The following is a 114,928-nucleotide window of genomic DNA, read 5'->3' on the forward strand; positions in this document are numbered from 1 at the left end:
AATTAGGGTTAGGAATACTGCATTCTGGTTAGCTAGTTTTTGCGTGTAGATTGTAACCCTTGAATAATCAGACCAGTGATGAAAAAGGGGAGGGTCCATTCACATTAGGGACTAGGGTTTAAAAAGGGGCCTTAGAGCCCCCATTCTTGGCACCCACCAGCTGCACACTGGGTTGCCCATTCTCACGAGAATGAAAATAAATAAGCCTTTGACACATCACCACTGCTGAGTTCCAGAGAATTATTAAGCAGGAGTCGTTTTCCTCACAAGATGAAAGCAAGTTCTTTTGGGAGCCACAACACTCAGCTCCCACTTGGTTATTGAGGGATGTGTAGGATTTATAAGATTTAGAGGATTTGGGCACCCAAACCAGACTGTGGAAGTGGATTGTACATTCAGAGGACTGTGAGAGACCAGTGTGACTCCATTAGGAAGCTTGTTTCAGGGACCAGAGAGGATACCACACCAAGTATTTCCTTCTCTCCTCTTTTTCCGTTTTCTGGCAGACTACCCCAGCTGCCTGTATGTGGTCATGCCCTTCTCTAAACTCCCATAGAATAGAATGAAATGGAATAAGACTTGAGCTGGGAGGGACCTCACAGAAATTCTAGCTCATCTGCAGTTTCCAGAGAACGAAGCTGAAATTTAAGGTTAAGTGATATGCCCCATAAGAGCAACTAGGTGGCAAAGTGGATAGAGTGCTGAACCTGGAGTCAGGAAGACTCATCTTCTTGAATTCAAATCAGGACCCAGTCACTTGCTGGCTGTGTGACCCTGGGCAAGTCACTTTACCCTGTTTACCTCAGTTTCCTCATCTATCAAATGAGCTGGAAAAGGAAAAGGAAAATCACTCTGGTACTTTGCCAAGAGATATTTTGGGTCACAAAGAGTCAGACATGACAAAAAAATGACTGAACGCCACCTGATACCCCCATGCTCATACAACTAATCAAGCAACCAGCTTTTTTCAAATACCTTCTGTCACCAGGCATTGTGATAAGAACTGGGAATTTGAAAAAATTAAACAGTTCACCTCCAAAGAAAGAACTGATATGATAGCACGCTGTTTGTCACTTTCTTTCATTTCTTTTCTTTTTAGTTTTCTTATAAAAATGACCAATATGGTAATGAGTTTTTTATGGTAATGTTTTACATAATTGTACATTTATAACCTATATCTGATTGCTTATGCCCTCAGGGTGTGGTAAAACTACATTTGGCTGACTCATTTGAGAGGGGCCACACCTGGCCCGCCTTGAAGTTACCTATGCTACTGAGGTCAGAAGGAGAAGCCTCTCTCCATAGGCAGTTTTTGAAAGACCTCCCCTTTGGGGAGAGGAAAATTAGCCACTCGCTGAGGGGAGTCTGAGTCTCTTCTGGAGCTCTCTTCTTTCCTCTTCCTCCCTGGCGGTGGCATGAGCAGGAGCAGCAGCAGCCAAGTCATTCAAGCCTGGTTGTAAGTTGTGCTTTCCATTGAAGCTACAAGCTCCAGGTGGTAAGGTACTCTGCTCTTTTGAATAGACTTAGGTTAGAGCAAGGAGGATTATCTGTATTTCTTTTTCCCTATTTCCTTGTCTTTGATTTTATTAATTTCACCTTTGCTGTTTACTTCATTCTCCCTAATAAAACATCTGTAGAAGAAACTGTAAGGCTCCTTTCTTATTGGCCTGGGAGAAATATCTAAAAAGGCAGTTTCTGAGGGGAGGGAGCTTTAAACCTAGAGGTCCCTCATTATCTCCAGGACCCCAATATTTAGGCGAGCCACCCAATTAACTCTCCATATATTAAATTTGACCCCCACAAGGGAGGGGGGAAGGGAGGGAGGGAGGAAGGGAAGGATAGAATTTGCAACTCAAAAATTTTAATTAAAATGCTTATTAAAAAAAATTAAAGTCTCTGCCCTCAAGGAGTTTACTTTCTAACGGGAAATGCAGCAGGTACATGCATACAGGAATATACAAAATAAGTACCAGATAACAAAGTGGGGAGAGATCAAGAAAGGTCATGTATCCAAGACAATGCTGAAAGACTCATGATGGAAAATGCTCTCCACATTCAGAAAAAGAACTATGGAGTCTGAATGAAGATTGAAGCAGAATATTTTCACTTTTGTTGTTGCATTGTTGTTGTTGTTGTTTATTCTTTCTTGCATTTTTTTCCCCTTTTGTTCTGATTCTTCTCTTACAACATGACCAATGTGGAAATATGTTTAGTGTGGTTGTAATGTATAACCTATATCAGATTTCTGGCTGGCTTTGGGAGGGGGAGGGGGGAGAAAAATGTGGAACTCAAAAAATAACTTTACATGTCATTGGATAAAAAAATTTTAAATGAATGAATGAATGGATAGATAAGTAAATAAAAAGAAAGGTCATGTAGAAGGCCAAGTCAACAAGCATTTATTAAGTACCTATTGTGTGCCAGGCACTATACCAAGCATCAAGGGATAACAAGAGCAAGCAATCACATGGCTTCTCTTGGAGCTCACATTTTAATGGGAGAGAAAATGTGCAAATAATTATGTCTATATCCATGTGAATAGTGGGTTAGGGGAGGGAAGACACCAGCAGTGAGAGGGAACCAGGACAATCTGCTTGCTTTGAAGGAAAGTAAATGTTCTAAGAGGTGGAAGGAAGAAGGGAGTATGTTCTAGACATGGGGGCGAAGAAGCTGAACTAGGAGATAAAGTGATAAACTTGAAACAATGTTAGTTTGGCCAGACCATTAGGGTAAATGAAGGGGAGCAAGGTTTAATGAGACTGCAGAGATAAGCTGGAGCAAGTTTGTAAAAGGCTTTAAATGCCAAACCAAGGAGTTTCTGGTTTATCATGGAAGTAACAGGGAGCCACTGGGGTTTATTGAGTAGGGGAGCGACCATGGTCAGACCCATACTTTAGGAAGATACTTTGGGTGGCTGATTGGAGAAAGGACTTGTAACATTTAAAATTTAAGGCGTGGTCACCATATTCCTGTCCCAAGTGTAGGGAAAGCTAGCTAGGGTTTACTTATAAAAATCAGAAGCTTTAGCACCAGCTTTGGGCATTAAGCATTTATTAGAGAAACGGCCTATGTAACCCAGAGTTCTCAAGTTCTCCACCACCAGCCTGTTTGAGAGATGAACTGCCCCAGGATCCTCCTTCCTTGTCCTGAGGTGAGGTGGTCCTTCCACCCTGCTTCAAGCTAATTGGCTAGCATCCCCCAAATCCATTGGTTCACTAGACTTGAGGGTGGTCCCATGTTGAGGTCAGAGTCCACACCTTCTGGGAACAATACCCTCTTGAGGGCCAGGCAAGTGTAGTTGCAACTGAATTAACTTTAAGTAAGTTAATCAGCGAAGTCAGTCACTCTCAGTCAATCCAATCAATCCAATCAATCTGGGGCCTTTGGGCATTGGCAAAGCCCATTATTTTCTTAGGCTATAAGGAGCAGGGAGGCCATTTAGAAGGCTTGTGTAGGGCAGCTAGGGGGCACAGTGGATAGAGCACCAGCCCTGGATTCAGGAGGACCTGAGTTCAAATCCAGACTCAGACACTTGACACTTACCATTGCCCTGCCAAAAAAAAAAAAAAAAAAGAAGGCTTGTGTAACAGTCTAGGTGAGAGGTGACCTAGGATAGTGCTGAGCCCAAATGAAAACTCAGGGCTTCAGACTATACTGGGCTCTTCCCACTTAGCAACACTGTCTTCCTACTTATACTTTATTCAATTCAGTGAGCTTTTAAGCCCATGCTAAGAACAAAGCACAAAATACCAAGGATACTAAGACGCAAAGGGAGCCTAGCTAGAATCAAAGAAATTACCTTGTCTGCCAGTTTACACAGATAAGTAAATACAGAATAATTAGAAGACAGAAAGAATATTTGGGGGTGGGGGGAGGCCCTAAAGGAAGGCTACAAACAAGAAGCTGAGCCTTAAATAACAACCCCAGAAGAAGACCCAGGGGAGAGCCTGCCACCTGAGGGGATGACCCGAGTGACTGCCCTGAGGTAGAGAATGGAATAGAGTTTGGGACACAGTTAATAATACACTTTAAGGGGCAGCTAGGTGGATTCAGGAGGACCTGAGTTCAAATCTGACCTCAGACACTTGACACTTAGTAGCTGTGTGACCCTGGGCAAATCACTTAACCCCAATTGCCTCACCAAAAGCAACAACAATAACAACAACAAAATAATAATAATAATACACTTTAGTTCGAATGTGAATGTGGAAGGTGAGAAACTAAGGAAAGCTAGGAGAACATTTAAAAAAAAAAACAAGGCAAGGAGCTTGTATGTTTAATTCAAGGAGAAACATTTGTTCAACCCATACCATAGGCAAGACACCATCGGAGGTTCTGGGAGATCCCAAGACAGAAATTCAAGGGGCCTCTGCCCTAGGAAGCCACTGAAGCCTCTTCTGAGCCAGAAAGTGAGACGGTCAAACCCATTGCTTAGGAAGGTGACCATTTGATGACGCTGTTGTCTTTGTTAGCTTCTCATTCGCCAGGGTGCTTTCAGAATTCAGAACCCCATAGTGGACAGTGACCTCAGCAACCAGCCCCACAGACGTGAAGAGAATCCCCACAAGCATCCCCCAGAACAGATGCCATGGAGAGTTTTGACACAACCGGGTGGACGGAAGAAAAACCTGGATTTAAAATCTTGCTTCTGATGCCCACAGGTTTTATAGCCATGACCCAGGCTGTTTCCTCATCTTTAAAGGAGGGGAGACTTGATGACTTCTAAAGGTCCTTGTGGCTCTAAATTGATGGTTCTATGATCTCACTAAGATGGAATGTAAACCCTCTGCTTAAAGAAATTGTTTCGTTCCAGCCTTTGTTTCTCCAATGCCTGGCATAGATCCTGGCTCCAAGTAGGAGTTTGATAAATGTTTATCAGGGGATTGACCTAGATTCAAATCCTACCTGTAATGTCTCCTACATGGTGACCTTGGACAAAGAGGTTGAAGTGGTTCTTTATCCTTTTTTGGGGAGAGGGGGGGTGAGGCGATGGGGGTTAAGTGACTTGCCCAGGGTCATACAATCAGTAAGTGTCAAGTGTCTGAGGCCACATTTGAACTCAGGTCCTCCTGACTCCAGGGCCAGTGCTCTATCCACTGCACCACCCAGCTGCCCCTTTATCCTTCATTTCTGAAGAGGATCAATGACTTCACAGGGTGATGTCTTGACTTGCATGTGAATTGGATTTAAGTTCCTGAAGTTCCTTCCAGCTCTCTATTTATGAGCCCAGGATCTCTTGGCCTTAGGTGGTGGTTTTGTATTGCCTAAGATAATTCTGGTGAGACCAGTTCTGTGATTATATTAGCCTGGGGAAGTTTCCAGGAAGAAACTCCTTCTGCCAATGCATATCTGAGCCTGTTCTGCTACATTTTGTCATCTGCAATTTTCTGGGGGCACTGAGGGTGTAAGTGACCTGGCCAGAGTCACACAGCTAGTACATCTCAGACACAAAATAGGAACCCATTTCTTCCTGACTTGGAGGCCAGTTCTCCATCTGCTTCAGCCCACTGCCTCTCCTACAAAATATACACAGGGTAAAGACAAAGTGATTTCCACTGCATAGACTCTATAATCAATATACACAAGCCGCTTTTACAAAATACTCCCATTCCAAGCTTCTTGGGCTTACAAGTGGCATATTGTGGTCCCATCCTGTGAACTGGGTAATATGAGCCTTATTATACCCATTTCAAAGATAAGGAAATGGATGGAGAATAGGTGACTTGCCCAGGGTCTCACAGCTAGTCAAAGGCAGAGGTGCCTCAACCTTGGTTTAGACAATCTCAGGTCCTTGAACTTACAAGGCAACAAGCTGTCCTTCCAAAGCTTCTGCTCTTGTCCTTATACTTCCTACAGATTCCTTCCCCTTTTCCCCCATCTGTGAGTGAGAAAACAAAGAGTAGAGAAGAACTAGGGAAGGGGATCCTTAGCTCCTTAGGGTGTACATCACTGAGCAAGGGAGCTCAGCTAGGAGAGGATCAAGGAGTGGCCTAGGAGCCAGATGTGTGGTAGCCCTCACAGGAAACAGTGCAGCAAGGAGGTCTGGGTAGAGCCTGGGGTCAGTTCCTTAGGGAGGCCTCAGTGACTACTCACCCAACCCAGCCTCTTTCTGTGCTGGCCACGCACACAAGTAACAGCCCCAGGTGAGTCAAGGACACCACCGACCATCTCTCCTCCCTACCTGGCACAGCCTCTCCCCAACCGTCTCTCTCCCTCTCCTTGTCTCTCCTCCCCACCCTTCCTCTTGTCCTCCTCTCCTGCCTCCCTCTCTCTTCTCTGACTCATCCATCAGTTGCCGTCACAATAGTCCTGCCTCCCATAGATCCCTTTAGATGCTCCCCATGGTGGGAAGGGGAAGAACGGCACAGTGACCTGGAGGGGTTCAAAGGTTGGATGACCCCTTGTTGGAGATGGTATGGAGGTCTTTTTTGGGGGGCAGGGCAATGAGGGTTAAGTGACTTGCCCAGGGTCACACAGCTAGTAAGTGTCAAGTGTCTGAGACCGGATTTGAACTCAGGTCCTCCTGAATCCAAGGCCAGTGCTCTATCCACTGCACCACGTAGCTGCCCCCTGGAGGTCTTTGTTGGATTAGTTGATGGCCTCTGTGGCCCTTTTCTAATCCGAGATTCTGTGAAGGTCCTCTGCCCCTCAAGAGTGTCCTTTACTGAGCCATGGAAATCCACTATTAGATGTCCACTGGGGAGCATGGGGATGGGGTCCAACCATAACATCCTTTCTCCTTTTTAAAATGGCAGAGACCCCTCAAATCATGTCATTCATTCAAGGCCTGGGAACTCGCTCAGTGTGAATGAGGTTTTCAGATAACTTCTACCCTTATAATTGGGAGCAGAGACACCAGCGGATAAAAATAAGGGGCTGAAGGAAAGAAGAGAAGGAAACCCAAAGTCAGGAACAGAGCCAACATGATATGGTGGACAGACCACTTGATTTAGATCCAAAAGACTTGGGTTCAAATCCTGACTCTAATATTTATTGCCTATATGACCTTGGGCAAGTCACTTTAATGTAAAAGCAATGTAGTATAGAAGAAAGTGGACAGGATTTGGAGTGAGACATTTAAGTGCCATCTCTACCAGCTATATACCTTGGACTAGTCCCACAACCTCCCTGGGCCTCAGTTTCCTCATCTGTAAAGTGAGGGGTTTGTACTACATGACCTCTGAGTTCCCTTCCAGCTCTAGCTCTGTGCAAGGAAGTCAGTGATCCCAGGATTAGTTTTCTCAGGGTCAACCTTAGCCATAGACTCTGCCATGTTTCTGCCCTGTCATGACAGTCCCTGGGTTTACCCATTGTCCTCTGCCTTCTTGGACTAGATGCCTTCCAAATTCCCCATTTCCATCCAGGGCTCCACCACTGAGGCCAGAAACCTTAGAGTCATCCTCAGCTCTTCTCTCTCTCTCACTTCCCATATCCAATCAGTTGCCAAGGCTCACCCATCCTAACATCTCAAACTCTCTCCCTTATGTTCCCTTTCTTTCCATTCTGTCCCTTATAGTCTACACCTCTTTTCCCTTAGCCTATTCCAATGGCTTCCCAGTTGGTCTCCCCACCTCTATTCTCTTCCCCACCCAGGTAAGGAATTGGGGGAGAATGATAACTCCAAGTCCCTGCCCCCTGGGTGCTAATAGTAGATGCCCAGAAACAGAGAGAGAGCCCACTCAGCCACAATTCCAACTACTGCCAGGTCATGAGCACTGACCTACAAGCTCTCCTGCCTTAGTTTATACTAGTCCTCTGTGTTTTCCTCAGGAACAGAATGAGAGGAGGCAACACAGCCATAGTCTTGGTGTTGTAACAAAGGAGGTTTATGCAGTAGTGTTGGAGAGGTGGGAAGGGGGTAGAAGACCAGCTTTCTCTAAGTCAGAAGCATCTCATGTTCCCACAATCAGTGTCAGGGATCCATCATACCCAAGGACAGGTCATGGTGTCAAAAGTGGATTAGGACTATGTGTCTTCAATAGGGTGGAAAGCAGAGAATGTAATCTTATAGGAATAAAGTAGAATTTCCTATGTACCATTCTCCCTACTAAGTTCTACTGGATTGGAAACTGTGGGTACCCAAGCAGTAGGGGATTTCTGGGTTCAAGATTAGATTTGAGGAACTGCCTCCTGGATGTCACCCCTTCTCCATGATCAACTCTACACATGACAACAAGTCACCACTTAAAAGCCTTCAAAAGGACATCCCTTGATGTCTAAATCAGTGACCTATGCCTAGCAGATATAATCCTTTCAAAGGTATATGTTTGAGATCTGTATCAAATCCAGCTTGAGTTTATTTAAGAAAGTTAAAAAATCTTAGGTAAATCATTCCCCCTCTCTGAGCTTTATATAAGTATGGAGATGGGCTACACAAGACAAATATTTGTGTTTGAGGTCATGAGAAGGAGAGGAGAAATATGAGGCCCCAGGCCAGTGAACAGGAAGGTAGGGTATAAGTGGGAGGGGTGAAGGAAGGAAACAATCACAGGTGTAGATATTGAGCCCGAATAGAGAAGGGAGAGCCCTAGGAAAGGAATTTGAAGCTCTACTAAGCCAGACTGGAACTTGGAAAGAGACACAGCTGGACCTGGCTGAAGAGGATAGAGGTGGGTGCAACGGCTGAGCGAGGATGCCAGTGCCCATCCACCCACCCAACCAACCCTCCAGCTCACAACTGTTCCTTCTCACCAATCTGGTGGAGGCCAACGGGCAGAACTTAGGATGGTCAACACTGAAGTCGTGTCCCAGCAAGGAGATAAAGTCAGGGACTCCCTCCAGCTCCTGGTCATACCTTCATCCTCTGAAGTGCCACCTTCTCCCATGTCTAGTGAAAATGAACCAGAGTGGAGGAACACATCCAGCCTCACACATCTTGGGCCCCAGATAGGATCTCCACCACCAAGGTTTGGAGCAAAGGGGGTTCAGGTTATGCTGGAATTTGGGAGAGGGGGATCCCCTCAGCTCTTAACTCAGTCAGAGCTCTCTCTATGTGTTCTCCTCACTCAGCTTTCTGATTCCCTGGCTCTTCTCCACACTCTCTCCCTCCCCAAATCTACCTTACTCTTGAATCTGCTTCTGTCTCTGTCTTTTCCTCTGACTCTCTCTTCTACTTGTCCCCACAGACTTAGTCACCGCCTTGAACACATGATCCCTCTAAGTCAGATCCTGTCTGTTCCAGGGTCTGGCCAATGGATCCACGATGGCCAACCCCAAGATTTCACAGCCAGTATCTGGAAGCTCTTCCCTCTTCCCATCCCTCTCGTCAAACACTCAAAGAGCCCTAGGGACTTCACTGATCTAAGGATCTTTCCCATGGGGAGACCAGGTCAGCCTCAACCTCATGGGTGAGAGGCTGAAAGGAAGAAAAAGGGGGTAGGGGAGGGGGTGGATGGGGGTCCACCGTGAGTGAAGATGGAACAGGCCTGTGACCCTTCAGATCAGTCTCTGTCTACGTTCTCTCCTTTGATTCTGAGCAGACACCATAGTCAGAGTTTCAGATTTTATTGAATAAAGCTACTTCCAGCCCCTCCACCAGCATTAGCTGAGCTCTCTCACCTCCGCCATCCCCACTGCCACAGGGAGAAGTGGGTGGTTAGACCAGGCTGGGCTCTGGACCCTGATGCAGGGGCCCTGTCCCCAGAGGGGCCACTCCCCTCTCTGTGCATCTGGCTTTGAATCTGTCGGCTGACCAGCTCCTGCATATCATCCTGGGGAAGAAGGGGAGGCAACAGGTTGAGTGGAGGATCTGCCCCCAGGTGGGAGTGGAAAGTCCCGGCCTGTGGTCACTCTGCAGGGAAGGTGGCAGCCCTCTCCTGGCATCCACACCCTGACACACACACACAACGCCCTCAGCCTCCCCCTCTCCTACCTTCCAGGCCTCCACTTCCTCCATCAGCATCAGTTTCTCCTTCACAGCCTCCAACAGTTGCTCCTCCAAGGCCTGGAGTTTGGCTCTGCAGATGTGCAGCTCAGCTTCTACCGCCAGCTTCCTGGAGGGGGGTGGGGGGGTGGGAGAAGGCCAGGCCTCAGCCCCATCCTAGTCTGGGGCTGGGGACAGCAGGGGACAGTTGCACCTAGGATCACTATTCAGATGGGAGAACAGAGGCCCTGGGCCTCAGGTCACCTGATCCAACCCCTTTGTTTTACAGATAGGGGAAATAAAGCCCAGAGAAGGGAATGACTTTCCTCAAAATGTTTAGCTTTCCTAAGTGAGTTTGACCCAGAACTCCCCAATACAAATCTCAAAAATGCAACCCCAGGCATTTGAATTTTTTCATTTCCATTGGAATGGGAAGCAAGTAGACGGAATCTTCGTCATTTATAGTCAAAATTGATCTGGAACAAGGAACTTTGAAAACAAGAGAGAAGATGTCTCCTAAGGTCTCCCTGGAAGCCAGATGAGAACACTTTGGTCTTCGGATGTTGGGAGGGAATAGGAGGAGGGGCTGGTTCCGAAAGACAAGATCGTTGTTTTTTTTTTCAGCTGGGGCCTCCCCCCTCCAAAGCCCACCGGGGTTTACCGCCCCCCCCTCCTTACTTGGCTATGGCGTCATCACGTTCCTGGGTGACCCGCTCCAGAGCAGTTTTTGCCGCAGCCTCCCCCAGGGCTCTGACCACCAGCGTCTGAGCTGTTGGCTCTGCTGCAAAGGAATGAAGGGGGCCAGGGGGTTAGGATGGGAGAGTAACAAAGGATGGTGAGGGTGGAACTGGCCAAAAGGGTCCTGGGAAGGGAGGGAGTTTCTCAGGTTGGGGGAAGCCTCTTCCCTGGTTCTGCTCTGGGGTCTTCCTGTGTGATCCACCAGCCCACTGTCTTGCTGCTCCTGGGTGTCTCTGTCTGCCAGCCGAGCTGGTTTCTAGGAGAGGGGGTGTTGTCACCATGACCCTGTCCCTCCCATTCCAACTTCTTTCTTCCTGGAGTTTCCTAGGGGAGGGGAAGACTTCCCTAAGTCATCTTCCACCCCTCCCCCCTCCCCCTCCCTTCTACCAAGAGCCTGGGTGACCTGATGGGGAAGGATACTTACTCTCCTACGGGTCAAGGGCACCTGGGGGGAAGACCTGACCTCCCAGAGGTTCCTGCTTTCAAGGTGGGGCTGAGGAAATAAATGGTCCTTTGACCCCAGCTTCCTGGTAGCGTCACGGGGGCCCCACCCCTGCCCTCTCCTCTACCTCTACTCCACCCCTGCCTCAGCCAAGCCCCAGGGCTGGCCCTCCACCAGTCCCCTTACAGTAACTCCTCCCCAGCCCTTAGACTAGCCCATTCATTCAGCTCTCCACTGTTTTGCTCTTGGAGCTAAAGGTGTTGTAACCAGAGGCTCCAGGAAACCAGAAAGCCCAAGCAAATGAATCTCTAACAGTGGAATTTCAGGTTGGTCGGAGTGAAGGGAGAAGGAAAACATTGTAAGCAGCAAGGCCTACACTGTGCTCCTCATGTCATCACTGGGGCACTGCCCAGATCCAAGACCAGACTCTCTATACCCTGACCCTGAGAATCATGTCTTCCCCCCTAAAAAGCTCCACCTCAAGCTCAGGGAGCTCAAGGGCTCAGTTTCCATAATAAAGGGGTTGGACTGATGACAACTCAACTTTTCTGGCTCTGAGCCCTGTCCTCTGTCTTCCTTAGTCACCTGACCTCCCTGGGCCTCAGTTTCCCCATCTCTAAAATGAAGGCATTGGACTAGATGGTCCCTTCAAGCGCTAGAGGTAGGATACCATGGTCTCTTCCCAGCCTTTCAGAATTAAGAGTCAGAATGGGATTTAGGACCAGAAGAGAGGTTAGAAGTCCTATCCAGCCCATTTCTTATACAGAGGCTGGAAGAGGCCCGATGTGCCCGGCGGGCACCCAGATAGAATTCAGGATTGGAACCCAAGTCCTCTGACACCGAGCCCAGGGTTGTTTCCACCTTACCCCATTGGCAGGCCTTGCTTCCCCTGGGCCCCTTGTCTTTCCTGGCCCTCAAAGCCACATGAAGACATTAGCAAAACTGACCCGCAACAGCAGAGAAAGTTTGCCTGACTGTGACCCCCACCCCCCTTGAGCTGACAAAGGTTTCCACAGGTATGGCCATAGTCCAGTGTGGCCCGTGGCTCTGTGTGGCTCTGTGACCTGCTGGCAGGATCTTCCAGGGCAGATGTGAGAAGGAAATTCTCCATCCCAAAGAAGCGTGTTCCTCTAGAGCAATAGGGAGGGAGGAATGTGGGCATCTGGTTTTCTAAAAAGATGCTCATGTGGAGAAAAAGCTGCACTGGGAGAGAAAGGAGGGGAGGGAGGCTAGAGGTATAGCAGGGACCAGAAGGTAGAGAGGTAGAAACAGCACCTAGAAATCCTCCTTCTACCCCAAGTCTGGGCTGGTTTTCCCAAGGGACAACCCTGTGCTGCTATAAGCAGAATATGAGAGAGATCTGACTCCTGATTGGCTGAGAGATCTCTGGGTTGACAACATCACCATGTGTGGGCAAGGGGAGCAAATGCTTAAGAAGTGGTGGAGGGGGGCGGCTAGGTGGCGCAGTGGATAAAGCACCAGCCCTGGATTCAGGAGTACCTGAGTTCAAATCTGGCCTCAGACACTTGACACTTACTAGCTGTGTGACCCTGGGCAAGTCACTTAACCCTCGTTGCTCTTAAAAAAAAAAAAAAAAAGAAGTGGTGGAGGGAGGCAAGCAGGAGCTCCCTATTACCAGACTAGTGGGGAAAGCAGCCCCAAGTACGTCCCTTGCGTCCCAATACCTGCTAAGAGCAGGCATCACCCCAATGAGATCTAAGACCTTAACTCTCTCAGTGAAGGAACTCATTTATTATCATATATTCTTTCAGCTACTATGTAACCAGTATTTAGTGGGAAGGAGCCAAGATGATGAAAACAAGCCATTCCTCTTCCCTTACCAACAATCAAAGAAAGTGGCTTTTATTCTTAACAACTTATCATGTCCCTAATCTACATATATTTGGTGTGAAGTAGATAGAATTATAGTCTGGTGTGCCTTTTGGAGATAGGAGAGGACAGGAGAGATCATCCAGCCTCAGCGATGCTAGATCCTGCTTGTCACTCCCCAAATAGGGAACTGGCTGGGGGCGGGGGGGGGGGGGCCCTTCTACCCTCCCCATAGGTAGAAATTTCAGTCTCTCTCTGTAATGAGGTGAGCCAGATCACATATCGACCCATGTCACAGTCAAACCAGCCGGATGTATGCTAGCTGGCCACATCCCATATATTCCACGTGTATATGGGACTTTATCACTTATGCAGAGTGGGAAGGGAGAGGTGAGCTTGGGAGTTTGCACACTGTATGTCCGTCCAGCAGGTCAGGTCCCTCCTCATAGGCTGTGCCCCAGCAGGCAGGTGCTGCCTCCCAAGTCATCTCCTCCAAGGGACGAAGACCAGAGGTTTGAACTAAGGAGAAAATTGTAAAGTGCTTAGCACAGTGCCCAGCATATGTAACTGCTTATATGTTAACTACCCTTACAATTATTACTAAGTAAGCCAAGCCAGGAAAAACAAGATACACCATGACTGTAATGTAAACAGAAAGAACAACAAAACAATTAAGACCGGCTGCTCTGAAATGATAATGGCCAAACTAAGCCCAGAAGAAGGAAGATGCCACTCTCCACCTTCTTCACAGAGAATACTGCATACAATGTGGGACTTAGTTGATGTGTCTGTTTTACTGAGATGACCTTTTTTCCTCTTTTTTCTAGGGCATTTTTTGGGTGACAGGGCAATGAGGGTTAAGTGACTTGCCCAGGGTCACACAGCTAGTAAGTGTCAGGTCCCCCTGAATCCAGGGCCGGTGCTTTATCCACTGGGCCACCTAACTACCTCCTTTCCTCTTTTTAAAATTCTTCACTCTAAGGCAGGAGTTCTTACTCTTTTTTATGAGTCATGGACTGTGAGGGAAAACAATCCTCTTCTCAATAATTCTCAGGAACTCAGTGATGTAACAAAGGCTCTTTGATTTCCTTCTCCTGAGGAGGCACCCTAGTGTGCAGCTGGTGGGTGCAAAGAAAGGGGGCTCACAGACCCTGTTTTAAACCCTAGTCCCTAACGCGAATGGACCCTCCCTTTTTTCACCATTGCTCAAGGGTTATAATCTATGCACAAAAACTAGCTAATCAGAACATAGTATTCCCATCCATAACTCAGGAGTAGACCTTATTCTTCCTTATATGGACACAACTCCAGAGTGGCCCTTATTGAGACCAGGACTCCTTGAACCATGTGATTTTGTTAGCCCGAGGGGGAGGAGGGGATCTGAGACCTTTGTCCTAAAAACAGGTCAGGAGGAGTATGACTGTTATATCCCCATTGAGAAGAGACAACTACCCTCTTTCTCTCATGGACCTCTTTGATAGTCTGGTGAAGCCTATGGCCCCCTTCTCAAAATGCTGTTCTTAAATGCATAAAATAAAATACATTGGATTACAAAGGAAACACATTATATTGAAATACAGTAATCAAAGGGCAGCTAAATGGTGCCAGGGTGCATAGAGCACCAGGCCTGGAATCAAGAAGTCTCATCTTCACTGAGTTCTAATCTAGCCTTAAACACTAGCTGTGTGACCCTGGGCAAGTCACTTAACCCTACTTGCCTCAGTTTCCCCATCTGTCAAATGGACCAGAGAAGGAAATGGCAAACCACTCCAGTATTGCTGCCAAGAAAACCCCAAATGGGGTGATAGAGGCTAGAATACAACCGACCAACAACAATGGTCAAGAGAAATTTTTTTAAGTTCACCTCTGCTTTAAGGAATAGTGGCTGTCTGGGAGAGGAAGGGAGGAAATATAGACTAGGAAATAAAAACAATGTAAAAATGAAAGCTCTCCATACAAATTTACAAATGTTTTAAAAACAAAGTACATTTTTTGGTGAAAAAAATAGTTGACAGTTGTTAAACCAGTGAGTGGTATGCTTGCTTGAGTTCACGAGAGAGCTGGTTATTCGATTTTTTGTGTGAACATTCATACTTCAGAAAGAGGAAAACATGCCCAGATCAGAGCTTTCTTTGTTATTTTGTTGATTCTTTAGACTTATAAAAACTATATAGAAAATGTTAATGATGTGGATTCAACTTAAAGTATGTCCCTTGTACCTTTTTTTAAGGGAGCAGGTCGTTAAACATTTACCAGCATAACCCTGCCTATAAACCTGTGCTGATAGGCAGAATTTGTCCCCAGACTGAAATAATCAAAGTAGGACTTTGTCCCTCCAGTGCCCTCCTGGCACCCTCACCTCATTCCCACAGGGCTTTGCTCCCCACCTCTACCAACCCTACTGGCTAGATTAACAGATAAGGGTTTCAGGTGTTCTCTCTTCCAGGGAATATTTGGTCAATGCAAGAGAACTCTGGAAGATTCAAAAACAAAACAAAAACCTCAAGACCCAAAGAAATGAACCACAGCTTTGACATTCAGTTCAACAAACACTTAGCCCCCATAAAAAAAGATCCTCAGAGAGCCTATAGGCCAGTGGTTCTCAAGCTTTTTGGCTCCCAGACCCTTTTACATGCTTAAAAATCATCAAGGATGGGGGGTGGGGGGTGGAGCTAGGTGGTAAAGTGGATAAAGCACCAGCCCTGGATTCAGGAGGACCTGAGTTCAAATCCAGCCTCAGACACTTGACACTTACTAGCTGTGTGACCCTGGGAAAGTCACTTAACCCTCACTGCCTCGCAAAAAACCAAAAATCATCAAGGATATGCCAATGAGCTTTTGTGTATATCTATCAATATTTACCAGATTCCAAAATAAGTCATCTTAGAATTATTGCAAAAATTATTTTAACCTTGGGGGGTCCCAAAAGAGTCTCAGGGGTCCCTGGACCATACTAAGGGAATTGCTGCTAGGCTAGCCCAAACATACCCTTCTTCTCCCTTCTTCCTTCTGTGCCTTCATCCATTTCACTCCCTCTCCTCCTTTCCTCCTCCCCCCTCCTTTTCTTGACTGTTCTTCCCTCCTCTTCCCAACTCTCCATTCCTCAGCTCTTCCTTGCATCCTTCCCAGCCCTGCCCCACTGAGCATCTGTCTACCTGCCAGTACCTAGCCCCTTGCCAGGGACATAGATCTTTGTTGGAGACTGATGGGGGGGAGGGGGGAGGCTAATCATGAGGCAGCCAGAATTCCACTTGAAGGTTGGCTTCAGTTATCTTATCTCCAGCTCACTCTCTCAGTATCTGATTGACTTTCCAAGTCATTGCAATGTCAGCTACCTTGCTCTCCGTGATCATACAGGATCACCTCTGTCTAAAGGTGCCCTCCTGGACCCGGCTTTGCCTCCACGGCTGGCCCAAGCCCAGAAAACTCCTGGAAAAGACCCAGGAACCTCCCTTAGCTTACTCCCCTTGCAGGGGTGAAAAGGAAAGCTTCTCACAAGGTCACATAGAAAGGCCACCATAGTTCTCACCAAGAAACCAGCAAGAAGTGGGGCAGCTAGGTGGTGCAGTGGATAGAGCACCGGCCCTGGATTCAGGAGGACCTGAGTTCAAATCCAGCTTCAGACACTTGACATTTATGAGCTGTGAGACCCTGGACAGGTCACTTAACCCTCATTGTAAAACAAACAAAGGAAGATAGCAATCTGGGAGGGGAAGACCCTCCAAGTTTCTGGACAGAAAACAATTGCTATCTACACTCATTCTAAGTCATTCAAACCTAAACAATGAACCACTGAGGCTTGGGCTGGGGCTGTTATTGGCCTTGAAGAGAGCCAGTGATTTGGGTTTAAAGACCTAGTCAAATAGCTCCCTTTGAAACTCAATGAGCTTTTTGAAGCCTATTTTTTCAGAGCTATATTTCAAGAAATCATCAAGAAATGAAAGCTGTGCAGGAAAAAAAAAAGTAAATTGCCCTATTTTTTGGGGAAAAAAAAAGAAGAAAGAAAAGAAAATAATTAATTAAAATAAAAATAAATCTAGCTCTCAAATCCCAAACTATCTATAAATGTAACTAGACTCCAGAATATAATTGCACGGACTTATGGGAATATAAACAGCATGGTGATATGGATTGAGCTCTCAACCTGGAGTCAGGAAGAACAGAATTCCATTTCAACCCTAGCCAGGAAGTCCTTTCATTTCTTTGTGCCTCGATTTCCTCACCTGTAAATGGGAATAATAAAAGCACCAGCCTCCTAGGGTTGGTGTGAGGATCAAATGAGGTCATATTTACAAAGAGCTTTTCCAACGTTAAAGGAATAGATAAAATGCTAACTAAATGTAGGACCATACATATTTGTAATGGGTTTCTTCATGTGTGGGGGTTATGGATATCTAGCTGGTCAGCCAGACTCTCCCCACCCCGACAGCCCTTCAGGAGCAGACCCACAACCACTTCCGGTGGCTGAGGGTGCAACAGTAACTGAGTCAAAGTTTAGATGAAATTTGTGTTCAGAGCAGAGTTAGGGCGCTGATACATCTCCAGCTGTCTCCTGCTTGCAATCATTGTTGTTCCATCGTTCCAATCATGTCTGACTCTATGTTATGGGGAAATAGGTGGGAGGTTTGGGGTAGGGGTTTGGGGTTCTTAGGAATTCTTCTTTAAAGAATTACATCCTTTAGCACACAAATCCAATTAGAATAAAACAATAGGGGCAGCTAGGTGGTACAGTAGATAGAGCACTGGCCCTGGATTCAGGAGGACCTGAGTTCAAATCCAGCCTCAGACACTTAATACTAGCTGTGTGACCCTGGGCAAGTCACTTAACCCCAATAGCCTCACCAAAAAAACAAAACAAAAACAAAAAAAGAATAAAGTAACAGTTTATTTAGGGGGTGGGGAAAGGAAACCAAGAGAGAAATCCTTGGACTTCTCATGGGGAGAAGGCATTGATGTGGGATGGAATTTGGGGTCAAATTGATTGTGAGTCGTCCCAAAAGAATTACAAGACTCAGTGACTCAGTTTCCCAAGTTTTATTGCAATACTGTGGGTGACCACAGGAAGAGAACCAGAATAGTGGAAAGGTATCACTCGAATAGTGAAAGAAAAGAGTTATATTTATCGTATAGATAAATTGATTTATCGATCTCATTATAATAATCTCTACCTTGGGGAGGCACAAGGGAGGCCTATCCTAATTTGGAGTTCTTGGGGTCCTAAGCCAACCCCCAGGTGGGTACCTTTTTCAGTGGAGGTGTGTTTTGGGGGTTTATGCATCATAAGGTGAATCTGGGGACAAATTTGGCCTTTTCTGTGCATGTCTCTTTCTGGTTCCCATGGCTAGTTTCAAAATATCTTCATTTTTCATTTATTCCTAGTCTAAGTTTCTATAGTCTGTCAATTCCTTTATTGTTATAGTTTCAGGTCTTCACAGTGTAATGATTGGAATGACGCCACCTGCTGGAGATTTACTGTAGGAAAACTCCAACATGAGGAGAGGGCCTCTGAGGGCAGGACCATGCTTCTTTTCTTTGGCGTCAGGAAGTGACATTTGCTTGTGGGAGGAAGAAGGGGGAGGCTGGCGCACTGGCTCACTCTCTTTCCTGAGGACTCTGGTGGAGAAGGGAGCTAGAAAGGCGCTCTCCCTTTAATAGATAGAGGAATCTAGGCCTTTCTCCCTCTCTTTACCAAATTCTTATTCTCCTTAATTACTGCTTAAAAGTATAACTCTTGCTACAGCTTATAATTTATTGGCAACCACTCATTAGATATTTTAGACAGACTAGCTAGAATTTTAGCCCCTTACAACGGCCTAGCTCCCTCTGTTACGTTATGGGCACTGATTTCTGTGGGTAAGAGAACCTAGCATCCTGACTTGTAAGTTATCCATTAACTGGGGTCTGAATCCCTGCTAGAGCTCATATCTGAATTAGAGCTTGGGTCTTAGGTTCTTCTATTAACCCCTTTTTGCCTCCTACAAGGGCATGGCACAGAGCGTGACTCTGAGATACCAATCTCCTCGAGCAGGAGACAGGCAGATACTTTTATAGAGGACTGATGGGGGTGATCATCTGACTATGGAAAGTTCCCTTACTGGGGGAAGACCATCCCCCACTGGTGGTGGCTGGAGGAGTTGGTGAGGCCACAAAGGCAGCAGCCACACATAATCTTATCTCCCCAGGGGTGGGGGAGACTGGAATGAAGAGTGGTGGTCCTGGAGCTAGCTCAGTCCGAATCTGGTGCCACTTATCTCTTTAGGTGTGTCTGTCCTTTGGTTTAGTTTCTCAAGGAGAAGGTTCTTTGATGTACCCCAGAGAACTTCTGGGGTGCTAGGCCCATAATATCTCCATGACCCCATTTGGGGTTTTCTTGGCAACAATACTAGAGTGGTTTGCCTTTTCCTTCTCTAGCTCATTTAACAGATGAGGAAACTGAGGTAAAAAGGGTGAAATTACTTGCCCAGGGTCATGCAGCTAGTAAATGTCTGAGGCTGACTCTAGGCCCAGCTGCGCCACCAATTCAAACTCCAGAAAAGGGGTGTGTGTCATTGCCCCCTTTAAGAGTAGGGAAAGGACAATGAAGACTCCACTGCCCTCTTCCTCTTCTCCCCATAATAATAGCTGGCATTTGTGTAGCACTCAACCCTGGCATGTAGGTATTCTTTTTTTTTTTTTTTGCAGGGCAATGAGGGTTAAGTGACTTGCCCAGGGTCACACAGCTAATAAATGTCAAGTGTCTGAGGCCCAATTTGAAATCAGGTCTTCCTGAATTCAAGGCCAGTGTTTCATCCACTGCACCACCTAGCTGCCCCATGGATGTAGGTATTCTTGTCCCCATTTTATAGATAGAGAAACTGAGCCAAGCAGGTATAGTCTGAGACCAGATTTGAACTTCAGATTTTGACTTCAGCTCTAGCACTCTATCTATTGAGCCATAGATAGCTATTTATTCCCATCCTGCTTTGCCTGTAGCTGGCAGGCATTATTTTATTTATTTTTTTGTGAGGCAATTGGGGTTAAGTGACTTGCCCAGAGTCACACAGCTAGTGTTAAGTGTCTGAGGCCAGATTTGAACTCAGGTCCTCCTGACTCCAGGGCTGGTGCTCTATCCACTACACCACCTTAGCTGCCCTGGCAAGCATTTTTATATCATTTTTTTCTTTTTCTCTAATTCCCTTTTTTTGTTTCATATAAACTAAGGTTGATCATAAATTCTTTGTGATTTAAATCTGTTAGTAAATTGTGCACAGGGAGAATAGGCATGGAGGAAGCCAGTAACTAGCTCGGCATACACAGAGATAATCAGGACAGAGGCATACCCCCTACCTAAAACATTAGGGGTTCCCCCTCAACAGAAGAGTGAGAGAGGTTTGGGAGGGTTTGATTTTGTTAATAACTTTAAGAATTTCCTAATTAATAGAAATTAACCATATATGGACTTTTTACCCCTGGGCTAATCATGAGTAAGCCAAGTCCAGGTAGTATGAAGTGACGCTGCCATCTGCTGGTTACAAATAAATATTCAACCATGCTCTTTTTTCCCCCTATTTTTTCTCTGCTTTGGGATTTTAGATATTGTTGAGTTGTTTAAAGCAGAATTTCCTGCATTATTGTTTGCATGCACATTTTAATGTCAATTTTTTCCTGAATTTTCAATTTTAAAATATTTTATATTGATTCATTTTCCTTTATAACTAGAGTTTAGAATTGAAGTTAGCCCAATCTTGGCTATTTTTTAAGAATATCATTGTAAGTTAGAACTTTTTTCATTCATTTCACATTTACTAAACTTATAAATGTACAATTTGTTGAACAATTTAATTATGTTATATTTCATTATTTCTTGTTATGATATTTTAACTCCCCCCACCCTGAACTGAAGTTATCCATTGGATTTTGTTTTGAATGGTATTTTATTACGGATTGTTTAGGGTTTTTTAAAATTTTTATCAGTGTGCCATTTTTCACTATGTCTGCTACACCCCTTTGTTGCATCTGTAAGTTAATGCTTATTATTAGATGTGGTCAAAGAGAATATTGGCTGGTATATAATTGTATGCCAATGGGCAAGCAGAATCTTATTGTTGTTATAGCTGTTAATCTGCATGTTTCCCTTTGTAGACACTTGCTGTTGCTATTATTGCTGGTAATTTGAATAATATGTTGCTGATATTCACTGAGTATCCATTGTCTTGAAACTTGGTTTACTTGTTTGGTCAGTTAGTGGATAATCCTTTTTATTGTTGTTCAGTTACTTCAGTCATGTCCACCTCTCTGTGACTCCATCTGGAGTTTTCTTGGCAAAGATACCAGAGGAATTTGCCATTTCCTTCTCCAGCTCATTTGACAGATAAGGAAACTGAGGCAAATAGGGTCAATTGACTTGCCCAGGGTCGCATAGATAATGAATGTCTGAGGCCAGATTTGAATTTAGATCTTCCTGACTCCAGACCCAGAACTGTATCCACTGTTCAACCTAGCTGCTTACCATTCCTCCAATTCTAACTCCAGAAAAGGATATATGTTGTTGCCTCTTTGAGAGTAAGGAAAGGACAGTGAAGATATAACTACTTTCCCTTGCAAGTACTCTCCCATCTTCTCCTTTCTTCTCATTGAGAAGGCAAACAGTTTGATATAGGTTATACATGTGCTGTTATGTAAAACATTTCCATATTAGTCATGTTGTAAAAGAAAATACAGATACCCCCAAGAAAAAAAAGTAAAAATTAATATGCTTCAATTTGCATTCAAACTCTATAAGTTCTTTCTCTGGAGGTGGATAGAATTTTTCATCTTGATTCCTTCAGAATTATCTTAGATCATTACATTGCTTCATAGTTGACCATCATACAATATTGTTGTTACTATGCACAATGTTCTCTCTGGTTCTGCTCACCTCTCTTCTCATCAGTTTGTGTAAGTCTTCTTAGGTTTTCTGAAAGCATTCTGCTCATCATCTCTTATAGTACAATAGTATTCATCAGTCATATATTTATTTATTTGGGGGGGGCGGGCAATAGGGGTTAAGTGACTTGCCCAGGGTCACACAGCTAGTAAGTGTCAAGTGTCAGAAGCTGGATTTGAACTCAGGTCCTCCTGAATTCAGGACCGGTGCTTTATCCACTGCGCCACCTAGCTGCCCCTTCATCAGTTATATAACACAACTTGGTAAACCATTCCCCAATTGATGGATATCCCCTCAATTTCCAACAGAATGATGTTTTGAAATGTATAAAATAAATAATGTTATAAAAATATAAAATAAAATACATAGGAGTACAAAGAAAATCAGTTAAATTGAAATACAGTTATCCAACACAGACTCTAGATTGGGAATCCCTGCTCTAAAAGGATTTGGCTTTGGAAAACCTTCTTGAAGGGGATCTCTGAGGAAGAGAAAGCTCCTTGTCCTCCAAATGAGAATGAAGCCACAGAAACTGCCAAGTAAAGATAGGAGCAAGAAGAGAGGAGGAGGAGGAGGAGGAGGAGATGCTGGCGATTCCCTATTCAGGGGATAGCAAAGCAACCTGATAACACACAGAGGTTTACTGGGGCAAGTATTCAAGATATAACATAAAACCTCTCAAGCTATATCAGAGCAGATGACAATCACCTCCTTCTGTTCATTCCCATGGGCACAAGCGTCACTGCCAGAAGAAACCTAACAAATATGGCGAAGAGTTATGAAGCATTTGGCAAGAAACTGAAGACCATAGGGGTACAGGTTGTGTTTTCCTCACTGTTGCCCATAGGAGACAAGGGATACAAAAGAGAAAGATTAATTTGGGAAGTGAACAGCTGACTAAGAAGGTGGTGTATGAAAATAGGATTTGGATTTCTGGACCATGGCCTGAAACATAGGGATGACAGATTCTTGGCCAGAGATGGAATACACCTAACAAAGCCTGGGAAGAATGTATTTGCTGGGCGTCTCGAAAATCTAATCAAAAGGGCTTTAAGCTAAAAAGGATAGGGGAGGGAAAAGACAGCCTCTCTCTCTCTCTCTCTCTCTCTCTCTCTCTCTCTCTCTCTCTCTCTCTCTCTCACTCATTCTTTTGTGTTTTTTTTCTTTTCTGTTAGGCCATTGGGGTTAAGTGACCACAGTCACACAGCCAGCAAGTTTCAAGTGTCTGAGGTTAGATCCGAACTCAGGTCCTCCTGAACCCAGGGCTAGTGCTATATCTACTGCACCACCTATCTGCCCTTTAGTCTCTCTTTTTTTTTGGTCAGGACAATGAGGGTTAAGTGACTTGCCCAGGGTCACAAAGCTAGTTAAGTGTCAAGTGTCTGAGGTCAGATTTGAACTCAGGTACTCCTGAATCCAGGGCCGGTGCTTTATCCACTACACTACCTAGCTACCCCCTTTCACTCATGCTTTGGCGATAGATATATCACAGAGGAAATGAGTGGTGTGGGGGTCCTTAGATATTCCTTGGTAAAGGATTACATTCTCACACACAGCCCAATTAGAATTCAAATGGTCCTTTACTGGGGCATTAGAGAAAGTGACCGAGAGGGAAGTCAAAAACTTTGCCTCAAGGGAAGGAGATGACTTAGAAACCTTCTCCTCCTGGAAGAGAAGAAAGGCCAAAGCTTTTATAGAGGAGAGATGGGGTGACCACCTGATAATGGAGAATTCCTTTTGGGGGTGGGGAAATCTTGAATGAGGGATGAGATGAGAAAGGCTTGAATGAGGGATAGTGGTCCTGACTTCTGGAATTACCTCTGTCCCAGGTGCCACTTATCTCCCCAACAAAACCGGAAGAACTAGGGGTACTAATGCAAGGAGGCAAATTTGATCTCTTAGACTTTATGGAATGAAACTTATGAATGATCCATGTCTCTGGATGGGTATCTCTTATTCAAAAGAAACAGAATAGGTAAAAAAAAAAATTAAAAATAAAAAAAATTTTAAAGGAGCAGGGGAGGGGAGCATTGTTTATTAAGAAGGTATAGCTATGTAAGGAAACCCAGGAACCAAAAGGGAAATATCATAGGGAGTATTTGGAGGAAAAAATAAAAATGATTTTGCCATTGTAATCTATTAAAGACCACCTGGACAGAAAGAAGAAATAGATGGGGAGTTTGGAAACAGATCACAAACCTGGCACAAAGGCACGATATGGTAGAGACTGGGGGGGGGGGTCAGTTATTCAGACATCTTCCAGAACTTTTTCTATGCCAAAAGCTGAACAGTTAATAATTTCTTGACTTGCCTTAGTGCTAATCTAATCCCTTGAAAGGTGAAGGAATCAACAAAGGGAAATTCTATTCTAGATCCAATTTTCTCAAAGAGGGAAGAACTGATTGCTGAGGTGGAAATGATGGGAACCCTTGGGAGGAAGTGACCACTCACTCCTAGAATTTGTGTTGGAGGAGAAGAAATCCAGGGATAGTCTGACATGCACCCTATATTTGGGAGAAACAGCTTTCAAAGGGTTAAGAAGAAATTTGAAAAGAGAGTCCGTAAGGCAGCAAAGAGAAGCTGGGCAGATTTGAAAACAATGTGTAGTACTTTTTATATAGGTTTTCTTGAAATGGAAATTTATTGTTTTATATTGAATCTTCTCCAATGTTCTGCTGTGGACATGGCAACATTTTTCTTTTCTCATTTTGTATTTAAATCTAAAATAAATTTTTTAATTTACAAAAAAATTTAAATAAAGCTAATATCAAAAAAGAAGAAATATGGATAGAATCCCCAAAACTAAGGTGCTACAAGGGAAGTCAATGTACAAGAATAAAAACCTGAAGATGCAAAGGGAAACAGTTCAGTGACAAGGGAAAAATGGGATATGTCTGAAGAGATGCATGTGGGTGCACAAGGAACTCATCAATCAATTCAGTTTTTAAAAGGAAATGGAAGCAAGACCAGTTAATGGAGGATAAATCTAAAAAGGCAGGATGGTCTGAGGAATGCTAAAGCTCAGAATGAGTTGAAGCTGCCAAGGGAAGCTAAAAACAAAAAAGGGAGGGTGGTTATATTGTGTGGAAAGGGAGCTCAAGAGAAAGAATAGGAACTTTGCTTGGGGTAGATGAGTCAATGATAACCAACAGAAGAGCTGCTCAATTATTTTTTGCTTCTGTTTTCTCTATGAAGGAGAAAGAACTTTGGAGTGGAGATGGCAGAACAAAAATGGCAAATAGGGAGTAGATTGCCTTGATAAGTAATGAAATAAGAGAATGCCCAGCTTCCCTTGATAAGTGCAAGTCACCTGGTCCAGGTACTGAAAGAGTCAATCCATGTGATTCATGAGCCACTGTGGGTGATCTTTGGAAGAGCATTGAAAATGGGAGAGGTAAAGGAAAACTGGATAAGGGCAAATGTCCCCATTTTCTTTTTTCTTTTTTTTTAATAAATAAAAGTATTTTATTACTTTCCAGTTATATATAAGGATAGTTTTCAACATTTGTTTTCATAGGATTTTTAGTTCCAAATTTTGTCCCCATTTTCATAAACAGGAAGAGAACAGAGTCGACCCCAAATCGAATGCTCACTCAGTCCACTATTCTGATGCCTTAGCTTTGGGACACAATTAAAATCATTTTCTCTTGAGTCACTGAAGACTCTGGAGAAATCCATCCCCCAAACCTTTCCCCCAGAGAGGGCTCCCCACGAGGGCAAAGCTATGGCTTTTGACAAGAGAAATCAGAGAATCCAGAGTCCTCTGGAGAGCCAGGATTTCATTGTTCTGGTGGAGGGAATCAAAGGGGTCTGCCCCTGCTTCGACTGACTCCCCATTGTCACAGCTGGGAAGAGAAGGCTGTAAGAACACAAAGGAACTGGGAAAGGATGACTCCCCCGCCTTCAAGGCCTCCTCCTCAGGGAAGACTCCTGGGTTCTGTGACAAAAGCACCCACTCAGCTGTGTGTGTGTGTGTGTGTGTGTGTAAACCACACAAAGCCCCTGTCATTGGGAAAAGGAGCTGAGGGAGTGGAGGAGTGGAGGAGTGGAGGGGGATGGCTGCACAGCTGTGGGGCTAAGTAGGGAGATCCTCCTTTATTTTCACTTTACCCGGAGCCTGCTCTGCCATCCCCTTTGCTCTCTGGATTTCCAATTTCGCCATTCATTCATTAGTTCATTTGTTCATTCATTTGTTCATTCGTTTGTCCATTCATTCATTCATTCATTCATTCATTCATTCATTCATTCATTCATTTATTCATTCCACAAACATTTGCTGAGCATCTGCTATGTTCAAGGAACTGTGAGGTGTCACTGATCAGTGCTGTTGTTTAGTCATTTCACTTGTGTCTGACTCTCCATGACCCCGTTTGGGATTTTCTTGGCAAAGATACTGGAGTGATTTGCTATTTCCTTCTCCAGTTCATTTTACAGATGAGGAAACTAAGGCGAACAGGGGGAAGTGACTTGCCCAGGGTCACACAACTAGTAAGTATCTGAGGCTGAATTTGAACTCAGATCCAGGCCCAAGTCTCTATCCACTATATCACCTAGCTGTCACTGATAGAAGGTTCAATATTATGTGGTTCCATTTAATCCAAACCCCCCTTTTTACAGATAAGGAAACTGAGGGCCAGAGAGTTTAAATAATTTGCTTGAGCCCAGGAAGAAAATGTTGGAGGTGGAATTTGAGCAAGGCCCTCCCACTCCAGACTCAGAGTTCCATCCCCTGAATGTTGCTTCCTCTTTAGGTAGATATTAAAGCCTGAAAATCCTCTTACAGACCACAGCTCCCATCCTCTCCCAGGACCTCATCTGCTTCTGGGCCTGCTTTTGCCCTCATTGGGACGTCCAGTGCTTGACTACCTTTCCGTTCTCCCAATCCACGACTCCTCTTCCGACCCTCCATGGTTGTGTAACTCAGGTTTCCAGCCAAGCCCAGGTCATTTTGCATGTTGTTACTTAGACATGACACCAGATTGATGGAGAGAATGCAAGGCTTCAGAACTGAGTGAAGGGCAGAGTTGGTACAAGAGCTTTGGAAAGAGAAGACATTGATCGTTCCTTTGAGCAATTCTTTGGATCCAGCTCCAGGAAGGAAGCTGCAGGCATGTAAGGTAAGTTACCTCTCCTGCAGGTCCCCAGCTCTGCATCAGCATTCTTTCCGGCAATCTGAAGTCTTGCCTAAGCAGAGCTTTGCAAAATGTTCCAGGCTTGCCTGGAAAACTGGGTTATACTTGGACCCCTTGCCCCTTGTCCTTTGATTGTTCCAGTCTTGGCTCTCCTCCATCATTCCCTTTTTCTGCTCTTGAATGCAGCTCGAGGAAGTCACAAAACTATCCTAAGATGTGCACTGCACATCTTGTGTCATCTCCCCTCTCCTAAGCACAGTTAGATGGTGATCCTTTTCTTCAGCTCTGATTAACTATCTCCGACTTGCAACCTCAGCCCCATCCTCCTGCCAACAGATGAGCTCCCCTCCTACTGCATTGAGAAGATTGAGGTCATCTGTCTGGAGCACCCTCATGTCCCCTCTAGCACACCTCCGAACTTTATATGTCTTCACTCAGCCGCTTCTTCTTCCCTCCAGTCTCAAAGGATGAAGTGGCCCTTCTGCTGAAGTTAACTGCTTCACTTATGATTTTCATTCCAGCCCTTCTCCTCTGTGACCTTGCTCCATTTATCATTTCTTCTCACCTATCTGCAGGCTCTCCCCATACTTACTCCTTCCTTTCTTCCTATAGATATGCTGGATATTGAGATTAGGAATCCATCTGCATAGAGGTGAGAATCAAAGCCCTGGGGAGAAATGGGCTTCCCCCACCACCACCCCAAAATAAAATAAAAAAACTCCCCTGGAGCTGGTTATATTCTCAAGCCAATAGCCTATGTTTTTCCTTCTCTTCACTATTAAACTTCTAGAAAGAGTAGTCTACATTCACCAACTCTACCTACCCACCCACTCACTGTTCAGCTCTCTGGCATCTGGTTCCTGTCCCCATTGAAACTTTAATGGACCTTTGATCTCAGGGATGGGAACATTTCCTCCAATGATCCAGACCAAACCAACCCAGCCATGCTTTCTCGTCCTGCACAATTCTTGTCATGTACTTCCTTGAACCTTAGCATTAATCTGCAGACAGCAGTGCAGCCCAATGGCTGCCTACTTCATCCTTCAGTCTAGCTACATGACTAACCCCATAATAGCTCCATGCATTCTACTGAAATTTCTGTGTGTGTGTGTGTGTGTGCACATGTGCACACAAACAAGTATGTGTCTCTCTTTCCCCCATCTCTCTTTCACTGTCTCTGTCTGCCTCTGTCTGTATCTCTGTGTCTGTGTCTGTGTCTGTCATTCTCTGCCCCTCTGTCTCTCTGTCTGTCTCTCTGTCTGTCTCTGTCTGTCTCTGTCTGTCTCTCTGTCTCTCTGTCTGTCTCTCTCTGTCTGTCTCTCTCTCTCTTTCCCTCTCTTATTTTTTACCACTAATGACCTCCTGATGACCAAATTTGAGGAGAACATCCACTCAACTCAACCCCTAAATCCTAGTGTTTTTATAAATAACATTATACCTGGCAGAACAGAGCCAGGCATAACTTTTTGTGAAATCAGCTGAATAGCATTGTTTGCTATCCCCAGGGCTGAGTTAACTGACCACTTTCAGCCATCTAGGTAACTTTGAGTGGCACAATCCTGTTTAAGCTTCAGCAAAAGACCCTTTACGTGTCTTCCTGTAATCTGTGTATGTGTTCCTTTTCTCCTCCTAGAAATATCCCCTCCTCCCCTTCCAGGCAGGCCAGGCTACCATATTCCACTTACTATCTAAGACCTAGACCAGCATCCCAACTCCAGCCCTGGGTCCCTCCCTGAGTTAATGACTGGTAAGAATTCAACACATTTAGCCAACCAAGCCCAGAGCCTCTACACTAGTCTCTGGCCATCTTCCTGCTATGCTGCCACAGCTCTGGGAAAAATAACCAAATCAACACTACCATTCCTGGAATGTACTGTCCATCAATTGCCCTGTGTCTCCACTCTGCATTCCTGTAACTTCCCAAAGCAAGCTATCCCTTCCTGGCTGCCACTCCAGGACGTTCGGGATAAAAGAAAGAGCACAAACTCTATAGTCAGAAGTCCTGGGTTCAAATTTTGTCACAGCTGTTTTCTACTTGTGTGATCATGACCAAATCACCTAATCATCCTGGGCCTCAGTTTCTTCATCTATGAAGGTGTTGGCCTCCGAGGCCCCTTCTAGGTTGGGAGCTATGATCTTCTAAGTCTCTGATGCTATTTGAGTAACCCTGGAAACTTCACTTAGTCTCAATATTCTCAGCTTATAAAATGAGGGTGCCCAACTAAATGGCATCTTAGGGCCCTTCTAGATCTATAATCCTTTTTATATATGCTATCTTTCCCCTTTTAGAATGTAAGCTCCTTGAAGGCAGGAACTATGTTGATTTGTGTATTGTCTCTCCAATGCTAAGCACAGTTATTGGCCCATAATGACCATTTGATAAATGCTTTTTCATTCATATTTTTTATTCAGAGACCTGGCTTGGAAAACCAAATTAAATTGCAGTAGTGCTCAGGTGATGAACTAGAATGAGTTTGAGACCTTATGGGATACCCAATAGGAGATGTCCAGCTTGTGGGGCCCAAATTTAATATATGGAGCGTTAATTGGGTGACTCGATGAAATATTGGGGTCCTGGAAATAATGAGGGACCTCTGGGTTCCAAGAGTTCCTTCCCCTCCTAACTGCCCTTTTAGATATTTCTCCCAGGCCAATAAGAAAGGAGCCTTACAGTTTCTTTTCCACAAAAGGATCAGATTTTATTACTTGGAAATTAGTTAAACAACTAAGGTGAAATTAATAAAATATCAAAGATAAGGAAATAGGGAAAAAGAAATACAGATTAACTCTAACCTAAGTCTATACAATCCCCAGATCATTTCCAATTAAGCTAATTCAAAGGAATGGGGGGGGGGGGTGTTCACTCACCACACCTGGGACATCTGCTAGTTTCTCACATCACAGGAAAAAACCAAGAGAGAGCGAGCAGGCGAGCATGAGAGAGTTCGGGAAGTGACTCCAGCCTCCCCTCAGCAAACATTCAATCTCCCTCCCCCAAAAGGGGAGGTCCTTCAAAAACTGCCTATGCAGGGCAGCTAGGTGGTGCAGTGGATAAAGCACTGGCCCTGGATTCAGGAGTACCTGAGTTCAAATTCGACCTCAGATACTTGACCCATACTAGCTGTGTGACCCTGGGCAAGTCACTTAACCCCCATTGCCCCAGAAAAAAAAAACTGCCTATGGAGAGTTCTCCTTCTGACCTCAGTAGCATACATAACTTCAGGGTGGGCCAGGTGTGGCCCCTCCCAAATGAGTCAGCTAAAACTCCAATAATTTTTACCACAAGCAGAAAGTTGGCAATGTAGTACTGGCATTCAGAAGATAAATCATTACTTATCCCTCAACCTTGTCTCATCGAAGACATCACATAGGGATCAGCATTAAAAAAAAACTCTAAAAAGTGGGTGATTTTGAAACTCAGTTCAATCCAATCTAATCCTATGGCACTTTTTAGTGCCTGATGAGATGGGAGGGGGTGAAGGAAAGGAGTCAAAGGTGATTCTGAGGTTTCCCAACATAGGGAAGTCATTGATAAAAGAAGGGAGGTTGAAAAGGAGGTTTTAGGGAAAAATGATAAACTCTGCTTTGGATATAGTGAGTCTGAGGTGGTCAGTGGAGATATCTAAGTGGATACAGCTTAATAAAGGAAAGGCTGGAGGCAGGGGGGGGAAGGGGGGGATGAGAAAATCAATGAATAAGATGGACTCCCCTCAGTCAACCTCCTTTTCTTCCCTTAAGGCGAGTTCTAAGCTCCTTTGAGAAGATGGATTTATGACTGTGAAATGCCTACAGAAAACACCCTTCTATGCTATCAGATGTTCCCAGCTGGATCCCTGATGGGAACCCAAGATCCCTGCTCCCTAAATGTGGCTAAATCCCACTGAGTACTCTTTCACCTATGGTTTGAGAGACCAAAAAAGCAGGTATTGGAAGGGGAATAGAGACTAGAACATTAGGAGTGGGTAAGGAACTAGGTTCTGGGTTTCTTTGATTAGAAATTTGTTGACCCTCTCCATATTCCTACCTCTTTGGGGGGTTAATTCAAGGAAGCAAGAATTTTTCCTTTATTCCTATAGGGAATACAGATGTATAGACCTCACAAATTCTACAGTCTCACAGCTGAAATGAGAACCAAACACAAGAGGTAGCAGAACAACGCAGCATGGCAACATGGGAGATACATGAGCCAAGGAAGGACCTAAAATGGACCTTGAAGCAAGGGTAGGATATAGAGACAGAGGAGGATATTTTCATGCAGTGGAAGGGAAAGAAAACATTGAAACTGGTGTTGCTGTACTTGGACTCACCAGACAAGTTGGAATCCTGCTTCAGATACTCTCCATGTTAACCTTGGACAAATCACAACCTCCCTGGGCCTCGGTTTCCTCCTCTGTAAAGTGAAGAGCCTGGATTAGATGGCCTCTGAGTTCCTTCCAGTTCTAGATTCTGCCCCTTAATTATATGCTTGATGATAAAGAATATTGGTGTAAGAATGACAAAATTCAGCTTGAGAAAAAAACGTTCTCTCAGCTAAAAATGCTTGAGGAGAGATTCAAACTGTTCTGAGGACCTGGGAGAAAACTGAGCCTCTGATAAATGAACTGAGAGAATCTCTTTGAAGGAAGAGCACTGAATTAAAGGGGGCTGCAATGCATTGTGGGCTATCAGTTCATTTTCATGCAACTATTTTCAGAATCTTAAGGGATATAGTTGATAAACTATTAATCAAATAAGTGCTTGGGGAATATGCAATGATTACATAAGGACTGATCCAAAGTTCCTTCCAATTCTAAATCTATAATCCCCTGCTTCCAGGATTTGTAGAGAATAACTCCAATCATTAGGGGTAAGGAGTGAGAAGAGAGAGAGTTCCAAGTATTTCTATGGAAATTAGGGATCACAGGTTTTTAAAATTCTCTAGGAAGGTCTCTGTATGAATGTATAGGACAGGAGATTCCTCCCACCCCCAAGATCCAGGGGGATGAGCAAAATGACCAGCTTGAAGTACATTTTCCTTGGGGGAGGAGAGATAACCTAGAAATAGTCTTCAGGCATTGGGCTGAGCCTGAGTGAAGAGAGAAGGGAAAGGTATATCTAGCACCCTGGACATATTTTTCTCCCCATACCCTCTTCACCCCTAGTCACTAAGGGGGTGACCACACTTCCTTGATATATCAGCTAGGAGCCCTTCCCCTACCTTCCTCCACTCTTAATGTACTCCAGACATCTTAGACAGGAAATCACTCTCCTCTGGTCTGATATATTCTCCTCCCAGTTTCTTCCGCTTCTATGGCCTCTCCCTCCATTGATTTTCCATCTCCCTCTCTCCTCTTACCCGCCCCATTGCTTCCTCTAGCACTGAGTTGGGATGGAGGGATGCTTCAGCTGGGAGGCCACCCTCCAAGAGTTTGCTGTTCCCTTTTAAAAGCTGTGAGGAAGGAGGATTGTGGTACCAGAATCACACACACACACACACACACACACACACACACACGTACATACTCACCCCATCACCACCAGCAGAATGGAAACATCAGGGAATAGTTCAGAATATCACGGTTCTAGAGATGAAAGGAACCTTAGAGAGCATCTAATCAGTCCAGCTTCACAGATGAGAAAAATTTGAGGCTCACAGAGGTAACTTCTATGACTGGCCCAGGGTCACACAGCTAGTAAGGGTCATAGGCAGCATTTGAACCCAGCTCTTCCTGAGTCCATCCCTCTTAGACACATACTTACGTATGCCATGCATGTTGCCATGCATCTGATTAATTAGTCTTGAAGGCCTTATTAAGGATTCTGAAAGGGGAATTTCAGGAAAAGAGGACAGTTTGTAAAAATCCACAAAAATTGGAAATACAATGTCTAGCTTAGGGATCAGTCAGTAGGCTGACTGAAACATGGTTAAGTATAATAACGTTATTCAGTCACATCCAACTCTTTGTGACCCCATTTGGGTTTTGGTTTTTTTTGGCAAAGATACTGGAGAGGTTTGCCATTTCCATCTCCTGTTCATTTGACAGATGAGGAAACTGAGGCAAACTAAGTGACTTGTCCAGGGTCACACACCTAGTCTGAGGCCAGATTTGAACTCAGGAAAATGGATCTTCTTGATCCTGAGCCCAATGCTCTATCCACTTCACCACCTAGCTACCCTATAATAGCCTACATTTATACAAGGTGTCCCAAATGTCTTAATGAAGTCTTAAGCTAGTAAAGCTTTATAGTACTTTGAGGCTTACACAACAGTTGGGGGAATCCTGTGAAATAAGGAGGGAAAGGAAGACTGGAGCAAGAACGTGGGGGGTTGTGTTAAGAGATGAGAGGGAGACCCTGGAGCAGGGGTATGACAGGGTCACGAATGGGCCTCAAGAAGAAATGATAACAGTCGATCCAACCTTTCCCTGCAAATTTTCCAGAGGATTATTTCTTTCTAAGGAGCTGATGTAGAAAATTGCCCTTGAGAAGGCAGAGATAGAGCAAGGGGGTGGGGGAAAGAGAATTGGGCCAGGGAAGGGGTCTCTTTTGGAGGGGGAAGTGCAGAAGCTGTCATGGTCCCCAAGAGCAAGAATTCTTCATCTTTGTGCCTCGGACTCCTTTGGCAGCTGGTTAAGCCAATGGACCCCTTTGAAGACTGTTTTTAAATAATGGAAGGAAATGCTCAATTTTGGTTAGACTGTGAAAAATAAAGATGTACTTTTTTTTCCCCTCATGCAAGATCATAGAGCCCCTGACATCTGTCCAGGTTAAGAACCCTGATTTACAGTCTGGTGCTCTCACCCGATCGTCCTTCACCCTGCCCTTCCCTGGTTCATCCCAAGGGATACAGTTGAAAAAGCAGGAGTCTAAGGCTTAATTGACTGGCCGATAGCTCTTTGTGCTGTTGCCTCCTGACAGGGAGGTGGGAGGGCTGCATTAGCCATCTCTGTGACCCCCAAGAAGCTGTTTCAGCACTCGTCCCTCATCCAGCGTGCTTTCTCTCCTTCCAATTAGAGAAAGGGAAGATGAATGGGACTCGAGAGAAAGGGGAGTGGGGCTGGAGAGGGAGAGTGGCCTCAGCATGATTGATTCTCCGTCTTGATCTGTCCTTTTCCTTCTGCAACCAGCTGCTGGGAAGCCTCCAGAGGAGGGGGTTGGTCTGAGAGCTAATTCCATCCCTGAAACCTGCTGATCAGATTTTAGCCAGCAAAACAAACCACAATGAGGTTCTTTCTGCTACTGGGAACCTCCCCCTGGGGCTAGGCTGCCTGTCTGGTAGAAAGCTGGAAAAGACCTTAGAGACCACTCTCCTCATTTTACCTAGGAGAAAACTGAAGCCCAGAGGGGGAAATTGACTGACCCAGGGTCACCTAATCTGCCAGTGACTGACAGATCTGAAATTAAAACCCAGGTCTTCTGACTCCCAGTTATTCCATCAGTCAACTAACAATGCCTGGACAGTTGCCTTCCTTATCTCCACCTCCTACAATCCTCTTCCTCAATTTCAAGCACCATCTTCTACATGAAGTCTTTGCTGATCAGCCTTACTGCTGGTCTCCTCCCTCCCAAACTACCTGTGATTTAACAATTTTTCATCTATTTATACTGATTCTGCTAATATCTACACGTGTTCTTGTTGTCGAGATTGTTTCATTCTTTGAATTTGTATCCCTAATATTTAATACATGGTAAGCATTTAATATATCCTAATTGTGTTAAATAAATATTTATTAAGGAAGCTCTGTAATAAGAACTAGAGATCTAAGGAAAAAGCAAAAACAGCCCCTGCTTCCATTCTGAGAGGACAGACAGTATGTACACACATAGCTATCCACAAGAAAACATGCTGAGTGAATGGAGGGAAACTTTAGAAGGGAAGGCTGGACAACATCTGACTGAGCCCAGACCCATATCTGTACTTTGATAGAGTTTGAACCAGTCATTTCTGCCATTCCACAAAACCACCTAATAGATGAACCATAGATTACCGATTTAGACCAGCAAAGAATCTCAGAGATCATCTAATCTAACCCCTAGTTTTACAGAAGAAAAAAGTGGGTCCTGGGGAGGTGAAGTGTCTAACATCACACAAGTAGTAGGTTCTAAAGCTGGGGTTTGAAACCAGGTCCTCTGATTTAAACACTCTTTAAAAACTCTACATTGACTCAAAGGTGAGAGCATCCCTCAAGCAAGAATTGAACAAGTGAATGAAATTGGCCCTAGGATATAAAACTGAGAATGGATTGATTTGGGGAGGCAAAATGCCTTCTTATGGGCACCTAGAAGAGTTGAGGCTCCAAATGGGCCTTAAAAGATGAGGATAATTTGCATAGGGTGAAGGGTAGAGATAGGGACATTTCAGGGAGGAGTTGTATGTTCAGTAAACAGTGACTAGAGTAGTCTGACTGGAGTAGAAGGTTAGTATAGAGCATGGTGGGAATAAGATTGGAGCAGGATTGCAGAAGATTGCGAATAACAATCAAAAGAAGAAGGTATTGTCTCCTGCCTTCTTCAGCTCCCCCTAATGAATGTGACTGTGCCTTCCTTTAAACTTGAATGGAACAGAATCGGTGAACAGAAAGGTGGGGTCCTTAGGTATTCCTCAATAAAGAATTACACTCTCATACATAGTCCAAGTATGTATACACATAGCTATCCACAAGAAAACATGCTGAGTGAATGGAGGGAAACTTTAGAAGGGAAGGCTGGACAACATCTGGCTAAACCCAGACCCATATCTGTACTTTGTGCAGGATATTTGGCACTAGAGAAAGTGACCAAGTGGGAAGTCAAATATTTCACCCCAAAGGAGAAGGGCTTGGAAACACCCTAATCCACAAACAGAGAGAAGGCTAAAGCTTTTATAGAGGATAGATGGGATGTCCACCTGAAAATGGAAAGTACCTTTTTGGGGTGGGGTGGGGTGGGGAAAGTCTGGATACTTGTCTTATTCTTGAGAGTCAAGGGGGATTTTTTTTGAAATGATGGTAGTGACCTTTGAGGTTATCTCTGTCTCCTAGCTCCAGTCAGGTAGTAGCTGTGCCTAATTGGCTTTCCCACTATAGAATTTTACTTTCCCTTACTTCTTAGGTATGTCTGTCCTGATATCTAGTTGGTCAATCTAAACTTTAATAGTCCCTTGATTCCTCAATATGTCTTCCCTGTTATCTGGTCATCTTTGGTTTTGCTTCTCACAGGAGAAACTTGTGATTTATCCTAAGCTCCATGTCAGAATTAACTATGCTGAAACCTTGGCCCCACGTTGGGCACCAAGATTGTGCAAAACAAATAGCGAGAAACCCCATTTAAAAATTTCTGGGACTCAGTGTTGGAGAAGTATCAAAGGCCTTTATTTATACATTAGAGCGCAAATGGGCCATTTCCATTAGGGAGTTGGCCCATTCATGCTCAAATGTATAAATAAAGGCAGTGGGTCAGACTAAATGCTCTATGAAGTACCTTCAGCTCTAAGTCTATGGTCCAATGATATGAAGTCACCATGTGATATATAAAGTATCATTAAAATGCTATCCCTCTAGCCAAGGAGTTTGTAATGTACTTGGCAATAATGGTGATGAACAGGGACATAGAGGGGGAGTAATAAGGAAGATAAAATGAAACTGATGAACAGAGTTGAAACTTAAGATGAATGAAAAGAATGTAAACTCCTTGTGAGTAGGAATTGTTTCCTTCTTTGTGTGTATCTCCAGTGTCTCGCAGAGTGTTTGGTACATAGGAGGTGCTTAATTGTTGTTGTTCTTCTTTGTCCTTCATTCTCAAAGAGTACCGTGAAATTGGGTGATATGATTTACACTGAATTGGATTTAAGTGAGGGGGGCTGTGCAGGATCACCAACCTCACTCTCTTCTCCAGAGCCATCTGGGTCCAGGGGCAAGATCTAGATCAGGACGACTGGAGATGACTCCGATGTTTAAGGCAATTGGGGTTGTGACTTGCCCAAGGTCACACAGCTAGTAAGTGTCTGAGGTGAGATTGAACTCAGGTCCTCTTGACTCCAGGGTCAGTGTTCTAGCCACTCCATCACCTAGCTGCCCATAAATACTTAATAAATGCTTGTCGACTAATTATTGATTGAGGTAGTAAGAGGTAGTAAGTCAATCTCAATGAATTTAAGTCATCAGGCCCAGATGAAAATATCTACCAGTATATTGAAAGAACTGGCAAATATGATTGCTAAAGCCCAATCAGAGAGCCCCTGGTAGACAATTTTACTTCAACTTGACAAGCTGAAGTCTGTTGAAAGGAGGAAGCCAAGGATGATGAAGGAACTGAAGCTCATGCCACAAGAGGTCAGCTGAAAGAAATGGAGATATTTAGTCTAAAGAAGAAAAGACCTGCAGGGGAAGAATGGGATATTAGAGCTATCTTCCAGCACCAAGAATTGTACTGCTCAGTCCTAGAATGAAAATCTTTGGACATAATAGGCACTTAATAAATGCTTGCTGAATGAATGAGCAACAGATGGAAGTGTGAGTCCTATTTTGGCTTTGATGGAAGAAAAAATAACTTCACAATGAAAGCTTTCCAAGAACAGCTTCCTGGGGAGGAAGTCTGCAGACCAAGTCCAGATACCGCTTGACAGGTATATGGTAGAAAGGACTTTCAATCAGTCTGAGCTGAAGTACATGGCCCCTTTCAGCTTTGAGATATGATTCCATGAGTAGAAGAATGATACTATTGATAGACAAGGAATTCAGATGAGTGAATGAATGAATGAATGAATGAACAAATGAGCATCTATTTAGCACTTACTATGTGCCAGGCTAAAGAGGAACAGCTAGGTGGTACAGTGAATAGAGCACTGGCTCTGAAGTTGGGAGGACCTGAGTTCAGATCTCACATTAGACACTAGCTGTGTAACCCTGGGCAAGTCACTTAACCCCAATTGCCTTAGAACATCTGAGGCTATCTCCAGTCATCCTGATACAGATATAGATATAGATATATGTATGTGTATATATATGTATATATAGAAAGAGATACACATACATACACACACAAACACACACACATATATCACCACTGGACCCAGATGTCTGTGGAGGAGAGAGTGAGGTTGGTGACCTTGCACAGCCCTCCCTCACTTAAATCCAGTTCAGTCCAAGCCATGACGTCACCCAAATATCATGGTCCTCTTCAAGAATGAAGGACAAGGGCAGCTAGGTGGCCCAGTGGATAAAGCACCGGCCCTGGATTCAGGAGGACCTGAGTTCAAATCCAGACTCAGACACTTGATACTCACTAGCTGTGTGACCCTGGACAAGTCACTTAACCCTCATTGCCCTGCCCCCCCCCAAAAAAAAAGAATGAAGGACAAACAAGAACAGCCAGGCTAAAAGATAAAAATACAATTATGAAAATGGTAGAGTTCTTTCCTTTTAAAAGCAGATATTCTGGTGGAAGGAAACAACCCACATAGGGCATTGGTGGCCAGGGAAGGAAGCTTTCGCCTAGAGAGTGACCGAGATAATGTGTGGACTGACAGAAGCAATGATCATGTTGATTCAGTTAAGCACCATGAGCAAAAGGTAGAAAGCTGAGGTGGATGATGGGAAGTCTGGATGGGATGGTTTCTGGCATGGTTTGGTCTGGGGACTGGCCAAAGAGAGTGGGAAGAGCAGGGGGTTTGGGGTTTGCTTTTGTTTTGATGCAGCAGGAGTGTAAAGAGATGACACATTCAACTTTAGACACCTTGAATTTGTGGCAATTACAAGGATCATGTATATAACAATACCCCAGAGCTGTGAAAAGCTGGATAAGGATTTGGCTGAGCCCTCAGTTCTTGATGGAAAGCAATTTAAAATAGCTTCAGTTTCAGGGCAGAGGGGAGAAGAGGTGGGGGATAAGTAGCAGGGATTGGGGTGGGGGATGGAGATCAGTGCTTAGGGAGACAGAAATACTGTCTTTTCCAGCTTCAGGAATCCCTGGGCTCAGCTCCAGGTCTCCTACAAGGGCCCAGAAAGTGAGTGTGGCCAGTTTACCAGGTGCTTCCCCCAATTGCTACAAATAACACGCTACAGGGAATTTCTCTCTCAGCTGCTGAATAGCCTTTAGATGCAGTTTCATTCCTTTCTCATAAGATGTCGATGTACAGAATAGAGATGGGCAAACACATAGACAAACCAGAGTCAAAGATTACTTCTGACAGACTGGCACCCCCAGAAGGCTCTGAATCATTAAAGGAAAGTTCTTGGGAGATCTCACCCCCACCCCACTCTACTAAACCTTGTTCTTCCACTTCCTCCAAGCCCAGGAATCAAAGGTCGCCTCCTCCAGGAAGTCTTCCTGATTGTCCCTGCCACACAGACAGGACACCAGCCGGCCCAAGTCACATCTGAAGAGGAGTCCCCTCCACCAAAATACGTGACAAACTGACAGTCAGCTTCTTTGAAAAGCTCTGGAGGGGACTCTACCTCTCCATACTACCTCTCCCAACCCTTCCCCAGGCAATCTATTCCACTTTGGGATACAGTAGCTCTAATTTTTAGGAAGTTCTTTAAATCACACCCAAATCTGCCCTTACACCACCTCTATCCATCATTCCTGGCTCTGTCTTCTGGAATCAAAGAAAACAAATTAAGCCCCACTTGCACTAGTAGCCCTTCAAATACTGGGAGGCCACTTTCACATCTCCCCCAAGTCTCCTCTTCTTCAGACTAAACGCCTCTAGTTCCTTCTGCAAGTCTTCATGCGGCATGTTCTCCAGGCCCTGCTGGTCACTCTTCTCTGAACAGTCCCAACTTTTCAATGTCCTTCCTCAAATTGGGCACCTAGAACTGACCACAAGCCTCCAGGTGGCACCTGTCGAGGTGAGAACACAATGGAACTCTGACCTCTCTGGTTCTGGCCTCTGCTAATGCTTCCTTTCCCAAAAATTCAGATAGCATTGGTTTGCATGGCTGTCCTGTTGCACTGTTAACTATTTTTACACTTGCTGATTACTGAAACTCTCAGGGTGTTTTCAAACAAACTGCTGTCCAGCCTGGTCTCCTCCATCTTGGACTTGGAAAACTGAGCTTTTAAACCCAAATAGAAGGTTTTTTCCCCACTGATGCCCACTAATTTCATCTCCAATGCCAGCCAGCAGTCTGGTCTCTTCAGATCTTTTTGAAGGTTGGTTCTATCATTCATTTTGCTAGCTACTCCTCCCTGCTTGGTGTTATCCATAAGTCTGATTAGCATACCATCTGTGCCTTCATTCAAGCAAAAATGCTGAAAAGCACAAGACTGAGCAGAGATCCTTAAGGTACTCCACTAGAGACTTTCCTCCAAGGCAAGATTAATCATAGCGAGAATTAATAACATAGCAATTGAATTAATAGCAATTCATAATAGTGCATTAATATTTATATTAACTCATAATAATTAGCTCAATAATAATAGTTAATAAGAGCTCACATTTATAAGGCACTTTAAGGTTTGCAGAACATATTATATGTATTATCTCATTTGATCCTCATAACAACTATGTGAAGAAGCTGCTTTTATGATGTTTCTTTTTACAGATGAGAAGGCTGAAGCTGAGAGGTTAAATAACTTGCCCAGAGTTACACTAGGCATGGTAGATAGATGGCATAATGGCTAGAACACTGGCCCTGAAGTTGGATCTGAGTTCAAATTTGACCTCAGAGACTTACTAGCTGTGTGATCTTGAGCAAGCCACAACCCCAATTGCCTTAAACATGCAGGACCATCTCCAGTCATCCTGATGTATTTCTTGCCCCTGGACCCAGATGGCTCTGGAGAAGAGAGTGACCCTGCCCAGCCCTCCCTCACTTAAATCCAATTCAGTGTAAGTCATGATGTCACCCTGATGTCATCGTGCTCTTTGAGAATGAAGGACAAACAACAACTAGGCAGCTAAGTGGCACAGTAGATAGAAAACTGAGCCTGGAGTCAGGAAGACCTGAATTCAAATTTGACCTTAGACACTTAATAGCTGACCCTGTTTGCCTCAGTTTCTTCATCTGTAAAATGAGCTGGAGAAGGAAATGCAAACCAGTCCAGTACCTTTGCCAAGAAAACCCCCAATGGGGTCATGAAGAGTGGACTGAAATGACTTTACAACAACAACTGCACAGCTGGTAAGTATCTGAGGAAGAATTTGAACCCGGCTGGGTCTTTGTGACTTCAGGCCCACCTCTCTATCTACTGCACAGCCCACTGCTCTTTAGGATTGACCATTTAGTAAATCCCTGATCCACCCGAATTTCCTATCAGCTAGGCCACATCTAGTCCACAAGGGCAGCATGAAAGACATACACTCCTGTTCCGCCAGATAGAGCACACACGTTTTGTATATAATTTTAATCTGTCTAGCTCTAAAGTCTATTTGCCATTAGTCCATCTACCCCCATTAGATGGGAGGATCTCTTGAGTAAGGGCCAGATCTTCTTCTGACCAGGAGATTTCTATGAGGGTAGGAACTTTGTATCCCCTTCTCTCTGTCTGCCCTAACAGTGCTCAGCAGGGAGCTGGGAGGTGGGGTGGATCAGGGACAGAATGACTGATGTGCTGAATTGTTTTTAATGTGCACCTCTCTGCTAAACAAATGATGAGAAATCTTCATGTCTCTCATGCCAAGGTTTAGAGGGAGGACAAGCAAGAGTGGGCACAGCCCCAAGGCTGGCATCAGCCTTAGCCTCTGGGAGGAGAGCCAGGACCGGACATGTAGGGATACAGGGAAGGGGCACAGAGCCAAAGCAACACCTTGTCTGCCCAGGGCAAGGGAGGAGACTTGGACAGAAAATAAATGTCATTGGGTCTTCAGAGATTGGAAGCAGAGAACAAAGCTAAAAGGCTAGCGCCAAACCCACTGGAAAGGGTAAGACCTGAATGAGGATCTAGCCCTGAAAACAGATGGTCTCAACTTCATCCCTTAAGGGGGTTAAAAAAGGGAAGGAGAGGGGCAGCTAGGTGGCGCAGTGAATAGAGCACCAGCCCTGGAGTCAGGAGGACCTGAGTTCAAGTCCGACCTCAGACACTTAACACTTCCTAGCTGTGTGATCCTAGGCAAGTCACTTAACCCCAATTGCCTCACCAAAAAAATTAAAAATAATTGTTATTTTAAAAAAAGGGGGGGAAGGAGAAGAACTGAAGCTGGAGACAGTGCATTTAGAATTGTAAGAATTGTCCCACAGTGCCATAAATATAATATTTTCTAGAAATACTGGCTAATTGGTGGTCAGAGCCCACAGTGACTTCCCTGGCAGTTCCAAAATGCCCCCGGCATCTAGGGCAGCCTTACCACTGGGTTGGGCCTCTGGACACATATCTAACCCAATCCCAGGGTAGCCTGGGGAAGGAAACCTCGCTTTGGAAGGATGAATCATAGACTATAAACCCCAGAAAGGACCTGTAGAGTCATTGAGACTACCACTTCCTTTTACAGGTGGGGAAACTGGGATTCGGAAAAGTCCACGTAATTTGCTCAAGGTCATTAGATTTCAGGTCACTGTGAGTCCCAACTGCCATCATATGAGACACCAACCGTCTGAACATCTGAGTCTGGGACCCTGCCCAATACAAAAGGGGGGGGGGGGGAGGAATTGCGTCAAGCCTGGTAGGATCGGATTGTAGGAAAGGCTAAGGGACCAGGTGGGGTCCGGAGGAGGAGGAGGACTTAAATGGGGGGGGGGGGGAAGTAGGGCAGGGGTCCCCCGGGGTGAGGATGGGCTGGGTAAGATGGGTCTCAATGAGAGGGTGCTGGGCACAGGGGATGGGCTAGGTAGACGGAACAGCAGATGGGGCGGGGTCGAGGGGATGCCGGGGAAATAAGAGGATGGGAGCTGGGCTGGAGCCCCCGGGGCAGGGGCCCAGTTAAGGGAGAGCCGGGGCGGGATTCCCAGGAGCAGAGCGGCTCTTGGGGGGGGGGGGGGGCGTGGGCGGGCCCGAGCGCCGGGCTGCTCCCGAGAAGGGCGGGGCCAGGGCGGGGTGCTCGGGGCCTGGGTCCCCGAGAGAGGGTCCCGGGGGCCGGGGCGGGGCCGGGGGAGGCGCTGCGCATCTGCAGGGCCGCCGTCGCGCATGCGAACGAAGCCCAGACGGCTAGAGCCGCCACCACCGCTGCCGCCGCTGCTGCCGCCCCTGCTGCCGAAGCTGCCACCTCCACTGCCGGGAGCATGAAGGACCGAACCCAGGAGCTCCGTACGGTGAGTGCGCGCCCGCGCCCCGCGCCCCGCGCCCAGACGGGCCGGAGCAGAGAAGCCCAGTCGCCGGGGCTTCCTCCGGGACACGCCCAGGGCGGGAGCTCCGAGGGCGGGCGCGCCCCCCTACCTTTCTCCCTTGGGGTAGGGGAGTCCCAGGCCGACCCCCACCCCCAGCTGACCTTCCCGGACTTTGGTCCGCGCTCCCCATTTGCCCTCCCTCGGACTGGGGGTGGCTGATTCAACCCCCTAGAGCCCCGAAGAAACTTTTCTTTTCCCCTTTTATTTTTTTTGGGGGGGAGGATTCTGGGGGTAACGCCTAAGGCTGTAGCCCTAGGCTCCGATGGCGCCTAGTCTTCCTGGACTCCCTAAAGAGGTGGGTGTCTCTGCTGCTCTCCTCGAGCCTCCCTCCTCCCCCTCTTCCCTGCCGAGTTCAGACTCCCGGAGCTGTCCGAGGTGCTGCCCTCTGGAGCTTGGGGGAGGGGGCAGGGGTGAGAGAAGGAAGGACCAGACTCCTCTCTGCGGGCCTGGGGGAGGGCGGACGAGATTTATGTGCCCAGCCCAGGGCGAGCTCCGGAAATGGGGCTGTCTGGAGGGACAGACTGTCCCTGGATCGACGAGGCGGGGGCCACCTGGGCTACCGCATCGGCCTTGGGCGCTTGTGGTGTCATTAGAAGAAAGGGGGGGGGGATTGGTGGGTGTAGACCCCCTCCTTGCGGACACCTCGCTTCCATTCTCTTCGTCTTGGATTTCACTTGGGCTGAGACACTTGTAGCTGCTGGTTCCCTCCCCCTCACATCTTCTGCTTGCTTTCTGTGAATTGGATTCTCTCCCCCATGCAGTAAAGGGGGACACGTACCTTCCTGTCGTCTCTTTTGGCCACCTCCCACCACTCTGTGAAGGGGCTCCTGGGACCTCCCCCTACTTCTGATTAGCGTTTCTATGTGGCCTCTCCGCCCCACCACCCCCTGATTGTCACCAGCCTCCACCACCTCTTCTCTCCTCCTGCGGTAATGCCCGGGGCCTCATCCTGAGGGGGTGGAGGGAAGAGGGAGGGGAAATTCCCTCACTGCTGCCCTTAATGGGGGACAGGGACAACCACCTGCCCAATCTCTCCTCCCGTTTCCACACTCTAGGGCCTCTCTTTCCAACATTAGTCTTACTTCCACGTCCCTGGACAGATTCGTTTATTTATTTTTTTCCAAATTCAATCCGATTTTCACACTGTGTTTCTGGGGCTCTGGGGCTTCCTAGTACATTTGTCCAAGTCCTGGTGGTGGCATCTTACTCTATGCCAAGGCTCCCTGCTCTCTCTAAACCAGGAGAGAATGGAAGAGGAAGCTTTGTAGGTTGGGATATTTTTCAGAATGTAACCCTGTCTTCTCTAGCTTCAAGTCCCTAATTCAATTGGGCAAATATTTATGACAAGCCTATGTGTGCTATGGCCTGGACCAGGTGCTGAGGAACATAAAGAGATGACTAAAATGGGGCTTCTGCCTTCAGAGCAGCCCCAGATGCTCAAAGCTCTAGTCCAGGGACAGTGGGGGGGGCTCACCTGAACCACATCTGAGGAGTGGCCACCCCATGCCACCAACTAACTCCCCATTATCTAGGAGCTGAGTGCTTTCCTCACTTCCAGCTTCTTGACCTTCTTGTTAATTCCTTTGAATATTAGCAACCTTCCCCCTTTATTCTGAGAGGGAAGGAGGGAGGGAAGGGGAAGAGAGAGAGAGAAAGATGTGCTGAGGATACCAAAGAAATGTAGAAAGGAATGTCTATTCACATTCTGTTGAATGATTGCCTTAACATGGGGGCCAAACAGAACCAAGGCTTCTCTGAATTTGGGACTGGCCCTCGGGGGACCCCCTCCTAGCAAAAAATCCAACTCCAGCTGCAACTCTAACCCTTTTAGCCATATCCAGAATTATGAAACCTCTGTTTCTCTGTCTCTGGCAGTTAGAGCTCTACTGAAATTTAAAAAAAAAAAAAAGAACTCTACTGAAATAAGGTGTCGAAACCATCATGCATGTATGCCACTCCTGGTCTCCAAACCCCTGAACTGATAATCAGGACAGGAAGCCTTCACCCTTAAGAGTAGACTCATGCCCGGGAAACCAGCCTACAAGGCATTGTTGGGGGTTCAGGCCCCCCTGCTGCTCACCCACCCCCTATCACCATCCCAGGAAAAAGCTAACAGGTCAGGTTCCCTTGAAGCATGAGCCCCTTTGGGGGACCCCCCCAGTCCCCTATAATTGGTTTCCAGCTCTATCACCCCCATCCCCTTTCTTCCAGAGACTGCCAGCTGCCAGAGGCCGTTAAGAACCAAGTTGGAGACATTTGGGTTTCAGTGTCCAGAGAGATTTTATTTGTGCTGATTCGGGAGTCTCAGTACTTCCCCTCCCCCACCCCAACTCAGAGTATCTCCCTGCTTAATTCCAGTTCAGTCCAGAAAGAAGCTCATGGCTAGAAGACTGTACTCTCAACTCTGAAAGACAAGGACTAAGGGAGAAGTGGGCCCTGAAGCTCTTTATCCTTCATCTTGACATTGGCTTTGGGACTACTTTTTCACAGAATGACACTTGGCCCTGTTAGAGTCTGATCCTGATGGGGGAGAGAGACAGAGACAGAGAGAAACCTCTCTTATCTGTTCTCAGACCCAATCTACAGACTAAAATGTAGTCTGAGCCACAGATTAACCACTAACCCCAGGCCACAGACTGACCATTAACCCCAGGCCACAGACTGACCATTAACCCTGGGAATAGATTGACCAGGCCATAGACCTACCCACTTCCCCCCAGATAATCTCACCAACCCTTCCCTATTGACCACAGGTGGATTGGGCAAGAGTGTGGATGTTTTAGTGCAGCTCACCACTACTACTGGAGAAACAACGTAGGGTTCACATTTGGCAGAGGGAGAGGAAGAGGGGGAGTCTGATCTGGAGCCATAGGAAGTCTTCATTTGTCCATGTTTTATTTTCTTGGTGTGCAATCCTTGGTCTTGACAAGCTCCTAGAGAATGTAAGGTAACCTACTTTAGCCATCAGCTCTGAGCATGGGGACTTTGCCTCCCTCCATCCCTATTCAACTAAGGACTCTCTCCCATTAGATCCAGGGCTCCAAAAGTCAAGGAACCTGGTTCTTCTTCCCTCTGTACCCCTTACACAGCTCAAAGCCCTCTAAATGGTGGTCACCAGTTCTGGGAAAGGATGGAGGAGCTACCCTCAAGGCATAAGCCTTGGGTCCTTTATGCCAGGGGCCTCTTCTAAGTGGCTTGGGATTTCAGAGGAAAAAGATGTGGTCTCTCAAGTTGTTAATTCTCTAAATACTTCCCCAGCCTAGGTTTGTGGTTGTCCAGGAGTTTCCTATTTGCCTGTTCGGTGGTAATTCCTAAGAGGAGGTAGACAGCATTAGCTCATAGATGAGTAAATGTATAATGGGCTTATTTTTAGGCAAGTCCCTTGACCCTTCACAGAAAGAGACTGTGGAATACACAGCGTGTGTGTGTGTGTGTGTGTGTGTGTGTGTGTGTGTGTGTGTGTGCAGGTGACGGGGAGGAGAAAGAAGAAAGTCAATTGAGAAGTAAAGGGGAAAATTCCTGGATGTGATAATAACCATCCTCTATATCTAGTCTCTCCATCCCCATAGAATCTACAGATGGGTGATGGGTGTGCATTCTGCACTATCCAGTCTCCAGATACCTCTCATGTCCATTATTTCATACAACTTTGTGGGTGACATAGGGAGGTCAGAGAAAGGAGAGAACCCCCATTTGTGGCCAAGGAAACCGAGACACAGGGAGGTTAAGTGATTTGCCCAAGGTCACACAGTGAGGTCGACATAGAGAGGCAACATAGAACCTACCCAGGTCGCTCTTCCCGGCACACCATGTCATAGAAAGTTTGAGCCTCTGTGAAATCAGTTAAGCAATCAAGTAGCATTTATTAAGCACCTACTATGTGCCAGGCACTGGATATGTAAGGACAAAAATTAAAACAAGGGGTTGGCATTCAGTAACCACTAAGGTCCCCACTCACTCAATGGTCCTAGGTCATTTGCCTGGATCCTAGAGAGGGAATTGTGGGAGTCAAGGGGCAGAATGAGACACATCTGGGACTTGGACAATCTGGAGATTTGTTCTGCATGATTATGCGTATTTGGGTTGCGTTTCCTTAGGTGGGATTGGGCAAGAATGTGGATGTTTCAGTGCAGCCTTTTACTGCTGCTAGAGAAACAACTTAGGGCTCATGTTTGGCTGGTGGAGGGGAGGGGGGGAATCTGATCAGGAGCCATAGGAAGGCCTCACTTGTCTGTGTCTTTATTTTCTCCGCGTGTAATCCTTGATCTTGACCAGATCATAGAGAAAATGCAAACAACCTCGCTTTTTGATGGGGGTGGGGGAGAGAAAATAAATTCTTGTTCATTGAAAAATAAATTAAATGAATTGAACAAAAAAGAAAGTAAATATGGTATAGTGGACAGAACAATGGCTACGGAGACGGGGGCCCCCAGATCTAAGCCCAGCTCTGTCATTTATTCTCTGTGGTTCTTGGGTCAGGCTCTTCATCTTTCTGGGCCTTACTTTGCTCATCAGTAAAATGAAGGGGTTGGACTAGATGGTCCCTTCCAACCCCCAATCTTGTCACCCCTCATGACCAACACCCCTCTCCCTGGCCTGCCCCATCTTACTGTTACTGACTGGGTTAATGAGGAGCAGGAGGGCAAGGGCAGCTAGGTGACGCAGTGGATAGAGCACTGGCCCTGGAGTCAGGAGGACCTGAGTTCAAATCCAGCCTCAGACACTTAACACTTACTAGCTGTGTGACCCTAAGCAAGTCACTTAACCCCAATGGCCTCACTAAAAAAAAAAAAAATGAGGAGCAGGAGGACCCAGGAGAGAGGATGGTCTCTGGCTCAAGAATCCCAAGGCCCAGCCCTCATTAGGGATAAACAGCCCTCAGTAGTGGAGACCCCAGAGCCCTGGGTGTGGGTGGGTCCCCCTTGCCATCATGACATCTTGGTTTTCTACTTCATTTGGGCCACACTGAATCTACCCCAGCCCCTGCCTTCTTCCAGAATCCTCAGGTGCACTGGCGTATACCAGGTTTTGCCACCCTCAGCCTGGGAAGCACATGAGACACTGGGAGCTTATTGGGGAGAAAGAGCATCTGAGTTAGTAGGCAAGAGGCTAAGGTTGCAAACTGGCTCAGTCACTGGTTTTCCGAATGACCTCAGGCAAGTCACCTTTTATCTATTATCTAAAGAGTAGAAGCCTTGGGGCAGCTAGGTGGCTCAGTGGATAGAGCACCAGCCCTGGAGTCAGGAGTACCTGAGTTCAAATCCGGCCTCAGACACTTAATACTTACTAGCTTGTGACCCTGGGCAAGTCACTTAACCCCACTTGCCTCACTAAAAAAAAAAAAAAAGTAGAAGCCTCATACTGTGGAAAGGCAAGTAACCTGGATTCAAATCTTGCCTCTGTATCCCGGGCCATTTCCTAATCTGTAAAGTGGGGTTGCTGAAGTTCCTTACAGCTCTAGATCTAAGGGAGGCAAGACTGTACGTGGAGTCAGAAGGTCTGGGTTCGAATACCAGCTCTGAAACTTAAACCTTGTGAGAACCTGGGCAACAGGTTTCCTCATCTGTAAAAGTGGAGGGGGAAGAGTTAGGCTAGATGACCTCTAAGGTCTCTTCCGGTTCTAGGTGTATAGTCTATTATCTATACCTGTGATCCTTTGATTTATAAAATGTAAGTTTTGGACAAGATGGTTAACCTGTCTGGGCCTCAGTTTCCTCACCTGTAAAACAAGGAGTTAGACTAAGATGATCTCTGAGGTCTCTTCCGGTTCTAAATCCAACATCTCTGATCTGTCTGTAAAATGTAGCAGCCCTGGGGGCCGCTAGGTGGTGCAGTGGATAGAGCACTGGCCCTGGATTCAGGAGGACCTGAGTTCAAATCTGGCCTCAGACACTTAACACTTACTAGCTGTGTGACCCTGGGCAAGTCACTTAACCGTCACTGCCCCACCTCCCCCCCAAAAAATGTAGCAGCCTTGGACAAGATAATTAACCTGTCTGGGCCTCAGTTTCCTCATGTGTAAAATGGGGGAGGGGGAAGGTGTTGGACTAGATGGCTTCTGAGGTCCCTCCATCTCCGACCTTATTGACCCTTTTCTTCTTTGTAATGAATAAAGTCCAAAATCCTTTCACAAGTTCTCCATAAGCTGACTTCTGTCAAACCAACGTTATGTCTTACTGTACTCCAGCGCTACCATAGGACTGGTAAACAGTTCTTCTTACTCCCAGAACTTCCGGCCTCCCTTTTCATTGCACTTCAGTATAATAGGAAAGACCTAGATCCCTACTTATGCACTCATCCCAATCCCACTCACCCTTCAAATCCTACCACTACCTCCAACAAGTGATCCCTTGCTACACTGACCTCCTCAGCAATTACTGTCTGATCCTTATATTTAACACTTAGTATAGATTGCCTCAGTGGCAAATTAATTGTTTGCATGCATATCTTATCTTCCCAGTAAGATAGTGACCTCCTGGAGGGTATAAATCTGTTATCCTATATTTCTTTTTTCCATCCCACAAAGTACTGGGCACACCATGAAGGGGAAGGCAGGTCATGAGAACTGTCTTCAAGGGTTAGGATTGTCATGTACAAGAGAGATTAAGCATCTTCTGCTTGCTCGTCCCCAGGGGGGTGGAACTCAGAAGCAGCAGGAGGTTGGGAGTGGGGGAGAATCAGAGAAAATCTAGGACAGGTGGATGGGGTGATGATAACCACCAAAGGAGAGAAGGCAGAAAAGCTCCACTCGTACATCGCATCCGGTTTGTCTACCAGGCAGAATGAACTGGAAAGGAAAAAACAAAAGCGATCAATAGGGAGATGAAATCCAGATAAATAAGGAGGTAGTAAGAGAATGACTAGCTGTCCATGGTGAATTCTGGTGACCATTGCCCTGAACGAACTTGTTGGGATCGCTAAGCCTCAATGATTCATCACTGGACGATAATGGAAACAGGAGCAGGACCCCCAGACTCAAGAGAAGCAAATGTCCATATTTCCAAAAAAAGGGAAGCTAATGGAGCTTATAAGCTATAGGTCAGTGAGCTTGACTTGGATTCCTCATAAAATTCCAAATCCTATTATTAAAGGGATGCTTAGTGAACATTTAGAAAAGAAAATGATGATCACAAAGATTGAGTTTAATTAAGAACAGATCATACCATATCTTTTTTTTTGACATGATAAATAGACTGGTAAGTCTATTATATAACTATAGCTAACATTTATATAGCTTTTTTTAAAAAAGACAATTGAGGTTAAGTGACTTGCCCAAGGTCACACAGCTGGTAAGTATCTGAGTCCAGATTTGAACTCCGGTCTTTCTGACCAGTGTTCTATCCACTATGCCACCTAGCTGCTCCTATTTATATAGCATTTTAATGTTTGCAAAGTACTGCTTATGTTATCTCATTTGATCCTCAAAGTAACCTTAGGGGTTATTATTGTCTTCAGTTTGCAGAGGTTAAGAATGATTAAGTGACTTGCCCAGGGTTATACAGGTCATATTTGTCTCACATAGTATTTGAACTCAGCTATTCCTGACTTCAAGCCCCATACTCTAACCTCTGTGCCATGTAAGTGACGCAGATAGGTGCTATAGGTATAGTTCATCCAGATTTGAACAAAGCAGATGATAGAATCTTTCATGCTATTCATGTGGATTAAGATAGAAATCTAGGAGCTAGGGGCAGCTAGGTGGCACAGTGGATAAAGCACCGGCCCTGGATTCAGGAGTACCTGAGTTCAAATGTGACCTCAGACACTTGACACTTACTAGTTGTGTGACCCTGGGCAAGTCACTTAACCCCCATTGCCCCACAAAAAAAAAAAAAAAAAGGAAACCAGAAATCTAGGTGCTAGCCAGTGGTGATACATTTAGATGGATTCAGAAGTGGTTCAATAGGAGCATCTAGGTGGCGCAGTGGATAGAGCACCAGCCCTGGATTCAGGAGGACCTGAGTTCAAATCTAGCCTCAGATACTTGACACTCACTAGTTGTGTGACCCCAGGCAAGTCACTTAACCCCAATTGCCTCACCAAAAAAGAAAAAAAAAAGAAATGGTTCAATAGCTGGACCCAAAGGGTAATCATTCCATACCAACTTGGAGTGACACAGGGATCTGTCGTTGGCCCCACTTTCTAGTTAACATTTTTGTCAATGCCTCAGATACTCACTAGCTGTGTGACCCTGGGCAAGACACATAACCCTGATTCCCCCCCCAAAAAAATGGGGGACAGCTAAATGGCACAGTGGATAGAGCACCAGCCCTGGAGTAAGGAGGACCTGAGTTGAAATCCAGCCTGAGAGACTTGACATTTACTAGCTGTGTGACCCTGAGCAAGTCATTTAACCCCCATTGACTTACGAAAAAAATTTTTTTCATCAATGACTAATAATAGCATACAGGCATACTTACCAAATCTGCAAATGACCCTAAGTTAGATGAGACAGCTAATGCACTGCCTTCAGTGACATGAACCCAAAAGATCTCTATATTGAGATGAATCTAATTAGGTGAAATTTCATAGGGATAAATGTAAAGTCTCCTACTTGGGTTCAAAAAATCAGTCACAACTACAAGAGGAGGAAGATGTGGCTAGGCAGCAGTTTATCTGAAAAATATCAGGGGGTTTTAGTAGGCTTCAAATTCCAATATGAATCAGTAGTGATATGGCAGCCCCCCAAAAAGCTAATATGGTTGGTCACAGGAGGTGTTAAAAGAATGATTCAGGGCACTAGGGAAATGATGCTCTCACTATATTCTGCCCTGGTCAGACCACATCTGGATTACCACATTCAGTTGTAGGTAGTTAAGCTGAAGAATATATAAATAAAAACAACCAGGATGGGGAATGACCTGGAAATCAGTTTTAGGAAATAAGGATGTTTAGCCTGGAGAAGAGTAGTCTGGGGGGGAGGGAGAAGAGGGGGAGGATGTGAGAGCTGTCTTCAAGTATTTGAAGCGCTGTCATAGGGAAGAAGGATTTGATTTGTTCTCTTAGGTCCCAAGGGGTAGAACTGGAGACAGTAGAATTGGGCTTAACGTAAAGAACTCTCTAACAATTAGAGTTATCCAAAATGAAATGAGCAGCTCTGGGGGGTGATGGGTTCCCCCTCCCTGGAAGCCTTTGAGCCAAAAAGCTGGGTGACCTCTTGGGGGGAATTTAAGAGAGGCTATTTTTGTTCGGATCTGGGTTGGACTGGACCGCCTCTGAGAGCCCTTCCAACTCTGTGGCTCTGTCAAGAGTTGGAATAAATAAATGAACGAAACCATAATACTATACCACAGGGAGAACAATCCCCACCATACCTCCCTCCGTCAAGTTATATAAGAGCCTGTGAACAATGTGCTCTAATAAATGTTGAATGAATGGTTGAATAAATTAAAGAATGACTAGAAATAGTGGTAGAAGCTCTTTGGGAAAGAAAACACTACAGAGAGGCCACGTCATGAGGGATGTTGGTTCTGGGCCAAAGGGCGGAGCCATCCCTCTACTCTTCCACTTGTAGATCATCTCCTGTAGTGCCAACCCACTCCAAGCTCCAGCAGCCAACAATCAGTCAATCAATCAATAAGTAGTTATTGATCATACACTGAGTGCCCAGCCCAGTGCTCAGCATTGTGAGGAATACAATACTAACGATTCACTGGGCTCATTTAGCCCTTTCAGTTTTCCAGGGCCACCATCCTGGAAATACTGCTATGAGGAAGGTAATGAGATTAATGTTCTCCCTGTTTTATAAAGGAAAAAAAGAGAACATGTAACTGGAAAATAATAAAATACTTTTATAGGGTGGGGGGGGAGACAGCATGGTGTGATTCAGAGGTGTCAAACTCACTGCAAACCTCAATGCACCCTGAGCCAGACTAAAAAGTAATTGGGGGAGCAGCTAGGCAGTACAGTGAATAAAGCACTGGCCCTGGAGTCAGGAGGACCTGAGTTCAAATTTGGCCTCAGAAACTTGACACTTACTAGCTGTGTGACCCTGGGCAAGTCACTTAACCCCAATTGCCTCACCAAAAGAAAAAAAGTAATTGGGAAATATATAACAAAATAGATAAAAATACAATAAAACATAGATAATGTTAATTTGTGGTTTTCTAAGTCAATATGGGAGGGGGGGCAGGATAACTGTTTCTGAGTTTAACACCAGCCCTGAAGCCAGGAGGACCTGGGTTCAAGTTTCTCCTCTAAGCTTTGCTTCTTCCTATCTCTGTGGTCTTGGACAAGCCTCTTAATTGGGGGAATGAGGGCTAAATGACTTGCCCAGAGTCACACAGCTAGTAAGTGTCAAGTTTCTGAGGCTGATTTGAATTCAGGTCCTCCTGAATGCAGAGCTGGTGCTTCATCCACTATACCACCTAACTGCCCCAACCCACTTAATTTTGTCCTCAGTTTCCTCCTCAGTAAAATGAGGGAGTTGGATTAAATGATCTCTAAGGTCCTTTCTAGCTATGAATGAGCAATAGATTTGCTTGTTGCTAAAAAGCCTATAAATTATTTATTTTATTGATTGATTAATTAATTAATGAGCTTGTGTGCCAAGAACTGTGCTAAGCTTTAGGGATACAAATTCCAAAGTGAAAACAATTCCTGCCTTCAGGAAGTTTATAGTCTAAGGAGATACAACACACCTAGGGGAGTGGTGGCTAGAGAAGAATTTTTTAGTTTGGAAAGTTACAGGGATGGTGAGTGGAGTCATAAGGGACTAAATTGGCAATGACACAGTAGAGATGGAAGTCTTGATTTGATTATGGTTGCAAATCTCTTTTCCCATGATGCTCTCCAAAGTCTCTCCTAGCTCCAGTTTATGATCCTGTGCTGAACTCAGGCCCCTTCCAGTTCTAGACCTGGAGAGCAGCAGCATGTCCTAGGAAGGGAGCACTTGGTCTGGATAGAAGGAATGGGAGGACCTCAGCTCCTTCCATGACAGACAGATTAGGTCTGAGGACAGAAATGCTGTATACAACAGCCACAGGAAGGGTGGATATGCAGTTCACTCCTCTCCTTTTCCTTCCTTCTGCCACCCCCTTTTCCTTTACCAGATTTGGAAGGAGATGGGAAGCTTATTTATAAAAGTCACACTTGGGGAAGGAGCTGGCACATTCCCTCAGTGCTCCACAGCCACGGACCCAGTTTCTTTCCTTTGTCACAAATCCCTTCTTTTTCACCCCTCTTCTTCCTCCTCTACCATCCTCAACTGGAGACCTGGGAGTGTGGCTACTTTTCCCGTTTCACAGGTGGGGAAGGGAAGACTTCCCACTGGACATGAGTGGGAAGCCAAGCTCCACACGGCAGTACAGCCTATCCAAGGAAAGAAGACCATGGGGCCGAACATTAACATTAGGGGATCACATGATCACAGATTTAGGGCTAGAATAGACCATCTATTCCAACCCCCTCTTTTCATAGAAAAGGAAACTGGGGCAGCTGGGTGGCGCAGTGGATAGAGCACCGGCCCTGGATTCAGGAGGACCTGAGTTCAAATCCGGCCTCAGACACTTAACACTTACTAGCTGTGTGACCCTGGGCAAGTCACTTAACCCCAATTGCCTCACTAAAAAACAAACAAACAAACAAAAATAAAAAAGAAAAAGAAAAGGAAACTGAGGTCTGCAAGCAGATGTGATTTACCCAAGATGACACAGGAAGTAAGAGAAAGAGCTAAGATTCGAACCCAGGTCCTTTGACTCCTAATTCAGCATTTTAATTATACAAAAACGCTTTTTGAAAGGAGCTGAGGGGCAGCTAGATGGCGCAGTGGTTAAAGCACCGGCCCTGGAGTCAGGAGTACTTGAGTTCAAATCCGGCCTCAGACACTTAACACTAGCTGTGTGACCCTGGGCAAGTCACTTAACCCCAATTGCCTCACTAAAAAAAAAAAAAAGAAAAAAGAAAGGAGCTGAGGTCATAGCTGTTCTCCATCCCAACTCAAGGCCAATTAGGCAGATATTCTTTTTTTTTTTTTTAAAGTGAGGCGATTGGGGTTAAGTGACTTGCCAGGGTCACACAGCTAGTAAGTGTTAAGTGTCTGAGGCCGGATTTGAACCCAGGTCCTCCTGACTCCAGGGCCGGCGCTCTATCCACTGCGCCACCTAGCTGCCCCTAGGCAGATATTCTGATGGAACTTACTCAGGGCACCTCCTGAGACAGAAAATTTCTAAGCCATTTAGGCATCACAAAAGTAACTTTCCATCATCACCACCAGAGATAAGGGTATGTCCTATACACACACACGAACACTACAGAACAGTAGGGCTAATTAGACACTGAGGAGGGCAGAGAAGAGAGAGGTTCACATGGGCTAGGGTGGTCAGGAAAGGCTTCCGATGAGGTAGGACTTAACTCAGTATTGAATGGCAGGTCAGATTTGAACAGGTGCTTGAGAAAGTAGGCCACTGGGACTTCTGAGAGAAAGTCAGCTTCAAGAGAGCAAGGACTAAGTCATTTTTATCTTTGTGTTCCCAGCACCTAACACAGTGCCTTCCATCTCTAAGATAGTGGTATGAGAGAAAGAGGGCAGTGAGGTGGCACAGTGGCTAGACTATGGGGTCTGGGGTCAGGAAGATTCATCTTCCTGCATTCAAATCTAGCTTCTGACACTTACTACGAGCTGTGTGACCCTGGGCAAGTCCTTTCACCCTCATCTGTCAAATGAGCTAGGAAGGAAACAGCAAACCACTCCAGGATCTAAGCCATGAAAACCCCAAACGGGGTCAGGAAGAGTCAGACGTGACTGAACAACAACAAATAATGGAAAGAGCCATGCGTTTTGGAGCCTGAAGATGTAAGCTCTTATCTACTTTCTGTCACTTACTACCTGTTGGATCTTGGGAAAGTCACTTAACTTTTCTGTGGCTCAGTTTCTCCTACTGTAAAATACAGGGTTAAGTTAGACAACCTCTGGGGTCCCTTCCCTCCATAGATCTAGGATCTTCTGGGCTTAGGTGCTTCATAATTGATCTGACAGGTGGGAAAGGAGGAGGGAAGGGAAGAAGGCAGGAGGATGTGTGTGCTAACATAAGCAAGGAGGGCTTGCTGGCCTCTGAGAGCTCTCCCAGCCCCTAATCTATGACCCTGTGAGAATAGTTAGCATTTAGATCATGTTCTAAACAGAATTTCAGGTGGCTCCCACCTAGGACTGATCCTAAGACATCTCTCCTCCCCCACTAAAGGATCAAAATGAGTGGCCCCCTAGTAAAGCAGGCAGTGAAGGGGTCTGCATGGCCTGGCTTTCCCTCCCTCACTCCATGTCACTGCAGGCAGAGCACCTTCAAACACCCTGCAGAGACTATGGCTGCAATTCCCCAACTCTAGGTGGTTCCTGGAGTTTGGGGAGAGGAGAGTGAGGAGCATGTGTGAAAGGGGAGCTAAGAACCTACCTCCAAGGGGAAGGCTCCCCAGACAAGGCCCCTGACGCAAGGATTCCATGATTTGTCGATAGCACCACAGTCAAGGTCTGCCCAAGGCTGGTCTAGTAGGATTGGCTTTTATTTTATTTTATTTTTTTGCAGAAGTATCAAAGGTCTTTATTTACATTCTCACATGAATGGGCCAGCTCCTTAATAGAAATGGCCTTGGTGTTTATTTCTGACCTAGATTTAGAAAACCAGTGGGGGTTACAAGATAATCCAGGTCCCCCCCCCCTGTCCTTAGGGTCTAGCATGAGGCGTTCCACTCTTATACCGCCTCCCCATCATAGTCCATCTCAAGATCCCACCCCTTCTTCTCCTCCTTGAAATCGTAAGCTCCCTGAGAGCAGGGACTTTCTTTTGCCTCTTTTCGTATCCCGGGCATTTAGTGATCCACAGTACCTGGACATAAGAGGGGTTTAAGAAACAGTTATTGACTCACTTAACAACATCTCCTTGTTGATCAGAGTCTTCTTGTACATAATCAGCTCCCCCAGTTCATTGAAAATAGGGTTCAGGGGCAGCTAGGGGGCGCAGTGGAGAGAGCACTGGCCCTGGATTCAGGAGGACCTGAGTTCAAATCCAGACTCAGACACTTCACACTTACTAGCTGTGTGACCCTGGGCAAGTCACTTAACCCCAATTGCCTCACCAAAAAAAAAGAAAAGAAAAGAAAATAGGGTTCAATTTATATTCCATTAATGTCCAACGATCTTACTATGGAAAGTGACTTCCCCTCTCTGGACCTCAGTTTGCCCATCTAGAAAACAAGGGTGGCTGGATTGTTTTGCCCTGGTCAGGAGACATCTGCAGTATTGTGGTCAGTTCTAGAGGCAGGAAGGTGGGCTAGTGGATAAAGTGCCGGACTTGGAATCAGGAAGGCATGAGTTGGAATCCTGCCTCAGACACTTATTAGCTCTGTTACTCTGGGCAAAACACATGGCCTCTGTTTGCCTGAGTTTCTTTCTCTGTAAAATGAAGATAACATTGGCACCTTCCTCCCAGGTTTGTTGGGAGGATAAAATGAGATAAATGTGTGTAAAGTAACCTTTATGGAAGTTCTCTGAACGTTCACTTTCATTTTTCTTTTTTTGTTTGTTTTGGTTGGTTGGTTGGTTGGGTTTTGAGGGGCAATGAGGGTTAAGTGACTTGCCCAGGGTCACACAGCTAGTAAGTATCAAGTGTCTAAGGCTGGATTTGAACTCAGGACCTGCGCCACCTAGCAGCCCCTAAATGTTCGTTCACTTTCATTGCCATCTCCCATTGGAAGAACTGATGTTGTTTAACCTGAAGAAAAGGAGGTGGGATGGGAAGGAGAAAGGGTGGATGAGATCTCTGCCTTCAAATATATGCACAGTGGAACAGTGACGGAGTGCTATCTGCTAGACTCCAGGGCCCAGAACTGGGAACAATGGTTGGAAGTTACAAGGAAGCAAATTTCAGCTTTGTACAGGGAAAACTTCCTAATAATTAGTCACCCCAAAGGGGGAATGGGCTGCCTGGGGAGGGAGCAGGTCCCCCTCACCACAGGCCACTTGTTGGAGATGCTAGAAGAGGTTCCAGGTTGGTTCCAACCACTGCTGAGGTTCCTTCCAATTCTAGGATTGAAGGATTTTAAACCAAAGCATCTCTGGAGTTAGAGACCCATCATTTTTCTGCAGATGGTCTTTGTCTGATTTCCCTTCTCAGCATGGCCCATCCTCCTAGAAGCTCCCCCGTGCCCAGGGGGTTGCTCTGGGGAGAGAGACAGACAGACAAACCAAGAGAGACAGAGAGAGAGAGACAAAGAGCAAGAGAGAGAGGGAGGAATGGAGAAAGGAAGGAAGGGAGGGAGGGAGTGAGGGAGGAAGGAAGGGAGGAAGGGAGGAAGGAAGGGAGAGAGGAAGGAAGGGAGGGAAGCAGGGAGGGAGGGAGGAAGGAAGGGAGGGAGAAAGGGAGGGAGGGAGGGAGGAAGGAAGGAAGGAAGGAAGGAAGGAAGGAAGGAAGGAAGGAAGGAAGGAAGGAAGGAAGGAAGGAAGGAAGGAAGGAAAGAAGGAAGGAAAGAAGGAAGGAAAGAAGGAAAAGAGGGAGGGAGGGAAAAACCTGCTGGATTTCCCATCTCATTCCACCACTGTGTCTCCTTGACTTCAGTGTCCCTCAAAAATGAGATGGGTTAAGGATAGAACTTGGGATTTCACTGGAGTCCCCTCTGAGGAAATACTCTTTACCAGTGCAGGTTGATACCTCACTGAGTGACCTAGATCACTGAGAGATGAAATGACCTTGCCCAAGTCAGTATGTGGTGGGGGTGGGACTCCAACCCAGGCGTTCCCGGCTCTGGGGCCAGTTCTCTGTACATCACACCATGGTGCTTCTCCATAAAATTAGAAGGGAGGGGCAGCTAGGTGGCACAATGGATAGAGCACCGCCCCTGGAGTCAGGAGTACCTGAGTTCAAATCCGGCCTCAGACACTTAACACTTACTAGCTGTGTGACCCTGGGCAAGTCACTTAACCCCAATTGCCTCACTAAAAAAAAAATTAGAAGGGAGTAGAGAGGCTGAGGCTCCTATCACTGCATAGGGATTTAACAGAACACAGAGAGGACTGACTCCACACATCGGAAGGGAGATAGAAGCTAGAATGCCTGGGCTGGAGATCAGCAGGAAGGAAAAGTAGCCACTGTTTCTCTATGACATTTCTCCTCCCCTTCCTCATGCCTCCACCCCCAACTCCTCAGAAGACTTGAGTTCAAATCCCAGCTCTGTATTTAATCATCTGTATGTCCTTAGATAAGCCAATGCCTTTCCCCAGCCTCAGTTTCCCCCTTTTTACAATGAGGTTGGACTAGTTTCCTTCAAAGATCAGCTCAAATTCTTCCACCTGAAGCCTTTCCTGCCACACCCCAGCTGCTAGCACCTTTTCTCTAGATTTGCTTGGAAATATATACATATATTTCTGTGCTGTCTCCCCCAACTAAACAGTGGCTCTTTGAGGGTTAGGCAGGGGTTGTGCTGAAGCCTAGCACAGTGGCTGGCACCTGGTAGGCTCTTAATAAATGCTTATTGATTGATTCATTGATAATTCCCTGGTACCTTCTGTCATCAGGACCTCATATGAGCAAGACTGAAAGAGAAGCAAGCAGAGATGGGTCTCCACTGAGAGTGGGGTAGCCATTGGAAACGGAGGTGATTGTAGCATCACAGATCTAGGGTTGGATCTTCAGTAGAGCGAGAAAGGGCCTGAGAAGTCATCTAGTCCAATCTCTTCATTTTACAAATGAGGAAACTGAGGCCCAGAAAGACATGATATGACTTGTTCAAGGTCACACATCAGAGTCAGGCTTCCAAGGCAGGCCTTTAACGCCATCTGTCCGCTGTGCCACCACACCCACTGCCTCCTGATTTCTCCCGAGCTCTCACCACATCCAGGGAGTCAGTATGAACTTCTCCAAGACCAGGGACTTTGGGGTGGAGTGCTCTGGAATCCCCCATCACCTTCTCTTTTGAGTTCAGCTTCCCACAGCCCTGGCCCATCTCTTTGCCTTCTGTGTTTTGTTAATTGGGACTTTGATTAGTCATTAGAGAGGGTGGGGGAGGACCGCTGGCACAGCCGCCAAGAGCCTGGTGACAACAGCTCTCCGCTCGGCACCATCAGCTGGGATGAATCAGTTTGTCCAGGCCTGACATCACCCAAAGGGAATCATCCCTGGAGTGCTGGCAACTTCCTTCCTGCCTCCTGTAAGAATCACGGAATTGCCGAGCCCAGATTCTTAGAATCCTCCATGATGCCTCGGGCGGGAAGGGGATGTACCAGAGGGTCAAATGACCGTCTGTTCTGTTAGCAACGTCTAGGGATGGAAACCCCGTCTAAACCCACCCCCATTCCAGGGTCTGGGCCCTGGATGGCCAAAAGGCAACTCTGTATGTCTGACCCAAATCCCCTGAGGCCTGCTTCTTTCACCACAAGAATGATAGCTAAGTATCTTCCTAAGAAAAGCACAGAAATGCCTCCAAAACCATAATTAGGTCATCATTCATCCTTCTCTAGTGAGGCAGAGAGGAATGAGGGCTGGCTTTGGAGTCAGAAAACCTGGGTTCAAATCCTACCCTGCCAATTACTACCTGTGTGACCTTGGGCACTTTAGCCTCTCTGTGCCTCAGTTTCCTCATCTGTAAAATGAAAAGATTGGATTAAGGAGAAGCAAATCCACAGGGTAGTGGATGTGGAATCAGGAAGACCTAGGTTCGAATTCCACCTAAGACCCTTACTAGCTTCGTGGCTCAGCAAGTCATTTAATTTCTCTGTGCCTCAGTTTCCTCATTTGTAAAATAAAGATATGGGACTAGTGACCTCTGGGATCCCTTTCAGCTCTAGGTATCAGAGCCAAAGTCCTTTAACTTCCCTGGGCCTCAGTTTCCTTATCTGTAAAATGAAGATTAGATGGCCTTCGATGCTCCTCCCAGCCCCAAATCTGTGATCTTGATTCTGTGCCTGGCTCCTCATTCTGCTTTTGACTCCCCTTTCTAATGTCTGCTCTGGTTCTAGAATTTTCTCCCATCTAAAGAACACTTAAATTCCTCTGAGCTAATTTTCCGGCATCTTTGTCTCTGAGCACCAGAGTCTCCCCTGCCTCCTCACCCCCCCCCCAGATTTTGTTTTGTTTTGTTCTTGTTGTTGCTTCTTTTTAATTGCAGTGACCAAAACTGAAGCCCCTAAAGCATTATATGTGTATAAAGCATTATATGAGAGGCAGCCTGCCTGGGTGAATCCAGAGCCAGCCTTGGATTCAGGACAGATCTCAGACTGCCCTGGGTCTCACTGCAGACTCATAATGGCTGTATGACCTTGGGCAAGTCAGTTAACCTCTCTGTGCCTTCCCTGTCTGGGCCCTATCCCTCCATGCCCTGTCCAGTGATCTCACCATCCCTCTCTCCTGTCAAGGACAAGTGACTCCATAAACACATTCAAATTGGAGTGTTGGGGGGGGGTATTTCTATTCTAGATTGTCAGGTCTGAAAGAGATGGGAAGGACAATCCAGGGCAATATCTTTCCTCTACAGAGGAGTCAGCTCAGGTCTGGAAAAAGGAAGGGACTTGCCCAGGTTTTAGCCAAGACTAGAACCCAGGTCCCCTGACTCCCAATCATTTCCCTTCCTACTACATCAGGCAGCCACAAAATACGTTTATTTTTTTTTCTTATGGTTGTTTGGATTCTAAAAGGGGAGACTGGGGGCAGCATTCCCAAAGGAGTGACTTTCTAATGGTGGAATTTCAGGCTTGTGGCAGATGGTGGGGTAGATATTTTGAGGACAGGGGAAGCTTTTCTCAGGCCTCTCACAGCTTCACATGTGGGTGACCGCCTACTCTGCCTACACATAGAGCTGTCCTGTCTTGTTTCTATCTGGTATGTCATTCCTCCCTCCAGCCCCTCACCATCTCCATCTTCCCTCTCCACATTGTGTGGTACCAAAATAGCCATGAAACAGAGAGGAAGAGCAGCAGGCATGGGGTGAGATTAATTTGGGCACCAGTTAACGGGACTCCTGGGCAGTCTGCCTCCTTGGCCAGCCCCATAGGCAAGGTTAGATTGGCTGAGAGCTCTCTGTCTAGAGAGAACCAAAGGCCAGAGGCTTCTCTTGGGCTTATTCTTCAGAAAGAAGGTAGAAAGCAAGCAGAGGCTGTGGTCATGGTTAGAGTGTGTGTGTGTGTGTGTGTGTGTGTGTGTGTGTGTGTGTGTGTGTGTGTGTGTGTGTGTGTGGTGAGGGAGGTATGTGTGGTAATTAGAGCTCAATTTGTGAGCCAGGTCTAGGGGTCAGTCTAGGGCTAGGGGCTCTGCTTAGCACAACAGCAAGGGCTCCCTCCCCAACTAGCTTTGCCTCAGCCAGGAGCAATGAATGCTAAAGCCACCAGGCAAATTATCCCCACCCCCTCCCCAGATAAGCCTACTCTGCAGACCTCAGAATTGATCTCTTCAGACATCCTCTGAAAAGCATGGGAGGCCAAGGCATGGCAAGAGTGCTCAGTGCTCACCTCAGGGAGACCCCAGAACTATGCTGAGGGTAGAGCTCCTGTGGCCCACCTTCTCTCCCCCAGCACAGGGCTTTGGTGCTGAGAGATTGGGGGTGGGGGAGGAGCAGGAACAGGTTAGACCTGGAGCCAATCGTGTGTGACAGTTTTTCCAGAGCCGTTACTGGCTCAATGTAAGACAAGAAAGAGAAGACAGTACGGTTATACACCAGCGATGGGTGCACAGTAAGAAAGACTGGGGGTTCAGCATCTGGGACATGGAGCTAAGCACCAGGGATAGGGCAATCAGTATGAGGGACAGGGTGCTAAGCACTAGAGAGGGGGGCTAAACATCAGGTATGAGAGCTCAGTACCATGGACAGGGAGCTAATTACCTAGGATGCTTGGGGAGGCTCAAGGCTTCTAGAGTAGAACACTCCTGGACCAAATCCTTTGTTCCCAGCAGACATCTTTTTTAAATAAGTCATTTATCACGGACACCACTTGAAACATTTTAAACAATGACAGAACCAATTGAATGTATCTTCATAAATGTTTCAAATGACCTTCAGAATGAATATCCCATATTTATAGGTGCAGAGAGTCAGAGTTAGAAGGAACCTTGGAGGGGCGGCTAGGTGGCGCAGTGGATAGAGCACCGGCCCTGGAGTCAGGAGTACCTGAGTTCAAATCCGGCCTCAGACACTTAACACTTACTAGCTAGGTAATTAGCTGTGTGACCCTGGGCAAGTCACTTAACCCCAATTGCCTCACCAAAAAAAAAAAAAAAAAAAAACAGAAGGAACCTTGGAAGTCATCTCATCAAAACTCCTTTTACAAATGAGGAAACAGGGGGCAGCTAGATGGCGCAGTGGTTAAAGCACCGGCCCTGGAGTCAGGAGGACCTGAGTTCAAATCCGGCCTCAGACACTTAACACTTACTAGCTGTGTGACCCTGGGCAAGTCACTTAACCCCAATTGCCCTGCAAAAAAAAAAAAAAATGAGGAAACAGGCCCCAACAAGGGGAAATGTCTTGCCCATGATTACAAATAGTTGGTGGCAGAACCAGGACTTAAATCCAGCCTTTTGACAGTGAATCAACCTTCTCTCCAGCACCCTGTGCTGCCGCTCCTCCAATCTAGTGCCATTTAGCTAGCAATGAATTCCTCCCTGTGGGTCCCCCATCTCTTAGCTCCATTTTCCCACTCACCCTAGCTCATGGATATTTTCCTCTCATAAAGCCAGGGTCCACATGTGCATAAGCTCTCCCCCTGGGGGCATCATCACTTCGTGAGTAGCATCATCTTTTTCTCTTCCTTAGCTGTGCGATTCTAATCTACATCTTCAAGTCATTGCACTGATTTCCTGAGTTTGATTAATCCTTCCCCAGTTACGTGACGTTTTCAATTTTGGTGTTTCCCAAATAATGCTTCTCTTTGCAAATTTTTATTGGAAGATTTTTTTTTCAGGGCAATGAGGGTTAAGTGACTTGCCCAGGGTCACACAGCTAGTAGGTGTCAAGTGTCTGAGGTCAGATTTGAATTCAGGTCCTCCTGACTCCGGGGCCGGTGCTCTATCCACTGCTCCACCTAGCTGTCCCCAGAAGATTTAAAAAAACAACACAGACTTCTAACTCCTTACAACATGAGAGGAAAGCATGAGTGGAAAGAGTCAGATTTGGAGTCAGAGGACTTGGCCTAAATCCCAGTTCTTCCACTTAGTACATGTGTGACTTTGAACAAGTCATTTACCTCTATGGGCCTCAGTTTCTTCATCTGTAAAATGAAGGGGTTGGAGAGGATGGCCTCTCATATCCCTTTCTGCTCCAAATTGATGGTCCAATGATCTCAGGAGGAAGAAGAGGCAAGGCCACCCCACTCGTTAAGTTTCAGGAATTAAAGTATAGCTAAGAAGGACCGAAGTTATGGGCCAGTCCTTCTGTGAGTCAGTTACTTTTATGTAGAAATAAACTCTTCCCTGGCTAGCAGTCCCAAAGTATACTGACTCCTAAGCCTGGCCACAGATTGAGCCCTGACCCCTTAGCTTTGGCTCCCTAACCCTAATCCCAAATCCTGATCCTGGACTGAGCACCAATCCTGACCCCCAAACCCTCCCCCCAACCCCCATCCCTCAGCTTTCTCCTAAACATGTGGCAGGAGGGAGCAGACCAGAAGGTATGAATAGCTCAGTGAAGCCCCTCCCCACTGCTTCAGACACAATTCAGCTCACATCCTGCCGATGGTATGGGGGAGAGGGGAGTATATTGGAAGAACCACAGGCACACCTGAGCTTTTTACCTCTTTGGGAGGCTAGCATTTGGCTGGGCAGCCTTAGAGGAGCAGTCCCCAGGAGAGGAAACCTGCCTGCCACCCAGACACCTGGCCTGCTCCTGTGGAAAGATCCCATTGTCCGCTGTGATGCAACTGCCAAGCCCCCCTTTGTTTACATCTGCCCAGACTGTCATTATTCATTCTGCCTGTTTCCTCTCAAAGGTTCTAGCCACCCCCCTTCTCCTGGCCCAGTCTCTTCCTCCCTCGCTTGGAACAGAGAAAGGAAAAGTGGGTATATAGGAGACTGGGCTGTGGGCTAGATGTCAAGAACTCATGGGTCCTCTTTCTACCTCTCTTTCATACTGACCAAGGAGAGACAGGTCGTGCCTTCTTGCCTCAGTTTCCCCAGCTGGCCTTTATTGGGCCAGACCAGCTCCAGGAGAGCTAGGTATAGTGCTTAGAGATCCCCCCAGCTTTTCCGTCGATGGGGTGCCACAAAGCAGCAGCAAGGCTGAGTGAGGGGTTTATTTTAGCTGCCGTGGGAGGAGCCGCGACAACCCAGCAGCAGAAGGCTTGGAGATGTTTCACACCCGCTTCCTTCACCAACTTCAACTTCCCACCTCCCACCTCCCTCCTCCCTCCTACCTCCTCCTCAGCAGCTTGGACTGGGAGTTCCAGATAGCCCCGGCCCCTGCCAGGGGAGCCTGGCAGCCATCCCTCGGGAGGTGGGTGGGGGGCAGAGGTGACCTGTGGACTGTGAGAGAGCCATCACCACCTCCCCCTTCCTCTCCTGAGCCTAGGAGATGAGCAAAAGCACTTGGCCAGCATTCTCTCATTAGCGTCTCACATCAGCCCACAGGCAATATTATCCCCGTTTAGCAGATGGAGAAACTGAGGTTCAGAGAAGTGACAGCCAAGGCCCCATGCTAACAAGTGTCAGAGGCAGGATTCAAACCCAGGTCCTTCCCAACCCCAAGTCCAATGCTCTATCCATTTCCCTACTCTGCATCTCTCATAGGCAGAAATCCCTCCCTATGATTTCTGAGTCACCTGTCACATCAGAGATGAGACCATTCAGAACAGTGGATGGTACAGTAAAAAGCCCATTAGCTTTGGAGTGCATTCCATACTGCCTTTGGGTCTTTTTGCTCTCATGACCCCTGCCTGGCCCCAGTGGGTTTCAGCCCCTCCAGAGTGTCCCAGAATCCTCCTGGTGGACAAAAGGGCAGCTGGCTGGGGCTCCAGCCTCTTACATAGAGAGCCCCTCCCCCAATTGCTGTCCCATGTCTATTGAAGCAAGAAGAGTGGGGTTAATGGGGGTCATGCAGGAGTGGGGGCCGTGGAAAGAGTGGAATTTCAATGGCTCCTTACTTGACACCAAATGTGAGGGGCCCAGTGGGATCCTTGAACAGCGAGGCTGGGGCAGGGGCCTTCCAGTGCCAGGGGCTTGATGCCCATCAGCCACACTGCTTCCCCATGCCAGCTATGCCCACCCCTTCCTAGGCCTAAATCCGCACTTGAGAGGCTGGGGTATCCTTGACCTTCAAGGTCACAGTCCAGGTAAGAGAGCTAGAAAACTTACAGCTAGAAAGGGACCTTCAAAGCCCCTCATTTCATGGACAAGGGAGGTGAGGCCCGGAAAAGGGGCCTACGGTCATGCAATTAATAGGAGGCAGAGCTGAGATTCAAATCCAGGGCCCTGAATTTCATGCTCTGTGGGAGCCACTTCAAGTTCATGGCCAGGAACCCATCCTTCTGGTCTCCTCCCACCTCCCCAGCCTGGACTCAGCCTTGGGGAGCCCTAGGGGGGCTAGAGGGCGGGAAATCTAAGGAAGGTGAGGCCATGGTCCCCACCCCCCTGATGAGTGAAGCTTTCAGCCTGCCCCAGGGCCATCCATATTACCAACCCTCTTTGGCAGCTCCTCATCCCAGCTAGGTCTCAGGTTCTCTATCTGCAGGATGGGTAGGCATACTGCCCCAGGGAGTGGAAGGAGGGCAGCCTATAGCAAAAAGGCACACGTTTGAGGAAGGGCACAGTAATGACAGTTCTGGGTGGGTGGGCTGCACTGTCTGGAGACAGGGAAGCCAAAGATGTAATTACTCCTGATGGGGTGACTTTTGTTCCACTGCTTCTGGGGGGGCGGGCAGGCGGCTGGGACTGGCACCAGCACCTGCTCCCTTCTCCAGGGCTGGGAGGCTGGGGGAGGGGAGCTCAAAGGCACCTGCATGAGAAAGATGCTTCCCTGCTATCCCTTGAGCTCGATGGCATTCTGTGTGTGTGTGTGTGTGTGTGTGTGTGTGTGTGTGTGTGCCACACACACACAGCCTAAGGGAGGGGGAAGCAGCTGTGGCTTCTCCCTACAAGTACCCCTCTGACCCCATTTCTACCCTCTAGTGGCCTGGTCTGGTTCCCTCTGTCCAGCTGTGTCTGCTCAGATGTTGGGGAAGAGAGTGGGGAGGATCTCCCAGCTAGGCAGATGCCCCCAGCACTGGCAGTTGTAGGCAGAATCCAGGGCATCCCTAGCCCCTTTCCTTCCCTAGGCCGTCCATGGCAGCCCCACCCAGCCCCGCGTAGAGAAATCCAGGAGGGGGACAGGGACCAGCTGTCAGGCCTCCTCCCGAAGGGACCTCCCCGGAAAGGGAGCCTGGAATCAGCCTTTGTCTTAATTAAAGCACCAGAGCCCGGAGCCCCAGAGCAATGAGGCAGCATGTGACTTCCCAGGGCAACTGCCTGAAATAGACCCAGCGCAGGGGCCCAGCCTGAGCAGAGCAGGATGGGGGACACCCCCACTCCTCCCCCAGGCTCCTTCTGCTTCCTCCTCCTCCTCCATCTTCCCACCCCCAACTCCCTGGGTTTCCTTTCTCTTCCTTTTACTATTTTTTGGGGCCCAGTCACTGATTCCTTCCTCCCAGAAAGGAGCTCGCTGTCTCGGGGCAGATCTGGGCCTTCACTGCCATTGCAGCATCAGTCAGAGGCCCTGGGAGGTGAATGGTCCCGTTCCCAGGTCTTCATGACTCCAAGGCCACGTCTCTCTCCACATCCCTGAACTTTCCAACAGCTGAGAAGCAATCCCAGGGGAGCAGGGCTATTCAGGGTCTCCCACTCAGCCCCCAGGCTCCCCAAGGCCAGATCCTTGACTGTGGCCACCCCACCTAGAGATGGGCAAACCCCCAGCCCACTGACAACAATGGGGCCTGAGCCGGATTCCATTGGAATGGGGAAATGACATTTAAATTACATGCAGACAAAAATACAATTAAACATAGAGAATCTCACATTTTAAAATTGAGTCAACATGCATCCCTTAGGAATCCTCTCGTACTATTGGTGTTTGACCCCATTGGTCTCTAGAACAAAGATCTTCAACTGGGCCCCACGGATGGAACGCAGGAGGTCCAAGAACTTGAAGAGGAAAAATATGACATCTTTATAATGTTATGCATTTACAAACATTTTTCTAAAAGGCCCAGGAAGGTGGGAAGGTGGTGTTAAAAGTGGGAGTCAGAGGGGCAGCTAGGTGGATAAAGCACCGGCCCTGGATTCAGGAGGACCTGAGTTCAAATCTGGCCTCAGACACTTGACACTTACTAGCTGTGTGACCCTGGGCAAGTCACTTAACCCCCATTGCCCTGCAAAAAAAACAAAAACAAAAACAAAAAGTGGGAGTCAGAGAGACCTGGGTTAGAATCACCCTTCTGATGCTATCTTTGTAATAGTCCCATGGGTAGGCCATTTCTCAGTTTGCTCATCTGGAAGATGGGATGATAACACCCATAATTCCTCCTTCACAGGCTTTTTTAGAGGCCCAAGTATGAGAATGTATGTAGAGTGCGTTGCAAACCTTATAGGGCTCTGGCAATGTTGTTGCTTTAATGGGGACAGTGGTCGATCAGCAAGCATTTATTAAGCACCTTATATATGCCTAGAACTGTCTTGGGCCCTAGGGACACAAAGACAAAAGTAAAACAATCTGTGCCCACAAGGAATTTATATTCTGCCAAGTCTATTAGCATAAAGACAAATCATCTAGCATTTATTAAGTACCTCTGGGCTGTAACAATTGGAATGGTGCCACCTGCTGGAGACTTACTGTAGAAGAGTTCCGCCCATGAAGCGAAGGTCTTTGAGGGCAAGACCAGGAGTCTTTTCTTTGGTGTCAGGAAGTGACATTGGCTTGTGGGAGGAAGAAGGGGGGAGCCTGGCGCTCTGACTGGGGCTCTTTTCCTTTGGACTCTGGTGGGAGCGGAGCTAGAAATGTGCTCTCCCTTTAATAGATAGGAATCTAGGCCTTTCCTTCTCTCTTTACCAAATTCTTATTCTCCTTAATAAATGCTTAAAAGTCTAACTCTTGCTAAAGCTTATAATTTATTGGCGACCACTCATTAGATATTTTAGACAGTTTAAGCTAGAATTTTAGCCCTTAACAGGGCTTCAGTTTCTCATCCATAAAAGAGGGCTAATAGCAGCCACCGCCCAGAGTTATTTTGAAGGTCAAATGAAATCCCATTTGTCAAGTGCTTTGCAAACCTTAAAATGCTGTAGAAATACTGGCTGTTATTATCAAGCACCCACTGTGTTCCAGCTACTATACAAGGTGTCAGGGATACAAGGAGAGAGGAGAAGGGGACATTTATTAAGCACCTACTATGTACTAAGCACTATGCTAAACTCTTTATAAATATCTCATTAATACAAAGACAAAACAGTCACTGCCTTCATAGGGCTTATAGTCTATCAAATGATAGATGATAACTAATGGACTCGGCAGCTAGACGGCGCCATCATGCACAAAGCACCAGGCCTGGAGTTGGGAAGACTTATGTCCCTGAGTTCAAATCTGGCCTCAGACACTTAGGAGCTGTGTGACCCTGGACAAGTCACTTCACCCTGTTTGCCTCAGTTTCCTCATCTGAAAAATGAATAGGAGAAGAAAATGACAAACTCCCAAGAGCTAGGTATGGAACATCATCCACCCTGCTTTGCAGGGCTCACTAGCACTTGAGGGTGAGGGCAGGAGCCCAGGCCGGGAGCAGCCAAGTCTACCTGGCCCTACCCATAGCTCTTAGAAACCTCAAGACATCTCCATGGCTTGGTACCAAGGGCACCAGGCTGAATCTCCCGATGGATGGTGCCACAAGGCACAAGGGACGGTCTCTTTGGCAGCAGAGGGTGGGCATCATGCCTGTGGCATTGGTGTCACATTTCCCTGACTGGGGTCTAGCGGTAGGGTCATTGCACACCTCCACATGCATGAGCATCCCTGTGTGTCTGTGCAGGCAAAGGACAGCGACGACGATGATGAAGTCACTGTTACCGTGGACCGAGACCGCTTCATGGATGAGTTCTTCGAGCAGGTGGGAGTCCAGTGTGTTGTCCCAGTCACCAGCTGTGCCTTAGCCCCTTCAGGGGACCTGAGTCAACTCCCTCAGAGCAGCATCTTAGCTCTGATACCCCTCCTTTCATTTATATCCTTCATTCAAACAGCAACTATTAAGCACCAACTGTATGCTAGGTACAATGCTAAGCAAGAGGGAGATAATGACAAAAACGAAATGATCCCTGCCCTCTAGGGGCTTACATTATCTTTGGGGAGACAAATCTATTCATACAGGTACATATTACAACATGATGCATGTGCATATACACACGTGCGTACTGTGTGTCTACTTATCTCAACAACATCACAGAGCCGAGCGCTCAGATGTATGGAAGATTGGGAGAAGGAGCTGAGCTAAGGGCTGTCTGGAGACCCTCAGTGAGATGCCAGAGGTGGGCCTGAAAAGAGACTCCCACATGAAATAGGTTTACTACATTCTAATTTTCAGAACACTTTAAATACTTTACCTTAGACACAGAGTCAGAGAGACTTGGATTCAAATTTTGCCTCTGATGCTTACAGGCTGTGTGACCTGGAGCAAGTCACTTAATTTGCCCCCTCCCTCAGGCCCAGATTATACTATATGGACTCTGAGGTCACTTCTGGTTCTAAATCTTTGATCCTTATAACAACCCCATTCGGTGGGATGGATGGACAGCTATTTATCCATCAGAGAGTTATCTGAGGCCCAGAGAAGAAAGGGTTTTTCCAAGGTCACACAGCAAGAGGCTGGACTAGAATCCAGGTCTTTGGACTTATGGGCCAGTGTGCTACTTTAGATAGGGCCAGCCCCCCAGCTCACTGCTCTGCTCACACCCAGGCTGCTTCCAGGACTAGTGTTGGGCCCAGCTATGCCTCCCACCCTGACTTGTCCCCTCCCCAAATTTCTTGATAACCTCCTCCCCAGGTGGAAGAGATCCGGGGTTTCATCGACAAGATCTCAGAGAATGTGGAAGAGGTGAAGAGGAAACACAGCGCCATCCTGGCCGCCCCCAACCCTGATGAAAGTGAGTGGGGTTGAGCACTGGAAGTCACCATCTCTGGCTCTGGAGATGGGGTGAGGGGGCCTGGGGCTAAGTATGAAGATGGAGAGCTGGGAGGGGCCTCAGAAGCCATCTAGACCAAACGCTGGGGTCAGAGAGACCAAGTGATTTACCCAAGGTCACATAGACAGTGTCAGATTTGAACTCAGTTCCTCCTATGCCAAGGTCAATGTTTTTTCCATTGTCTGTCCACAGTGCCTCCTTGGGCAGGGTTAGGAAGTGGAAGAAGACACAGAAATCCCTGGGCCCAGGCCCTCTTCCCCTTTGTGAGGTCCCTTACCCCAGAGAAGCAAGAGGAAGCGATCTCCCCCACCTGTGCCCCTTCTCTCCTGGCAACCACACTCCCAGCCTGCCCGCCCTTCCTGCCTCGTTGGCAGGCAGTACCCTGTCTGCCCATCCTGGAGTCAGGGGAGCAGCTGGGTTGTCTGGGAGGAGGCTGATGAGGTAGCTACACACACACACACACACACACACACACACACACACACACACACACACACACACACCCCACACCTCCCCTTCCCAAGAGGAGCAGATGGCAGAGGAGGCCAGGGTTCTCTGTGCTGCTGCTGCTGCTGTTTATCAGCTATGCCAGTGGTCTGAGTGGACTGGCATGATGATAGGTCCACCTTCTGTCCCCATGGAGAAGAGAGAGAGAGAGAGAGAGTGTGTGTGTGTGTGTGTGTGTGTGTGTGTGTGTGTGTGTGTGTGTGTTGGGAGCATGGAGGGCAGCATGGCAGCAGAGCCCCAGGGATGGGATCTCATCCCCAGCACCCCAAGTTGGCATATGCCCCCCCATTTCCAGCCCTCAGCCTTTCTGCAATATTTAATTGATTTTCTTGTGCCTTTAAATAAGTTAGAATTTATAGAGAGCCCTTTAAGGGTTGACAAAGCACTTTCCTATCATACCTTATCTCCTTTGATCTTCAGAACAACCCTGGAAGGTACTATTCTTATCCCTATTTTTTTTCCTTTTTTTTTTTTTTGCAGGGAAGTGAGGGTTAAGTGACTTGCCCAGGGTCACACAGCTAGTAGGGGTCAAGTGTCTGAAGGTGGATTTGAACTCAGGTCTTCCTGAATCCAGGGCCTGTGCTCTATCCACTGAGCCACTTAGCTACCCCAATGCCTATTTTACAAATATGGAAACTGAGGCAGGCAGAGGTCAAGTGACTTGCCCAGCATCACACAGCTAGTATTTGTCTGAGACAGGATTTGAACTCAGGTCTTTGGGACTCCGAGCCCAGAGAGCAATCCACTGCGCCCTCTAGTGGTCATGGCCACATAGTTCCTCAAGCACAGCCCTTGAAAGCCAGAACTGGGTGAGTGCACATTTCTTAAAGCGCCAGGCATTGTATTCAGGCTGAGGCTACAAAGACAAATACCAGAGTCCCTGCCCTGGAGAGGCCTTTATTCGACCATTATTCTTGTGCATCTCACTTGAAGGGCATTTGGGAAATCATTAGCTGAAGCCCAGGCCTCCACAAGCCTAGAATCACAACATTGTAAAGGGCCTTGGAGGTGTGTCCAATCCAGCCTCTCAGGACACTACCCCAGGGGGCTGAAGAGAATGGCTTTGCCTCTCACCTTTGTCACTTTCTACCCGTGTGGCCTTGGGCAAGTAATTTCCCCCTCTCTGGTTCTCGGTTTTCACATCTGTAAAATGAGATAATCTCTAAAGACCCTCTAAAGGCTCAAGATCCTCCAGTCCTACAACCTGAGCAGGGATTCCCTTCTAGAATAGGGGAGCCATGCAGAGATCACAAGTCTAATGGAAAAAGGGGCTCCACTCAGAGCCAGCAGAGCCCAATTCCAGTGCTGGCTCCCCCACTGACTGCCCACGTGGCCTTGGGTAAGTCACATCTGCTTTCAGGGTCTCGGTTCTTCCTTCAGAAGTGAGGGAGCTGCACTGGACAGCCTCTGAGGTCCTGTCGAAATGAGAGAAGAGGTGAAAAGTACTAGATATTCCTCCAGGTCCAACTCTCTGACGTTCTTTCGCATCTTGGCGGCTCCCACTGCCCCTGTTCCTCTGTATCGAGAGGCGCTGGGATACGCCTATTGAGCTTGCCATGGGGCGGGGCCAAGGGACTGCCTGTAGTTTTCTGCATTATCCAAAACCCCCACGTCCTTTAGCACTGAGCTCCATCTGTCCCCAGACAATGCCCAAAAGCTTAATGCAGGCTCGATGAGCTATACTCCAATCCAACCCCCCACGAGATCACTTTTGGAGAACTAAATGTTACGAGATTTTTCTGGGGTGGGGGGCAGGAGGGAGAGGACAATCCTTCAAGTAAGAGAGGAGTGTCACTAGTTAGGACAGGGAGGAGGGTCAGGGAGCAGCTGTGTTCTGAACTGAACAGAGACTCCTCGGATGTCACCCTTGGGAGTCTGAGGAGAAGAATCATCCAGCTGCCCCATTCAGAGATTTCCCAGAGAACTTGATCATAGTGACAGGCCTCTGGGGGTCCCTGTGTACTGGCATGTGGTATATTCTGCGTGTGTACATGCACGTGTATGTATGTGAGGGTGGGGGGGTGTCTCCAGGCACATGTGTGTGAGTCAAGAGGAGAAGAGCAGGTCTGTATTAAGAGTGTGTGTCTGGGGGGGCAGCTAGGTAGCTCAGTGGATAAAGCACTGGCCTGGATTCAGGAGGACCTGAGTTCAAATCCAGCCCCAGACACTTGACACTAGCTGTGTGACCCTGGGCAAGTCACTTAACCCTCATTGCCCCGCAAAAAATAATTTTTTTTTTCAGTGAGGCAATGAGGGTTAAGTGACTTGCCCAGGGTCACACAGCTAGTAAGTGTTAAGTGTCTGAGGCTGGATTTGAACTCAGGTCCTCCTGATTCCAGGGCCGGTGCTCTATCCACTGTACCACCTAGCTGCCCAAAAAAATAAAAATTTTAAAAAGTGTGTGTCTGCATGGATGTTGTCATTTCCTCTTCCCTAGGAAGCACCCCAAGGGGGAGGGAGGACATCAGACTAACCACATTTTCTTGCCTCCCTCCAACACCCCCTTTCATCCCCCTCGGAGGCCTGGACCTCTCCCTTCCTCAGCTGTGTGCACAGACAAAGTGTGATCAGGTCTCAGAACAGAAACTGCCAATTCTAGTAGGAACAGAAGCCAAAGTCTCCCTTCCGTCCGAGGTGGAAGGGTCCTGCAAGGGTAGGGCTGGTGTAGCTACAGCCCCGAGAGTTGGGGGAAATGCAGCCAAGCTCCACAAAGAGCATTGATTGACCTTCCTCCCAGCCCTTGAGTGGGGGCTTCATGCCTCATTTTCCCCCATCAGGGGATTTAACTAAACAGAGGGAAAAGAGCTAAGCATTCAGGGGCCTGGGGGAGCAGCAAAGAGAAAGACAGTTGGGGAAAGGAAGGACCGTGAGGACGGTGAAGGGAGCTGAGGTTCACACAGTTTGATTGCCACTCCCTGCCTGTGTTACTCTGCGACCTTGGGGAATCATTTAACCTCTCTGGGCCTTATTTTCCTCCTCTTTAAAATGAATTAAGGGGCAGCTAGGTGGCGCAGTGGATAGAGCACCAGCCCTGGATTCAGGAGGACCTGAGTTCAAATCCGGCCTCAGACACTTAACACTTACTAGCTGTGTGACCCTGGGCAAGTCACTTAACCCCAATTGCCTCACTAAAAAAAAAAAAATTAAAATGAATTAAGCCACTTTCAGTTCCAGATCTATGGTCCTATGTATGCACCACTTCTCCAGGGACTGAGATGTCAGCCCTAGTCAGGGGGTTGTTGTTTTTAGTATTTGAACAGAAAGGTCCAGTTAACAGTGTAGCTAATAAGTGAATTTTCCCCTCATTGAGGGGTCACGAGGATCTTGCTCAGCCATTTCTTTCTCCTCTTTGGTTCCCCCACCACCACCTATGCCCCCAGACCCTTTAGACAGTTTTCCACTTGCCCTCCCCTTCCTGGAACCTTCCTTCTCCCTCAGCTCTGTTTGGGAATCTTCTGCTCTCTGGCTCCCTGGATCTCATCCCTGCACCTCTGCTCTCCTCCATGCCCCTCACACACACACACACACACACACACACACACACACACACACACACACACACATTCTTCTCCATGAAGTCAGAAAACCAACCCATCACCATACCAAGAGTAGTTTGTGTGATTACTTTGATGAGCTCATTGAGGTTTGGGAAGAGGAGCCTGGCCCTGGGATAGAGGTGGCAGGATTCCTCCTGGGCTTTTGTAGAAGGGGACAAAAATCTCACACACACACACACACACACACCCTTGGGTACCTAGTGAAAAAAGCCTGGGATGGGAGCTTTCTGAGACGAGAGGCATAAAAGAATCTCAAGGTTAGGAATAGTGGAAAGGGGGCTAAGTGTGAAAGACGGAGAGGTTAAGTGTGTGAAGAAAGGGCTTAAAGCCAGGCAAAAGAAGAGGAGGCTGTGCCATCTGTGTGGCCAGTGTGAGGGGACATCCTAAAGGGCAGAGTGTCCAGAGGTACGGGACATTGCTACTTACCACACACATGCGCATGTGCACACACACACACACACACACACACACACACCACACTTGTGCCCTCTGCCAGAGCCTCTCCTAGGTTGTAGAAAGGAGGAAAAGGGCCCATCTTATCCAGGGGTCATTCCCTCTATGGCCACAGGTGGCACTGCCCCAGCCTGCCCCAGCCTACCCCATCCCAGCCCTCTATGCACCAAGCCTCAATGAAATGTTCATTTCACAACAAAGCATCTGTTCTGCAATTGTTCCTCCCTTACATTTAGACCCCACTCATTTGTTATTTGAAGGACTGAGGAAAGAAGGGGTGAGGGTGTTACAGAGGACAAAAAAAAACCTGAAGAGTGGGGGCAGGGGGAAGACAAGAATGGAAGTATAGACCCCTTCCAGCCGCCTAGAGTCTCTTCAGCTTTCTTAAAGACTTTCCCAGCCGATGGTCCCAGTCCCTGTCCCTAGTGCTGAATAAGGGGGTGGAGCCTCAGAAAACCTGAGTGACCGATAATGGGCTTTTGGTTAAGAGCCATTTAGATTGCTCCCCAGCAAAATTTCACTGGCTGGGGTTGGAGGGTGGCGTGTGGGGTGAGAGAAACACCAGAGGGCGCTCAGGACCTCCTCCCAGTTCCCCCTAACCACCAGACCCCCAGGCTGAATCAGGCTGGGAGGGAGGGGGGCTGCTAGTGGAGTGCCCTCAGTCGTAAGGAGTATCTCCTCTTCCTCCCCGTCCCCACACCACTAGAGACAAAAGAAGAGCTGGAAGAACTCATGTCCGACATAAAAAAGACCGCCAACAAAGTCCGATCCAAGTTAAAGAGTGAGTATGTGATGGGGGAGGGGTGTGCAGGTTGGGGGGAGGGGCATTCCCTGGAGCCTCATCTGTTTCAAGGACTGATCTGCCTCACTTCATGCTGCTGTTGGGTTCCTGAAACCCTGAGTGTGAAGCAAATTCTATTTTTACTGCAAGGAAGGGAAGGGGGGTAGTTCTTAGTGATGTCAAAAGCCTGCCTAGAGCCCCTTGTGTAGAAAGAAGCATTCTGTAAATTTCTCCCTCTCTTCCCACCCCCTCCCTTATTTTCATGTATTGGGTTTGCTTAAAGCAAGCCCCACCCATCTGAGATGTATGGGTCCTGGGCTCTCTGCATGCAGCCTCACCCTCTGCTCTCTTTCTGCAGTCTTGCAAACATAAACCCTTTGGAAATCTTTCCCAAACTGCTATCTTAGGGGCTGGTCGATACAGGGGGTAAGGAAAGGAGGCAATGTGGTATAATGTGGAAAGAGCCTTGGGTCTGAAATCAGAGGCCCTGGATGCGAATCCTGACTCTACCCCATCGCTCCTGTGCTAAATGCTGGGGATACAAAAAAAAAAAGGCTTAAATATTAATATGGGAGACCACATGTAAATATATAGGGAATAGATAACATAGAGTGTTGTTCAGTCATTTCTGACTCTCTGTAACCACATTTGGGGTTTTCTTGGCAAAGATACTGGAGTGGTTTGACATTTCCTTCTTCAGCTCACTTATATATGAGGAAACTGAGGCAAACAGGGTTAAGTGACTTGTCCAGGGTCACAGAGCTAGTAAGGATCTTCAGGTTGGATTTGAACTCAGGTCTTCCTGACTCGAGGTCTGTTACTCTAACCACTAAGCAACCCAGCTGCCCCTAAGGTACCAAGAAAGTGGAATGAAGGTAACCCTAAAGGGGAAATATTCTCATAACCTCTGTGGGCCTCTGAGATCCCTTGCAGCTCTAAATCTAAGAGCCTATAATGGAGGAGAGCTGCTTCAATAGCCTTAAAGCATTGTACAAATGAGAGGGTTGTGATTTGGTTTTATCTTTAAATTTGACTTTATGTTGGTCAAATGAATGAGAGACCTGGATTCAAGTCCTGGGTCGCTGTGTGACCCTAGGCATATCACTTGCCCTCAGCATTCTCACTTGTAAGATGAGGGGGTTGGGCTGGACCAAAGCTTCTTAAACTGTGGGTTCATTGAATGTGGGGGTCAAGAAAAATTTGGCAACAGTAAGAAGTTATATATATCCCTATTTTGTATACCTATATACCTGAGGTTGCATAAAAGTTTCTGGGGGGGGGGGAAGGGGGTCGAAAGTGAGAGTTGAAGGTCAAGGTTATCATGTCACAGCTCTACAGCTGGGAGGGGCTTCAAAGGTCATCTAGACCAACCCATTTTATAGATGAAACAACTGAGACCCCAGGAAGTTGTGAGTTGCCCAAGGTCACACGGGTAGTAATTTTTACTCTCTGGAATAATTTGAACCCAGCTCCTCTGACTCCAGAGTCAGTGCTTTTTCCAGGCTACCTCTCTTTATAATTTATTTACTAAGCTAGTGACCCTGAGCAGGTCACCTCCCCTCTCTGGGGCTCAGTTTCCTCATCTGTAAAGCCGGAGGCTTGGCCCCTTTCGTCTCCCACCTACCAGTGAGGTAAAGTAGGGGCAGATTAGGTCTTTGTGACTCTCCAGCCCGGGAAGAAGGTGAGACCGGATCTCAGGGGGCCGCAATCCTCTTTCCTCCCCAGGCATCGAGCAGAGCATTGAGCAGGAGGAGGGACTGAACAGGTCTTCTGCAGACCTGAGGATTCGGAAGACACAGGTGAGGGGGGCAGGAGATGGGACGGCTCCAGGTCATCCTGGAGAGGGGACGTCGGCGTCGGCCTGCAGAGCCCAAGCTGACCCCCTTGCCTGCTGCCTCCCAGCACTCAACATTGTCCCGGAAGTTTGTGGAGGTCATGTCCGAATACAACGCCACCCAGTCTGACTACAGGGAGCGCTGCAAGGGCCGAATCCAAAGGCAGCTGGAGATCAGTGAGTCCACGGTGGGAGACGGGGCAGGAGACAGCGGGGCTGGCCCTGTGTCTGTGGCCTAGTGGTGGGGAGGCCAGGCAGAGGGGCAGGGGAGGGGGCAGACAGGCGTCCGATTCACCTCCTCTGGGTCCCCTCTTCACGCAGCTGGCAGAACCACCACAAGTGAGGAGCTGGAGAACATGCTGGAGAGTGGGAACCCTGCTATCTTTGCTTCTGGGGTGAGTGGTCCAGGCTGGGCCCCTTCTCTGATCAGGCAGTTAAAGCAGCGACTCTGGGGTCCAAGGGCCTGGCTTCAGACCTGACCCAGCCATGTCACCTCCACTTTGCGGGCCCTCCTCTTTCCATGAGGGGCCTCCGAGGCCCCTCCCAGCCCGCTGACCCCATGAGCTTTTTGCTCTCTGAAGGGAGCTGCAGACAGTGACCAAGCCCAGTCTCTCATAGAGACATCTGCAGACACAGGGTTATATGGGAGTCTAATCCCTGTCTACCGTGGAGGGCCCCTTCATCACTCTGTGCCGCAGTTTATTCTCTGAAGATTAGAATGATCTTTAAGATCCCTTCCAGTTTGAAATCTGTGATCCTGGATGCTCCCATTGCCCTCTTTACTTGTGTCCTTTCTTTTTCTTTTTTCTTTTTTCTTTTTTTTTTTTTTGCTGGGCAATGAGGATTAAGTGACTTGTCCAGGGTCACACAGCTAGTAAGTGTCAAGTGTCCGAGGCTGGATTTGAACTCAGGTACTCCTGAATCCAGGGCCAGTGCTTCATCCACTCAGTCACCTAGCTGCCCCCTTGTGTCTTTTTTTTTTTTTTTTTGGTGAGGCAATTGGGGTTAAGTGACTTGTCTGAGGCTGGATTTGAACTCAGATACTCCTGAATCCAGGGCCACTGCTTTATCTACTGCACTATCTAGCTGCCCCGTGTCCTTTTTTTTTTTAAGTTACTTAAACTGCAATTTCGATGCTTAGCGTGGTGTGTGGCATATGGTAGGTGCTTAATAAATGTTGATCACTTGATTGACTTTGCCATTACCAGGAGTTCCCAGTTAGGAATCCCCTTTACCAAGAGAGAGAAGGGAAGCAAAGGGAAGAGGGAGGAACAGAAGAGAAAGGAAAAGGAAGAAGGAAGGGGAAAGGAAAGAAAGAAAGTAGTCACTGAAGCATTTTTTAAAACAAGAGCAGAAGGGAGGCCAGAAAGAAACAGCTTTGAAAGCTTCATCTGGGATTTATGACATATTTAAAAGGAGAAGTGAGACCTCCAGAAGGGTCCCGGTTTCACATACAGTACTCGTTTCATGTCCCGTGTTACATACAGGGGTACTTGCTTTATTTGGTTATTTGTGGGGACCAATGAGCTCTATATTTAAAAGAAAAAAGCTATGTAATGTTTGCAGTTTTGTGTACAATGCCCATTTTCTGTCTTCACACACATGCGTGTGTGTGTGTGTGTGTGTGTGTGTGTGTGTGTGTGTGTGTGTGTGTGTGTGTGTGTAAAGAGCGTATTTGATTTTTACCGGACTCAAAAGAAAAATAACCGAAAATTCAGAAGAAAGACAACCCCCTAGAGTGGGCTGAGGGGCCTTCAAGCTTTGGGCTCCCAGGAATCCAGCCTCCCCCTGGCCTCCTCCGTGCCCATAGGCTCTTCGTGTGTCCCACAGATCATTATGGACTCCAACATCACAAAGCAAGCCCTGAGCGAAATCGAGACGAGGCACAGCGAGATCATCAAGCTGGAGAACAGCATTCGAGAGCTTCATGACATGTTCACAGACATGGCCATGCTGGTGGAGAGCCAGGTGAGCAGCTCATCCTAAGCCCCATCCCCGGGACCCAAGGAGGCTCGTAGGGCCGAGACTCGTGTGTGCAGGGGATGGGGGCCCCCAATGCCTGAGCCAGCCCCTGCAGGTGGGGGGGGAGGGGGCCTCTAACCTCACCCCGCCATTTCTGTCCTACACGCTGCCCCTGGACGGAGCCCTCAGGTAATCAATGAATGACTGCATGCACCTTCTCCCAGGACCTCCCCATGAGGGCCCGCCCCCTGCATGGCTGGACCAACTACATCCTCCCCTCTGCATGACTTAGCCCAGCAGGGCCTCCTTCTGCATGGCTGGACCTCCAAGCGTGGGGTTCTTCCTCCTTACCCAACTGTGCCCAGTAGGGCCTGATCACCTCCAAAACTCAATCACAGATATAGCACATGTGCACACACACAGTCATCAAATCATAGAATGTCAGAGTCGTGTGGTCCACCCCACCCCCATTTTACAGATGAAGAAACTGAGGCCCAGAGAGGGCAGGTCTGGCAATGCCAGGACTAGAAGAATCAGCTCATGCTTCTGTGGCCATTTTTAGTTGATCAAAACCTCTCACAATAAGCCTGGAGAAAGGAAGGGCAGTGAGTATTTCCCTCCCCACTTGACAGATGAAGAAAGGCAGACTCAGAGAGGAAAATGACCTCCCTGCCTCTAGTGTCCCCTGGAATTTGGACCTTCGCCTCCTGGCCCTCGGTCCTTCTCCTTCTGCCACCTTCTATGTAACTGATGGTCTCCCCCATGAGAACGAAAGCTCTCGGAGGGCAGGGACTGGTCTTTTGACTTCCCTTGGTATCCCCTGTGGCTGCCACATAGTAAGTGCTCACCAATTGTTTATTGACTGACTAACTGACTACTTGTAGTCCTCCCCTTACTCCTCCAGGGGACTAAGCATGTGGGTGGGGATCGGGACTTTGCTGCTGGGGGTTCTCCTGCCTCTTCATCTTCCTCTGCACCCTCCCCTCAGCTGGTGGTGTAAAGGCAGGGGCTTCTCCTGCATGGATTGCTTCCCGGTCCCTGGAAGGGGAAGTGTCCCACTTTCCCCAGCATGCCCTGGGGGAGAATCTGGACCCCCAATGGCTTATCTCTTGTCAGGTTCTGGGGGGGCCCTGACTTCAGGGCCATGGGTCCAGAATCATCCTGAAGACATAGCCTCCCCCTCCCCTGCCTCCCTCTTTCCCCTCCCCCTGACTTGTTTTCTCTCTTCTGCATCAGGGCTCCCGTAAAGTCCAGAACTGGCCCCTGCCCTACTCTGGCCCCAAAGACTGAGGCCTGAGAGCCAGGCAAGGAGGGGCGGCCCCTCCAGCTTGGCCCCCTTGGCTTCCCAGGGTGAGATGATTGACCGCATCGAGTACAATGTGGAACATTCTGTGGACTACGTGGAACGAGCTGTGTCAGACACCAAGAAAGCTGTCAAATACCAGAGCAAGGCCCGAAGGGTGAGCGGGGCTGGGTCGGGGCGGCTGGTCCTTTCTGATCCCCTCGGCTCTGGGGGCCCCACTGGGCTTCCCTTCCCCCCCCTCCACTCTTCTACCCATTGTTCTCCTTCCCCTGTAGAAGAAAATCATGATCATCATCTGCTGCGTGATCCTCGGCATTGTCATCGCCTCCACGTTTGGGGGCATCTTCGGATAGACTCTCGCCCCTCCCCGTCTCCGCCAACTCTGGACCGTCCACGACGAGGAGGTGCCAACAGCTGCTGCTAACCACTGGGGCCCCTGGGGAACCGCCTCCCCCACACCTTGGGGCCCAGAGCCCCTCCCCCCTTGTGCTCGTGCCGCCCCCCTCCCCACCACACCACAAGGGCTGGCCCCCTCCCAGAGCAGCTGAGCCACATCATGTGCATGATCTCATTGTAACACTGTGTGTGTCTGTGTGGAAGGGGCATTTGGACCTTGGGGGACGAGGGGCATGGGACAGGGGGTGGAAGAAGGGTTAGGGCCCTCACTACATGACTGGAAAACGAGCAGATGGAATCAGGAAAGGCCAGGAAGAACCACTGAGAATTCCCCAGACCCCTAGTTCCAGGGCCCTGGAGAGAGAGGTAGGCTGAGCCAGGCCAGGCACGGGACGCCTCAGGCCCTCCCCATTCATCCCCTTGGTGACCTCCACCCTGGGCTGAGCTGCCAAGCCCATCTTCCCGGCCCTAGTTCAGGGCCGACCCCTCAGCCCTTCTCTGACCTTCAACTGCCCCATCCTGAATCGAGTCGAGCAGTGGCCGAACTAGGGGAGGGGCCACTTGGTGCTGATGCCCTCTTCTCAGGGAGCAGGGAGCCTCGAGGGCCCACTGGGGTAACACTGCTGATCACTGCCAGGCCGAGTTCAGGGCGATGCCCCCTCTCCAGCTTCCTCACAGCCTCTGGCTCATCTCTGAGAGCCCAGAGGAAATTCTAGAACATCCAGGCCCATCCCTACCTTGCATCCACCCCACAAGCCCAAAGGGCAAACCTTTCTCCTGCCCCTCTCCCCGGGGGCCGCCCAGCCTCTGTTCCCCCTCCCCCTGGAAATCCCGAGATGGGGGGAGGGAGCGGCCAGTCGGGCCTCGGCTCCCGAGGGGATCGCCTCCAGCACCCTCGTCCAGCCCTTGGGGATGGGCCCCCTCGCCCGTGTCTGTGGCATGTACAGGGCACGCTCCCTGCCTCCCGTGCTCCCCTGTGCTTGTGCTCCACCTCCGCCTCCTCCCTCGCTTGCGTGCCTTGTGCCAGGTTTGATGGGGGTCTCATCGATGCAGTATTCAACAGCCAGCAGGGGCCCCTCCCCCACTGTTTGGGACTTTGGGGGAAGTTTCCAAACAAAATGCCTGCTTGAAGCTGCCCTTGCCTGTTTCTTCCCCCTTTCTCCGCCCCCTCTGTGGGGGTGCCTGGGCAGGCACAGGTTCATGGGTGCACCCATCCTTCCCCGGGTGGGGGCGAGGTGTGTGTGTGTGCATGGTGCCCTCTGTGCCCCTGCCCTGCTGAGGCTTTGCCCCTGCCCAGTGCCTGTGGTCGCTGTCCTGTGCTGCTTCTTTTACAGCCGCCGCCCGCCCCATCACCCTTCCCTTCTCACCAAAGCTCTTGGTGCAACCAGCCGCCCATTTTGTGGAATTTTTATGTAGAATAAACATTTGTATCTGTACTGGGCAGAAGGCCCCTGTTACCTTATTCTCCAAGTGCTGGGGACCGTCTAGACCTTCCCTGGAGTGCCAAAAGTCACTCCAACTCCTGCCCCAGCCTGGGGGGTGGCTAAAGGGGACAGCTGGTCAATAGGGACGTGATGTTGAGGGGACGTGGGGAGAATTCACCATCAAGGCAGCTCTGTGGAGCCTCGGATAGAGGCTGGGCCTGCGCCTGGGAAACCTGGGTACCGTGGGCCAGCCCCACCACCAAACACAGCAGGCAGAGCAGCACCTGAGAGGCTGCGCCAAGCTGCTGGAGCGGGCGTTGAAGGAACTTGGGGGCTCCCTTGGGAAACTGTGATGGGGGTGGGAGGCAGGGGGGTCCTGACCACCCTTTTCCCACTCTAAATCCTATGATCTGGGGTTAGTGAACTGTATCCAGAGAAGGCAATCACAGAGAGGAAGCCGTGTGACCCTTTGTCAAGAACACAAAAGCAAACAGGCCCAGAGAGGAAGTGACCTTATCTAGTCCAATGCCCTCATCTTAGAGGCAAAGGTTAGGTCCAAGAAAATGACTTCACCAAGGTCACACTGGTACCCAGGCCTTCTCTCTCAGGGAGCACCATCCTGCCCAACCTTGGTGCCATCCTCAATTCTTTTTTTTTTTTTTGTAGGGCAATGAGGGTTAAGGGTCATACAGCTAGTAAGTGTCAAGTGTCTGAAGCCACATTTGAACTCAGGTCCTCCTGAATTCAAGGCTGGCACTTTATCCACTGCGCCATCTAGCTGCCCCCTTTCCATCAATTCTTGATACACACACCACACTGTCTGTCTCTGTCTGTCTCTCTCCATGGAGAGCCTAGTCCACTCCATTCTGTCTCCACACTATTTTTGCTGTCCTCTCCTCTCTACTCCTTCAGGTCCCACCCCACCCTGCTTCATGCTCTCATCACCTCTCTCAACATCTGCAAATCTCTCCTAATGGGTCCCCCCTGCATCCTTTCCTCCTCATCCCAACCCCTCTTCCATACAGCTGCTGAACTGATATTCCTTGAGCATGAGTCTGAGTCATTCCCCTGCTCAAGAAGCCTTAATAGCTGCCTATTAAGAGGCCCTCCAGGCCTCCACAGCCTAGCTCCATCCCATGTCTGGTAGTCTAACTCTCCATCATGCAGTGCACATTCCAGCCAGACTGACATGTTCCCAGTTCTCAACCCTTGCCCTCCCAGCGCCAAGCCTTCCTCTCCTCCTCCCAGCTTCCTGGAGGCACAGCTCGGGCTGATGACCTTTCCCCATCCCCCCCAAATTATTGTGCATATGTGTATGGAAGCTAACAAAGCTTGTGCAAAGCTCCCATCTGGTCCCTAGAATTCCCTTCTCATTCATTTTCAGTATCTTGGAGGTGCTGTCCCTCCCCACTCTGAGGAGTGGATTCCAGCTCTTGTCACACACATCGACATTAGCTAAGGACCTTTACCTGACTGTCAGGAGCTTGGTGTTTGGAGAGTTATTCTCCCTCCCCCGTGGACTGTGAGGTAGAATTTCACATCAAGTATCCCAAAAGGGAAGAAGGGGGGAAGGGCAAGGCTGACAGACACCTCCACAGGGTCTTTGGTTCCGCACTGTGGAGAATAACTCCTGGCACTTGCAGGTTAATTGGCATTTCTCCCGTGTTCATTTTCCCTCGATTGTTGCTTTCATGGCTAAAACCATGCGAGTGCCCCCTCTGAGCCTAGTGTGACAACTGGCACCGTCAAGCCCCCCCACGTCCCCTTTGTGAACCAACATTAAGTAAATCGGGAACTTCCACTTTTGTCTCCTCAACCTCAGTCAACCCTGGCACTCAGATCTAACACCCTGTTCACTAACCCCAAACCCTGGAACCCCTGAAGGAGAGAACATCGATAACACACATCAGACATGAAACCTTTGCCAAGCAAGAGGAACTAAAGTGGGCAAGAGACACTGATGAAGTGGCCTTCTCATGTTTAAACTTCTCCAACTCACAGAACCTTTGTTCTTCACTGAACACACGCCAGGTGCAATTAAGACGAGATGCCAGCATCTCTCATCTCATTTGTGCTTCATTATCCCGGGGGCCTAGCACCAGGTCTGACACCGGGCCCAACCTGAACCCTGGTCCCTTTTCCCTACAACACCCAGGGCTGTCACCCCGGTCAACAGGAGCAGTCTCACAGGTGAAGGGGGTGGGTGGGCTCCCTGAATCCCACCCCAAGGGATCCAAGCTTCCTTTCGCAGGCTTCCTCGTCAGTACATGAGAGGGCTGGAGAGCATGGGCTCTACAGGCCCTCCCAACTCTCCATCCTGAGCCAGGGATTCCATGCCCAGCTAACATGCAAAGTGACCACAGTGTCCAATGGCTGCCTCCCCATTGTGTACATTAAGTACAATGTCAACTCTGGCGACGACTTCACTTTTGCTGAGTCTCACTTTATTCAAAAACAGATGAAACACTCCTCTTCAGGCTCTTTTTGGAGGAGCTTCCCGTCCCCAATGTTTGTGACCAAGAAAAGCACGGCTTGTGTGAGCCAGAGCTCAGGATCAAGCCGGTTACAGGCAAATCTGCCCCTCCTTTAGAATCCAGAGTCAGTAACGACCCCTTGGCTCAGCACAGTTAAGGCACAAATGGAGAGCTGCAAACCTCGGGCCCAGTTCTGTGGCCTCAGGATCCAACAGGCATCTCGGCCTTGCTCTCCCGGGAGGTGGATAACCCAGCAGCAGGCCAGGCTGCAGCAAAGGCTGGACTGAGGCAGACGAAGGAGCCAAGCTGAAGCTGCCCAAATAGCAAAGGGAGTGAGCTCGAGGCTGGCTCCGAAGGACGTGAGCAGCAGCTCAAAAATGGGGCCTCCGCTTGCGGCCAGTGTAGCGCGTGTCAGCTCGGACCTCCCTATGAGAGATGGAAGGAGGCCGTCAGAAGGGGAACTGGAGACTGAGAGGAACCTGCCGGGGCATGGGAGATTACCAGCAGCTCCTCAGAGGCCACAGAGAACACAAGAAGGCCTAGGAGACGCAAGGTGCAGGACGGGGCCGGCCATCCGCTGGCCCAGATGAGAACGGTCCCTCCTTTAGTCCACCCTCTGCTCCCACTGGGGCCCTGTGATTAGGATCAGTGACAGGGAGTAGCAGCACATGCTGGGGGAGGGAAGTGGGCAGTGCCACCCAAATCCCCACCTGGCCTAGGAGTATTTTAAGATCCGTTCCTAGGACATGGAGATAGCTAATCCACCCCCACTTCAAGGGGAAGAAGAACCCCAGGGCTCTCACTGGGGGAGCTTCTCCAGCCTCAATTTTCTCACTCCAGACCACACAACACGGAAAGGCTGGCCCTGGGGGACTGTCCATCCACTCACTTGCCCTGCCGCCGCCGCCGCTCCTTCTTCTCAAGGATCCAGTCTCGGCTCTTCTTCACCAACTTCCCCTTTGCCGTCTTATACCGCATCCTGTGGAGGGAGGGGGAATGGTGAGCTGGTGAAGAGCCCCCCGGTTCACCTGAGCTTGCAAAGCAATGTGCCCACCTGCCTGTCCACTCTGCTGCCTCAATAATGATCATTCCCTGCCCGTCCACCTCTCCTCCCCCTTAGCAGACATCGGATGCCAATGGCTGACTTCACACAATGCGGCTGATCCTCCTTCGACTGGCACCAAGGGAGAGGTCCAGAAGGAGCCCCACTGCCCAAATGCCACCTCCTGGGGCCAGGTCACATTACCAGACACCCCCAGCCCCCATCCCTGCTGACTCCAACACCAGCTCTTCCATGATGCTGCTCTTATCCCTCTCAGCCAGGAAGGATTTATTCTTATTTTCTTTTTTGCAGGACAATGAGGGTTAAGTGACTTGCCCAAGGTCACACAGCTGGTAAGTGTATACACTGTGCCACCTAGCTGCCCCCAAGCCAGGAAGGATTTCCCCCTCATCTCACCTCAGTAATCTGTACCTCAACATTTTCATTGCTAGTATTTTTATCTTTGCCCACATCTTATCCCCACTGCAGAATGTCAGGTCCTCTGAGAGCAGACACCATGCCTCACTGTCTCCTCAGACACACTCTCGCTCATTATCCAGCCTTCCGGCCACTGTACCCATGGGCCCCTGGGGCTAGTAGGCAGCCGTCTGTTCCTGTAGAAGTTTTGAGGGGTTTGGGGGGAGTGAGTCCAACTGGGACACAATGGGCCAAGTGCTGAGAGCCCCCACTCCGAGTGAGCCCCACCATCATTTCTCTACATGGCCAGTGACTCCCTTCTGGAAGCTTCAGGTCACTGGCAGCAGTCCATTGGCCAAAAAACATTTATTTAAATAACATGGTTCTGGTAAATAACTACATAATGATATAAAATAATTATCATGTTACCTAGAGAGTGCTGCTTCTTAATCTGTGAGAAAATACCCATCTCTGGAAAAGCTTATGCAAAGTTGGAAGCAAGAGAAAGTAGCATTTAGGAGCCAACAGTCCTGGATGGAGCATATCCCATGCTCCCTGGGCCTCATTTTTCTCACCTGTCATGTCATGTGACAGGGTTGAGTGTTTCCTGATCTCTAGGGTCCCTGGCACTCTGACAGCCTAGGACTCCCTTGACCATGTGAAGGGCAGGCGGATACCCACCCTCACCCCCAACTTGCCCACAGCCAGCACGCAGGCAACAGCCCATACAAAAGCACTCCAGTGTCTGAGGCAGGAAAACGTGGCAGCCTGAGCTGAGGGCAGCCCCGACGAGAGTCCTCCAGTGATGTTCTTGGCCCCACACCCTGGCTGTGGAGGGAAAACGCCCCCACAGCCCCATGGGTGAGAGACACTCGAGCAGGGTGGGAGGGAGGCAGCCTCCATGTAATGCTGCCCCCCACCACACCTCACTTGTTCCAAGTCTCTTCTCTTGTTTTTTCTTTCCTTAGTTGGACCCAATTATTAGTCCCTCTCTTCACAAATTCCCAGAAAAGACCTTAAAAGGCTCCTTAACCACACTGTGTAGAAACAGAAAAGTGCCCAGCTCCACCAGGAAGATGAGCTTCCCCTGGTTCTAAGCTGCAGGAACCGAAAGCAGCTAAGACAGGGAGGCATCACACATTGCACTGACTTTTTTGTTTGTTTTGTTTTGTTTTTGTTTTGCAGGGCAATGGGGGGGGGGGGGGTTAAGTGACTTGCCCAGGGTCACACAGCTAGCAAGTGTCAAGTGTCTGAGGCCAGATTTGAACTCAGGTCCTCCTGAATCCAGGGCTGGTGCTTTATCTACCGAGCCACCTAGCTGCCCCATTGCACTGACTTTTAGCACCACCACCTCTCTGCTTCCAGTACACTGCCCAGGGTCTCTGAATGTGCGGTTAGAGCTCTCCAAATGTAACCCCTCTTTCTCCTGGGCAGCAACCAAACTGTCCAGGAATCAGGCCAGCTCAGAAGCTTCTTTACCTTTCATTGGAGAACTTGGACTCTTTCACCTCCTGTCCATCTCCACACTCGGTGCCCAGGCCCTGCAAGAAGAGTTGGGGTCAGAAGGCAATGAAGGCACACACCCAACCAAAACACCACTCCCCACCACCTGATTCTAGGCACCAGTCATTTCCCATTTCTGGGCCCCAAATTCCAAGCAAGTGCACATGTGTGCATGTGCTTATGCATGAATAACTCCCCCCCAGCAGACACGCACACCCCCCCAGCAAACACACATACACTGTGTCTCTCTCCCAGGAATTTCTCAGACTTGGGCCCCAGAGCTGCACCAACAGAAGTTGATGTTTTGACTCCTTTGGGGTAACTAGAGAGTGGTGATGCAACAAAGTCCAAGGACACTTAGAGAGGAGCCTGGGTTCTCATGGGCACTCATCAAGTGCCCTCCCCTGCCTTACGATCTACAACCCTGTCCTCTTCCCTTAGAGAGCAAACGAGCAATCCTCCTCCACGCTCTCCCAACCAGGAGGTACATCCTTACCTTGGGCAACGCACCCGAGGTGCCAGCAAATAGACAGAGGAAGAACCTGAAGAGAAAGCATGTGACAAAAGCCGATCTTGAAGGAGCAGGCACCCTCCTTTTCCCATAGTTCACAAGAGGTTTATTTGTAACAGGGGCAAAGAGAGGGACACCATAGCCAGAGCCAGGGCCCTGCCCAGCACAGGGAGCCTCCCTTGGGCCTCCCCCCAGCGGAGTGCTCCTTTCTTCCTGGCATTTCCCTCAAACCTCCCAGAGCAGGGACAGGACACTGACCCCAGACTCACTTCTTGGCTTTAGCACTGTTGGGGAAGTCCACCACCATACCTCCAGTGAAACCAGCTTTCATTGCCTGGGCTGTGATCAGCTCCAACTGAGGGCAGAGAAAGAAGCCAATGAAGCCTCTGGGCCCTTCTCAAAATAATGGGGTTTTTGAAGTATATAAAATGAGAAACATGGCATCAGTTCAAATAAAGATGGTATGCTATGGGGGGTGGGGTGTGTGTACTCCTCTTCAGGTACAGGCTGGAAGAGATGGCCTCTGAGGCCCCTCTTCCAACTCTCAAGCACCACACCTCCCCTAGTTTGGACCTTGACTGGACACTTCGTCCCCAGACAGGCGGACTCACCTGCTCAGCATTCTCAGGATACAACTGCAGGACGGCTCGAGCTCCTCGGGCCTGCAAGAGAATGGACACTGCTGGTCTCTGGCCAGGCCCCAGCTACCACCTGAAGGAAGTGAGAGGGCTGTCCGGGGCAGGGGAGGGCCCAATGGCCACTACAAAGAGCAGCGGGGATCTCCTACTCACCAGAGCAGAATAAAGCGATGAAAAGAAGCGGTGCAAGCGCTTGGCAGGGTTGTGTGTCTTCTGGTCAGCGTTGCAAAGCCACTGGACAGCGGAAATGCTGAAGGAAGGGGCCCAAAGGCCTCTTCAGGAGCGTGGCCACACCCGGGCATGGCCATCACCTCCCCATGTGCCCCAAGGGAGCTGGCCCTCTCCCCATCACCCTCTCCCTTCTCTCTCCTCTCCAACTACCTTTTCCTTGAATCTAAGCTTATTATCTCGGTGTCCGTCCCCCCTCCACCCCACCCCCAACCATTTTACCCAAGCACATCCAAAAAGCTCACTGGTAACTCCCTGCAGGCACAGCAAGATGCGTTTCTCAGCTCAACCCTAGCCAACCTTTTCCTTATTTCTCCTCTGCTGTGAACTGATTCAGTTGCTCAAGATGCTGTTCCTTCAATGCCCCCTACAACTCTACCTTGTGTTTCTCTAGTTAAGTCCAAAATTCACTATCAGACAAGGGGACACTTGAGCTTTTAAAAAACCACACCACCCCACCTCCCTGAGGTGTCCTTCCAATGACCTTTTGTATCAACACTCTCTTCTAATCTTTCTCATGCCAAGACCTACTTCTAAACCTCCCCCTCAGATTTCTCCCCACTTCACACTCCAACTCAGAATGAAAGTCAGCTCATGCTCCTCAACCTGTACTGGTTTTTGCCCCTCTCCACATCTGCATCCATCTCCCCAGAATCACACCACCCACATATTAAATAGGGCACACGGTATCTATTCATCTGTCCTTTTTAGAAGGCAAGTCCAAAAAGGAATCGCAGTCTCAGGGTTCTGCTACCACAGAACCACTCATTCTCACTGGAAGCATTTACATCAAATATAGGCAGGTGTGCGATCTCTCAGAGTCTCCAGCCTGAGGTCAGGAAGTTAATGAGGGTCCTGAGACAGGAGGAGACAGGGGCCCTGAGTGCAGGTCCAGAGCTCTAGCCAGGGTGCTAAGCTGTCACAACCAGCCCTCTTCTACAAGGCCCTTCCCCCATACATCTATGTCAGTGACACATCTTACCTAATACAACCATCAAATGACCCTGGTCTGAAGGGGATGCCCTGACCCATGTCCCCCTGGAGCAGGTCACCTTCCACTTCTCGATCCACAGCCACATCTATTTATTCAGAGATGATCATGTTAGGGGAGACAGGCTAGTATATTGAGCTGCTTATACAAGATGCAGACAAACACCTGAGAGGCCTCACTCACCCAGCATGGCAGAGCTAATGTCGATGCCCACCCAGTAGTGCCCCTGCTCTGAGATGAAGTCACCACTGAGACCAGAACCACAACTGGAAGGCAAAAATCAGACAAGAGGTCAGGGAGCAAACAGCAACAATGATGGCACAACTAGACATTCCAAAAAGGCTCCAACATCTTACCCAACATCCAAGAGGAAGCAGGGCTGGTCCTCCGGCAGACTGAGAAGCTCCACTGCCCGTTCTGACATCTGTGTCTGGATTTCAATCATCCGTGAGCTGGAAGGGGACAAGTGGGGGGTGGGGCATAAGTGACCGTGTCTTCTGGCTAATCCTGTACTTGGCACAGTCTTTGGGCAAAAGTCAAGAAGAAGAAAAAACCCAGCCAGACCAAGATGATTCTCTTAATCAACCTTCTAACCTGTGGGGACAAACTTAAGTTCAGAAGAGAAACTGTGCTTTACAGCTATCACCCACATGCTGATAGGTCTTTCTGCTCTGTCACATACACAGCCCCACGCTAGAATGGTCTTAAGACAACCAACATATTATCTATGGCATAAATAGCACCTGCAGGGTTCTCTTTGTACTTTGTTTTTCTGTTCCTACCCTATTCTAGGCTTATGTTTGCCATCCAAAGGCCAGGATTTTCTGCTCTGCCAACCCTTCAGCACCCAGCTCAAGTCCCAGGTCCCCTGCAAAATCATCATAAGCCACTGTTGCCATCTCAGCCTCTCCATCCACTTTTGGTCTGCTTCTTATGGGGCACCTAGCAGTTAAATAATGCAGAAAACAACACTCCATCTGGAACCAGAAGGGCTGCTTTCAAATACCCACCCTACCACTGCTCTCCCTGTGACCTCAGCAGTCAAACCCTTCCCTTTCTAACTTCTCTGTAGGAGGTCAAGAAGCCAGCAAATGAAAGCTCCTGGGTGGGACACAGAAAAGGCAGCGGTCTGTTCTGCCCTGGTGTCCCCCACCCCTGCCTCCCAGCCCAAATTTCCATGTGGTAAATCACCTTGTGCCAATCACTTAATGGGCTAGGTTCTTGATAAGGGACCAACAGCTCTAAGTCCTATGATGCTAAGGAGGACCCCATGCTGTTCTCCATCACCCGTGTTGACTCCTTCTCAGTGCAAATATTACCTGAAAGGTCCTATTGCTGGGCCAGGGGAGACAGAGCTGCTCTCCCCACACACAGAGAGCAGGAGCTCAAAAAGTATTCACCGATGAGAAGAAGGTCGGGGCCCTTGTGAACCCCACTAAAGGGTGGGAAGAAGCCGTGGAGGCAAGCGGGTCCCACCCCCCTGATTGTACCAAAGAGGAAACAGGCCCAAAGCAGTGGTGACGTCACGCAGGACAGCCCCTCTCCTGGTGCTCCTTCACCGGCGGACCCCACCCTGTGCTCGGGGCCCCTGGGCCCCTTCCCCCCAGATGCTGAGTATTACCAGCGCTCCCAACAGCCGGCGTTCACGCGGCCCTTCACACCGTTACCTCGTTTCATCCTCACAAGAACCTGGGGGGGGGGGCTATTCCTATTTACAGTTACGGAAACTGAGGCAGGCCGAGGCGCTGAGGCTGCCCCGGTGCGCGTCCCCCGCCCCGGCCCCCCCAACTTCGCCCAGGCCCGGCTCTTACTTGTGCGTGTACTTCCGGGCCTCATCTTCGTTGTAAAACTGCGGAGGAAAGAGAAAGAGGGCGGCGGTGAGAAGGGGTCCGGGGGCGGCGGGGCCGGAGCTCGCGGGGGCGGGAGGGCCTCACCAGCTCGGGGGGTCCTCGGTGCTCCGGCCTCCGGCCGCCGCACGCCATGTCTGCACCCCGGAACTCTTCTCAGCGCGCCGTCCGCGTCATCTTCCAGGCGCCGCCGCTCGGGCCCAACCGCTGCCTCGGCGCCGTGCTTACGTCATCGGCGCGCGCACACGGAACTCCGGTCCTGGCCACGCCCCTTCCTCCGTCCCGTCTTCCTCCTCTCAGCGATTGGCCCCGAGGAGGGCTCGTCATTACCCCCCCCACCCCCCCATCACCACCCCGTCTCATTGGCCAGTCCTTCCACCTCCGGTCCGGCCCCGCCCCGCGCAAGATGGCGGCCCTGGCCGGCCGGCGCTGGTCTCCGCTGTTGCGGTCCGTTGGGCCGAAGGAGGCCCGGGCCAGCTCCACCGCCGGCGGCGGCACCTGGGCCGGAAAAGACCGGGCAAGCGGCGGCTCCTCCCAGTACTCGCGCACGGCTCTGTACGACTTGCTGGACGTCCCGGTCACGGCCACGCAGGCGCAGATCAAGGCGGCTTACTACCGGCAGAGTTTCCTCTACCACCCGGACCGCAACTCGGGCAGCGCGGAGGCGGCGGAGCGCTTCACGCGCATCAGCCAGGCCTACCTGGTGCTGAGCAGCGCCGCCCTGCGCCGCCAGTACGACCGCGGCCTCCTGGGCGCCGAGGACGCGCGGGCCGCCGCAGGCGCGCCCCGCGCCCGCCCGCGAGCCGCGCCCACGCACGCCGCCACCTCCGGCCCCCAGCGCGCGCGCCCCGCGCCGGGCGGCCGACACATGTTCGACTTCGACGCCTTCTACCGCGCGCACTATGGCGAGCAGCTGGAGCGCGAGCAGCGGCTGCGGGCCCGGCGCGAGGCCCTGCGCAAAGACCGCGAGGCACGCGCCCGCTCCGGCCCGCGCTGGGACGACAGCATAGTCCTGGGGCTGCTGCTGCTCATCTGTTTCCTGGGCTTCTCGCACCTCAAGTAGCTGGGCCTGGGCCGGAGCACGCCCTGCCCGTGCAGCCCCAAGAGGAGGGAGGCGCCCTCCCGGATCGTGCCATAGCCACCCTGCCCTCGGGGCCTCCAGTCATCCTCCAAATGAACCACACCTGAATGAATCCACGGGTTGTGCCTTTGTTATCAGCCCCCCAGGAACCCTGGGGAGCAGCAGGGTTGGCCTCTCCGAGAAGATGGTAGAGTGTTGTTGGGTCACCACCGGCTGCAGGAGGTCTGCGTCCAGCCTCAGACAGTTCCTTACCTTTGGGACCCTGGGCAGGTCCCTCCTCTGGCAAATGAGGGGGTTGAAGTCAGTGACCTCCGAGGACCCTGTGAAAGATAGTGGCGTCCTCAGGGGTATCTCCAGCCTCTGTGTCCCGTCCCTGTGTGGCTTTGCGCAAAGAACTCACACATAACAGCTCTTGTGCATGGTGGCGGCGGGAAAGCCCCTGGCCCGATCAGACGGTCCTTTAAGTCCTCTGTGTGAGTCTAAGTCCATCTTTCATTGATGTGGATAGTGCCACGGAGCCAGGTTGGCTGCTTCTCCCAGCCTGTGTGACACAATAAAAAGTATTCCAGAGTACAGACTGTACTGCTCATTAGTTGATTATACATGTGATTGATGCTGTGCTGTCTGTCTTTCCCCCACTGCTGGAGAAATGGCACAAAACTCATGTAAGGCAGAGGGGTTGGGAAGGAAGGTCAGTAGTATTGGGACCAGCAAAGGATGTGATGTGAGTCAGGCACCAAAAAAACGCCTCTTTGGTAAATGGCTGCTAAAATGTAATGGTTCCCCGCATAGGTGCCTCTAGCATTGTGAGATTTGGTGTTTGGGTTTAATTGGAGCACAGAAAATGTCGGAAAGTTACTGCCTCGGTCCAAGCAGGTGGTGAGAGGCAGTTCGGTAGTGGTGGTGGGGACAGTGTCGGGTCCCTCCTTGGACGTGAGAGAAGGAGAAACAACCCAGGTTTTCAACATGGAGGACTAAGAGGTGGTTGGTGCCTCTGACAATTGTGGAGCCACAAGAAGGAGCAAGTTTAAGGGGAAAGATGACTAGGCAGCTCAGTTTGGGACTTAACTGAGTTTCAAATACTAGTGGGGGATTCCGTTGGGGATGTAGGTGTCTGGACTTTGGAGGAAGATTTGGGAGTCATCTGCTTAGAGGTGGTGACTGAAGCCCTGTGAGCGAGGTCACTGAGAAGAGGTGACCCAGGACAGACCCTTGGTGAGCCCCCTCCATAAGAGGGACAAGGAGCTATGGAAGGGTCAGAAGGTGGTGTCAGAAGCCTAGGGAGGAAGTGTTCACTATCCCCTGATAAAAGCAGCTGAGGACAGGTTTTTGCTGATTGCATTCAAGCCAACCCATTCCCAGCCTGGTTTGGAGTGAGGGATGGGTCTCAAGTACAGCTGAGTTGAACGAGCTTTGAGCATCTGTCATTGTGTGAAGAGATCATAGTGCAAAATCAGCTTGGCTTCATCTGAAAGTACCCTTTGCCTGGGCCAAGAGATTAATGCTACCCATGGCCAAGAGGTTGTCTGTTCCTTTTGTGTCTGCTCTGAGCTTCTTTTAAAATTCCCTGAATAAGCCTACTTCCTTAGGCCCTTTCTCTTGTTGTGTCAGACTGCTCTGGCCCTTTAAATATCCCAGTCATCTCCGAGCAAGATGCCTCATTTTCTTCTAAGCTTTTGGCATCAGCTCTACCGGGTGTCGTTGGCCAAATCCTTCTGGGGTTGTGTGCCTGACCCCCAGCCTGAGGGCCAGGCCATAAGCATCATCCATTTCAGACCTGAGTAATGCTAGGGGTCCAGCGATGTCATTGGACAGCCAGGGTCACTCAGCTGACAGGAACAAGGTAGGACTTGGGTAACCACCAGACGGCGTTCCTAAGCCCAGAAGGACTGCGTTGTCTTGCTGCTCTAAACATTTCTCCAAAATAGGATGACTTTTCTCTCTGTTCTCTTTACACTTGAAAAATAAGGGCCATCTTGACCTTGTGTTTTCCCAGTCCCTTGATGCTGAGATGACAATAATGTAATTTTACCCTGGAAGAGCCAGACCCTGGGGCTTCCCCCTGATGCGCCCCCTCTTAGTCCCCTTGGCTGTCAAGATAGATGCTCAGACTGAAATCTCTCAAGAGTGTGGTTGGACACCAAGGGCTCCTGCTCTGTGCTCCTTGTCAGTTGTAGCAGCAGTAGCTGACAGGCAGAGAACTCCTTAAGGTTCATACTGGGCGGCTTGCCCAGTAGAGGAAGCAGCACAAGTAGCAGTTGCCCCATTTTACAGCTGAAAAAAACAGTCTGAGGATGAGGAGCTGGCTAAGGAAGGTCACCCAAGCAGTGAGTGTCAGGCAGAGCTGGAAGCCAGATCTTGTGACCCAAAGCTTTTCCAGTGTTCTTTCCAACACAGGCCGGGACTGCTGTGATGTCAGATAAGTCCTAGAACCTAAGTAACCCCTAAGAATAGGACCACAGTGCTCCTAGGAGCCAAGGCACCTCTGCTGCCTCTCCATGCCTTTCTCTTTCTTTGAATCCCGAAGTCCTTTGCCAAAGCAACATAGCCAAGGACTCCCCTCTCCTCCCAATGTCGTCATTTCTCGGGGATGCTTCCTATGGCCCTCCTGTCCCTAGGATCCTCTGAGCAGCCCGGGGAGACTGAACTTTCCCAAGAAGTTGAGACAGGTGCCTCCCTGGCCCCTTTAGCCACTCACATTCTTATACCCAACAGGAGGAAACAAGTGGCTTGGGAAGGCCAGAAGCTAACCCGGATTCCCTCACAGTGTCCTGAGCAACGACACAGAACATCCCTAGGCTTGCTACTCCACCCCACCCCTGAAAAGAGATGTGGGGAGAGAGGGTGATAGGCAGCCCTTCTCTCCCTAAGCAGTCTTGCTGCCATCTGAGATGAGGTCACATTTAGCAAGCAAGCACCTAACTCTGGACTGGCTACTGGAGATTCAAAGACTAAGTGGTAGACATTCTCTGACCTCACAGATCTTCTCTCCTACAGAGGATGATGTGTTAGGGGAGTGAATACTGGGTATATACAAGAGAGTGATGGGCAGGGGGAACACCTGGGGAACATTAGAAAGGTCCCTTGGGGGAGATGTGTCCAACCACACTCTAGAGATTTCAGTGAAGGCACTCGGGGCTCTATGAGGCAGAGGTGAGTGCTAGGTATGGGGCATAGCTTGTACAAAAGTACCAAGGTGGGAGGAAGAATGGAGACCGGCAAGTCAATTCATGTGGCTGGAGGTAGAGTGTGTGAGGGGGAGGGATGTGTTACCAGCCAGACTGTAAAGGGCTTTCAGTGCCAGACAGGAGTGTCGGTTTTATACTAAAAGCAATGGGAAGCTGCTGTTTCTTGAGCGAAGAAGTGACAGATGTGCATTGATTAGGGATGTCGATTTGGCAGCTGTGCAGATTGGGGGGGGGGGGCATGGCGGCACACCACTGAGTCCAGAGAAGCCACTACAGTGGTCCAGGTGTGAGGTGGTTCTAGGATGACAACAGAGAGAAAAGGACAGAGGCCAGGGAGGTCGGGGAGCTGGAATCAGAGTGACGTGGCAGCAAGCTGGTAATGCACACAGCAGGGTGTCCTTTGCTAAAGGATGTCCCCCCCGGGAGCCCATCTCCTCATCCCCCAGCTTAGGACCACAGGATTCAGGGCTGGCTGAGTCCTGAAGCCCAGTTCCTTCAGAGGTGCTGAGTGAATCCTCCCGCTGTGCCTTCAAGATCAGTCAGTCCAAGCACATCCCCATATTCTGATGGCTCATCGCCCTAACCCAGCATCGCCTTGGTTCCTACTGCATAAAAGATTTCAGCTACTTGCTCTCACTTCCATGTCACTGACCAATAATATGTTTTGATTCAATTAAATGTTTCTGTTCCAGACACTACTTTTTCCACTAATGCTCTCCTCCGGTGTCTCAGCCTGGTCTGGAAGAACGACTCTGCCCACTTCTGTCTCCGGAGACAGAAAGGCTTCAAGTAGAGGCCTGTGTACTGTCCTAGAGCCAAGTTCAGAGAGCTTCATTCTGGCCAGCCACAGGATGCCCAGTTCTTCAGCCATGACAACTCAGGAGACCAAGCGTCAGATGCCCGGGATTCGAGCCCCAGCTACAGTGCTGTGTACCCTTGGGCAGCTTCTTTTAATCCTATCCAATGGGAACAGTATTGCTGACGCTACTTCTCAGGGTAGTGATGAAAACAGAAATATAAACCAGAAAGTGTTATATAAATGTAACTTATTGTAAGGGGTGATAAACTAATAGGGAAAGATCAAGAGAGGGGATGATGGATGGAGCTTAAAGCCCTGGAAGATGTGGGTTAAAGGGTTCTGTTCCTCACCCCCTTCCCTGTCATTTCTGTATATGTATCCACAGTGCCTCGCATGGTTCCTGGCATGTAGGCACTTAATAAATCCTTTTTGTTTGAAAGAGGACAGCTGAAAGGATTCATTTTGGGGGGAGGAGGGGGGACACCATACTTATTCCTGTCTCCCAAGTCCTCACACTGTTTGGGCAGGTGGGGGGGGGGCCGCTTCACAAACTGTCTCACACCTAACCACAGGAGAGGATTTCCCCAGGCCTTGGCCTAAGGAATTTCTTCTGACCTGGGAGAATGGGAAGATTCAGGAGCTCCGAAATTCCTTCTGGGGGTAAGGAAAGTGGAAACTACAGAAGCTCTGTGTCTGGGCCAGCCAGACCAAGCCGCCACATCGTCTAGGCTTCATCCGGTGTATTCATTGTCACCTTGACTCGGTCAAATGCTGCTTCTCCTTTGCCCTGCCTACTTGCAAGAGCATGCCAAGCCCTGACACCACAGACCAGTTGAGGACAGCACCGGCTAAGGCTTTCTGTGACAAGGCCCCAGACAGGAAGGCTGAGCGGGGTCAGTATCTCCAAGGCCCTTCATGGAAGCTCCCGGCTATCTTCACCATCACAAGCCAGGAGGGGAGCCACATCTCCTTCCTGTATGCTCAGGGCTCCCATGTCAAGGCAGTGGAAGAGTTAAAAATTTGCCTCTTGGAAAAGCCAGGAACCTGGGTCTGTGGTCTGTTTCAATGCCCCAAGTAAGCCTTGGTTTGTGCAAGGAAAGGACTCCACGAAGGTTACCGTCGGTATTACTTTAAGAGAACCACACTGGGGAGGAGAGTGGCTTCTCCAGGAATCCATTGGTTAGGTCTCAGGTAAAGGGAAGAATCCTCCTGCCAAGTAACTGATACCTTTGGGTCTAGAAGGAGTTTCAGATTTTCTTAAAGCAAAAAAAAAAAAAAAACCACGTAAGTTGGTCCAGCGAGCCTCGTGGAACGGGGACAGATCTCTGGCAAGGGCTGCCCGAGGAGCCTGACAGGTTGATTACTATGCTGTGACATGATTTATTTATGAAGAATTCGAATTAGCCGAGGTGAGCCACCTTGCTCACTTCTCAGATGGTTTGCTCCAATGGAAATGGTTTGGTCTGCAACAAGCAAGCACTTCCTTATTATCCCTCATTACGCATAGGTACCTGCAAGTGTGAGCATGCGTGTGCATGCGTGTGTGTGTGTGTGTGTGTGTGTGTGTGTGTGTGTGTGTGTGTGTGTGTCTGCTGGATATCACATTCTCAACGCTCCCTTTGTTTCCAGGTTTAGATCACTTTTCTCTAGCCCGGCTCGCCTCCTGCCTGCCAATCACCTACTTCCCCTCCCCCTTCTGCCCAGTCAGGGTCACATCCTGGGCCTCCAGTTAATGAAGTTTCTCATTAACCAGCCAACTTCAAGTCTCTCCCTCCTTCCCCAGAGGCAAGCCCACTGGGGTGATGAGCCCCACCCCTCCCACTGCCAACCTCACCAGAGGAAACTGCAAAGCACAGCCCCTTTAGTTGGGGGGGGTATCACTGAGGGACCTACCTCGTGCCCCCCCCAAAAAAACAGTGCACACACAATCCTTTCTATGATGAAGCTTTTCAAGGGCCTCCAGTTGCCATGGCAACACTTCTCCCTAGCAGGCCCATCGGCCCCTCCCAAGGGCCCGTCCCCATGGTGAGAACATCACAGCCTCCTCCCCCAACCTGCTTCCAGCCCACCAGATGGTCCTCTGAGGTCCTGGGGGAAAGGAGGCTGACTCAGGACCCCACAGACGCAATTACCTGCCTCCAGGCTGATGCCCCAGATCCCCTAGGATGCTTGGCCTCAAAGGGAATAAACCCTGGCCAAGCCTCAACCCCAGTATTGGGTAGACCACTGGGCTTAAGAGTCAGAAGACCTGGGTTCAAATCCCAGCTTTACCGCTTTGTGTCTGATGACCATAAGTAATTCACTTCTCTCGAGGTCTCTTGGTCTTTGTAAAATCCGAGATTGGATCAGAACTGAGGAGTTCTTGTCTGTGTTATGGGCCCCTCTGGCAGCCTGGTGAAGCCTACAGACCCCTTCTCAGAATGGCTTTAAAAGCACAAAATCCAGAGGATTATAAAGGAAACCAATTACAACCAAACAAAGTCATCAAAATTGTTTTTAACAACCACAGTTGGGCACAGTGGGGGGCATCTATGATCCCTGGATGGCTTGAGCTGTCCATTTGACGTCCCTTGGGAATGGGGCTACCAGATGGCCTGAGGAAGGCCCGGGTCAAAGTTCACTGGTGCTGTTGAGAACTGGACCTGCCTGTGAATGATCCCTGCACTCCTAGCCTGGAAGACCTCGTCTCAAAAAGCCCCAAGCTCATAGACCCAGGGTCAAGAACCACCAGATTAGGTGATCTTTGATTCTTTTCAACTATAATAGGAAATTAGCCCGAGGCCCCTACCTCTTGGGCAGCCTCCTTCAAGCCTTCCTCAGGCTTTGATCCTGATGTGGCAAAGGCCCAGACTTAACTACAAATGAGAGGCTGTAGGACCACAGTGCCGAGAGCCCTGAATGGGGAGTCCATGGGCCCGAGCTCCAACCCCAGCCCTGCCACTTGCCACCTGTGTGACCCCGGAAAGCCACTTCACCTCTGCCAGCCTCAGTTTCCCCACTATAAAATAAAGGGGTTGCACTAGATGGTCTAGGTCTCTGCTGGCTCCAAAGCTCTGAGTTCTATGCTCTGTCTCCCCACGTGGTCAAATACCAAAGGCCAGAGCAAAGTTCCAATCCACGGGTCACGCTCCACACTCTCAGCAGAAGATAGTCAATATGGGGAGAGACCTGGTCGGCCTGGAACAGATCCAGGGAAAGCAGGCCCAAGAGAACAAGGTGATGAGGTCCCCGGAGCCCCAGAGCTAGTGCCGAAGGACGTGAGGGACCCTCTCCCGAAGCCTGTGGCTTTGCTGGCACACACACCCTCTCCTGTTTCCGACTGGCCAAGCAGTGCACACACAAAAAAAAAGACTTTATTGCCTGGTGGGCTTCATGGCAGAGGTAGGCAGGACTCTGAAGGGAGGGTGGGCAGGGAGAGTTGGCGAGGCACGGAGGAAGGGGGAGGACAGTGCAAGCAGAGAAGGTGGGAATGAGCTGAGCGTGCAGTGTTCAGTAGGCTGGCCTCATCAGCATCTTCACCATCACATTTATTGAGGGGCCTGGCGGGCAGGGCACTAGACAGAACACACAAAGACAAGGACCCTGCCTCTCGAAGGTCCCATTCTAAAGAGACAAGACAGAAAAGGACAGAGTGTTCTCGTTGCCGGGCGGGTTCGGCCCGCTCTCCTTGCTGGACGGTAGCGCCCCCCTCCCCCCCAATGCCACGATGCCCTCACCCCTTCATGCCTGGATGTGTTCATGGGGGGAGGGGGACAGCGTGCGGTCCCAAGGGCTACCTCGCCCTCCCAGGTGAGGGCCCTCCTAGCTGACACAAGGGAACCAGGGGATGGAGGGAAGGAAGAGGCCAGGGAGAAATCTGAGGATGTCTCCTGCTGCCTGGGCGTCATGCCCAGCAAAAGGCCCCTTCCCAAGTTACCGGTGGATCATGGGAAATGCCCCCACCCCCACCCTGCAAGCCTAGATGTGGGAATGCTCCCTCCTCGGGCATGGGGAAAAGCAAGCTCTGGCCAGCCCTCCAACCCTCCCCCCACCCCAGCCAGGGAGAGAGAAATAGCAGAGTTCCCTCAAAGCTGGGGGGCAAAGGCCCCTGCCCCCCACCCCTACCCACTGTCTCATCCTCCTGGAGCCCCTTTTCCTGGGCTCTGCCTCCAGGGGCAGGGACCTTGCTGGAGTCCTGGGGGAAGGGGAGCCTGCCCCTCCACCATCTCACTCTTCAAGAATGGTGGTGGTAGGAGCCTGGTATCAAGTCTGTCTGGGGGCCCTCCTGGAGGGGGCCACATTCTAAGCCCTACCGATGGGGGGGTTCCGACTGCGGGGGCCGGGGGCTCTGCAAGGAGGCCTGGCCAAGCAGGCGCGAGGGGGAGCCCTGGACTGGGGGGAGGACAGGTCGGGAGTCCAGAGGAGGGAGGTTTCGGGGTGCTGCGGGAAGGCCCCTGGCAACCCCCGAGGGCAGCAGAGCCGCCGTGGCAGGGGCCAAGGCATATCGCAGCTGGAAAAGTTTGGTGGGGGCTGCAGCAGGAGGCGGGGGAGGGGGAGGAGGAGGGGTAGGGGGCTGGGGCCGATCCTGCTTAAGCAGCAACTCCTGAAGCTTCTCAGCCTGGGTCCGACGCAGGTGGGCCAGAGCCCGGCCCCGCTGAAAGGCTGGCAGGAAGGCCTCTAGACTCTGCTCCCCGAGTAGCAGCTGCTCCATCTGCTCCTGGGGCACAAGGGAAGAAGAGAGAGCTTTGTGGGAGGGAGGAGGAATCAAGGGACAAAACAAGGGAGGGGGAAAGATTGGGGACCTCAGGCCCACCCTCCAGTATTGTGCGTCCTCTGCACTAAGAACCTTGTCACCTGGGGAGGGGAGACCATGGGGGTGGCAGGGAGTCCCACACCGGGGTCCCAGTCCCAGCTTCTGCCATGGTCCCACTGAGGGACCCTGGGCAAAGTCCCTCAACCCCTGCAGCTATTCTGTAAAGTGAGAAGCTCGAACTAGGTGGTCTTTGGGATTCCATGATGAGACTTACACACAGGGGGCCAGACAACAGCCAGAGCCGTAAGTGCTGTAGCCACTAAAGGATCGGAGAAATGACTGGAGGAGCTAAGGAAGGCTCCAAAGAGGAGGTGAGCTTTGAGTAGGGCTTTGAAGGATTAGAAGAATGTGCATAAGGAGAAGAGGAGGGAAAAGAGAGGCAGCAGACATGGCAGGGAAGAGAAGTTGGGAGGAGTAGAACATCTGGGGGCAGGAGCAGTGAGAGAAGCCTAGAATAACTAAAGCACTAAGTCGGGGTCTCCTCCCTTCTCCTCTCTCCTGGGTCCCACTAAAGCAAGCCCCTAAAGAGCTAAACAAATTATGGTACATGAACAAAATCAAGTGTGGAATCATCAGAAATAATGACTATAGAAGAGAAGCATGGGCAAACTTAGCAGAAGTGATTCAGAGTGAAGTAAGCAGAATCAGTAGAATACACACAATGACTATAACAGCCTAAGCCAAAAGCCCATAAAAATCAAACATAACTGAACCCAGTATAATTATAAGGAGCCAGCTTGGTCCAGAAGTTTAGAAAAATGTGCCTCCCTCCCTTCCTTGCAGAAGTTGGTGGACTATGGGTGTGGAATACTGCATACACTGTCAGATATGGCCAAGGTTTGGCTAGCAGGGCAGAAGGAGGGAGATGTTTGGAAATGGATGTGACGTAAAAACAGGATACAATTTTAAAATAATAACAATCAAAAGAAAAGCAATCCCTGTTTCCTCCTCACCTCAGCCTCCTGCTCAGCTTCCTCCAGTTCTGCCCGGAGACCATTCAGGGCACACTGTGGGTTCCAGCGCTGCACATTCACCTCTGAGGACCACAGGGATAGAATAAAACTAGACACCCCCCCCCCTTCCTTCTCCCAGCAGGAACCAAGGTCTCCTAAGCCCAGGAACTCCAGTCTTGCTGGAGTCACATCACCCTCCCTAGTGGGCAGCTAGGGGGCCCCAGAGTGCACAGAGCTCTGGGCTTAAAGTCAGGAAGGTCTGAGTTTAAAACCTGCCTCAGACACTTACTAGCTGTGTGACCCTGGGCAAGTCATTTAACCTCCATTTGCCTTAGTTTTCTCATCTGTAAGATCAGGCTAGTAACAGCACCTATCTCCCAGAGTTGTAAAAAATCAAATGAGACAATAATTGTTTAGCAATGGGCACTGTGTGCCTGGCACACAGTGCTATCTATATACATGTTGTCATTGTTGTTGTTATTGGTGTATCTTTGACTTTGCAAACCCTTCTAATAAGTGTCAGGAGGCAAATACCTAGTTTCTAAGTTAGGGATAGGGATGGGGACTGGAGCTGTGATTTAACTGGTATAGGGAGCTCCCAGGAAAAAAAACAAAAAACAAAAAAAAACCTCCCTCTACCAGTGCAGGTTAGCACCTTCTTTGCATCTGACAGTCTTGGAGAAGTGCCTAGGACATCAACAGGTGAAATGACTTGCCCAGGGTCACAAAGCCAGGACAGGTCAGAACTCGCGTCTTCCTGGCCGCAAGGCCTATATGATACCCCCTAACTCTTGGAAGCCAAGCGGTGGGGAAGGCTGCTGTTTTGTGGCTTGGTCTGGGCATTTTCAGGATGCTGATTGACCAGAGCTGGGACATCTGAGTGCCCCTCACTTTGGGGAGGCCCTTCCTCATCCCCCTGACTTCCTCTTTGACCCCAGGCCAGGAAGAAAAAAAGGAAAGGAAGAGCCAGTGGCCCGGGCCAAGCCAAGGCCAAAAGGGTATCTCTAGCGGCCCTTCCCTCTCCCTTCTCAGTGCCCTCACTACCCCCAGAACAGGCAAGGTCCCCCATGAAGCCCTTCCCTCCCCTTTGGGGCTCAAAGCCCTGGAACTTTACCTCCATCTGCCTCCCTTTGACCTTTAACCCCCCCCAATATTCTGCCCAACCCCTCAAGGCCTTGCTCCAATCTTTCCAAAATGACACCAGACCAATCACTCAGGTGCTCATAGGGGCCAGTGTGTTACCAGACCAAGCCCCCTCCCCCTTACTGTTTGACCTATTGGTGACTTTGGGGCAGGAGAGAATGCCTCTGATGGCCAGCAGTAGGGATCTTTGGAGAGAGGCAGGCTTGGAGCAGCCAGCACTTACCAAGCCTCTGCTGTTTGTCCCAGCAGCTCTCTACCAGCTCCCGAAGCTCTTGGTACTTAATGGCCAAAGCAGCTTTGCCCATCTCCAGGCGAGGCCGCAGGGCCAGGTTCTCCTTGGCCAAGGTGTAATTGGAGGCCAGACATGCCTCTCTCTCCAGCTGCAAACCCTGGAACTAGGGAGATAGAAGTGATATGTCCATCCACCTATTTGTCTGTCCACCCATCAATCCGTCTGTCCATCCGTCCATCCATCCAACCACCCATCCATCTGTCTGTCCATCCGTCTGTCCATCCGTCCATCCATCCAACCACCTGTCCATCTGTCTGTCCATCTGTCCATCCATCCATCCATCCATCCATCCATCCGTCTGTCCATCCGTCTGTCCATCCGTCCATCCATCCAACCACCCGTCCATCTGTCCATCCATCTGTCCATCCATCCATCCATCCATCCATCCATCCATCCCCTCTTTTATTAAGTGCCCCTGTCCTGTGTGCCCAGACCTGTGCTCCAACACACTTCAGAGAAGGGAGAAGTCATAGTCCTTGCCTTCAAGAGGGGTTCATTCTATGGAAAGAGACAAACCCAACCTCGCGCCGAGTTCACTCCCAAGTGTCAGCAGACAAATGATATTCTCATTTTGCTTGGGCCACTATGTGATTTTAGTCAAAAAGCATAGGTGTTCTCTATGTGCCAGACACTGGGCTAAGCACCAAGCCCCCAAGCGCAGTATAGGGGAGGAGCACTGAGGACTGCTCAAGTCTCTTCCTACTCTAAATCAATGACTTTAGATACAACATAGTGAACAAAGCAGCTGACTTGGACTCAGGAAGACCTGGGTTCAAATCCCACCTCATTTATCTGATTTATGACCCTGAACAAATCGCCTAACTTCTCTTTCCCCCAAAACTGGGGAGAAAATTGCACATAAAATGTAGAAAAATGCACCCCCAGGTGGGGAGAATTGCACACAAACGTAGGGGACTATAGCTCAAAATGGGGAGAACTGCACAGGCTTGAGGTATGGATTAAATAGGACAATGTATGTAAAAGGGCTTTGCAAACCTCAAAGCACTATATAAATGTGAGCTATTATTTTCATTTGCTGTGTGACTTCACGCAAGTGGCCCTGCGTCTCTGGGCCTCAGCTTCCTCCTCTATAAAAGGAAGGGACTGGACCAGCCCCTGAGGTCAAGAATTAATCGACGCCCCTACCCCAACCCCACTGAGTTCATCTGGTTTCACATGTGCACCCACTAGAGTTGGGAGAAAGGGGCTCCCTCTCTGGGAGTGCTGGGCTCCAGCAGATGGTTAGCATGAGGACGGGCAGGGGCTGGGGAAGGTCCTTTAGGATTCCAGCCCACAGCGGGTAAGGTTTCTCCACCAGCTCTTCCTAAACTGTCTGCCTCCAGTAAGAGTCATGTCACTGGGTCACAGGCAGGATGGCAATCAGCACCAATGAGCATGCAATCTGAAAGAGACCTCAGAGCTCAGGGATGGGATCCAGCATCCTCCATTTACAGATGAAGACTAGAAAAAGAAAGTGACTTCCCCAAGGTCACATAGCTAAGCCACTCAATAGCATAGTCTGCCCCCACCCCGGTTCAAGGATTTTCCTACTGTACTTGCAAGATGAGGTCCCACAGTCGTCATTATTCATTCACTCACTCAATGAAATTCAACAGATTCATTAAAGACTACAGGCAGGACACTGAGTTTTCCAAGGCCTTTCAAAAGCACCTCCTTTGGAAGGTACAACCCCAAAGCAATGAGAAGTTAAACAACAAAGTAAACATAAGGGAAATGAAGACTGATAAAGGGTGTTCAGAATGCCAGGAAACTGCCCAGGCAGAAGTCAAAGGTCAGAGGGAGCAATGCCCACCTTCCCTTAGGGACCTCTGTTATGCACTTCTCTCCGCTCTGCCCACAGGACAGATAATGGGGCAGCTCTCTGAGAGACTTTACAGTTTGCTAGAGATGATGAGGTGGGCGTCTGGACTAAAACTTTTACCACAGAATTGTTTGGAGGGTTTTGTTTCTTTCACTGATGCCCTTTGTATTTACACTGCAGTCATTTCCATGTATACCCCCTTCTCACTTCCACCCCCCAGGTGAGCCTTCCCTTGGAACAAAGAAAACAAAGCAAAACTACCAGAGATAGAAACTACAGGGTATGCTACATTTCACACCCAGAGACCCCTGCCTCCGTAACAAAAAGATCAGGTCATTACAGTTGAGGCCTCAGAGTACATCTAGTCAAGGCCCTTCCTTTAACAGATAAGGAAACTGAGCCCCAGAGAGATAAAGTCACTTGCCCAAGGACCTGCATTTGAACATAAATCCTTTGACTCCAAATCCCAGGGACGCCTCTGATCACTGACAGTGAGAGATCTTTGGGGCCGTGAAGGTTTGGGTATACCTGCCTAGGTTTTATTCGTACTGCAGGATGGTCCTCTCTACCTTCTGTAATATTTCTTTCACTCGGAGCTGAAGTGTCTATATGTCTGCTGAGTCCCCCCATTCACCCTTTTTTTCTGTCCCCATACATAAGAGGGGTCAGCGTGATATCACAGAAAGAGGCTCTGAGGGCAGAAGACCCGGGTTCAAATCCCACACCTGATGCTTCCTACCTGTATGATGTTAAGCAAACCACTTCCCCTCCCTAGGCCTCAGTTTCCCAATCAGTCAAATGAGGGGATCGGACTCTAAGGTTCCCTCTAGATCATACATATGCCCATCTTCTCTCAAACCCTAATAACAACCTCTTGCTTCTCCAGGGTTTGCAAAGCTTTCTTCTCCCAGCAGCCCTGGGATATAGGGAGCCCTGTTACAGGTGAAGAAATTGACTCACCCATGACCACATTGTTAGGAAATGTAAAACCTGGATAGAATGTATCTCCCCTGAACTCGTTCTCCTGTAATATACATGCCCCTCCCCTTCTGTTCTCCAGTGCCTTTCTCAGCCCTGTTAAACTCTGGACCTCCCACAAACTACCATACTCTTCCCTTCTCTTTTAGCGCGCACACACACACACACACACACACACCCTTTTCCTCTGTCCCCTGTAGAATACATCACTTCTTCTGAACATCAGCCTAAAGAACATATATGGGTATCTATGTATGCATTCCTTCTGTCCCCCATAGATCATGCAACCCTCCCTTTCCCTCTCCATCTTGCCCCCTAAAACATACCTGTCTCTTAGAGACTATAGACCCTGGGGGCAGCTAGGTGGCGCAGTGGATAAAAGCACCGGCCCTGGATTCCGGAGGACCTGAGTTCAAATCGGACCTCAGACACTTGACCCTTACTAGCCATGTGACCCTGGGCAAGTCACTTAGCCCTCATTGCCCCGCAAAAAAAAGGGGGGGGGGAGAGGAGACTATAGACCCTCATACCATTCTGCCTTTTCTAGGCTATACAACCTCCCCCTTCAGCCCCACAGAATGCACCCACTTTCTCCTAACTCCTATAGACAACTTCTACCTTCCTCTGGAGAATGTAAAACAATCCGGTTCTTTACCCTCTATGAAATACACACAGCCCCCTCCTCCTTCTATCCATTCCCTATACTCTCCACATCCTCCTTTCTAACTCCCCCAGAAGACATACCCTTCCCTTCTGTCCCCTATAGACTAGATCTTCCTTGGGAAGTGTACATTCCCTCAGTCCTCCTCTCCCCCATGCACACACCTCCCTCCCTTCTAGCCCCCTCATCTACACTTTTCTTCCAGTCCTCTCTAGGATATGCCCTCCCTTTGCCCCCGACAGAATGCACACCTACCCCTCTCCTGTTCCTTATAGATTGCACCCCCTCCTCCCTTAGCCTTCTATAGGACACACACCTTCCCTTCTGTCCTCTATAAGATGTACTCTCCCCTTCTGTTCCCTTCAGAATGCACACCCAGCCACCCACCTACCCCTCCCCTTCTGTCCCCCATGAATGTACACACCGCCTCCTCTTTTGGCCCCTTATAGAAAACACACACGCCCCTTCCCTTCTGTCCTCTATAGGGCATGCTCACCCCTCCGTGCATCGCAGTATAGAGAGCACCCCGGCCCCTCCCCTTCTGTCACCTACAGAATGCCCCCCCCTGCCCCTCCTGTCCTGTCCCCACAGACTCCTGGGGCCTTTCCGTTCGGCACCCTCCGGCCCCCCGCCGAGTGCCCAGCCGCCCCTCCCCCGGACCAAGGGAGGATGGATGCACACTTGTCCTCTCCCCCCCGCCCCCCCGGTCTGGGAGCCCCAAGTAGGCGCGTCCACACCGCCCGCCGCCCCCCGTGGTCCCCCCAGACCACAGCGCCTCCTTCCTTGGCGCCCCCTCCCCCAGCTCCGAGCTCTGGCTGGGCCCCAGTCCCCCAGCCCCCAGTCCCGGGGGGACCCCTGGCAGGGGCAGGTCCCAGGGCGCCTCCCTCCCCGCCCCGGGCCCAGAGGCGGAGCAGGGCGGGGCGGGGCGGGGCCGGCCGCGTCTACACGGCCCGCCCCGTCTACACTGCTCCTACCTACCTTCCTGCTGAGCCTCACGATCCGGTCCAGCTTGGGCTCGTCCTGCAGCAGGTCTCGGAGCTGGCCCGTGCTGAGGATCCCGAAGCGGCCCCCGGGGCTCCCGGGGTCCGGCCCCGCGCGCACCGCCCGGGCCCGGTACATGCCGCCGCCGCCGCCGCCGCCGCCGCCGCCCCCAGGCTCGGCCCCAGCTCCGCTCGGCCCCGGCTCCGGCTCGGGCTCCGGCTCCGGGATCGGCCGCGGGATCGGCCGCAGCCCAAGCTGGCCGCCAGAGGGCGCTGCCGCCGCTCTTAAAGGAGCCGCCGCCCCTGCCGCCCCGACCCCGGGGGCCCAGAAGCCCCCACCCCCACCCCCAAACCGCGGAGGCCCGGCAGTCCCTCGGCAGCGTCGCCTCAGCCCGGCGAGCGGCATCCGGCCCGGATCTCGGCTCACAACCTCCGGCCTCAGTCAACCAAGCCCCTGGCCTGGAGACTGAAAGGGAAACTGAGGAAGGAGCCCCTGGTCCGTTGGAGAGCTGGGACAGACACAGCCCTGGCCCTGGGGAAACCTCTAGTGTAGCGGCTGATACCCGTCGCTACACTCGGAGCTCCTGCACCCCAGGATGGTCGGAGCGCATGGAGAGTCCCTTCTGTCCTAAGGGGGCTCTCGGCTAATGGAAGGGGGCGGGGCCTGAAGAGAGCCCCCGGTCCTGGTCTGATGGGATGGGGAGGCAGCCTGCCTGCAAGAAGCCTTTGATCGAGGGCGTCTTGAGACAGAGTCCCCGCTGGTCACCAAGCTTTTCTCAAGCACCTACTGTGTGCTGGGCACTGTGCTAAGCGCCCTGCTCTGGGAACTCCGATCTCAGAGAGAGTGGGGGGGAGAGTAAGGGGAGGATAGAGCTCTTGTCCCTGGGGAGCCCATAGTCTGCTGGAGAGATACAGCAGACTTCTCAGCCCAGGTGTGGGAATGTCCTTAAAGAAATAGGAACCACCAAAATAGCAAGTCAGAGAGCAGGAAGGAAACAAACGTTTAGCAAGCCCTCTCCTTTGATCCTCACAACTACCGGGGGAGGTAGGCACCATTATCATCCCCATTTCACAGTTGAGGAAACCGAAGCAAAGAGATTGAGTGACTTGCCCAGGGTCACACTGCTACTGGGCATTTGGTAAGAGATTTGAACTCAGGTCTCCCTGGCTCCAGGCCTAACAATTTTATCAAGGGGCCTCCAGCTACCCAAAAGACAAATCAAGGCAAGGGAAGCCAGCCAGACAAGGACACCTCCCCCCCCAAAAAAAATCCTGAGGTAACCACCCCCTTCAGGAAGTCAGTCTGGGAAGGAAGGTACCCCTAGCACATCCCTTGGCTTATCCAGGGCTCCCAGGCTAGTCTCGCTTTCCCCCCTAAACTTGAAGGGAATGGAAATGCGTCCCTATGCCCAAAGGCATAGTAGGGAAGGCATTGTTGTCCAGCTCTGTGTATGACCAGTCTGTCTGACAAAGGCACATGGGTCATTTTCTGGGGTGTCTCCAGCACAGAACACAGCCAGTCATGGCCCTATGATGAGGATGATAGAGGAAGAGGAAGAGAGATAAGGAAATCCCTGCTTAGTCAGGAAACAGCGGTCAGACAGTGCTGTGGGTTTTCCATGCCTTGTGTGGGTTTGGTTCTATCTCCATGTTTCTGATCCTGCCTCCATGTCCCTGCCCTTGTTCCTCTCCCTCCATGTCTTTTGGCTCCTTCTTCCATATCTTCTTCCCACTCTCTCCTCGTCCTTGTCCATCCCTCTCTATCTCTGTCTCCTTCCTGTGTCCCCATCATGTCCCTATTGCTGTCTCTCCTTCCATCTCTAGGTCAACCAGTCAACAGAGCATCAGTGAAGCATCTGCTGTGTGTGAGCACTGGGCTAGGCACCAGGGATCCAAAAACAATAACAAAAGTGTCCCCGCCTTCAAGGAGCTTATTTTCTGCTGGAGAAATACGACTTACAGTTAAATATGTGCACAATAAATGCAATGTCAGTGATTGGAGAGAGAAGTGGTTACTAACAACAGGGGGAGATTGGGAAGGGCATTTTGAAGGAGATGCCATTGAGCTGAACCTCCTAGGAAGCTGGGGTTTCTAGGAGGCAGAATGAGGAGGGAAACACTGCAGGCTCAAGAGTCAGTTGTACAAAGGTACAGAAAAGGATGATGAATTGTTGGGGATGGGGCTAGTTAGGGGAGAACATGAGGTGTTGAGGGGAATAATGCTGGTGATCAGCTTGAAAGAGGAGCTCCCTGGTAAAGGGCTCTAAGAGCTAAACAGAGGAGTTGCTATTTCATTTTAAGGTCAAAGGGGAGCCACTGAAGCTTCTTGAACCCTCCTTCCATGTCTCTCTTCCATGTTCTCTTTCCTTCCCAAACCCTATCCTTGCTTGACTGACCCTGGTCTAGAAGAAGGATGATATTCCCCCAGGCCAAAATCGATTTCTCCTTTTTTCTTTTTCTTTTTTTCCTTTTTTCCTTTCTTTCTTTCTTTCTTTTTTTTTTTTTTTGGCAGGGCAATGAGGATTAAGTGACTTGCCCAGGGTCATACAGCTAGTAAGTGTCAAGTGTCTGAGGTCAAATTTGAACTCAGGTCCTCCTGAACCCAGGGCCGGTGCTTTATCCACTGTACCACCTAGCTCTAGCTGCCCCGATTTCTCCTTTTTTCCTCAAGGTTTTGTCTATATCTCCTTTGTCTTTATCTTCCTTCCTTGAGGTTTTGTCTATGAGCTTTGCAGGTCCCACATCTCCCTTCCCCTTCATCTCACTTGCTATGTAATGCCCCACCCCCATGATATCTACCCCAAGCATGTGAAGACTTTCCCCATGGAATGGGCAGATGAAAAGTTTGTTCCAATGGCCACAAAAGTAGCTGAAGCAGGTGCTGGGGAGCGCTTAGAGCTTGGTCAGACAGGGAAGATGCCAGGGCATCCACTGAGTCCTGGACCAGCGACAGCCATCCTGGCTTTTGTCTTTCCACTGGACTTCAGTGATTCTGGAAGAGAGAGTGAAGCTGCCAACTTTGTCCAACTCTACCTCACTTCAAGAAATCACCCTGTGATGTCATTGGTCCTCTTGGAAATGAAGGATGAACAAACTATGCCCCCTCTATACCTATTTAAGTCATAAGATCCTTAAGGCTATCTCGGTGTGCCCAATATGCGACACAATGCTTGGAGTCTAATAAATGGTTGATATCTGTTTGTCCATTGAATTAAACTGAATCATTTCCAGAAAGTGCTTCAGGGTCAATGAAAACTTCTGAGGTAACCTCATTTGCAAAACAAATGAGCTATGATATAGGCAGGAGATAGCTTGATACAACAGAAAGACAGGGCTCTGGATTTAGAAGATCTGAGTTCAAATCCTGCCTGTGATATTCACTGTCACTTCTCTCTGGGCCTGTTTCCTTGCCTGTAAAATGGACAAGTTGGACTAGATGACCTTTGTAGTCCCTTCAAGCCCTTGGTCTATGAATGGACTCTTGGAAAGTCCTGCAAAAGCAGGCCCCAGTCTACTCTCTTCAGCGAACCCAGAAAACTCCTCGACTATATGGAATGCCTGAGTTCACCTTCAGAACAGACCAACCCAAACTCCTGTATTAACTGGCCACTGACCCTGTGTTGGATCCCAATTAGGAGAGAGAAAAAGGGACAGAGCTGAGCTGAGGTTTGACAAGTATGGCCATAGTCAAGAGCTGAGTGCAAGAAAAGGCAAGAGAAACTAGGTATGGGACCAGTGATTTGTAAGAGAAAAGATTTCCCCTGAGCCCTCCATAGTTCTCCAGAAAGCCAAGTGAGGCAGCAGGACCTCTCAATGCATAGGATAAAAGGTCAGCTTATTAAGAAGGATGATGGGGGCCAATGGGTGGCACAGTGGATAAAGCTCCTACCCTGGATTCAGGAGGACCTGAGTTCAAATCCAGCTTCAGACACTTGATACTTACTAGCTGAGTGACCTTAGGCAAGTCACTTAACCCTCATTGCCCTGCAAGAAAGAAAGGAAGGAAGGAAGGATGATGGAAGCTCTGAATCAGGGGTGGGGGTGGGGAGCATGTTGGAAACAAGGGCTTACTGTTGGGTAAATGAGTTTAGTGTCAGAGGAGGATGAGGGGCAGGGAACTGACCGAGGAGGGGTCAGTGCTGGAGGCAGAAGGTTCACTTTGGGAATGGATGCTCCACGTCGGGGATAGGGACTCAGTAATAGAAAATGATGCTCAGTGGAAGCCTGTAAATTAGGGGCTTGACTTCCCTGCATTCTTTGCAGAGGTGAAGAACTCTGGGCCTGGAATACTATATACCTTAAGCCAGTGAGGTGACCTCTCTAAGTAGGCTTTAGTTTCTACCTATGTAAAGTGAAAGGACTGGACAAGCTGGCCCCCAAGGGCCCTTTGAGATCCAGTGCTGGGCCCCCGTGGTCCCACATTCTGTCAGACATGGACCCTAGTTGGGTTTCCTGAGCTGTTTTTCTTTCTTCTTTATTTTTTATTCTTTGGCATAAGGGATGACCTTGGTGGAGGGCGGGGAGGGGGAAGAATATACTAGGAAATGAATGTGACAGAAAAACAAAACATAGAAATGAAAACTTACTTTAAAAAATGGTGGCTTAGAATTGGCACACAGTAGATTCTTAATAAATATTGGTTGATCTATTGATGAGAATGGAGGGGTCTTTTGTGGGGACAGGACCTCAGTTCAGGAAGGGATGCCCAGTATCAGGGATAAGGATTCAGCGTCAAGGATTTGGGCTCAGTGCTTGGGATGGGAGGGAGGGCTCCCTGCTGGGGACAGAAGGTGGTGGATGGATGGATGGATGGATGGATGGATGGATGGATGGATGGATGGATGGATGGATGGATAGATGGATGGATGGATGGGTGGATGGATGGATAGGTGAGTGGGTGAATCTCAGTGTAGAGGATAGTAGTTCAAGATTAGGAATAAAGGCTCAGTGTGGAGATAGCATTTCAGTACCAGGGCTGACTTCCAGGGGCATGGGCTCAAGGTGGAGGAGAAGGTTCTGTTTCTGGGGTAGGGGCTAGAGCATCAAGAATTCCCCAGGCTGTAACCAAGCAGAAAGAGGAGAGAAGCCCCAATGTTTCTCTCCTCCCCACTGGGAGATAGGACACCCCAAATATTTCCT

The 114,928-nt window shown here is 49.0% G+C and overlaps 4 protein-coding genes and 1 non-coding gene across 6 annotated transcripts; 2 read left to right on the forward strand and 3 right to left on the reverse strand.

Moving 5' to 3' along the window:
* The first annotated feature begins 42,574 nt into the window (after positions 1-42,574).
* Positions 42,575-83,460, forward strand: STX1A (syntaxin 1A). The gene is made up of 11 exons (XM_043963657.1): positions 42,575-42,611; positions 42,902-43,057; positions 70,086-70,163; positions 71,094-71,193; positions 76,456-76,530; positions 78,256-78,329; positions 78,433-78,541; positions 78,686-78,759; positions 80,195-80,332; positions 81,676-81,786; positions 81,905-83,460. The coding sequence occupies exons 1-11, from the start codon at positions 42,594-42,596 to the stop codon at positions 81,980-81,982; spliced, it is 1,011 nt and encodes a 336-aa protein (XP_043819592.1). The 5' UTR covers positions 42,575-42,593; the 3' UTR covers positions 81,983-83,460.
* A 2,635-nt stretch (positions 83,461-86,095) lies between these two features.
* On the reverse strand, positions 86,096-93,373 carry BUD23 (BUD23 rRNA methyltransferase and ribosome maturation factor). Its single transcript, XM_043964240.1, has 12 exons — positions 93,188-93,373; positions 93,065-93,102; positions 91,610-91,705; positions 91,437-91,519; positions 91,245-91,341; positions 90,188-90,284; positions 90,008-90,058; positions 89,666-89,751; positions 89,382-89,427; positions 88,862-88,923; positions 86,813-86,902; positions 86,096-86,349 (listed from the first exon to the last, which is right to left on the reverse strand). Exons 1-12 carry the CDS (start codon positions 93,233-93,235, stop codon positions 86,295-86,297), a joined length of 849 nt encoding a protein of 282 aa, XP_043820175.1. The 5' UTR covers positions 93,236-93,373; the 3' UTR covers positions 86,096-86,294.
* On the reverse strand, positions 88,122-88,253 carry LOC122727148. The gene has a single exon (XR_006353098.1).
* A 116-nt stretch (positions 93,374-93,489) lies between the features above and the next one.
* Positions 93,490-98,601, forward strand: DNAJC30 (DnaJ heat shock protein family (Hsp40) member C30). 2 transcript variants are annotated; one of them, XR_006352752.1, is made up of 2 exons: positions 93,490-94,654; positions 98,062-98,601. XR_006352752.1 is itself a non-coding variant. In XM_043962959.1 (1 exon), the coding sequence occupies exon 1, from the start codon at positions 93,507-93,509 to the stop codon at positions 94,161-94,163; it is 657 nt and encodes a 218-aa protein (XP_043818894.1). In that variant the 5' UTR covers positions 93,490-93,506; the 3' UTR covers positions 94,164-94,754. The 2 variants fall into 2 exon arrangements, 1 of the variants encoding a protein (XP_043818894.1); XM_043962959.1 differs by lacking the exon at positions 98,062-98,601 and having other exon boundaries at positions 93,490-94,754.
* Positions 98,602-101,455: 2,854 nt separating this feature from the next.
* VPS37D (VPS37D subunit of ESCRT-I) lies at positions 101,456-109,967 on the reverse strand. Its single transcript, XM_044004524.1, has 4 exons — positions 109,788-109,967; positions 105,280-105,451; positions 103,914-103,996; positions 101,456-102,864 (listed from the first exon to the last, which is right to left on the reverse strand). Exons 1-4 carry the CDS (start codon positions 109,926-109,928, stop codon positions 102,457-102,459), a joined length of 804 nt encoding a protein of 267 aa, XP_043860459.1. The 5' UTR covers positions 109,929-109,967; the 3' UTR covers positions 101,456-102,456.
* Positions 109,968-114,928: the final 4,961 nt, after the last annotated feature.

This window comes from Dromiciops gliroides, chromosome 4, assembly GCF_019393635.1.
Source record: "Dromiciops gliroides isolate mDroGli1 chromosome 4, mDroGli1.pri, whole genome shotgun sequence".
Classification (NCBI taxonomy): Eukaryota; Metazoa; Chordata; class Mammalia; order Microbiotheria; family Microbiotheriidae; genus Dromiciops; species Dromiciops gliroides.

Excerpts from the sequence above, each read along its gene's own strand:
- STX1A (XM_043963657.1), top strand. Across the intron at positions 76,531-78,255 it reads AGTCCGATCCAAGTTAAAGA|GCATCGAGCAGAGCATTGAG; the intron begins GTGAGTATGTGA and ends TTTCCTCCCCAG. Across the intron at positions 78,330-78,432 it reads TGAGGATTCGGAAGACACAG|CACTCAACATTGTCCCGGAA; the intron begins GTGAGGGGGGCA and ends GCTGCCTCCCAG.
- BUD23 (XM_043964240.1), bottom strand. The coding sequence starts at position 93,235 with ATGGCGTGCGGCGGCCGGAGGCCGGAGCACCGAGGACCCCCCGAGCTG. Across the intron at positions 91,342-91,436 it reads CATTAGCTCTGCCATGCTGG|ATGTGGCTGTGGATCGAGAA; the intron begins GTGAGTGAGGCC and ends CTGAATAAATAG. Across the intron at positions 86,903-88,861 it reads TCCAAGTTCTCCAATGAAAG|GATGCGGTATAAGACGGCAA; the intron begins GTAAAGAAGCTT and ends CTCCCTCCACAG.
- DNAJC30 (XM_043962959.1), top strand. The coding sequence starts at position 93,507 with ATGGCGGCCCTGGCCGGCCGGCGCTGGTCTCCGCTGTTGCGGTCCGTT.
- VPS37D (XM_044004524.1), bottom strand. The coding sequence starts at position 109,928 with ATGTACCGGGCCCGGGCGGTGCGCGCGGGGCCGGACCCCGGGAGCCCC. Across the intron at positions 105,452-109,787 it reads TCGTGAGGCTCAGCAGGAAG|TTCCAGGGTTTGCAGCTGGA; the intron begins GTAGGTAGGAGC and ends CTATCTCCCTAG. Across the intron at positions 102,865-103,913 it reads AAGCTGAGCAGGAGGCTGAG|GAGCAGATGGAGCAGCTGCT; the intron begins GTGAGGAGGAAA and ends CTTGTGCCCCAG.